The sequence below is a fragment of the Balearica regulorum genome, chromosome 7 (genome assembly GCF_011004875.1).
Source record: "Balearica regulorum gibbericeps isolate bBalReg1 chromosome 7, bBalReg1.pri, whole genome shotgun sequence".
Taxonomy (NCBI): Eukaryota; Metazoa; Chordata; class Aves; order Gruiformes; family Gruidae; genus Balearica; species Balearica regulorum.
In genome coordinates this window covers 24,341,516-24,485,694 of record NC_046190.1, presented here as the reverse complement: position 1 = coordinate 24,485,694, position 144,179 = coordinate 24,341,516, and the positions used below count along the sequence as shown (strand labels likewise).

Sequence of the window (144,179 nt, the reverse complement as noted above, 5' to 3'; positions counted from 1 at the left end):
CAGGTAAGGCTAAGCAATATACATTTTCTGCTGTATTTCTTGTGCTCCTTTGCTTCCTTTTATAACCCAGCTTAGTAAACCAAGGAGACGGCTGAGAGCTGGCTGACTTTCTGAGGTAATCGATAACTTCATAAACTTGTTGCAGAGAAAAAAAGGGGAAAAAAAAGCTTAAAATTATTGCAGAGTCAAAGAGGGTTTGAAAGTATAATTTAAAAAAAAAAAAAAAGACCACAATTTGGTCATGTTACAAAAATGACTTTATAAAATAGGAGATGAAGTGCCAAAACTGTATTTATCTTAGAGATAATTTCAAGTTACATTTTAGAAGTTAAGAATGAAAATGCAATTTTTCAAGCTTTTGTGACATTCATCCCAGAATATTTTGCTTACTCTTCGATAATTGCTCCACCCTCCAGTCAAATCTAACTTTTCCAATTGAATTACAATTCTCTCAGATGACGCCGTGTTTTAAGTTTCTTTGGGTACTCATAATATTTAATGAAATCTCAACTTAATCTGTTTCAAATTAACTAGTTCAGTCAACAATAAAGAATGAGGGCAAAAATAAGTTTTTAAAAAGTCATCAGTGGCTTAGAAATTCATTGAAATAGCTGGTTAGTTTTGAATATTCACAGCAGGAGGGTCTGAGAAATAATTGCACAGAGGCTATGATTCTTCTGGTTTTAAACTGTTTAAATACAATTGCATTGGATGAACTATTTTACAGTCCCTGAACACTTTAAGCATAAGAATGCAGGGGTAAAATAAAGGAACCAAAGTAAACGACAGTTTTTGAAGAAGACTAGGACAGGAATAAGGAACACGGGATTGTGTTATTCTGCACTCATGTATACTACAGGTACCTCAGGGATTTCCAGTTTTGGATGTACATGCACCACTTGGCTTAATTCTTTTAGGGCTCTCTCAGAGAAAGATTTTTCAAAGGACTTACTCCTCCCTCCCAGGAAGTATTTGTAGAAAATGCATTTTTTTGGTCTAGTGTTAGGGGAAAAAAGCCACCCAAGGAACCTTTGCAGCACTGTACTTCACTGCAGTACCCTGGGGCACAGCGAGTGCCAGGTTACACAGGAAAGCGTCCAGCTCCTCCTGGTATTGCCAGCGTTTGGAGTCTGAGCAAAACGTCACGGGGATGGCATATCAGGGAGCAGCACTTTTAGATTTGTTTAGTTAAATCATCCAACAAAGCAAGCTTTTCTTACTGCAGCTAACCAACTCTCAGTTCACGTACTTTGCGTCATGAAAAGCTTAGAAACCGAAGTGCTGTTTACCCTCCTCCCAAGTGCAAACACTGTGCTCCAGACAGCATGTGCATTGGCTTCTGCAAGGAGAACTTTCCAGTTTATAAAACAACGCTCTGCTTAGTCATACTCAAAAAGAGTAAGTACTTTTTCACCCTGAAGGAAGGTATGTACCTGGCATGCTGGCTGGAAATGGAAGAACAAAACATTTCTTAAGAATTCAGGAACTTGCTTAATAGATCCCCTCTCACTATTTTTGGAGACCCTCAGTCATTAAAGCTGATTTTTGTCTGCCTTCAGCACTGAGAGAGTGCTTACCTGGACAGAGGGTAGTAAACTGCATTCAAGCCTTTTGCACATTGTTTTTGAAAGTGTAAGAGAATTGGTATGCTCCATCCTTACCTTCTCTCAGGTACTTCCATCTCTTGTACACACTTGTTACAGACACTGTTTCTCCACAAAGGTCTTAGATAAGGTACTTATTAAACTGAAAGAAATAAGTAAATAAAAACAAAAGCAGTATTTTTTCCAGTTGTCTGAAACCCAAGAAGGTCTCAGGTTTGGACCTTCTGGAAGATAGATGTCCTCTGATTTCACTGGTGTTGAATTCTACCTGATAAATAAAAACATTCAAATAAGTTGGCTCTCCATACAACACCAGAAAAGAAAATGGGAATCATTTCTCAGTAACAAGCACTTCATGCACAAAAATTATTTCTTAATCATAATTAACTTTATTGTTGTTCTTTCAAATTTAGTATTTGTGGCAGTAGATAAATTCAGTCCCCAGGCTTCAGGGTCAAACCACTGGCTAATTTCAAGGGTGCCATGTTTATCTCCTACTGCACTGGTGTGAGCATAAGGTCTACTGAAAGTGTCATTACTTCTGTAGACTTCTCATGAAAGACCCAGAGCTGACAGATAGATAGTCTGCTTTGGTTATTTTCTTTCCCTCCCTTGGCATCTTGAAAAAAAACCCTGAAGATATCACAGTTCCACTCCTTTTTCAGAGCTGTCATGAGGAAAGAGGTAGGAAGCAAAATCTGAAAGCATCAAAACAGGAATAAGATTAAAATCTGTCTCCACACTTACAACTAGGTTATATATTTAGGTGTTTGCTGGATGCTGAAAACCTTCAATTCCCAGGTAAACCAGAAGAATTGTTGATTGCTTGGTATTTTCAGGGAGAAGCAGCTTTTAGACAACTCTCCAAGTGCAAAACTGAGGCTGGTACACCTGTGCACACCAAATTAAATTTAATAAAAGCAGCATCAAAAGCCCCACTAGCACAGGTGATTGATGTCATATGGGCTGGGAAAACTCCCAAAAGCAGGAAACATGGGTGGTAAAGAATTTAAACTATTCTGCTATATAAATATGGACTGAAGCAGGCATTAAGGCAACAAGCCCTGTGCCCTATGTCAGGCAGGACAGAACAGCTAACAGGATTACAGTTGTTCCTTCTGAAGGAAAGAACGAGGAAAATTATCTCCTGTCTCCATTTTTCTTCCCACCTTTGATTTGTTTAGCCTCTCTCGCTGCATGTTTGTATCCACACCATTGGGCTCTGACCTTATTGGGGATCCGTAGCCTCAGGCACACAAACACAGCTGCAAATTGGCAGCATACGCGTGGCAGTGGGCTCTGGTACTCTGGTACGTACGCTTGGGACAACAGCAGTGATGGAGGAACCCCCCTGGGTCAGGGAGGGGTGCAGAAAAGGGGAGAGGGTACGTAGGTCCTTGCAAAGGACAAAGGCAAATGCAATCCTTTTCTGTGCATGCCTGCTTTTCTTCTTCTTTCTTTTCTCTCTTTTAAATCTCTACAGCTGACTTGGATCTTAACTCCCAGGCATAAACCTTGCCAAATTGTTTGGCATCTTTATACACAGCGCTAAGGCTTCCACAGCATGTTGAGCCAAAAATATTAAGAAACATAGTATTTTGTTATGTAGATAATGACCTATAGCTTTCAGTCTCAGAGTCCTCAGAAACTTCCACCACATCTGGAAAACCAACATTAGAAACATACACATCACCACTGAAGCTCTAACGTTCACCTCTAGATATGAACCTCAGTTCTGTCTCCCCATCTGTGGGATTACCAAGCTGTACATGGCTGATGTTTCCAAAAGCATTAAATTAAGCCTCTACAAATTTTGGGGTGGGGGAGGCCCATCCCTCCAGCTGAACACAATTGAAAATGGGCCACTATGTTCTGTGACTTCCCAGGGCTTTCCTGGAAAATTTGGGTTAATTTGAGTAGATCAAGGGACTCAAGAACAAGGTGCAGAGAGGAAATAATTCACTGCCATATCACTGCTCCAGCCACTAGACTGTGTTTACTCTCTGAATTAAACAGCAGACAGACTTGCAGATTTTCCTTTTTTCCCCTGCACTTTCCTTCCTCCCTCCCTGTTTTGTTAAAAAATAAAATAAAAAAGTTAAAGAGCTCTGAGAAATTCCATTTGGCAGCTGTAGAGTGGATAGTGAACATAAAGAAGAGATTCCTTTGCTGCGCCTAATGCATGCTGCTTATCCAAATTAGCCACACAATTACTTCTATCAATGCAAAAATAGTTTAATGTTTTTTTTCTAGTGCACAGCACTTGAGAACGACTTAAAATGCAGTGTAATTTGCTACAGTGTATGTCCTGAAGTGGCTCGCTAATGAAAAGAGGATTAACTCTCCATTATTCTGAATTACCATTTTGTGAAATCACTAACAATATTTTCATTTATATACATATAACCCAAGGGGGAGAAATATTCCAGCCATCCAAGTGATTAACAAATAAAATTCATTAGATAACATGCACTTTGGTCTTATTTATGAAGAGAAAGATTAGGGTATAAAAATGCAGATGACTGAATTTTTATCATCCTCGTTCTGATAATACACTTAAGTCCATGACAGCATAATTGGTGAGCACCGGCAGTTCAGCGTTACACGCACAGGCTGGATCGAGAAGCAGAACCCGCAGGATGCCGGGCTTGGCAGACAAAACCTCGCAGGCTTGAGCATCCTACCCCGGTCCCATGAGGCGGACCCGGCCCTCGGCTGCTGACCAGCCAGCGCAGGGTGGGTGCAGCGGGGCAACGGCAGGCCTCGGCAGCTCGCACGGGCAGGCCTCGGCATCGCACGGCAGAGAGCCAGAGAGGAGCCGTGGCTTGGGCGTGGGGGAAGAGTGGGACGAGCCACAGGTTGCTCTGCCCCGCTGGAAGGGAACTCCTGGCCCAGATGCAGGGCTCCATTCCTCACTACCCCCCGAAGCTGGGGTCAAAGCTTCCTGCCGAGCAGAACCTCTCTGGGAGAGCGGCAGTTCCCGCTAGCTGACTCTCCTCTTCATCCCTCCTCCATGAAACAAGAAAGGCTGTCCTGAGCTGGAGCAGCACTTCCAGGAGCAAGCAGGGTGCAGAGTCCCCTATGCATAGGGCACGAGGACCATCCCTGCTCCAGAGAGCTTTCACATCCAAGGTTGCGTGTCCCAGCACGGTGTGGTGCCATGAAGCGACTGCGAAGCTGGTACAGGAAAGCTGCCCTGGTACATCATTCAGCCTGCGCTAACCAGCCTGTAAGGCAAAGCATTTTAGCCCAAAAGAAGCACCACAAGGGGTGGGAGACTGCTCCCATGAGCCTGTGCTGGGGTAACCCTGCCATCCAACTGCATCGGGACAACACCCTGCAAGGGACGGTCTCCCCTCCCCAGAGATCTGCAAAAGAAATCTGAGCTTTCCCTGCCTGGGCTTGTGCTAGACAGCCATCCTTATATAGACAAACAATCATCCTTATATCCACAACAGCATTAAGAACAACAATTAGAAAAAAAAATTCCAATCCACTTTTCACTTTTTAATCAAAGAGGGCAGGCCTAGGGAACAGTCTTCCCTCAGCTCCATTTGGCGTACACAGAACAGTCAATAAGAGATGAGGTCAGACATCTTTGGTTCCTGGAAAGAGACAAGCCTTTCTGTCCTCTCCCCAACCAAACGCTTCATGGCAATTAATTCCGGAGCTCAAGTAGCAAACCAGTCCCTTTTTCCCCCCTTCCCCTCCTCCTAGTTAAACTCTGTTACTTCTTACTTAGTCTAGAGACAAATCTGAAATACATAATTTATTAGAGGAATTTCAGCTGATGCTTTCCTGTGCTCTAATTCAATTTAAAAATCCCTGCAGCAGATAACATTGGCAAGGCATAAAAGAGCAGAGCTTACTTGAAAGTTCAGGGAGCATATGGCTTCCCAGGACAGACAGAAACGAGTATTTCTCAGCAGAGGTCTAACTTTCAGAGTGCTAACCGAGCTTCAAACTGAGACGGTGTTACAGTACCACAAAGGATCATTTGCAGATGTAATTGCCCTGTTTTGAGGTCTGCAGCCTAGGAACAGGACTATTGGTGTAACAAATCAATGTGCCACGGCCACCGAGCGTGATTACTGATTACATTGCTTTCTCTTCTTTCCTTTGTTTCCTCCCCTCCCATTTCATGGAGCCGTGAATAAAAGCACAGCCAGTCCTTCAGCATCAAGGCAACAGGCTCTCAGTTAAGATAATGCCTTACTAGACAAATAACAGTTCTTATCAAGTGCTAGATAACCGCCTATTCACTCCCAAAGTCAGACTGTATTAGATTTGTATCTCTGACAGTCTAACATTATCTACGCTGTTGAGTCTGCATGTAGAATTAGCATAATTCTGGTAGGGGAAGGAAAAAGGGGCTCCTGGGGGCACAGAGATGGGACTTGGTGCTACTCAGAGGCACATAAGACCGAGCCCAAGGTAAATTTCCTAGAAGCTGGAATTCTCAGAGGCCTATACAAATCTCAACAGAGGACCACTTAGCTAAACATCATCATCATATTTTAGGAAGCTTGGCTGAAAGATAGATCCCCTTGCCAGTGAAAGCAAGCCAATTTTTGAACAAAGGTGTACATGTGCCAAACAAAAACTGGCTCCACAATCTTGCCTAGCTTTGGAGTAGGAAAACAGGAATCATTTGGCTTTTTCAAGTTTTGCAGAGAAACAGAACATGACAGGCACAAAAGAGCCCAAAGTGAGGAAACAAACCCCATGGGTACATGGGATGTCAGTGAAAAATGGCCATCCTGCTTGCAGGAGAGCTCTACAACAGCTGCATGAAGCCACTAGCCAGATTTTTATAATTAAAAGGACACAAACCTCACCAGCAGCCAACACAAAAAAAATTGTGGGAGCCACTACAGAATTTGTCGCCTGCAAGAAAGGTGGATTTTTGGCAGGCTGTACTCACATACTTCATAAGATCAAGCTCAACTCTGCTTCTTGTTGTTACGAGTCTCCTATGGAACTGCAAGGTTCAACTTCTCCCTTCAAGGGGATGAGAGACAGGAGTAACCTCTGCCCTGAGACATCAGGGAGTCCAGCAGGAGAAACAAGACAGACCCAACAGCGAGATGGAGCAAAGTCTGCAGCAGAAGGCTGGCAACACGGAAAAAAGGGAAACTTGTTTCAGAGGACAAGAGGGGAAGATGGTTAAGTGACAACTGTCGACAGGGTAAATAGGAGGTCAGGCGTGTGGCCAGCCCCAAATTCTAGTTCCTAGAGGTTTGCTGTAGCTTGAAGATGATCAGCTGCATGAGCAGTTTATCTTCCTGCTGACCACTTGCAGAACAAAACATGCTTTGCCTTCAGTAATGTGCAAATTCATAGAAGAAAACCAGAAGGAGACATTACAACACCTATGTCCCTCAAAATAATCCTTCTCCGACATTGTGCCTGGATCTGCGACCTCAGTATTTGTCTGGTAGTGTGCAGAATTTCCAGCATTGTTAATTTGGACTGAAAAGCTCTCATGTACACCTTTATTACTTGTCAATCACTCCCTTGCTTCTTCTTCTTTACTGAGAATACATGATTGTACTGTACCTTAGCTTTCCCCCTGCAAAGTTTTCTTCAAGTAGTCAAAAAATCAAAATAAAAAATAATCTGAAAACCCCTTGACCTAAATGCACCCAACACTGTATGCGTGGGGATACCACTGGCCAGTGCAGTGCCACACTTGAGCTGCACCTGCAGCAGCTGGTACAAGGGTGTCTGTATCACAGTTATTTCACTGGGCTTTTACCTAAAATACTTCAGCTGCAGGGGATTAGGAGACTTAAACACGGATGCAAAAACCTCACCTGATTAAGAGACAAGAATGTTCTTACAAACCTATAGTTATGGCCTATGGCATGGATGGGGGAGGTGTCGAATCTCAAAAGTTAGCCTCTGGCCTTTAACTTCACTCACCAGCTTTGTGAAAACTCCAGGTTGCCCTCCGAGGTCCTGCTGCTTGCGGGTCAGTGCCCAGAGTGCTCAGCTCCTGGGTAAAGCCCAGCCTTGGCAAGTGGGGGAGGAGAGAGACGACCTAACTGGGCTGTAACTGCCGACTCCACAGCTGAGGGAAAATACAGGGGAAAGCCTCAATCAGGACAGCAGCTGAGGAAATCACAGCAAACAGGAGAGAATCTGTGGCCTCAAGAGATGCATAAAGCTGACACCAAAGGGTTCAACACTAGCAGATAGCTCGAACATCAAGGTTGTCAGTTCTGAGCAACACAGCCCTGACAGCATGGCCAGGCAAAGGGTGTTGGGTTTGGCAACATTAACGATATTCTGATTTTAGCTACAGGATAATCTGTTTATCAGTGCTCCTTCCTACTCACTAGGTTAAAAAAGAAAAAGTGAACCTGAAAAGCAGGAAGTCTTTGAGACCATCCTGGCTAAAAAAATATTTTGTCAGTCAGTGGTGCTGCAAAAAAGCAAACTCATTCCTGCAAAAAGCCTGTGAAGTTCAGCATGCAGGGCTCCATTAGGATCGTGAAAGAGTAGAACAGGTACACCCAGCATTCACCTGAATGGACACATTCAATCTCCCTGACCTGCTAAAATCACATAAAAGAAAAGCTTTTAGGAGATTCACAATCATAAAGAAACATCTTAAGTTTCCCCCACTCAGTTCCCCTAGCTGCTCTAGATCCCTTGGATCAGGCTGCTAGACCTACCAAATCCTTTGTGGATTTTCCAGGAAATAAATTCCCAGTGGAGACCGAACTTCAGTGCTCACAAACCTTTGGCTTTTGTTCCCATTGCTGGTAAGCTTGTCTGACAAAGCATTCCTCGCCTAGTTCAGGGGAGGCAGAAATCCCGATGTGAGTCTGTGTGCCACAGAGCAGGTACATCCAACCCCATAGCAGGTACATCCAACCCCATAGCAGGTACATCCAACCCCATAGCAGGCCCAGCCTGATCGCACCTGGACAGCGCTGCTCCCAGCGTCCCACAGCCGGAGCAGAACTTGCTTTCTGCTTCCTCAGGTCAACATTCTGTTTTGGTTGCATTCCAGACACTAGCACATCCTCCATGGACAAGATGTCATCAGCAAGTTTGAACGCTGCGAAGAAAAATGCGTACACAGCAATCAAAGTGGATCCTGATGAAGATTACTGTACCCCAGGTGCATTTGAATTAGAGCGACTCTTCTGGAAAGGATGCCCGAAGTACACTCATGTCAATGAAGTTTGGCCCAACCTCTACATAGGAGATGAGTAAGTGTACATAGTACCTCTCTACATAGCAGATGAGTAAGTGTACATAGTACATCTCTTCTACATAGGCGATGACTAAGCTGTACTAAGTACAGCTCACCACAGCAAGGTATTTCTTTCTTCCTCCTACCCATTTGTTAGTATTTAGCAGTGATGATGTGATCTGATGAGCTACTGACAGATGCCAGAGTTCGACAGAGCAATCAGAGCCTGGCATGGCCCTTACACGTACGGGCACACAGTGTTGGTTGCTGTGCAGCAGGGTCCGCTGTTAAAGGCCGAGTAACAGGAGCAGTCGTGGCACCAGTGTAGGCTGCAGAGGTTCGAGCTACTCACCATCCATTTTTAACTGTCTCATTTCAAGGAGCAATTTGTCATGTATCTCAAAGTCCTGCCACGGTTACACTGACAGAAGGGCACGGCCCCCATGGCTCGACTGCAGATTAAGTTGGTTTAAGCCTAAAATGTAATTCTTGAAAAGTGACTGAAGAGACAGCTCAACCCGCAGTGATATTTCTGCATCTCCAAGCCTGTGCTTGTGTACATGGAGTACCCTGCATTTCCAAATTGCTCAAGAGATTAAAACAAACAGAACCCTGTGGAAGGCAAAGCTGCAGAGATGTGTCTCTCTGATCAGACCAAGTGTGATTTGGAAAAAACCCAAACCCACAAAACAGACTTAGCTCTGCTGAGCACAGGACTAAGCTGGAAACAGCCTATTCTGACAGGCAGGGATGACTGCTGCAGCGAGGAGACATGCCATCAGAAAATCTCCCAACCCAAACCCTGAGCAGAGCAAGAAAGCTTTTCTTACCCCTTAGGCATTATTGGTCCCCTTCCCATTTTCCTCTACACCCTTCACTAACATGACATTTATTTTACATCATCACTGTAAGGCACAAGCAGGAGCCCCACTGGCTCCAAAGTTCTCAATAATTTTTTTAAAAGGCCCTAAAATTCATCTGTTGCCAGCTTATAAAAGAGGAAAGATATACAGCTTTGAACATTACAAGTCTCCTAATATCATCGACCAATTACTTATGTGGCGCCAGAGGCAACAGAAAGACACACAAGAGTTCTGGGCTTTAACCAAGCCAGGGCTCCCACTTTAGAGACAGAGGGGAAAACAAAAAAAAAAAAAAAAATATTTTAAGGCATGGGAAGAGCCTGGCAAAATGACTGAGGAGCAAAGGAAAGCAGGGTTGAGTTGTTCTCTCCCCATCCTACCCTGCCCGTCTTGTTAGATATTTCTGACTCAAGATTCAGGGTAAAGAACAGCCTCTCCTGGCATTTATTTCCTACTTCCTTCTTCAAAGTCACCAGCAGAATTATCCTGAATGAAGCCAGTAGAATAATTTCCCTCTTAACTCTTTGATGAAGCTACGGCTCTGCCGTCTGAGCAAAGGGATCTAACGAGACAAGCCTTTGGACAGTCAGTCTCCCAGCCCAGGACACCAGGCACTGACTCCTTCATGTAATCGACCGTTCCTGTAGCAGCGGCTTGTTACACTTTGTATTTAATAAATGCTAGGAGGCACAGCTCTGACTAGAATTCGCACCCGCACTCTGTACAAACTAACCAGAGGAACCGAAAAACAAGTTTCTTGAGAGGCAGAGCTGCACCCACGTACACTGGGCAGTTTCTTATTTCTGCAGGGGATGGGTCTTAAGTCAGGAGGAAGAGCAATGGTGCTTCAAGGGGAAACAAGTCCCCCGCTGTGACCGGGACAAAGGAATGAGAAAACCAATTGAGAAGGATAAAGAAGCGGGGAGCAGAGAAGGGGTGAACTGAAATAAAACTTCCCAGAAAATGGGGCTTCCTGCAGGAGAGTGACTGTTGTCAGCCAGATAAGGGCAAACTTGACATCCAGTAGCAGAAAGACTGAGATGAGAACTGGTCCACAGGCAAAATGCAGCTTTCATTACCACAACTAAAAATTTGATTTGAAGCAGGCAAAGTCCAGGGACACCTACATTTTTCCTAGGCCAGCTCCACATCTTACTTCTGACCAACAGCTTCCCCCTTCAGTGTGGCAGGGGGTTTTGTATTGTTTTATTTTAAGATCTTACTGTAGCACTGGTCGCCAAAGAGCTGCCATGGAGACATGAACAGATGTTGGGTGTATTTGCATCCTCAGCCATGCTAAATTAAGGTTGATCTTGAAAGAATTTAGTGGAGCTCATCAACAAAAATCAAGTGAACACACACATGCAGAGTTTATCTTCAGAGCCTTCACATCTGTGCTTCATTCCTGCCTCCTGCATTTACAAGGTTAACAGGACTTGTGACTGCTTATGGAAATGCTAATTAATTACCCTGACTACGTAACCACATCTTCCTTCTAATGCAATACAGGCTATCAAGGAGCCCTGTGAGGCCACTCAATCCTTTTGTTACAAGGCTTCGCTGCAGATGTTGCCCAGAGGCAATGAAATCTCCATGAGCCTGTCAGGCCCAGAATAATCAAAGCCTCAAAATATAACATGCTGTGTTCAGCTCCAATTGAAATTTTCCTCCAGCAAGTTCCAAGGACTTTTAAAGACCAGACACTGGAACTTGTAGGAGACAGACCAGTGATAGGAATAAAACATGCCTTGCCAAGATTTTGATTCATCTGCTACCAGGATCAGTGCTTGCATGTATCATTCTCACATCCAGAAGCCTTCTAAAGGGACAGCAAGCAGCTTTGTCTTGCTCCTTTCTCGCACTGGGCACCAGGTTACTTACACGGGCAGTTTCACTGGCTAATCCCAAGCCTGCTTGGTTCACTGCAGGCATGTGGAAAATCTCTGCCAGTTTTGCAGCTTGTAGTTTCTTCTTGCAGCTCTTCAGTGATCGCCTTATTACCTGAGATGATGTTCATGGTTCCACATTGCTGAATTTCAAATAATATTTTAGCTGAAGACAAAGGCCTCCCCAGATTTTGCTTTCATCTTAACCATCCTCTAGCTCTCATTAGTATTTAAAGCCTGATCAAAATTTCAGGTCTTTCTGTGTTCTCAAATGACTCCCAGAGGAAAAGAAGCCTTCTGGAGTCTAATTCCTTACAGGTTAAATATGAAAAATAACTTTCTGGATATGCAGCTGAGCTGAGCTTGCACTTCAAGAAAGCTATGGTCTGTGATTCCTCCAGCTGAGCCCCAGGACTTACGGTCATGAGAATTAACACAGGTAAGGTTCACCAAGACACACGAGTAGCTCAAACCTACAGACTGGGATATATGATAATTAAAATATATAACTAAACTATACACATATGCTTAACTAAAACTCGTTCTCTCCTCTTCCCTTTCTCCAGAAAAACAATACAGTATGGCTTTTCCCAAGTAATTAAGTAGAAAGACAATTTATACTGATCTAGAAGAAAACAGATGGGACTCACTCATGGTAGCAAATAGTTACCTCCCACTGTTTAGCATTATGAACTCCTAGGATCTACACCAGTATTAATCATACAAAAATAGGAGTGTATGCAGATTTAGATTGTAACAACACTCTTGAGGACAGAGTTTCAACTCTGTTAGTATGAGAATTGGCTGACTGTAACAGCAGTTTAACAATCCAGAAAAATCAGATCTGTAACACTGGACCACAAACCTCCTCAAGCAGCAACCATTTCCAAGACAAGTAACTATTCCCCACACAACATATCTCTGTCTATAGGTCAGACCTATATAGGTCTGTATTTCTAACACTTGGTGAGTGAAGTCAAGACCAGGAACTGACTACAGCACATGGGTTTGATGACTTTGCTGTACAGAAAGCAGAGAGGTATTTCCTGTATCTATGTTGTATCACTTACAAAAACAACATCTACCCTTTTGGGCTAGAGGAAAGCGGACTACTAAAACTTTTGTACCACATATTACGAAGATCCTGTTCAGTATTTTCAGTGGTAACTAAAAATTCTTCTAATTCACACTGAACAGGAGGTACCTACAGAAATGGAGCAACACCTCAGACGGAAAAGGGGATACAATGCTACGCTATCTATAGATTGCCTCAGTGCTGGAGTTACCAAAGGAAATTGGGTCAGTATTATTGGAAATTCTCAACATCTCTCCTCAGGAGGGAGAACTGCCAGATTTTCTTAAGAAAGTGTCAGTATTGCCTATATTCAGGAAGCTTCTTTCTGACACTGACCATCTGGTAAATTATCATCCAGCATCGAGCTTTCCTTCACCGTTTAAGAAAATGGAAAAGTTTGAAAGAGATGATTCCTCTTCTAGTAACGTGTTGCCTCAGATTTCCTTGTGTTTTGTCAATCTGGGTCACAGCAATCTGTGGCTTTAATAGTCTATACTGAAACAGGTTTGCATTGCTCAACCTTCATACGAAGCTTAAGAGACTTGGCTCTACCTAGAGCTCACAAGCATACCACTCGTCTGGTTGACCAGTACCAGCTACGAGGTGCTGATTTACCTGTGGTGGGAGCTGCTCTGCCCACATTCTCACGAGGCTTCAGAGGTTACTTCCTCTTCCTTTAGATGCACCTGGGTTTTCATCATGAGCTGCCATCTCTTCCCTTTGTTAGCCGCTTTTAACATACTTAATACTTGATGTGGAGGTGCAGGCTGCAGTGCTTCCAAGTTGTCTTCCCTTCTCTTGCAACTCCATTGGTTTGGGCATCTGTCTGATGAAAGCAGCTGGGACTAAAGCTTGTATGACAGTATTTTTGAAAAGAGAGAGAAGGGATTTGGTACACTGGAGACAGCAACTTGAAAGGATTTTCTTTCACATTATAACTACTTACGTTGTTGTTTCCAGAAGGCGGCACAGTTTGCTGCAGCATTTGCTTTTAATGCTATGAATCTTAGCTTTAAAACTGACAGCAGGCACAGTTAAAGTTTTGGACAAGCCCTTTACTTGCCCTTGTACAACCCAAGGGATGTAAATAGTCTTTTGGGAATCATCTGAAAATGGATGACATTTTTATTCGGGTCAGTTCTCCCTCTTGGTGGTAGTCTGTTATTATCAATATATCCCTATGTGAGAGAGATTTTATCTCAAATTTTCGCCATTTACATGGCATTCCCATATCAAAGTACTCCCCCTTGGCTAGGAACTTTAAAAACATGTTTATGAGTCCAACTGTCCTACAGTAAATGCAGGGTCTGATTCAGTAAAGCACTGAGCTTTTGCTTAACATGCTTTGCTACAGAGAGGAGGACTTCTGGGTATGCTTAACTTTCAGCATATGTTTATGTGCTCTGAATTGAAGAGCTGATGAGTTTTTACATGGGACCAATCTACCCAGTTCATCTCTTACTAAATGGAATTACACTGAAATTTTCACTGTTATCTCCCAGTGCCACGCTTCACCTTCTCTGCACAGGAACACATTCAAGGCAGACACTGGAGGCCACAGTTGCACCATGTAAAAGGAAATCAAGTGCTAATAGCACAGATGGTGGAGATACACAAAATGAAAACAATCGCAAGAGTAGTCAAATGTTTCTGGCTTCACCTACACTGGCATTTGTAGCAAACACTTCTTTACATGGATACTTAAAATTCAACCATAATCACAAAAACAGAAATATTATTTGCAATTTATTAGGAAACAGCAGCACCCAAAGAGGGGGAAAAAAGAGGAATATTGCTAGCCTGACTGTTAAACTCTGGTAGTGAGCCAATTGCAAGGGAAAAAAAAAAATCTGTGCCATTTCTAGCTGAAAGTGAATTAGAAATAGAGCTATAAATCCTCCAATAAGGCATATGATTCATATACCCCTGAATGATCCTATGCTATTAGTCACCTCAACCAATCAGATATTTGCAGATATTTCTGCTTGATTTACTCCATCTAAAATACTGATACTTCAGGCACGGTAAAAACTGCAAGGAAGACCAAAAGCATTCCCCTCTCCTTGGGATGTAACCAGGAGTATCATGCATAATGAAACACACACACACACAAATTAGGCTCTGATTGCACAGATAATGAGGGATGCTTCCACAACAGCATCCACACTACAGAGTCAGGTGAGGCTGGAAAGCAAGCCAGTCCTTCACACAAAGCCAGAGTTCACTGATGGCTAAAGCCGGTCCAAGCGGCACAGTAACATTTCCATTTACATGGGTCCCCCTATATGAGAGCTTCACAGCCTGTTTCTTGCTCTCTGTTAACTGGCAAACAACATGCTGCAGACACAGCATGACCTCAAGTTTAACTGTCTGTATTATGGCAGTGTCAGAGTCTCAGCTCAGGCCACCCCTGCCCAATAGTATTTATGATCCATAGGCGAGGTAAAGAAACAGCGGATGGGAGTGAAAAAGCAGACAAACCCGAGGCAGTAAGACAAGTGGTGGTCCAGCTGGGCTGTTTGCCTGGCTTTTGGAGAAAGGTTTACAAGGGGAAGAAAAAAAAAAAAAAAAAAAAAAGGAAAATTTTTGAAAGAACAGTAAAGATATCTTTTATGAAAATATAATTATCAATTAAAATCACCCTATCCCAAGCCTTGAGGAAAACAGTGTAAATTCTTCAGTGCCAAAGCCAGTGGAGTAGATAACCCTCCAAGTATTTCCTTGGTACACTTATGATTTACTTTAAAAATCAGAGATTTCACAGATGATGATTTAGTTACATCTAAGCATTTACAACAGGCTTTTTGTAACAGCATTCAAGGTCGATCCATTGCTGCTACTCATTCCATCTCTAGCCCAAGCCATGGGAAACAGAGGGAGTAACAGAATCCCAGAGTAGTAGGGGTTGGAAGGGACCTCTGGAGATCATCGAGCCCAACCCTCCTGCTGAAGCAGGATCACCTGCTATGAATATGCACAATGTGCATATTCCCAAACTCTAACAGGCCGAGGGCAAGGCGCCAATGCAAATTGTGATGCAAAATGGACACATAGCTGCCTTGCCTTTAATTGATTAAATAAAAAGGAGGAGGATGAATTCCATCCTAGGCCACAAATTCCCGGTATGCAGCTACAGGCAAGACTGGGAGGGGGAGGGGGAAGTTCTCAGGAGCCTGCTTATGCAGTTAGCAAAAGACAGTATCCCTTCTTTCTGAATACCTATTAAACCACCAGGGCCACTGAACACTTAAAAAATGAGATCTTTAAGAAATATAACAAGATTGAAGTGCGACTGCCAAACAAACGCATCAGATGCACCCACTGTGTCAAAAGGCAATCTCCTGAGAACCTAATCAAGGAAACAGGAAAATTGGATTTCAGGTGAATGTAACAGTGTCAAATGTTAATGATTGTCATGCGACCTATTGTTTGACATTGTCCTTGCTCAGAACAACTTCATTATTTAATTCAAATGCTATATATTAGCCTAAGCAGTGCTTGCAGAAACAAAAGTTTGGTAGTATCTACAGTCCATCAACCCTAAGTACACCGCAGTCCTACTTGCTATTCAGCATGCAGGACACCCCTTCAGGGTTTCTAGTTGAGCACAGATCTCTGACCTGAAACCATCAGTCTTTCATTGTTTGCTGGATACATGCTTTGGGCCAAGTCTGGTGAATGGAAATCATATTTTCTCTATCCCAGTATTAGGGAGGTAAAACAAAGTAAGACTTAATTTGAAACTAGAATCTTGTAGTTCACCTCAAGCACATCAAAACACCAAGAGGAGTAGTTATTCACTGCCCCTTTACTCTTCATCCAGGACATTTAATCTGTTTTTGAAGTACTGTCCATCCTTACAGTCCAGAACTGAAGTGCCTGGGCCGGCAAATTGTATAGAGCATATCCACCTGAAGAGAATCCTATGGCATGAGCCTCCTGAAAGGAGGGAGAAAAATAAATATCTTTCCAGGTCAATCACAGCAACAACAATGCAAAGGGAAGGAGTGAGCATTATTTAACCTGAGGTGAAGGTGGGAAGTCACAGCACGAGAAGCAAGATACTGCTGCTCCTCTGTCCTCCAGAGTCTACTGGGCTTAGGCAGGCATCAGCACACTAACTGGAGTTTTTATTAAATTGTCACATAGGGGACTTACGATATTATTTCATGGCAAAAATGCCAGTAGAGTCAAGACATTATCGTTCCTGTCCAGAAAGGAATTTCTGCAGGGAGAAAAATCTACTTCGAACAGCCAATTACCATAAGCTTAATTTAAATAAGAGAGAACATAGGTAAGACCTTCAGTAGCCACATTCCCATTAAATGCTCTAAATCACTAGGTTCTCGACTGCTCAAAGGGGGATTTTGACTTTGACAGAGGCTGGGAAGGTGGAGTCAACTTCAAGCTATTCTGAGCTGTCACCACTAGAATTATGAAACACAACAGGTAGCCCGCCACAGGCAGCAGCTGCATTCGCACACTGAAAGGTTCAGGAAACATTCATGGAGAGAGGTACTTTTGGTTGGAAAAAGCTGTTTCATGTCATGCACTAATTCATTATGGCAGCAGTAGTTATGTGAAAATATATTAACAGAATAAAGTCTATGTAATATTTTGGTAAAAACCTGACAGCTTTTCCAGAAGAAAACTTTCCAAAATTAAAAGCTTTTTATGATGGAACAAAAAAGTTTTTACATGCCTCTCCACAAACTCTGCACTTTTTGAGGAATTTCAGGCTGCTAGAAAGCATTTAGAGTAGGTGCTAGGCACACAAAAAATCTAGGATTTCCTCTCCTATCTGGCTTCCCTTGTCCAAGGGAAGAGAGGGCAAGAATAAATTAGAATATTGGGCTAAATACATGACTTTAAGCTTTCACTGAAGGCTAATATCCAATGTCTGTACCTAGTTCTTTTTGTCTAACCAAACATGAGAGTAAAAGGAAACCTGATAGGGAGTTATGACGACAGAAGGGTGATTTTTAATTATTTTTTTTTTAATAGAAATGGAGAAAAAAAACTCAGTAATTTCTTTTAGTGATGAAGAGCTGCTTTTTGAATACCAGATGATCTTACTATCTTGCTACTCACGTATCACTGAGTCTTTCATTAGTTTTGCAATATCTAGTGATGGGACAGAAGGGGAAAACAGGATTCATAGGTCCTATTTCAAGTTCTGTCACTGATTTGCTTTCATGACTTTAAATAATTCGTTCTTTCTGTATCTCATGTTTCTTCTTGTACAAGATGGATAGAAGCTGGTATTGCCTACATTTCAAAGGTGCCAGGAAAATAAATTCATTTTTAAGGTGCTCTAAGGACCTGGGAGAGATAGTTATGAAGTCCAGAAGGATCATTCACTCTGAATGACAGTATCTTAACAGCTTGACAATGGTACATGATGCATTTTTGAAGCATTATCAGTTTCATTAACATTTAGAACATACCAAATCAGAGATTTTTAGTGTGTTTTTTTTTTTTTTTAATGGCTTGCTGGGTAAGAAACTTCTTCACTTACATGACAGCTCTTGTTTTAACAGGAAAACTGCGTTAGATCGCTACAGCCTTGAGAAGGCAGGCTTCACCCACATCCTCAATGCAGCCCATGGTCAGCGGAATGTGGACACAGGACCAGAATATTATCACGACATGACTGTGGAGTACCATGGAGTGGAAGCAGATGATCTCCCCACTTTCAAGCTCAGCCAGTTCTTTTATTCAGCTTCTAAATTCATTGATACTGCACTTCAGGATGAAAGAAGTAAGGAGGGTGCTGAAAAGGGTTAAAAACAGTACAGTATTTACTCCATCTGATTATAAGCATAGTTGCACAGCATTCACCTTTGTGGGAATGAAACGAGTCCAATACAGTTTAACAGAGAACATAAAACTAGTAACAGGGAAGTCATCTGAAGGAAGGTAGTGATGTAACTAGGACTTTTCTCACTGCAGAGCTTCTACCAGCCCAAGAGCCCCTTACCAAGAACTGTGATGGAAGTTCACATCACAGCTTGCATTAAGATGTCCTGTATGACAGAGGTTTTTTGTTGGTGTTTTGACTCCTCCATAAACACATCAGAGACAACTTGACATGGCATAGGTTCCATGAATTAGCTGTCTTTTCCTTAAATTAGTCCCTATTAAGACAGGTTTAATGAATATTAGTTGCATAGCAGTGGGAATGGAACATGAATGCTCTGCAGAGATTCCAAGCTATCACTCCACAGCTTCTTGCTCTGCAGCATTAGATATACTCTATAAATATAAAAACCACCTTCCTACCTGGCCATCAGATCTACCCCAAGCTATAACAGATTTCCCTCTCTGCCATCTTCCAAGCAGCAGGGGACTGAAACAAGTCTGAGAGCAGAGATCTAGAAACATTTCGTTAAAGCCTTTGTAATTTCTCAGCTTGATTACTACAATTCATTATTTGCTGACCTCCAGCAGTGTTCTGTCAGAAAGCTTTGCACTGATGTGAAGCACTACAGTCTAGGCCTCACACTGGCTTTCAATATTACTCCTACTCCTTCTCCCCACGTGTTTTGTGGTTTTTTTTGTTGTTTTTTTTTTTAAATCTCTACAGGATATTTTCCCAGAAACCAGCTTAGAAACTTAAGGCTTTCCTGCTGACCTACAAAGACCTTAATATCAGAGGGTCACACATCAAGTTTCTAACCTTGTGTCAGCTTCTGTTCTTGGCTGTTTAGTTCAGTTCTCCTACCCGGCTTGCCCCCAATACCCAGCCAGGTCTTCACAATTTTACGCTTTCAGCAAGTACAGTCTACAGCAACAGTCCCTTCCCTCGTTCATGAGAAAGTCTTGAAAGCAGTTCAGTTTAAAAAAAAAAAAATAAAAAAAGGAAAGTCCTAATAGCAGGAGTAACTGCTTCAGAAGCTTACTTGCTTGTGAAGAAAGGTACCCGGCATTTCAAAAAAAGTATGTGAGAAGCACTGCCTTTGGGAAGGAGTGGATAACTATCAGCACCTGTGACTAGCCATGGCTGCAGGCCAGAGGTCAGGATCAGACTGGAGTAGCTGAAATAAGAAATGCAGACTTCTTCACTTCCCATCACCTCCTGTCCCTGTAACACCTTTATCTGCTGTGCTGAGGTAAAGAAATAAGCACAAGGGAAGCAGCAAAGGCTAGGAAAAAAAAATTTGCATCACAATAAATATTTGGGCAGAGAAGGATGGGACAGAGGGAGTATTAACCTTTTCGTTTCAAAACCACATCAAAGTCCAGGAAGTTCTGAGAGAGCATCAAGCACCAGCCCAGCACTGAAACATAAGACCAAATCAAAGAGCAACTGGATGAACTACAAAACAAAAAAAAATCCCATCTAAATAGATATCACCAACTGTAATCATTTCTGTAGCTGTGCACTGCCTGCCACATTCATGTGGTTTTCACACAAGATAGCTAGGATCTTCTCTGATGGAGATCAATAAAAAAAAATTACTGTAATACTCATGAAGAAAAAGAGCAAGCTCTTAATTTTCTCATGAGAGAAAACTAATGAAAGGACTATTGCGTGCATCTTCCTGACTGAAGCATCCAGACTCCTAAACATTAAGGATTTTATAGTAAGTAGCCAGTGGTAACAACATGGAACTTCAGTATATGGTCCTAAATACTGATCAGTAACAGCATTACACTCATTTTCTACTTTGTGTTAGAATCCAGCAAACGCAAAGAGAGGGAAAAGGTGGGGAAAAAAAAAAAGTTTTTACTTTTGTGACCAGAATGTATGTATTAATGAATTTGCGTCAGCTCTATCACATTGTTTGGGGTGTGACCTTCAGACAGCCAAGTGATCAAATTCATTGATTAGATAGATGTCTTCACACAATGCTTTTTGCTGGGAAGCTGCTCAATAGTCAATGTTGTTGAAACAACTTGTGCAAATGAAGAAGCCTCTCTATATCTGCAACAGGCCAGGAAGCTTGGCAATTTGGATGCTGTCAAAACACAGTCCTAATGCAGTAATTCTGACTTAACCTTCAAAAGCTTTGTGATGGTGAATAAAGTCCCTGATCAGACCAGTATTTGCAGACTTTAAGGATGGGCAGATGGACTTAGGAACAGTGAAAGTAGCTCAGTTACTGATAAGTTTTAGAGGCAAACTCAAACTGTTCACAGTTATGCATGCTATCATTCAGCTGTGTATAAACATTTCCCAAAAACTGCAATTCAGACAGCAGGACAGCTCAAAATTTATACCAGTGGGGCCTGATTAACCTGAAAGGAAGGCATTGAGAAGTTTTAAAGTTCCTTTCTATGCTACAGATTTAGTACATGTTCCCTTCGTGTCTTAGTTCCTCAGAATGTAAAGTAGAGGGGAAAAGCATTTTATTTTCATGCGAAGAGGTCATGGGAAAAAATACACTAAAGACTGAGATGATAAAAGCAATGTGAGAAGAAACACCAGACAAAGACCCAAGGCATTTGACCAAAGACACCTCAACATTCATCACTCCATCTGACTCTAGACTGCATCTAGACAGATTTTTCAAGAAACACAAGCCCAAGTCAAGTGACCAAAATAGTTCAGGGACCTGTCATCACTCAGCAGACCTCTGGCTCTGTGAACTAATACTTTATATTCAGCCACACCCTGAAGGATGTAAGTGGTCAAAGACTTTCCTCTTGGGGAATGAGGGCTCAGATTTTCCTTACGCCAGAACTGAGGAGACTACCAAATAGTACAGAGGGGACATGGCCCTGTGTTCTGCTGTAACAGGAGTCAGATCTTGAATATTCACATACAGGAAAGGAGACTTTCCTACAACCAGGAGGCATTTCAGAAAATTGTACAGCCATTTTTTTGCCTTTGTTAACACAATATAAACCTGCACATTTTCTCCTAGATCCCCTGCACTTGCCACCCACACAAAGCAAAGCCTTCCTTGTCCTATCACGTCTTTTATCACCTCAACAGCATCCCATTTACAAGGTGGGAAGCTCTAAAGAGAAGCACGAAGGGCTGAACAAATGAGAGTTTTCATCCGTTTCAAATATTTGCAGTAATAATAGAAGGGATTATCATTTTCCAGGAGAGGAAGAGGCACTTTTAGTTATCAGAGAGACTGGAATTTTGCCAAGATGCCTCTAAGACTATCTGCTGGGATTAGGATGCAGACTGTAACCATTAATCCTCTAGTGTTGGCAGTTCTCGACGCATCCATTACACAGCAATGCTACTTTTGCCAAGACATCCTCTTGTGCCTGGAAGCAAAGGAGTTAATCGGCAGGAGTCATGGCTTTGCACCCAACACCTCTCACTAGGCATAGCTGACAGAGATAAACTATTATTGGCCCTGATAGGATTTTTTTTTTCTCCTGTGGCAATTTAGCTTAGCAGGGTGTTAAAGGGAGTGCTCCAAATCTACTTCCTTCAGCAGTTCAACCCTTTGTGAGACCCCCTCAAGGGCTTTGAATCATTTTTGGAAATCTTTTGAAGTGTTTCAAAACCTGTCAATCAGACCTGAACCCACTTACTGTTCTCTTCCTCCACCTTCCCCAGACACAGCAAACTGGGAAGGTTCCACTTTGGCTTACGTCCTCGCTAGTACCTAAAGCCAAGGACTTTCTGCCTCTGAAAGTCCAAAGTTAAACCAAGCAATGTCACAAAGCTCAATCCTGAAGTACAGTTATTCAGGGATGAAAACTATTAGTAGAGACTCTTCATTTACAATATACGAGATAAGCCACTACTGCGAGGAGATAATCATATAAAACAGAGAGGTGGTGCTGGTGGGGAAATGTCATTAACGTGACAGCACAAGGGTGACTTGCCAGAGGTTTCTAAAGAAGTTTTTCTGCAGTTTAAGAGGTGGTTTCTTTCTATCCCCTGGTTACATGCCTATTAACTTCTATGGCCCTCCTTATCCTCTGCCCTCAAAAATATTGCTAAGCCTTAAAAACGCCTTGTTAGCTGTATTTTACAAATTAAGTATTTGGGCATAAGGTGATGCAATCTAGATCCTGAAAGACATTACTATCAGAACAAAAAAACCCAAAATTCGGTTAGCTTTTCTGTCTAGCTAGTAGAACTGACAAAGGCACCTCCGTGCACACCATTTATCCTCATGGATGGTTCGACAGCGTACCAAACCCTCCCACACCCTTGTGCATCAGACATTATGTCCAAACACAGAATTACAGACGCACTGCTTGTGAGGCATGCAAGATTAGGCTGCAGGGCTTGCTGCAGCCCCCAGGCCTTCTCTGCAAGCTTTGTTCACAAATACATTCAAATATACCTGGTTTAGGATTAAATGGGCACTCTCCGACGTAGATAGCATTCAGTTACTACAGTATGATTTACAGCCTTGGTTTCCCCATCTGTAAAAAGATGGGCCTTACAAAATGCTGGTAAAGATTGTCAAACAGAGCAGGGGGACTACAGAAACCTTCACTGTGAAAAACAGAAATTACCCAGTGTCATCTCTGCATCATTTCTCTTGGTTTCCACAGACAAGGTTCTGGTTCACTGTGCTATGGGTCGCAGCCGGTCAGCCACACTGGTCTTGGCTTACCTGATGATTTACAAGAACATGACAGTAGTGGATGCCATTGAGCAAGTATCAAGACACCGATGCATCTTGCCAAACCGGGGCTTCTTGAAGCAGCTGAGAGAACTGGACATAGCGTTGGCACTGCAGAGGAGGAACACCAAAAACAGCCTACCACGTGATGACGATGAGAATAGCACCACGATCTAGTATTGTTCCTGGCAGGGTTGTGCTACTGGAAAAGAAACTCCATAAAAGGAGGGGAGGGGAAGGTGTAGTTAATTACACAGTCACAAGGTTCATTTGTTATTTGGAAGGAAAAACAAAGTCATTTCAAATGCTGTCAAGATGAGAAAGAAGGGAAGCCAAATTTAAAACCCATCTTTTTACAATGTTCCAGCCTTAGCAGAATTTTTTGTGGCATCAACAAATAAATTTTACCCTCTGTAAAACAAGCTTTCACAGCACAAAAGCAGAAAACCCTCTTCTAGCCGAGTACCCCCAAAATCCTGATCCCAACCCAAACACATGGCATTTAAGAGTGGAGCTAGGCATTCCTGGAGAAAATTTGCAGGAAAAACATCAAGATGGTAACAGCGCAGATGAATTGGTAAGTTTAGTCCCAGAGTCCTGAAGGATTTTGCAGCAGTTTGTCTTTTTGTGCCGTTTTCTGGCATCTCCATTTCTTCTTTCACAGTAATAATCTAGGGCAGCACAATGTTTAGAAAGCCTCCAGACGAGGATCAACTACCCAGTCTTCACAATGGACTTTGCAGCAGACCATACAAACTAGAAACAAAGCAAGACCCCCGAGAAGGTCAGATGCATAAGCAGACAGAACGGACAATGGTTCAGAGAGATACATACACATAACATTTCAACAGTTTCAGTTTTAACTTGTTTCTCCTACATGATTCAACTGCTTGAACTTTAAAAGGTCCTATACAGACAGCATCCAAGTCAATTTACTAGTTCACAAAACTACAAACACCAGAGAAAATTATGTTACTACTTGTTTTCCTGCACTTGGAAAAAACTAACAGCTAGAACAATAAACAAGAAAAATAGGACGTCCTTTACATTGCTAAGAGAAAGTTCAACATTGAACTTGTGCAGCCCTAATAACCTCTAAATAACCAACTAGTTCTAATGAGAATTTATTTTTGATTAAAAAGGAAAGAGACACAGGTGAAGCCTTTAAAAAATATCTCCCAGTGACCTGACTAACCAGGAGAAAGCTGCTGCTGTGCTTCCAGACACCGTTTATATTTACCACTACCAAATGTTTCCTCCTGTCTCAGCTTTAGTCACCTTACTACATTATTGTGCTACAATAGAGTTGCTAGTAATTGTGTTTGTTGACAGAAGTTAGTCCAAATACACAAATGGGGACACTGGATCTACTTTTCTGCCTAAACTTAAATTTGCTCTATTTGATACAAATTATCAGTAACTGTGTTTTCACAGAAATGACAGTTTTGCCACCTCAGCAGTATTTGATATTCTTAAAATTTACTGTAGAGGAGGATCACAATTAAGCCATGTTCACCACGTTTGCATCTGCAAAAAGGTCAAGTCATCACCCTCCCTGCTGGAATTTTGCCTAATTCAGTGTATCAGATAAGAGCTATTTACTGCCTCAGTGCCCGAGATGAATGACCTAGCCAGCAACAGCACAGGAGAATTCTCTTGGTCTTTGCCAGGTGACAAAGACTTTGTCACTTTGGTGCACTATGGACTGCAGAAGTCTTGGTACTTTAAAAAAAACCAAGAACACAGGGCAGAAACATGCCACTGAGAACTGCAAGTATATGCTGCAAATCAAATAGAGTTGAGCACAACTTTAAATCATTTTTGTAGATGTTAACAGCTCTTTACAGGCTTAGCATCTCTAGTGTGAAGACTTTCCTATTCTTTCACTTCCTTTTGGGGCGCAAACCCCCATAAATCATTCTTCTCCAAACAGTAACTGTAGCTAAGGCTGCAGGCACCCATAATGCAATGCTTTTGACTTACAATTTGTATTTATCTGTATAATACAATACCTTATCTTCAAATTCTCAGACAGCAGAACACAATAAACAACTAAATTATTGTTAAAACCCACAAAACAGACATCAAAATGTAAACAATATTAATGAGAGATACACAAACTCTGGTAATTACCAAATTAAGTATCCCCTAAAAAAATAAAACAAAAAAACAACAGAAAAAAACCCAGAAATAAAAAGAGAACTCAAAGGAACTAACTTCACACCCCAAAAATAAATGACCAGTGACAATGTGGCTGTAAAGAGTCAAAAAATTCTTGGACGAGGTCCCTCGGCTCTATCTACTTCCATAGACCTCCAAATGCACCTTTTCAGAGCACCTTGCTGTCTACTGCAATTTAATTCACAATCCAGACATGCAACAGCTCTCCCAGCCTTGTGTCAGACAAGCCTGCCTTTCACACACAGCCCCGCTCTTTCACGCGCTCTGATGGAGAAAGCTGAACTTTCTCACCTCTATGGCAGAAGTGTGTTTCTTAGCATTAGCCTTACAGACAGGAATTCTGTACCAAATGATATACTAAAATACAACAAATATCTACCATGATTTCCCTCCATCAGGTTACAGGTTATTTTCTTTCTTGTATCCTGCATGATAGCTTGATGACTGCTGTAACTGGAGAAGGATTTGTACCTGATTTACATACAGAATTCTATTCAAACAAGGTTTTCTGGGGCCTGGAGGTGAGTATTTCTTTTGCAGTCTGAGACTTGTGCAAATACACAGGAAAAATTTTAATTTCCTGAGGCCCAGCTGCTTTTCGTGGAGACTGACAGAGCTTTCAAACAGCAGCCTCCCAACTAACGATAGAAAGCAAAATACTAGAACACTTAAGTAGTTCCCATTTTGTCCTGCATAGGAGATTAGGAAATTGGCACATGGCAACACTGACATAGCGACAGAAGAATGTATCAACAATTTCCAAAAGACAGGATTCCAAGCTACTCAGAAACTAAGAGCTGCTATTCTTGCATGAAGATGAAAAAATAGCACAAAACTGATTTCTCACGTAAATTAACAGAACCCCATATTCCAGTGTTTCTGCACTGGAAGGCCTTAAACATGGCTTAAACTTATTTATTCTTATTTAGTAGATGGGAAAAAAAACTACCAAGAATTTAACTTACTCAACTAAAGTTACGATAAAGCCAGAACTGTAATCCTACCTTCTATCATCTTACAAACTCCCTCCCTACTCCACAAAGCTCAAAACAACAACTTTTAATCAACGCATACCCCAGAGCTTCACTATGGAAGAGTTGACCTACACGGCCACATAGCTCATAAACAATGCTGGAAATATACAGTTTTAATACAGATAAGTATTAAAAGTAAAGGGAAGAGGAAGAAAAACAGAGCCATAGGTCTTTACTACACTGGTCACTTTGCTGCTAAAGGTGTCAGTCTCCACAGAACAGGCTGTATTAGGTGCCAGGCCCATTCTTTCTCTTTACCACACTGTATATAAATGGAGTTTGTTTCCATCCAGCAGCCTGCTCAACGGACAAATTAAACAGGTTATAAAACTAAAACACATAGTGATCCAACATGAAAAAGTTTTGTACGTTTAGAAGTTCTGTTTCTGCTTATATCATGCAGCTTCTTACAAAGTTAGTCTAAAATTGGTTGTATGTTGTCTACTGCTAAGAGATCAGGTAGCCAGAGTGTGGTAAGCCTTACCATTCCTGTCTTTGCTAAGGGCTAGAGCACAACTTTGAGGAGTACTGTCATTCAGCAGTTTCCAGATGAAGTGGGTTCTGCTCCAAAGACAGGTATCCTTCCTAGAACCACGTCTTGCCTGAAGCACTCTGCTGGTACAGCTATGCCAATTAAGCAATTCTTAACTAAACATACTTATTTACTTCTAGCATTTTTTCCCTACCATTTTCCCAGAAATCAGAAAAGGCAAAAGTTCTATAACACGTAGCTTCCACAAAGGAGGCAACTCTTGCAAGTTGCTAAGAAGCTAACTAGTAAGTGTTAGCAGCACCAAGTTCACCTACGAGCCAGGTCTGCAAGCAATGTACATGCAGAATGAGGCAAGTTTATTTTGCTCTTGCAAATCACTAGTGATATGAAGTATCCTATTTGTCAAACCGAAGACTAAGATTGCACAGGCAGGGAAACCTCCTGCGTTTCACAAGAATCATCTAATGCAACTCTGTGAAGAATTCTTTTGAGACACTAAAGGAAAGAGTTAATTCTCAGCTGGGATAGTGCCACAGCACAGTCAAAACTGACACTGCAATGGGCACACAATACATAAAACAGGTAGATCTGTCAAGGAAAAGACAGCTTTCTTATGTAACAGAAGTTAGTGCAGTAATGCAATTCACAGCTGAATAGTCACTATGGGAAAAGACAAAGGAGAGCCATTTGTCCTCCTGAAAGGAATTCAGTTCTGAAATAAAAAATAAAATATTGGAAACCTGCATGTTGTGCACACACAGTACATGATCTTCCACCCAAGTTTTAATCTATATATTGCAAATATAGAATTCTAGCAATATTCTGGAGTTAGGATGCTCTGTTTCAGGTTAGCATGTACTGAAATGGAAGGAAGGTCTGATTTGCCTCCGTTTCAGGCAGGGAAACCTGAAACTAAACAGCAGTGGCCAAAGACTCAGGTGCCTTTTTCACTCACTGTAAAAACACACAAATGAAAAATCACAAAACATACTGCTACTTTGAGATGCAATTATTCAACAAAAATACAACATCCTAGTTATACACACTCAAAGGCTGCACATTAACTGTGCTGAGTTTACCTTCTCTTTTCCCAAGGATAAAAAAAGGCAACAGTGACTTTGTGAAGACAAACACACATATAGTTTAAGTACTATGAATACTCTCTGCCTTCAAAAAGGAAATTTGAAAGTGTAAGTGCATGAACAAAGATCTTTGTTGTATTGTGCTCTCCTTATCAAGTCTTCTGAACTCCTAAAACACAAATGTTATTCCAAATTACCATTTAACCAGCAATTTTAGGTCCCATCCAGATCCACTATCTTAGACTGCTGCACCATCATATCAAAATTGAACAGGTTATGTGAATGCATCTGTAGTATCAATTTCTTGATTTGGCAACACCACACACTTTAAGGGTTTTATTTAAAGAAATACACATTTCTCTGACTCTTGAGCATATATCACCTATAAAGCTGCTTTATATACTGGGATGGCGACAGAGTTTTCAATCAAGACGACCAATCCTTGCACCTTAGCTAGCAACCTGCCTTCAGTGTCAGTGGGCTAGAGGGGGATTCAGTGGCAACATTCACATTAGAAGCATTCTGAAAAATTCTTACATGGATTTTTTCTGGTGCAGATTCACATGCACCCAATTTAAACTTGGTCCACTCACAAGCTCCATGTATAGACAGCCCTCTTGATTTTTACAGACCTTCTATTGCTAGATTAGAAGTGTTCATATATGTGTGTGTTTGTGTGTACAAATATACATGCATATACACAGAATTCAGAGGTTCTACACAAGATTTACATTGTCTTGTAACCCAGCAATAAGTGGCAAATGAAGAGATCATAATTCTATCATTAAGCTACAGTTCAAATACCATGTCTGTTACTATCATATATCCTTTCACATATACATTAACACTTTCTATAGGAAAGAAGTTTCATACATTAAATATTGACAACCTTGTAATGTATTAAATACATATTTATTCAATATTTTATTAAGATTATTAAAAAAAATAATCTTAGATACTTTCTTTTCACAAGGTGTATGCAATTATGATGAGTAACCTACACTTAGGCTCTAACAGCCTAATCCAAACCCCATCAACTTTAATGGGCTTTAGATCAAGCATGTGAGAGCACTGTAACAAACACTGTTTCAGGAGGTAATTCCCATGCAACATCAAACTATGACAAGACACAAGAGGCTAAAAATGGCTCATCATAATTTATTTTATGTTAAAATGTACAGCTTGGGGGGGGGTGTTGGTTTTTTTGCAGTTTTTATTTTTGTTTCTTGGGTGTTTTTTTGTGGGGGTTTTTTAAGTGACTGACTAAAAAGGTAACAGATAAATACAAGAGTGTCACTGGGTCCTATTTTTACACGTATCAAGCCTCTTCTGTTCGGCCCTTACAGTCACTCTGTACAGGTACAAAGGCTACAAAAAAGGAAGCAATATAAACAGACACAAATAACTTTTGCCTTTTTACATGCGATCTGTAAGCTTAGTTTGAGCTATTCACACGCTACTGCTCTATTTTTTTCCCTTAAAAAATAACTCCAATATTTTATAAAGATAGAAAAATCTACAGATGGAATGAAAATGTAAAGTTAGAGGCATTTCCATAAAATAGCAACTTTACACCAAATTCACTACTTTTTTTTTTTTTAAATCCTGCCAAGTATTTGGACATATATGAAAATGTTTCAAAACTTGACAAATAAACACTGAGATGTTTCAATCAACAAAAAAACATAACAGTATTTATAAAACAGAAAGCTGCCTTTTTTCCTACCCCAGCCCCAAAGAAACGGGTCACAAAAATGGAAAAGAGTCTCAACTTTACACTAAACATACAGCAATAAAACCCTTTGAACTAACCAAAATGTGAATAGCTTTTGCAGCTTTTTTTTATTATTTTTTACAAGTTTTATAATTAACAAAAATATAGTTCTGTTTTTTTTACCCCTCAAACTAGGGTAACCTAATCAAGGCAAAAAAATTAAGAAATGGCTTACTGTTAAGCACAACACTTGTACAGTACTACAAAATGCACTGTCACTAACAAAGACATTAGCGGCATGCGTAAGTGTCACCTTCAGAAACAAAATAATACAATAAAAGAACTGCTAAAAGGCATTTACATGTGGGGAAAGGAGAGAGAAAAGCTCACGATCCAGTACTGTCTGGTAGTTTTGGAGTCTATTTATCCACATTTTTAATGGGAGCAGGCACATAAAATGGCTCTGAACCATCAGCTGCTGTGTAATTGCAGTTCATAGAAAGAGTTCTTCCTTTCCAGAGAACTTCAAGCTCAATGAAATAAACAAAAAATGGAAAACCACCTAATTCCCCCCAAAGAAAAGAGAAAAGTTAAATCCCACAAAGTTAAAAAAAAAAGCAAAACCAAAACCAAAATGAAACAGAAACCAAAACAAGAAATAAAGGAAAAAGAAAAACTTGTATAAGGCTTTCTGCTGCATACAGCTTTTAAATGGTGCCAACAAATGTTTTTGCATTCACACCAATTGCTGGTTTTGAAATCGTACTCTCCAAAAGATACTTGTGCAGATCAATCCAATACGCCAGTTTGGTAGTCTGTCTCTCCAAGGGCCTACCTTCTCATGTAGGATCCATTAAGAGACTGTTTCGACATGCCTGTATTCATGTAGCCATGATGCCCTGGAGGAGTGTACATCATGTTACTGTGGGGTGCTGTCTGCATTGGTTGCTGTGCATATGGCTGAGTTCCCATCATTCCCATCTGCATCTGCATAGGGTACTGGGGTGTTTGATTCATATACCCATGATTACTGTGATATCCACTATTCATCATCGGCTGGGACATACTATAACCATTCATAGCATTAAGGGTATTCATATTCATGTTCACCGAATTGACATTATAAGCTGGGGCTGGCATCAAATTTACACTCATGTTCATACCACGCTGCATTGTTAAGGTCCGCGCAGGCCCTTGCATGGCCACAGTCTGTGAAGCACGCCCATAAATTTGTGGCTGATGAGCTGCAGCAGCAGGTGGCAGAGGTGTGGATTTGGTTCTTACAGAAACGTGACCTTTGCTGGCCATCTGAGTCTGCAGTCTTTGGGTGTGGGATATTCCAATATTCGATGAAGTCATATTACGCTGCAAAAGGGGAGGTGGCAAATTCATGGGAGGAGGAGTAAGGTTCGGGGGAGGGGTCATGGTAGCCTGTGCTTGGGGTCCTCCAGGAACAGCATGTGGAGACTGAGAAAGCTGAACAAGCCCTGTATTACTTAAGGGAGTGGACAAAGAGGCACTGTTTGCATAGGAAGTTACAGCAGCTGAATGGCTGTAAGGCAAAGAATGATCCATAAGCGTGTTAGTTAACTGTTGCAGTTTGGCAAGGCTGAAGGTGGCAGATGGCTGTGAGTAATGCCCCGCTCCAAATTCACTCTGCCCCATTCTTTCATATAAACCAATGTTTGCATTGCCAGTCTCAGGGATTTCAGTTAACTGCATAGGTGGTGTAAAATTAGCGGCCATGCTGCACTGGGATAACTGTTGGCTGCTGCTTGGAGGCCTTTCAACAACACAACCTTGGGGAGATTTTACATTACAAGTGGGAGGAGAGTTGATGTTTGTTGGTTGCATCATACTGCAGCTTCCATTAATGTTAGACATCTGCTGTGTCACTGCACAGCTACTCTGTGTTAGGTTACTAGACGTAAGGCTACTGTATGAGCAACTGTTTTGAGAAGAGTTGTTTCCACAGATACTACTACCCATTGTAGAATCGTAACTGCTTGGGTTTTCATAGTTTTCTGTTGTGCTCTCAATGCTCCCTAAGTCACTAAACCCACTATCCACAACTTGCTGCGAATGATCAGAAACTGAGGGAACATCCATCATTGGGCTGGTCTCCATGTTCTGTAGAGACGGCACAGAAATGGCACTTTGATCTGGGCTGATCTGAGCGTAGCTGTTCTCTAAAGGAGCAACATTTGGACTATTAACAGAACGAACTGACTGGCTAGGATGAGAGTGCACAGATGAAACTGGGCTACTGTGGTCAGACTGCTGACAGTCATCCAGAGTGGTCATTTGGGGACTTTGGTCATTATGGGCATAGTTTTGCAAACTTCTACAGGCCTCTTGAGTCTCTGCACAGTCCTGAAACGTATCTTCATGTTCACTTGCTTCTTGGGTTAGAGACTGTACTGCTTGAACAGTCTCTGAATCAATCTCCATGGTCTCAGTACTCTCTCCCTTGAAATTGGAATGTAACTCTTCACCAGCTTTTTGGTCCTGGTTGTTATCTGTATGATCATCGTCAGATTCAGGCACCGGGTCTGAATCTGTAGCAAGTTCCTTCTGGTCACTTTCACACTCATCAGCTGCGAGGTCAACACCACAATCCATTATGTCCTCCTGATTGGAATTACCAGTTTGAACATTTGTGTCTAAAAAAGACTCCTGTGTTTCCAGCATTTCTTTGAAAGCTTCGCCAGGCAATTCCTCTTTCTCCACTTCTGTTGAACCCATGTGGCTATCATCTTCATCATCTGCATCGTGATCCTCATTGTGAGAAGGTTCTTCATCCTCATCCTCCTCCTCCTCCTCCTGGTCATCCAAATGCATGGACGACTCCTCTTTTTGCAGAAATGCCTCTTCTGCTTTGTGTTTTTCTTGATCTTTTGAATTGACTCCCCCTTCTTCTACACTCCTTTTGTCTTCCCCAGCTTTCATCCTATCATTTTCTTGTTTTTCAAAGGGTTCACTGGGTGGATGCAGAGGTTCAGGTTCTACCTCTTTTACCTCATCATCTGGTGGTGGTAATACTTCAACAGACTCTTTAATCGCTTCCTCCGTAACAGCAGGAACTGAGCAGGGCTTGTCTTCAGCTACTTCCTTTTGTTCCTCCACCAGCACCTGATAGTCAGGCTCCATAGGAGTCTCGGGTGGAGTGTATAAATTAAGCTTAAAGCCAGGTTTTCTTTCTTTGCTTTGCCTCCATTTAGATGGACCACGCTTAACTCCTTTGGGCCAACCCTGCTTACTCTTTAAAGGTTCAAGATTGTCTTTAGTGCTTTCTTCCAATACAGCTACATCCTCTGTATTATCTTTGGGAAGCAATAGAGACAAAAGAAAAGTCTTAGCTTGCACAAACTAATCAATATTTTCAAACATAAACCCGAAAGTAATTTATAAACTCAAAATGTATTAAGAAACTCTGGAACAAGAGTTATAAACAGAGCTCAGACTACAACAGAATGACATAATATCTACAGCTCAAACACACTTACACAGATAATGTAAAGTTGTTCTTGTTTGGTGGCCTTTTAACTATGACCATCAGAACCACCATTTATACACTAGAAGAATCCCAGATTTAAATCACAAGACAGGTAAACTAAGACAAAAATACTGTCCAAATATTTGATTATCAATCTGTGTTTTTAGAATAGAGGTATGCCATCACTTGATGTAGACATAGATCTAATGGATATTTATCTTTTTTTGACAGTAATAACATGAGAGTCTGGAATTTCCTGTTTGACCGTTCCAGAGGACAAGCCATATTAAGCACATAATCATGCTTTACTACCAACACTGGCGGGGGGCAGGAGAAAAAAGAAAAAAAAAAGAGATGGTTCATTCTAGTATCTTCTCATGGGCAGCATATCATGATACAGCTCACAATACATGACAAAAACCAAATGATAATTGAAACTGAACACAGAGTGCATCAGAGCACTACATGAATCCATTGACTATAAAAAAAACTATGAAGACACATTCACTCCTCTCTCCTCAGATACCACTTACATATACATGAGAAAAAGGGAGAGTCCTCAGGATATAATGTGCCGCACTTGGGAGTGTAATGGCTTCAGTGATACTCCTTTGCCAAGTTCTGCCTCTCACTGTAGTGTTCTAATGCTTCTACAGTCAATTAATGTGATGAAACGGTCCATGGACAAATACACAGTATCAGCCTAGTTAAAGCAGCACAAACCTGACTACTGGGACATAACTGGAACACTCCAAATTTGCTACTGCTAGTTTAATTCATTTCTGTTGAAAAGCATGAAAAAGCAGTAATATTCTAATGTACCTCTACACTGGTTTGTAACAGCACCAATATTTGTAAGCATGGTTGCTCTAGTCGCACAAAACCTGTTTAAAATAGAAATCAGCGCATGGTCCCTCAGCTGAGGATTGCAAAGATTAAACTTCCCATGCAATTATAGAAACACTAAAGTAGTACCCACTGGCTTCTTAAGAGAAAATATATAGACCTGAAAATCCAGTCATTCATTCTGGAATTAAAACTTCTAAGGGTACTTTGAGAGCCAGAAGGTCAAGGCACAAGTATACATTCAGAAAAGCTCATTAGTAGTTTCACTACCTATCCATTAGCTTTTCTGCCGGGGAACATCCTTGAAATCAAACTAGATAAGCAGTTTTTAAAGAACACAGTTAAAACTATCCCTCTCTTTTGTGGGGAAAAAAGTAGGGATCCCGGTGCTGAGGACATATTGTGCCCCAGAAACAGCAAACATTTCATGGAATTACCAACAATGCTGAATAGAAAGGTATCTGTGTAAATCAAGTCTTACTTTTTGCTTGTATCCTTTACCAAGAATACAAAACCAGTATCAGACAATATCCCAGTGATACCCCTGCTCTGCTGAGTATGAAATGCCCTGCTGTAGGGACATAAAAGTTGGTTTTGGCAACATGACAAGGACTGTAGTGCTTCAGACTGGAAAACACTTGTTTTCTGAATACAAAAACCAGTTTACAACATTAATGGGTCAGGAATAACAGAAGTAGTAAATACAATAGAAACAAACAAACAAAAAAGTCTGAAGCCACCACTGAATTCTAATAAACTACATGAGATTAATGGCTCCAGTAGCACCTCTAAGCAGAAAGCACATTAAGACCATAAGATTTTAAGACCAAAATGGCTAAATACATCTTGTTAAAAATTTCCAGATTTATGACAAAAATAAACACTTCCTTTGAAGACCAACCAGCAAATTATTTTTGTGAAGACATAAGAACATTTTCAGCTTACTTGTACAATTGTCATCACTCCTGTAACAACGAATATCTTTCTCCTCCTTGCTCTGCTCCTCCTCCTCCTCCTCCTGTTTCTGCTGCCCAGACTGATACTCAAAAGCTTTTCTAATCACAGGCTTCAAGTCATCATCTTCCCCGTCCATCTCACAGGTAGGTTCCAGCTGCGGCATGGGACGCTCTTCATCTGAGTTATCAAACGGCTCATTCAACACTTCTGTTGTTTCAGAAATAGTCTCTGTTGTAACACTGCTATTAATCCTTCTGCGTTTACGACCCCTTTTCTTCTTCAGTATGAAAGGTCTCTGAAAAATAATTCCACAAACATAACTCTTCCTACATTCCTCTTTGTAAGCTGATTCTGGACATAAGTAAATTTTTGTAAAATGAGTTTACAATAATCTATTTACTCATTCAAAAAATACCTTACATTGCATCAAATCCAAATGTAGACAGAATCTAAAAGTAAAATGTCTAAACAGTTAAAAGAGGTATGCATCTGTATAGGCACACAAACTTTTCTGTAGGTGAAAATTAAGGCTAGAATTTTCTTCATACTGTAGTGACTTTTACTTTCTTCTGTCAAATAATATTCATAGCAAATTAAATAAATTGTACTTACACATTTTTCCTCTGTAGATTTAAAATTCCCCAACAACCTTGACAAATATCAAAGTTTATTCTTCTACATTTCTGGTTTCTGCTATTTTAGAAATAAGTATGTATATAGAAAAATAGGTAACAGCAGAGGAAGTGTACCTCAAGCTTCACATGGGTCTCAACAATACACTAAAAGAATCCTACAGTTGGCTGTTATAACTAAAAACTGTTCAACAGTTTGTGTTTCTATTGTTATGCATTCTCACAGATTTATAGTTACTTTTAAGTTTGCTCTTACTAAAGTATAAACAAAGGGACACTCCAATTCTGACCAGAGACACCTAAATACATATGCTAAGGTGAGCACTTAAAAATTTTGGGATGCTTAGTCTACTAATTTAAACCATTCAAATAGTTGATTTTTCAATGAAATTAAGAATTATGTAAACACTACAGTAACCAGAATTTAACATGTAAATCTACTGGCAATTAGAAGAATATGGGTAAAAAACTCCTTTTAACAGCATTTGCTTTTGAAAAAACAGTTTTTTCCGCTTTAAGGAGTTCCTATATTAAAACCAGTAAAAAGACAAACCCCAGGAGCTGGACTCCATCTTAAAATGAAAAACTAAGAACCATTAACATATTGAACCAATACCAATCCCAAACAGCAGAGGGCAATCACTAGTTTAAAAATTAACAGGAAATTCTGATTTGTGTCATTAGTTATTTTACAGTTCTGTGAAAAATCCCAAAGATAAAAAAATTGGATGAAGGGGGAAAAAAAACCCCAGAGTCAGGAATTTTTCAGTGTCCAAACCATATAGAAAGGATTAGAACAGCCTAATAAATGTTTGTAAAAACTAGATTGTTAGTGTGATGATAACTATTTGATTGAAATCAGAGATTAATGACTTTAAACCAAACCATTGAACACACCTTTCTTTTTATGGCCAGCGACTGTGGCTTTGTCAGCCGAGGAGGTGAACTCTGCTGATTTTCATCCCCGCCATCCTCCTCGCTGCTTTCCTTAGATTGCTCTGTGGATTGCCCTCGCTCCCCCACCACTGCCACACTTTCTGGAGATCGCAAATATTTATTTTTAGATTGTACTTTTGCAGGTGATTGCCTACTATTAGTTCTTGTGGAGAATATTTCTTGCTCTTCCTTTTCCCAGCAGCTAGCTTGTTCCATCAGACGCTCAGCCTGAAGGGTTGAGGTTAAAATAATGGATCACTGAAACAGCATTTACTTAGCCATATCCTTTACGTTCAGCTAAAGAGTTACAATAAGTCAACGTTGATTAGCACTGCTGGCTAACCTAGCGACAACATTTCAGCTGAATCATCTAGTAGCTCCTTTACAACAGTTAGGATAACAAACCAAAGAAGATTGCATTTCATGGGATATTTAGCACTATTAATGATGCAGCGAATTGATTTAAGTCCTTTAGCACTACATTACATGCCCACTGACATGGATCACTTTGAGCAAGTTCATAACACAAAGAATCGATTGACACTGCAGCCCCTGAGCTCTGCACCAAATTTGATCTGATTACATGCTCTTCGACTACCTCAAGAGTGATAAATACAGTTCCATGACAAGTGATTCATGTTTTAAGTTTTCATATTCATCCCCCCAAAGTTACCATGTCTTGCTGCACAGCTTCAACAAATTGTTCATTACAATAAATATCAGTATCTGCAATCATTAAGCAGTGGTCAAAGTTAAAACTGGTCTATTTGAGACAGCCTAATGCTGAATATTCAGAGTGATGACATCCAACGGAAGGGAAATTCAGAAGAAGTTTCTGTTATTACCTCCTTTTCTGCTTCTCTCTCTTCTTCAGAAACTGCAGCATTAGAAACTAACAAAGGAGTCCATCTCAAGCTTTCAGGATCTACTTCATTGATACGTGGATTTGCTTTCAGTTTCTCCATGTGACTTGAAATCAGCTTTTCCCTTCTAATAATTACAAATCTACAATACAATAAACAGTAATTTTAGAAAGCGATCACCTAAACCAACCTTCCTACAGTTTAAATCCTTTTGCACAATAACCTGTGAAAATAGATGGGTAAATAAATGGATACATCAAACTACAAATATCAGCTGACATACACAGATAACACACTTAAACTGCTGACTCTTTACCTAGACAAAGTGCAGTTCACGAAGTGAAAGCTCAATCACTAAGGCAACAGAGAGGAAAGTAAAGGTTTTATAGTTGACTACTCTAGATCCATGCAAGAAGTTTAGTGTTGGTGTGTCAGTCATTGCCAGAGCAATTTCCAATTTTAGTATGACATACAAGCATAAACAGAAAACATTGTGGATCGTGAGATCCACTGTGATCTCACAAGAGTGAGAAAGCCATTAATATTACAACTGAAGATGGCAGCTAACTGGAGAAGAAAGCAAGTTAGAAACATAGGTTTTCTAATGAAGCATAAAAAATGTACCTTAGTCCTATGCTGATGCAGTAGAAAACAACTTTCTAAATCACAATGAAATGAAGTAGTGTATCAAAAGTAGGTAAAGACTAATATAATAGCACAGTATGCTAATGTACTAGCACGTATCCCACCAAAGTCCCCTGTTAAAAAGAACTATACAATTTTAAACAACAACAAATGTTTTTAGCAAGGATTTCACATGCTGTAAAAATCAGGTAGGTTAAGTGACAATATTACCTTCCACTGAGAGAATGCTTTAAAAAATAATCAGATCCAGGTGAACCCCTTTCACAGAGTTGTGACAAACTTCTATTTCACTACACATAGGAAAAATTAACAAAATGTAGGAAATCATAGGAGGTCATACCCAAGGTGTTTGGCAGGAATTTCAAAGAAGTGATTTCTTTTCTTGGCTCAGCCACTGACCTTCTGGATACCTTTTAGGCAGGTCAGTTCATGTCCCTGTTTAAGCTTTACTACCTTTGAAAAAAGACTACCTGACCCTGTTCATAAACTATTTTGAATGCCATAAATGAAAAAATGTTATTTTCTAACTGGGTGTGAGTATTCAGGGCCTATAATAATTTGTAACAGAGCAGAAGCTGCACGTAAGTAATGAATACTTATCTGATTCTCCCTTAAAATGCACTGTCCCATCAGGTTGTGCATAAATAAGCACTCAAGAAAGTTAACGTTTCAGTGAAATGACAGCACTCCCCTTACTACTCTCATAACACCATCCTGTAAGCCAATCTCCTTTTTGAAGACTTGCATTCTTACTAGTTCAAACGTTACTGAGGCTGAGCTATTCCTGATCTATGTTTTATTTTTTGGCAACTCACTGTTTCTAAGGCAGCTTTGCTCGATTATAAAGTTTCTATGATTGGAATATCCGGAAAGAATTAAGGAGCTCTTCAGAAACAGAAATACCATTGGAAGTCATATAATGAAAAAGAGAGCCCAAACAACAAAACCAACCTATTTAAATCAAAAGTATCAATCAAGACCATTAAGAAGGAAGACATTCACAAAACAGGAACTCACCTTCCTAGTGCACTAGCTTTCGTCATTGATCACAACGTTAAATAGAAACTTTTCCCTCACTGTTATTCAAAGCAAGATATTTGCAAACCAAGAGTCAGGAATTGTACTTACGGAAGATGATACTGAATGAAACAAAATTCTTTGCTGAAAATATTTCAAGGTGGCCGCACCCTTCTAATAACTATTAACATGAAAGAGGATCCAAAACACCACCATTTGTTTAGGGAGAAAAACTCTTTACATAAGACCCCATTAAGAAGACCCGGCTGTACTGACTTCTTCAGTAAGACGGTTATCATTCATTTTAAACTCAGAATTTTACACAGACATTTTTCACATCAACTGTTTTGCAAGTAAAGAAAGTAAATGTTTAATCTCAGAATTTTTTAAGTTTTTACAAGATTCACTGACCTATCTTCTCTCTTATCTATCATGCTATGCTGCTGCAGGGTTGTGGCAATATCATGGGGACACATTCCAGTAGCTCGACTCATTCCTTTGATGCTGATTTGTTTTTCATGGTGGCAGTTAAGGTATTCTAATATGACACTTTTCCAGTAAGCCAAGTATGAGAGACGACCCAGATCAGACAATGGCTTTTCAGGAGATCCTGCTTGACCCTCTCTTCTAGAAAGTAAATAGCCTAAAAGGAAAAGAAACAGAATACCTTACTGAGATAACGAAACTGAAGAATTTTAACTACTGCTTAAAAAAGTTGTTATTAATAGAAAGATCAGCATGACTGATTACATTATTGGTAACTCTTGCAATTAAAGAAATCCTACCCACAAGAGATTGGTTTTCGTCATTATAGTGACATAGGAAAAGATTAAAACCTTGTAAGAGACTCAGATCTGATCTTATGAGAATCAAACATTAACCAAACCCCCCCTTCTAATCATAAGGCAAGGAGGAAAGAAAAAGCCAATGCATTTCAGAACAGGTCTTATCATACGTGATCTCATTTAAAACTAGAAGTATCTGGCCTTTCGAGAAACTTTTACACCTGAGTTACATCACTGAAGCCAAGAATTTTGAAGGATCTCAAGAGGAAGTGTCATGGGTAATATCAGTTAAGCCAGTTTTCTTCAAGAAGCCCCAGGTGACATAAGTTTTTGATTAAACAGTTAGTTGTTGTATTTCAGAGGTGACGTATAATTCACAAGTTGAATTGCTAGGAGAATTACTTAGGAGAAATAATGAAAAAATAATCTCCCTTAATTCACATTTAAGAACATTCATGTAATTCCAGTTTGCAGTCTTCAAGACAGTAACCAATCAGCTACTATGCAATATACCACCCTCATTTTGTATTCTATGTATGTCATAAGTCCTTTTTAACTCTCTTCAGCTTTAAAGAAGCTTTTACAGTTTAAAGTAGAACACACCTGCTTGGAGATAACAGAAGTCTGGTATTTGCCACCATTAAAACTAATTCAGGAGAAAGAAAAAACAACACAATTAATAAAATGTAACCTTTCACAGTAATTCATCCCTCCATGATAGCATATTCTGCCCTGTGCCTTTACAAAGACTCCCAAAACACGGGCTTTAAACACCAGGCTTACAAAAATGCCTATTCCACCATATGCATGAACATCATGCTTATGGAACGACATTACTCAAAATCATTTGGTATCTACCAACACACATAGCTCTTTTGCCTTCCAATATTCTTAAATACCTTTTTTTAGAAGTTGGAATCCCGCCTTTTATTTTTCAAACACTTCTTTAAAAACATATCTAGTACAGCCATATCACATTTGCTAAACAAATCCTCCTGAATTCTTCATAAAGTTTCTCCTAATTAAGTTAGCGATAAATTAAAAACATATGATTAACATCCAGTTTTGAGTGAAGCAGTGGCTGTTTCCTTATTCTGTTGCATGGTCTACCATATACAAACTGTACACACACACAAACATATCTATTTTTTAATATATAGAGAGAGAACTATGAAATGCACACATACATATATGTATATTTACTCAACCTGAAACAATGGTGTTCCTTTTTGGGGAGGCAATACAAAAAGTCCACAACAGAATTTGGAAAATGCATAGGTACTGGTCATCACACTCTAACCTCCAGTTTGCATAAAAATGTTTACCCATTAAAGTAGACATCCTACTACATTCCAAGTGATTGGTAACAATGTAGATACTGAAATAAGTAGTGGACCGTTCATATCTATTAGCATGATTTACGATAAAATGCTAGAGATTCAGGATGAATACCATTCCACATCTGCCTACTTCTACATAGCACATCGACGCCTACATAAAGCCTGCCTACGTCTGCACAGTGCCACTGGAAACTCAGCAAGTAAATTTATTCTGTTTTAAAGAAATACTACTTTAAAACTTAAGAAAAGGAAGGCATTTCAAGGTTTGAAGTTGCAGCATATTATATTTTTTATAACTAGATGATACGTCTTAGTACTACCTGTAACTCTTGTTGACAGGAAAAGCCAACCTTCACTTTCAAAGCCACATAACATCCTGAAGAGTTTGAAGGTAAAGAATTGCACAAAAGAAGACCTATAGCATAGAGCCTATTCTACAAAATTTTAGACAAACCTTCACTTGTATCAAGAAAGAATTTTGGATCAGCTTGTTTACAACATATAAAGACAAGTTTTATACTAAGACATCACTGCCTGTAGAAAAACATGCAAAAGTGCAGCAGTACAAGTAGTGATAGAAGTCTCAACACCGAAGAAGAGCGGGAGAGTAACCTAGATTTTTAAAATAAATCCATGAAGAGAACTAACAGTTGCTTCAAGTAATTTTACAGTTTAACCTACCAACTTCACATTCAAGAAAACTGGAGTACTAATAGAAAGTGTTTGTAGGCTGTTTTCAAGACCTTGATTTCATTCTTGTATTTCACTGTGATTTAAAATTACTTTGACAAGAACATTCTTCCTCCACTTCCATTTTCCTCATACATAACAGGGCTGTAGCTATACCTTCTTGGTAAGCATCTTATGAAGCTTAATAAGAAACCACTTGCAAGAGTTTGAAATCATTAAGCAACGACAAGTAGCTTTAGAGTTTTACTAGTATATTCTTGCTCATCAGATCCTTCGAATGGCCGGGGACTTTGAGACTAGTTCTTAATGGTAATTTTCACATATTTTTAATCTACATTAAAGCAGTGAAACTTCACCTGCATGGCAATAACATCTGTCGGTATTATTCTCCTACCGTTCTACAAGATAACCTATGCTTATCCAAGATACTCATATTATATAGGATCAAAAATATAAATCACAGGTAACAGTCTCAGTTACATGTAGCGAGCACTGAATGGAAAGTTTCTCTTAACAGATTCTGTGATTTGAATGACATCTATTAAATTAAACTTACCAAAGAGACGCCAAATAATTGATCTAAGTTGCAGGTAAATAAAAAACACTGATCTTGGTAGCTCGTGTATCTATCCTGAAGCATCTGAAATGAGTACAATATGCCCCTGTTAAACAGATACCCCCAGTGTCATTGTGTCTACCTAATCTTAATAATAGATAGCCTCAAAGTGGAAACCTGAAAGAACTTTCTTAAACTATAACCCCTGATATGAGATTATGACCAGCAGCAACATTCACAGGACAAAATATAGCTCCTCCCCACCCACCCCCAAGAGTATACAAGTCAGACTAAGTTACACACAAAAAAAACCCCAAACCCCAAAAAAACCCCCACCAAACCACAACAAAAGACCTAATCTAGAAGAAGAAAGAGTTGTTTGTCTGTCATATCTTCTGGGCATATGAGTGATAGTATCACAAAATCAAACAGCCAAAATACCATTAATGATTTTTAATTTTTGTCTTATTGCCAGCCTTCATAGGTAAGCAACATGCCACATGCAATTTACAGCCTTTGATTTTTTGTCATGCAAACCTCCCCAGAACCACTAACGTTTTATCTTATTCGAGATCAAAACAATTAGGAGAAATTCAATCTGAGAAAGGGAAAGTTAGTATAAGACATGTATTTTATGCCTTCAACACAAAATTAGGAGATAATCAGATATTAACACATACATGTAAAGAAATTAACTTGAGCAGTATCTTGTAATTTCAATCTACAGCATTCCCAGTATGTAACTGCTCTGAAATTGCTACAGCAGAGTCCACAACACACTTCAGTGAAAACAATAACTTTAATACATTTGTGTCAAATCTCCAGAAACTTTCAGTTAGTGAATTACTTTCAGTTAGTGAATTGTTATGCTTAGTTCTGTGTCTTAAAACAAATTAAACAGTGTGAGATCAGAGGTTGATAGTACCCTATTCTGACAGCGGCCAATAGAAAAATGCAAGGGACAGCCTAAAACAGACAACTATCTTCTGAGATTCACATGCAAACAGAATTAGTCTGGCTCTTTCCAAACATCTGCCAGGTTCCATTGGTATCATCCCCACACTCACCATTTTCTAAGAACTTGGTAAGATTTGTTAAGCATCACTGTCTTTTGCAAGCAGCACAGAGTCCATCTTCCTCCTCCATTGACCACATTTACCTAGGTTTTCACTAGTACTAGTCTTTATTGTCATGTCCACTGATATGCCTGGTACTGATGTGAACTTATTTGTATCTCCATAGCTCTCTCCTGAAAATCACCTAAAAATCAGGATCATATCAGCACCCTTTCAGTCCTATGGCACGAAAGCAGTTTTACGCATACTTAAATTTACAAACTACCATAAGTGGCTATTTCATTACTAAGTCTGTTTTATCTCCAAATCCCTAAGGCGAATCCTTCTTTCCCTGCCATACACATTCCAAACATCACTACCTCAGCTTTCTAATATTAAGCATAAATCAATTCACAGTTTTAAATAAGGCAGATACAATTTAGTTTGAGACAGCTGAATTGAACTTTGTTATCTATTGCAGAAGTACAGATGCGTCCCTTTGCTCTTCACACGGTAGCAAAGGCAGGCTAGTCCTCAAAGGTGTAAGATGACAGCAATGCAGATTACATAGAAGCTAGCAGCATAGGAAGAAGCAGCAGAGACACTAAACAACTGAACTGGTATCCTGAGAAAGACCAAGTGAACAAACTAAAATTGACAGAAGGAAGTCAAATGAAGTTTGAAGATATTCTGTAAGGACTCTCCTGCAGTCTGTGTGCTCTCTATACATGCTTTATATTCTATAGCAATGAACAAATCAATTTATCATTTCATTTCTGATGAATGGTCAAAGAAAAGAGATTTAGCTAAAAATAGTTTAGTTTCTTTGAATGTGTTTAAGACTGACCACAATCATTATACAGCCATTAGGTTTTCAAGTAAGCTAAGTAAATTGACTTGATTCAAGTAAACCACAGAACCAAAAACCCCAGTCTTGTCCTCTCTTCCCTCCAGCCCATTTGTGACCTGGATGCAGGTGTCTGAATTACACTACTTTGTGTGCACACAAGAGAGCATGGCCACACTGTGGCTCAGTTATACACAGAAATAGTTAAACTGTGGGAAGCATATTGCATAGGATTGAATGAACACTGCCTTAGTGGCTTTCTATTCACCCAAGAAGCAACAAAACTGAGCTAATATGAAGGTTTTGAACAAGTATTTTTGATGTAATTATATTTATTTCTATTTTTAAAAAAATTCTATCCTGGAAGAATCCTAGAAATGCTGTATTTTATATTAAATATTAAATACAAAGATTACATTGTTTAGCTTAAGAGTAAGCAATAGTAGGTTGGTTAGCATCCACACTTTGGAAAATAAAGAATTGTAGCAGAGTAGGTTCTAAGGAGGTGAAAGAGGGCTTTATTTGGCTTGTAAAATATATTAGTCCTCTTTTTATCAAAGTTTCAAAGTATCTCTCGCAATCTCCAACGGGCAATACAACTGTACATTTTATTGACAATTCAACACAGGCAGAACAGAATCCACGCAGAGCATCCTGATGCAGGTTCAACTTAATCTACTCCAGAAGATGCCACTAGTTGAATCTCTAGTATCATTTCCTGTGTTCCACTATCCATGTGCTCCCTTAACAGAGCAACTAACAGAAAGACCTCACCACACACAATAGACACTGTGCTGATCTAACAGAATTCCTCCACTCCTTGAACTTCCCTGCTTACAGGTAGGCAGGTTCTTTGAGAACAGTACCACAAAAAGAGGCACTTCATCTTTGTGAGGACATCATGTATGATGTTTAACTATTGCTCTGAAAATATCTTCCACCTCATTGCATTGCAATACATTGCGTGGTTTTCAGCAGAAACAGAATCAGCAAAAACATGACAATGTCAAGAGTACTGAATCTCATTCTATACATGGGCAAGTACTTACAAATTGCAGTTGCTTTCTCCTATGCTACTAGCAACAAATTCACGTATTTGTTTTTCACTTATGCAGGTTAAAAATTAAAACAGAGTCTTCAAAGTGGACCCTGAGGGTAGGGATTCATGAGTCCTACATTTCAGCTAGGATAGATTTTTCTGTTTGCCCAAAGAGCTGGAAATAATCGTTTGCGCTGAAAAATTTAGAAGAAATTTATCTGAGAGTCTGTCATCTAGGATACAATTTTATGTATCAATCACGTAACGCACTGGAGACAAAACACAGTTCTGATCTTATTTAAGAAGTCACGTTCAGTATCACTGTCTAGGAAATCAGTAATATTAATCTGTCTGAATAAAAAAAGTTAGAAGTATTAGTGAAAAGTGTCTACTATGTTCTTGTAACTGAGACAGAACTCAGTTTCCAAAAAAACAAACATCTTAAAATTCAGATGTGTACTACCAGAGCATTTCAGAGTCCTCGTCTTGGATCATACTAGCTGTTCCAGAGAACACAACTCTTCACTCAAATTTTGTAAATCAAAATTAGATCTTCACTTTTTGTTTTTGATCATCTGCAGATTAGATTGGCTTTTACCTTAAAGAAAAGCTGCAGTAAAATGCAGTGTTTCTTTCAAAAACAGAACCACACTGGTGGTAGTTTAATGCGAGAAAAGAAGCAGACCTTTGCTTCCCTGCAAACACTCATTACAGACAAATGTTTACATCCTGTTTCATCCCTGCACATTCACAGAATTATTAATACACATAACACTCAAAACTCTTGAGTAGGAGCAACTCAGAGTACAAGAACAATACAGAAAATGCAACATAGCAAAAGTCCCTAGATTAGAATAACTCCTAAGAGTCTTTCAGCACTAACTCTGTCACTAAAACCTATAGGACTTCGAACAGTAATGGACTTGGCAAACAGGAAATCTTTATTCTGTTCAACAGGGTTTTATCAAGACAGCTTTCTCTTGTACGTTTTAGGCTATCACCTTCCATGCTTACTAGTAAAATTGCTTGATCATCATGATGGTACCTTGCTTCAAAGAATAAAATTTCTGTTGTGAATCTTTACTTCATTTACATGGAAGAAAAACTCTCCATCTTTTAAAGTACAAAGGATCAAAATTTAAGACAAGTATAACTGTAAAATCATTAATTTATTGGTTATGTATTAAAATACTCACGAAACAGACAACACTGTATTATCACATCTGAATAGTCTTCCAATCATTTTTAAACCCAGAAAGTGACATGGTATTCTTGTAATAGCTAATGGCTGAGCATCAAGGTGGGGAATAAACCATATGAAGAATCAAACTCAAATCTGTTAACCTAGGCTTCCAAAATTAAGTCTCTTTTGCCACTGTAGTTTGCCTCACAGCAAAACACAAAAGCAAACTTAAAACATTTCCAAACTTGCTCAAGCCTTGCCTGCATAGAAAGCCCATTTTAAAAACAGGTTTCAACTCACAAACAGGAATGACATAGCTTAGAACAACTGTCAGGTTGTCAGCCCTCACAGAGTCATGAAACAGCTACTGAGCTGCTACAACACACAGCATGTCATAATAAGGTAAACTGTCACCAGCTTTGGTTTGCCTATGAGACATGTCATCTGTACGTACTGGTATTCAGCAGCTGAGTTGCAAATGGCTTAACTGCCTGTGAATGAAGGACAAGACAGACAACAAGGACAGAAGCACTGTTGTCATTCTAAGGGACATGCTTGCTCTCCAGCTGTGCACTAAGGCCACTGCAATCAAATTAATTTGAACAGCTACACAGAACTGCTGTCAATGCATAACTAAACTCCATTTTACCTTTCTGGACCTGTTCAGTTACACTAACAATAGTAATACATCACCGATCCTATAAATAGGCTTGAAGAAAGCTGCCAGTGTTGAGTACCACATCACAAAGTCCAGTTTAAAACGCACCTATAGAACACACTGCTTAAACGACAGCCTGCTGACAGCACTTTTACTTCCAAACTTCCCGAAGTTCACTTGGAAAGTAAGTTCTACCATGAGCTAATCTAATGCTAACAGCAGAAGTTTCAGAAGACAGCATATGTAGAAATACCTGTAGACAGAATTTATACAGATCCAGAAGCATCTCAGCATTTGTTACATGATTTATACCAAGTCAAATGCTCTAGCATCTTTGTAATATCGTGATGATACAAATCCATTTATTTCACTCATTGCTGTAGTTGTTTACTCTTCCTTGTCTTTTTTGAAGATGCATGTAACATTTGCCACCTTTCAGTTACTGAGAATGTTCCCCAACTGCCCTCACTTCTCAAAGATGATAGGGAGAGGTCTCACAATCATGTCAGCCACTTCTCTTGGGTGAATCTCACATGGTCCTATGAGTCTGTATATGTCCGTTTTACTTAAGTACTCTGTAACTTGATCTTCCTCTACCAAGAATGACATCTCTGCTCCTTAAATTCTGCCACACCTCAGTACAGGCCCTGTCAGTGAAAGTCAAGGCAAAGAAAGTACCGAGTACCTCAGATCCCTTCCGAGATCCCCACTGCACCCCCATGATGTCACACAATGCCTACTCCATTCATCAGCAGGGCCATGTCCTGCTTAATGTTCCTTTGGCTGTTTACATACTTGTACGAGCTTTCCTGTTGCTCTCCACATCCCTCAGTTTCAACTCCAAACAAGCTTTAGTTTAATGCCATTCCTGCACATGTAAGCAGTATCAGTACCTTTTGTAGACTTTGTTTTTGCTCAAGTCAGGAGCTCTCCCTGCAGCCTAGCAGGCTTATTGTCATGCCCGCTATTTTCAAGAACATTAGAATGAGTAATGTTTGCAGTTTGAGGAAACTGTCTCTGGATATTAACATGTCCTATACACTTCTGTCCTTCACAGCAGCCTCTTACAGGAAAACACTTACCAGTTCTCTAAACAAGGTAAAATTCTGGCCCTTAGTCTGCTAGGTGTCCTCCTTACTTCCCTCAGGACCTGAAACCCTGCTATCTCATGGCCACTGTAGCCTGGGCTGCCTTTGACTATTACTTCCCTGATCAATTCCTCTTTATTTGCAAGTAGCAGATTCAGCAAAACATTTTCCCTAGCTGGTCCTTCCAAAATCTATGTCAATATATTGTCCCAAACACCCTGCAGAAGTCTGCTGGATTGCTTATATCCTGCTGTGCTGCCCTTCCAGCGGGGTGTTTCAAGTAGTCCTTGAGAACAAGGGCCTTCCACTAACAGATGTCATCCAGTTGCTTGGAAGGTTCACCTGCTTACCTTTCTGATCAGGCCGTCTATAACAAATGCCGACCACAGTATGCATGACTGCTGCCCTATTCGCTGATTCTAAGGCATACAGACTTGACAGGACTATCACCCAACCGGCAGCAGAGCTCCATGCTTCCAAGTCATTACTCTGTGCAGAGCACAACCTCCTCTCCTCGGCTTCCCTGCCTGTCCCTCCTGACGAGACTTATCCATCTATTGCAGCAGTCCAGTCTTCTGAGCTACCCTATTGCACCTCTGTAACCCCCATGAGGTTACAGGACTATGACACAATACAGTCCAATAATTCCTCCTTTTTGTCTTCAGGACTTGAGAAACTGGAATAATGGTATCTCAAACACAATGCAAGAGGGCCCCCTTCCCCTGGGCACCCCAATCACACTGTCTCTTGCAAACCCCACTCTCCAAGAAGCCCAAGATCTGGGTGGCTACTTATTCTCCTAGAAGCTCTGTCGAAGTTAGTTTCTGATGTGCTAGTGTGGTCATTCCAACTGGTGCCTGTGACACATCACCATCATGGTTGTGTCAACTCCAAACAGCTCCCTGTACCCTCAGGACACCCCATTCTGGGGCAACTGTTCCATTAAACTTCCAGGTTTTCACATCTTTGTCATTAGTGCTATCCACATGGTTGTTAAATAAGAAGCTGGACACAAGTCTACTCCACCCCACTTCAAGACTTCCTGCTTGACAAGCAACTTCACCCGCTGTCTTTCAGTTCCCAAACATAGTTCAAATCACCTTCTGAACTAAGGATCCATCAACATGCTCCGTCCTCCTATGCTGTGCTCCAAAATGCTTATGCTGAATTAGGAACCAAATTAGTAGTACACAAACTTCTTTCTCCTTAACTACTATCACACAGCTCTAAAACGTATTTTAAAATTGTTCCATTTCCTACCCTTTAGTCTGGAAATTGTTCGGTACAAGAAACTAATACCAATATTCTATCATATTTTACAGTGTACTGAGTTTACAACAAAGGTCACTAAATATGTATGTTTTTCTACTGTTATGAAAAAGTGAAAAAATTACTTTAAACAAGTATGGGTCTCCATGAAGTGTTAAGATAAGTAATTATAAGAAACTTTACCAAGAGGCAAATATAGTCTCCTATTTTTTAGGATTCATCTTGGAGAGCATTTCTATGATCTTATATTCAAAGGCTGGGGAAGGTTCAACACTTTAGTGTATTTTATATTAACATTGTAAATACGTTTCTGCCCATTTTAAATGCTATTTTCCTATCAGGAAGTATTATATCTAGCATGAATATGCCCTCTGAGCTACATATACTCACACCTGTTTAACTAACAGATGACAAACTCGCAGGTAATTCAATTAATCACTTGGTCCAGAGCAATTATATAATAAACAGGAACATTTGGACCTCAAATGCATGATGCACTTCTGCACGAGCTGTACAGATTAACTGCATTGCAGATTAGAGCAACAATAGATACAAATAAGCATTTGGATTGTATCAGTTATTCACTGCTTCATGTTATGCACTTTAGCAGTCAACAATGAAGTTCACGGATCTAGTCTATCTGCCAGTGAAGCGAGATAAAAAACATCACCACTGACCAGAGCTGCTGGAGGGTAGCAAAGGGATAGGAACAGCGTACTGATGTCATGAAAATGTGAGTCAAATAGGAGTAGGTTGCTTGGATCTTAAGAACAGATTTTAGTCTACTGATCTTTCCCCAATTTTAGACTGAATGTAGCCTTCACAGAAGAAGTTCATTTAGAAACATACACACTACATCAGCAAAAAGTGAAATTAATGCTATGCTAGCATTCTGGACTTCAGTCTGATTTATAAGGATAATAGATTTTCCTCATGCATCGTCTAACTTAAACCTGTCAATCTCAGGTTCATAGTTATGCATGCACACCACAATTACGCTATATAAATGTTTACATATGCTTCCACATACAGCAAAGTTATTCCAACACCACTGAAGTAACTCTCATACAGAAGACAGAATCAGGTTACTTACAAAAGCTTTCCAGATAGACACTTTAAAGATGCCAATGCACTGTTGAAAACCCTGAACAGACAAGAGAGCCACAACAAAAATCAAACTACTGCCAGAAGTTGGAAACAGCTTGGTATCTACTTCTCAGAGGCATCTAGTCATAAAATGGAGCCTTTCAGAAAGTCATAAGCAATAGTTTGTGCTCAGATTACCCTTATGTAATCTGTACTGTTCAACTCCTATTTGTATTTTGCTAATATTTGCGTCAGAAGAAAACGTACTCATTATAATCTATCTAGAACAAAACAAGCAACCAGTGAACTATTTGCCCTTGCATGTTCTTAGTTCTTCTCGGCTTCTTTAAAGGCCAGCCCCCACAAAGGAATTACTAGACTCAGGCAGATGGAATCAAGCACATTTCCATTAAACTTCAGTTTGTTTGAAACATAACCAAGTAAAATAAGTCCCTTAATATGGAAAGGAAGAACTCGTAAGTTTTCATGCAATGTTCTGTGTTAAACCAGCAATCTGAAAGAACAGCAAGTACTAGTAACTGTTTTTACTACATGGGTATCTAAAGCGAAGATTTTCCTCAAACCAGCATTTCGAGTTATCCTAAGAAACTTCCTTTTGTCTTATAAAATACCAAATACTGTGTTTTGAAATTATATGAAGAAGTTGTGAAGACACAGGTGCAAAAGGGTAGTGGGAAAAATCAAAACAGCTGAGTATTCAGACAAGATAGCTCAATGCAGTCAGGTCAGCTCAGCATTCCAAGTTCAGAGGTATGACCACGTGTGGAAGGCAGAAATAGTAAGGTGAAAGCATGAGCTTATTAAGGCTTACAATTCCTAAAACTGTAATTCATGTCACCGTTTTTTCCATAACTATTCTGTGTGCCTCTGAACTGTTCTTATCTATGTCAACGGGAGGAAGGTCAAAGATAGAGGACCTTAAATAGGTGTTAGTACCCTCTTTGAAAGCACTTTTGAGGCAGCTTCAAAGGACCCCAATGCCAAGATCCACACAAACACTATAAAAAAAAAAAAAAAAAGAGACTAGCTGTAACTTGAGATGCTTAGGATCAGTGAACAACCTGCTACATTCTCTTTTCTTCTTTGTCTGGTTAAAGAAAAGCTTTCTTCCTGATGAACAGAGTAAGCCAAAGATTCTCTCATTATTGTTCCAAGAAATAATGCCAGCTCTCAGTCCTCTCCACATCCTCAAGTAAACTCAACACAGGGGGCCCAAAACCTTTAGTTCCTTTAGAGAAAGCTTCACAGAAGAGGTTAGTGCTAAACAAATGCCCTTCATGAAGGGAAGGAAAGGTAAAGGTGACTGCATTACAGTCAGACCAACAAAAGGCACCCTTTGAATGAATTAATTGGCTAACACTTATTTTACCTGTGCCACTTGCCAGTAAACCTCTTGAGTCGAGGTTCTGTGTACGAAGTGGACTACTTATAAGCAGAGTGAAAGCATAAGCAAGAGAAAAGGAATTGAAGTACCCTTAAAAGCAAGACTTGCATGCACAGAGGGCATCAGTCTTGACTACCAATTGGATGGATAAACTTGTCACAGGTTAAGTAGTTCAGAAGATCATTAACAGAGCCAGACTGTTCTTGATTTTATAAGCAAAGTTTTAAGTTATTCTTTAAATTTGTATTTTTTCATTATTAAATTACACTGAACAGTAAATTGTTTATACAACCGTAACTGTTGAATGAATTTCCTTTAAGAAGTGCCACTACCTTCTGGTGTTAAATGCTGGCAGCACTTGAATACCATTTTTAAAAATGTATCAAACATGCTTATTAGAACATGCTACTTGTTTGCCTTCTTACAGGCTCTACATACTCCTACAAGACTCATTTGACAAGACAGGAGGATGGACTTGGGAGGCTATGCCTCACATTAACAAGTAAACAGAATACAACCAGGACCTATACATGGCACTGAGGCCAACCAGATGGTATCCATGCCATTAAGCTCCAACTCTCAGCTAGAGTGATAACCTGGCTGTTAACAATTTTCCTGAGCCACGAATCTGGTAGAACTATGTTATTACACTTGGAAAGTGACAGATGCCCTGGCTTAGAACTGTATCAGGGATAGTTTTAACAGTTTTGGAGTAGATCCCCAAGCTCCAGAGCCCAAAAGCTTTTCCTATCATTGTTTTATTCACACCTACAAAAGATAGCTTAGTAGTACAAAAGTACATGAACAATAGCGAAACAGGGAGTCAGTACTGAGAAGTCAAAAGGCACATATAGGAAATCACTGCAAATACTGCATTTGCTCAGGTAAGTTGTCACGACACACATACTTCGTAAGACAAAAGACTCAAACTGCGTTTGTCTTACATGAGCAGTAAAACATCACTGCTGTTCATTTGCTCTACTAAAGCATGCTGTACAACAAGGAATTAACGAAGTAATATTTAAGAAAGAACCACAGATGAAGGAGACTATTAGGGAATCTCATGGTGATACCTGGTTAGCCAGTAGATACAGAACCTGTGTGATAAAAAGTGCACATTATCTACCAAGCACTGAACACAAAAATCCATCTATTACAGCACACTTCAAAAAGCTAAGCCCAAGACATGGCAATCTGCTAAATATCTACTGTTACTCAAAACAGCATTAAACAAGCAAAAAAATTAATTTCTTTACAAGAAGGTAGAACTGCCTGACAAAAGCGATGGAACTAAAAGAAACACACATCCATTAAGAAAGCCACGAGGTTATCTCATTGAGGTGAAATGTCTCACTGTGCCTCAACAACAGGGCAATAGGCTACTAAATACCCACTTTGTCCACTGACTTGCTGCAACAGAACTACACTCTGCAGTCAAAAGTAGAAACTCCTGATCATTAAAGATGCACTATTTAATTAAAATCTGTTTTCAGCCACCAGTCTTCAGCAGATGGCTTCTCCTGTTCACTAACGCCCTATAAAGACAGCTTTGTCCAACAAACATTTGTTTTCATTACCATGTTTGGCCTTGCCTTTTAGCTGTTTTCAATGCTATCTGAAATAAAGATGCTCTTCAGTTAAAACAGTCTTAGCTTCTGTATCTGAAGTGACATGCCTGACTTCTTTTGCAGTTCTGATAAATGTACAGTATCTTGAAGCTATATAAAAGCAATGCCAAGAAATCCCGAGAGGCTGATTTTCTTGGAATAATCTTAAGTCAACAAAGCTTGATTCAGAATCCATCTTTATCCCCCCCCCATCTAAATCTCAGCGTGACAGAATGTTCCTTATTAGTTATTTAGGAGAGGCCAAACCCATGCCTTCAGGTCACCAACATAATCAATCATCAAGAAAAGAACATAAAATAAGCAGCAGCATTCAGGCTTCCTCACAAATTCACAGCTCCCACAGACATACACTTTCAACTCTCTCTTAAAGAAAAAAGTAAGAAAAAGGCAGGTAATTCAACCTTTCATTTGGACACAATACATTTGTAAACACACCAACAAAAATGACCAGAAGATTGACACAGTGTTCTGTATTGGGGTACACAAGTCAGTCAGTCAATAATAAAAAAACCAAACACCAGAATGATTCAATACAGGCCACCACAGGTAATAAATGACACAGGCCTGTTTTATACAGATCCTTAAATCTGTGGTGTTGACTTCAGAAGTGTAGTTTGAGAATATATTTTTCCAATAAAGACTGTTTAAAAAAAACTTCCTGTTCTTCTCCATCCTCAGTCTCTCATTCTCACCCTCCATTGTTCACCACACTAGCAGCAGTAACGAAATAAATCTTTCAGGACTTTAAAGGTGAGAAAGGGAATGCTAAAATGCTGTTGGTTAAAATAAATTTTATCTTTTTAAAAAAAAAAAATTGGTCCCACTTCATCCCCACCTCAATCCTGTTTAGAGAACATAGTAAAGTTTAACTGTAAACAACTTTTTTTTTTTTTTTTAAAGTGTTTTTATTCCTAGATTGTATTCCTGATATATTTCAGTATTTGTTACAGCAAACTGTAAAACATCTTAACATCAGACTTTGGAAAAGAACAGTGCAAGGGGTGTTTACAGAAAGAGTTCATCATTCCACAGACACCCTGGTTTTTCAAATGTTATCTCTATGTGATATCCATATTTGATTAAAGTACTTACACATTTAAAAAAATTCCTTCTGATTTTCTCAAAGTAGTTTAAAAAAAATTACTTTGTCCAATGCATTATTTCCCATGACCAAATTAAGGGCCTTAGACGATCAATTCTATATAAACACATACTAAAGAAGCAGATCCAACCACTTAAGACCCCACTGCAGCTTGGGCCTAGCTCTGAATAGCAGGCAGGTATCAGAAGTGGTTCCCAGCAGTTCCATAAGTGTACCAGAACTTACATGCCACAGATGTGAACACACTTCCTCTGATCTCTCCTAATAGATGTGCTCCATCATAGCATCCACCTTGAATTTAATTTATTAAGTAGTATAAAGAACACGAGTTTTCTTAGTTCAAGATCTGTCATATTTCCAGCTGAATACAGTTTTAAATCAGTTACCCCTCCTCCAACCTGTTACTAACTACAAGGCAAGTCTGCACAGCTACTTAACACAAGCTAAGGCTACACAGCAAAGAAATTGTGTGATTTCATCATAATGAAAAAGAAAACTCTATGTCCTTTCATTACTTCTGCCCTCTTTGCCCCCTTTTAATGCTTCTGTTAATAGTCTGTCATTGTTTCTGTGTTCAAGTATTCTTAAAAGAAGAAACAACATCATTTCCATATTGTAATGGCTTTGCTCATTTGCTTCATTCCAGCTTCCTACCAAAAAATGAAAGCCCTTCAGTAAAGAAAATTTGTCACCTTTTCCAAAGCTCTTCCTTTACCAATACAATACTTTCTCAGAGCCACTGTAAAAACCTCAGGCAGCATTTTTACTCTATTCCACCACTTAATTCCAACACATTTATTGCATTTAAAAAAACTGCATCTTCAAAACAGGGATGACATTTTCTCAAATGCTAGTATCATCTATTAGCCATATGTTGCCCTAATGACAGGTCACATGTTAGTCCGTTACTAGTTTCAAGTTCTCTTCAACTTGATTTTTTTGGATGATTGCACAAACATGGTGCTTCACAAAAAGTCATTGCTTTTCAGGTTTTCAGAGGAGTAACCTAATTTGCTGTTAAAACAGAAAGCCTAGAAACACTACAGCAGTAACCAAATATAAGAGAGTCATGAAATCAATCTTTTGGCACAGCAACATTTCCAAACCTTAATATACCAAAGCACCACAAAGCCAGTGTGGAAGATGGAGCTAGAAGAAGAGCCCACTGTCCAAACTGCAACTAGCCATGGAAAGCTACCCCTGACTCCTTCTGAAGACACTGGAAAAATTCAAGACATAGTAATGGACATAAGTGAGAAAACTAGGCCCAAAATTGTCTAAAAGAAATTCTTATTTTCAATCAAAAATAATCTTTTGTCTCTATCAAAAGACTCAGCTTTTAAAGTATTGGAGCCATGAAGAAGTTTGAAATAACTAGTTGAGCCTAGAAAAGAAAATGCTGTTTGAACTGAGCATATCCAGAAATAAGCAGTTTTATTTTTGAACAATATTCATGTTTTTCTTTAAGCTTAGCAGGAACCAAACCTCTTCCCTTTCACAGAAAAGCTGATTTTTACATGCTAGACCAGCTCAATACCAAACTTGCAGGGAGAACAAAATTGCACTAAAGACCAGAAGAAAAATTCCATACTCTTCAGTCTCCTTAAACTGTGCCTGAAGACTATCCTAGGTTTCACGCAATGCGCTTTTTTTCTGCATTGCATGGGGGAAAAAAAAAAATACATATATATATACACACACACACACACTTGACCAAAAAATAGATACCAGATTTGGGGAAATGAGCCAACAAGGACAGTTAACAGACATACTTTTCCTACACCCGAATACAACTCCACAAGTAATGAATTGTTTGTTTCTTCCACTGCCAGACTTGGATTGTCTGCCCCTATCATGATCTCCTCACAAAAAACCTCAGCTACACATCCCAACAGAGAATCTGCTCGTTCAAGCTAATGGGAAAAAAAACCCCACGCTATTAAAAGTTGCACACAATGAATGATACAAAAGGTCAAAAAAGTCAGCACTGACTTTCCCAAACATGCAGGCAAGTGAAACAAAAAACCTCACACCCAAAACAAAGAACATACATAGCCCAAATAGAATACCAGCAGGTTTCATTAAAACAGGTTTCCTCTCTCAGCAAAAATAATCATTTCACAATGAACACATACAGCAAATGAAAAGAAGGAATTCTAAAGGGAAGGAAGAAACTGCTACAATCAATTGGACCAGAAACACCCTCAAGATAAATAGCAAAAGGCTATCAAGGACTTTGCTCCTCAGCATTGAGCCCAGTTGTTACTGTGATGCAAACGAACCATCAAAATACTAACCACCACAATTGAAAAGGTTTATCCTAATATTGTCACATGCCTTTTTTTCCCCTCCAACTGCTGCTAGGCCTCCAGCATGGAATTTGCAATCCAGTAAGCAGAAATATGGGACTGGGATGAGATAAGCAAGTGTGAATCAAAAGATTGCTTTAAACTTACAGAAACCGAATGTGAAATACTGCAGTATTGCATTCTAGTAATATTGAACTCTGTGTTAGATAAGCCAAATAAAGAAATACTAATTTTAGTAGGCACTGCAGCCTAATGAATAAAAACAGAAAGCATATGAAGATTCTAGGCTTTGTGAGAGCTCAAATCAAGAAAGTCAAGAAAAACTTCTTGTACAGAGAAGCTGCTGAAGTTTATAAAAGAAAGAGGACTGCACAGAGAGGAGCAGCTACAACACTGTAGCTTCAGGGCTCCCACTGTCAAAACCAAAACAGCAATGCAGGCCGAACTGACAGAGGACATGTAAAGATTCACCCAAATGCAAGTATATATAATCCTCGTGACAGGAATCATAGCTGTGTATCACTGCAAATGGACTCATACATGAACATGAAGTAAAAAAAAACAGAATGGGATCTTCTACAGTAAAAGCCTGTTCTCTGGTTTATTTCTGGATCAACTTCAGTTGGAGTCTACTTGCCCAAAATTTAATTTACAGCCAATACAGAAGATTCATGCAGAAGTCAATTATTCTCCCTCAGGTACAACCCTGCAATCACAATCCAGTCAACCTCATGGAATACAAGAGCAACAAGGAAATGAAAACAAAACAAAAAGCCCAAACCCAAAAAGTCTGGCAAGAGTTATCAGTCCTGTAAAAGGCAGGAAGGAATAAATATATCAAGCAAATTAAGACCCTTATTCATTTTCAGGAACTGCTTTTGTACATTTAGATATACTCCAAGTAAAAATTAGGTTCCTTATATGAAAAGTCAACAGACTGAGTATGTTTTATTAAATATTATTTTATAACAGTGTAAACAAAATTAAGACCTCATGTAAACAATTTTGTCTTCAGTATGACATGCTTCTAGAAAATAAAACAGGTTAAAATGAATTTATCTTACAGTAAAGTGAATTAAGCAAAATGAAGCAGTATCAAGTCTGCAATTTTACAAATCAACAGTTTCACCATTTAATAAATATCTAAAACTAAACTTTTTTTCCATTTCTAAACAGCCCAACAAATTTCTGTAACAGTCAAAACCTGTAACTTCCCTACCAAAAAAACCTCAAACACAAAAATAATTCTTAACAGGCTTTAAAAAAAAAGAATAGATACAGACACATATATTGTGTTTTTAAAAACATTTCTACTTAAATGACCAATGACATACAGAAAACTACACGTGAAATTTTTGCTCGAGATGATCAGGCTAGAGAATTCAGGCATTTTACAACATGTTTTCTTATTCTCACAGAAGTTAAAGTACTCTTCCTAAAAATCTTTTTTCCACACGTGAGAACATGGATTTCTGAAGAGATACACAGACAGACCTTACACAAAGCTTTATCTTGGTGTCCACAGAGTAAGAAATAACAGTATTATCAGTTTCTATCTGAAATATAGATAAGTTTAGATGTAGTTAGTAAAAGTAAAAAAAAAAATAAAAATCAATGCTTAGAAAACATACACCTATTTTTCTTTTAGCAAAATAAAAGAATTTATTTTCCCTTGCGAATTATAGGACAGCCACATAGACTCATCTGTAAGGATTAAATTAGTTCAAGACAAAAGAATGCATCACAATCTCAACAAATGTATTTCACTTACCAAAAAAGAAGCAAATTCTGTACCACAAACTATATTTTCCACCAGACTGCTGACAAAGCAGAAGTTGCATAGTGGCTTAAGGCTGCGTTCTTTCCAGCCTTTCTAACTGTCAAGTGTCTAGATATATACAAAGTAATGTGAGCAGTCAACTGCTTGCACACAGTTCTTGAGACCTTTGCTTTTGTGGTTTGTAACTATCATTTTCTGAAGATTACTTGCTCAGTTACATTTTTATTATTTTAGTCACTGTTCTGGTTACTGTTATGAAAAAGATAAGTACCAGTGACTGCTTCACAGAATTCAAACAGAGCAGTTTAGATGCATTATCTGCAGGACAAATGAAGACTTAACATTCAGAGCATAAAATTTACCTTCCAGTATCTTTATGATAACGTGACAATCTAGATAACAATACTGGCCAAAAATGTTTTGAACTATGACAAACTTGGTCTGTTCAAGTTTAGAATAACAACAGGGGTTTTGCTATATCCCATCTTCTCAGGCCAGTTAGAGCAACGTGTTCTCAGGAAACCACAAGTGAACAGATAGGGTGAAGTACAAAGAAGATGGTAGTCAGTCAATTACAATATAGGGGGTAGAAACACAAATAAAATTCCAAGAAAAAAACATAAATAATGGATTTTAAAGTTTTCTTGTGTGAAGACAGATTTTGGACTCATTAATCCAGATGTGGCTATGGCTGCCCTATTTAATGGCATTCAGCCTCCATCCTGCAAAAGGATATAAATACAACCTAGGAAATCAAGCCTTGAAGCTTTACCCTCCTTTCTACACCCAGGGAAAAACAGCCACAAGCAGTTCTCTCGCTACCTTTAACTTAGTTTGCACCTCACTCTCACTGCAGAGCCAGACTTTCTCAGTCACCTCTTGGTTCTTCATTCTGTTGGAAACTGAGTCAGTCTCATTTCCAGTTACTTAAGAGATCCTCTGTCCAGAAAACAAAGGGAAAACACTGCGGAAAGGTACAGAAGAACTGACTGTGTGCTCCCAAAGTGGGCAGCCTGTTAGCTACAGCAGAAGCTAAAGCTGGTCTATGGAGTATGCTCAGCAGGTATAGAGCTGCAGCCTATATCTGTGATACGAACACGTCTGCCAAGAGGAAAGGCGTAAGAATAACACCAGATAACCTTCAAGGTAAGGATACCACTAGATCATGTTGCAAGTTATCACAGAAGTCCTAATGATTCAAACAATCTGCTGTGCTTCCAGATTTTTCCAGAAGGGTAAGAGGGATGGAACACCCTACTGATTTTTTTCCAGATTAAATAGCACATGGCATAGTAACAGAGCACAGATCCAGAGAGACACAGCATATCCATATCTTCTATGGAATCCACAGGTTTCATAGCTCTGCCATCAGTTTTGTAGACGTAACTATCACAAATTCAACCAGAATAACGTTTGTTGAGAGTGCTTCTTCTGAAAGACACCAGAGTAAAACCAAAGAAAAAGCCTAGAAGTACTTACCAGTTGTGCCCAGTAAGAACTCCCCATCTCCTTTTGCAAGGAGAGATCCTAATCCTAAACCAGGGCCAATTTCTACCTAAGTAAGCTTAATGTTCACTCCAGAGTTCCAGAAATAAGCAGTATTTCTCACTGCCTTTCCTAAAACGTTGCGGAAGGCACACAATGGAACAGCTGTTGTGTTCCACTCCAGTGACAGCTACATTTCAACAGCAAATTAACTGGTCCAGAACCATCCTTACCTAACTCACAAGGGTATAGTGAAGACTCTTTATAAAGCCACACAATGATGGGACATAACTAAGTATCTTTATGAACTCTAGTGTAGTCACGCTGGGTAGAAAACTACCCAACACAGAACTTGAAAGCTCTACAGTTACAAATTATCATCTTTGTCCTGCTGTTATACTGCAATGTATTTTTATTTGCATTTTAATGTTCTTGCATACACCCTCAGGGCAGGAATCCTATTATCTTAACTATCTCTATTGTCATGTAATTCTACAGTGCTTTAAAAAACATAAGTAGTAGTGAAAACTAAACATACACAATATATTCTAATTCCTCATAATATGCCCTTCAAATTACAGCAGAAAGTTGTAGTAGTACTGGAGACACTTAGCCAAGAAGTTTCTTTACACGATTTTGTTTGGAGTTTCATTGCAGCTTAAAGATTTAGGGAAAAACAAATCTATACTTAAACAAGTGTGCCTGAAGCTTTCTAACAGGTCAGACAATTCAGGAAAATAAAGCAGCAAGTACATATGCAGCCATGAGCACCTATACTTTTTTTGTTAACAATTTCTCCTAAGGAACTGATGAACTTCAAGAAAAAATCCAAAATACATTCCTTCTTGATGAACTTCAAGACAAAATCCAAAATACATTCCTTCTATGTAGCAATTCTCCAGCTAAAACAGTTCTTTAGCTAAGAGAAGATATAAGTTAGAAATATTAGAATGTAGAGAATGCCTTGGACTAACACCTTCTTAGCTTTAATCACAAATAATTGCTGCTTCTTATACTAATGAGCAAGGCAAAATGGAAAGTAATTTAGACAATTAATTCAGGGTAATAGCTTTGTGAGTTAATATTACTGCTGAGAGATTCATTCTCAATTTCCTCGAGTACAATAACAGAGCAGCAGTAAGTTTTTCACTTCAGGGAGCTTTTCTATCCTATGTAAATATAAATAGAAATCCCATTATCTATTGATAAAAACAACAAAGCAAGTTAAATAAAGTTTCATATGTTACAATTTCTTGTAACAGCCATCAGCTCCCTGGAACACAAGTGCAAATAAAACACTTCACTTACTGAAATCAATGAGAAACCTTCCAAATCCTTGCCTTTGGTATTGGGGCATGATCATTATGCAGGAGACATTGTACTTCTGCTGGCAAAGCTTTTCCTGCGGGAAGGAGAAACAGATCAAGTATGTCAAAGCACTGCTGAAGTGGGCAATTGCCTGCACCTGCCACTGTCCTTGTAAAATATCCCAGTAAGGTGAACAGATGCATGGGATCAGTACCAAAGTCAAATAATTCCACGTTAATATTTAATTTTAAGAAGGAAGTACCAAACATACGCTTCAAAATTTTTTTAACTACTCAGTGTCTTAAAAATTAAATACACTGTCTAAACAGTATAATGAAGTTTAAGTGCTGTAAAGGAGGAGAACAGGAGGAAGAGGGAAATACTTTCATGCTTCACTGACCATTCTGTCAAGGATATCAAAATGAAAAATAATATCCATACACATAGTGAAGCTGTAATTTCTGCAATTGCTACACTAAGTACCTGCTGGTTTCCATCTTTGTCTTCTCTCTCTGAATGAATATGGGGTTTGGGCGGAAGGGAGGAACCCCATACCCGGAGAACTAAGTAGTCTTACTTGAAGCATACTAACTTTTTCAAAGCTGAATGCTTCTCACTTGAATCCAAATTATGGCAGAATGCTCAGAAGCCAGAGCTTTTTCAAACAGCATGAAGTCATATAACATGCAGGCAGTGGAGGCAAATATTACACTGATTAAGACAACAAAAGGAAGAATCTAAACTAGGAAGCTGTTCTAACAAATTAAGGTTATAGCTTCTCTCAGGTTTATCGATAAAAAGGAAGAGCCTTGAAGCCTTGTTACCTTTAAAAGATTACACATACAAAAAAAAAAATAATCCCCAAATCAGCACTAAGTAGTTTGAGGGAGACCAAATAAGTAAACCAAAAACATCCAGGTCAGCATAACTGACAAGAAGCTGTGGCAAGCACAGGGATAGTTTAAGACACCACCTATCACTTCAGCCTCCACATATAAGATGACACCAGACCAGTGATGACACTGACAGGATCACATGCCAGTATGATGGTTTTTAAACATTTTTCCAGCTGTGAGAGCAGATACCCATGCCGTATTTCGTAAGGTTTCTTAATTTCTATGGCATGGTGAAGTATTTTCTCTGCACAGGCTTCTCAAACTCTCAAGACTGCTGCTAGTATGAAGTTCACATCCTGGCAACATATTTGTAATCAGGAAAGAAAAGCCAGAGCATTTCTGCCAGCAAGAGCACACACATGCACACACATTTGTTGGGGTTTTTATTTTGTTGTGGTTTTTTTTTTTCTTCCCCCCACCCCCAAAAGGGAGGGTAGGGACAACATACATGCAATTCAGTAAAGAATTTTAGTACTTCAGTAGAATTTGACATGAAGTTATTTTTCCTAAGTTTTGGTAGGGAAAACATTTGTTATTATCAGATGTGACAAACAGACTGGCCAAAAGCAACAGCAGTGAAGCAAGGAAAGAAAATGCATCCTTGCTGAAAGAAGGAACAAACATCAACAGAGACTCATCTTACCACCTGCAGTACCTTAAATAAATCTACTAGAAAATACTTGCCTATATCAGAGTTCATGTTTGTATGCCACAAGAACTTTTGACTGACATAAGAGACAGTGCGAATTGTGCCTACACATCTCACAGTTACTTTAATCCCAGCAAGGCCCACATCTCAGAAGGAATTGGTCAGTCCCCAAGAGATCACTATAATGTGCAGGTACTTTGACATGATTTTTTAAATTCTCCAAAGTAGTATCTTCATACAAATCACTTCCTAAAGAAATTCATTTATATACTAGGGGCAAAAAGTACTGAATTTCTGAGTAACTTACCAATTCATCACACTTCTTACAGACAAATTTCCTAATGGAAGCTTTTCCTGTTGCAAACACATCTAAATATACTTCATCATTATTTTTGGTCATCTTTGTCACGACAGTCCACCTAAGCATTATTTTTGTCTGTAACAGCCATGTAGTGCTTTAAAATTCAAAGCAAAACCACAACCAATAAAGACATCCACTCTAAAGAAGGCATCCACCACAAAGTTAGACACTGTATTCTTGCTCAGGGCAATGAGTAACTGCATTAGATCAGACTGTGTACAAGAGATGAACACAGCCGGCCATTTATGTCTAAATAGCCAGCTTGAACTGTTAGCAGTAAAACCATGAAAACACATTCATATTTCAAGTATCTAGCACTTTTAGAAAGTAGACTTTGTATATTATTGCAAAAATGGTAGGAGGAGGAAAAAAATTTACTTTTCAACTGAAACCACAAGACATTCTGGAAAACAACAACAAAAAAAAAAACACCACCAAAAAACCCCCCCAAAACCACTATAAAAAACCCACAAAATGAACACCAAAAAACCCACAACCAAACCAACAAAACACCCCAATGCATATGGCCGAATGCACATGCAATTTCTCAATTTTGCATCAGTCTTTGAGACAGGAAAGTATGAGCATTTGAGATAACACACATTATATTTGAGATTTGTAGAGAAGATTTCAAGTTTCTGAATTTTCTTCGCTGCTGGCACAAATATAAAGAGTGGGAAACTACAAGTGTTAAGAAAATAACAAAACACACTTTTTTTTACCTTAGAGAAATATCCAACTAAATGGCAGCCTTTCTCATCATTTTTTGTAAGGACATAGAAGAGGAATGGCTCAACATCATAATACAAGGTTTTGTGGTCCAGAAAGAGCTTAGCTAACAAACAAAGATTCTGACAATAAATTTTGCTCACATTGCCATCAACCTAGAAAGCAAGACAGATGCAGTTATTCCCAATGCCACCAACATGTTAGGACAAAACAACTTCTTGATTTAATCATATCCTAGAAGGAAACATGAACAAGATGGTGTTACAGAAAGCCCATGCACATGTTAAAGTTCAGAAGAGAAATGCCTCAGCTTCTTGTTAAGTAAGAATTCTCCAGTTAATATAATTACTTTGTGTTTGTAAGTATCCTCCAAGGATCTGGATTTATTATACAAAGTAACTTCACCTTCTAATTGCTCAAGTGAGAGACTTAATCTTTTTCACTCCATTCCTGGAATGAAAATGAATGACTAGCAGACAACAAAAATGTACTAGTTAAAACTACATTAAACTGTAGTTTGCTAGAAAGCAGTGGCGTACAACAATAAAAAAATGCACAACGAAAACAATGAAGTGTATTATATTGAATTCTTAAGTTATAAGGCCCATGAATGAGTTGCCAATTCCATATCAATCACAGCAATGTTTCTGATAAATTAGACAAGACAAAATGTCTATGCTAGACTAAGATGCTGTTGAGCAAGAGAAGTAAATTTTCAGGCTAAGTATTACAATTAGTCTAGGTATGTTACGAGTGTAAAGAGTCAAGCTGTGACTGAGACAGCTACAGAAAAGCCAGACACAGATGCAAATTTCCTAGATCAATTAGTTACTCCCTGAAAGCAAAGGCTCAGTCAAAGGCAACAGCATTTTTAAAATAATCTTCTTAATGGGAAGGTTTGCTTGTATTGATGTTCTTTGATAAAGTCACTAGCTGTATTTCATTCACAGAGACACTCAAATGTTATTCACACTGTGCTGAAAAAGAAGCCATATTCTTTTGTAATCTGTTTTTATTAAGAATCCTAGTTACAAATCTGAGTAAAACCCATCCTTTTGGATATATTCAGGGATTTCAAGGTGACTTCAGTAGTATAGTTGTATACTCTGGATTAAAGAAAAAACATTTACTGGACAGCTACTACTCCTAAAGCCATCAGGATAAACTTGCATACAGCACTCGAGAACCTACCAAGTACATTAAGCTCTCGTACAACTCACTCCATTTGTCCAGATGCTTTTTATTCCTTTTCAAATTTATTAGCAAGTGTGCACATTAAATGCAAACACTAAGCAAGTACAAATCACCACTGGGTAAACCTTAAATCTGAGACCTCAAATTACATAAGATATCTTTTTCAGTAAGAACATTTTTACAGGAAAGTAAAAAAAGTCCTTAAATTCCAGGCAAACACAACTCGTTCATCAGTTTTAAATGCGAGGAAGAAAAAGGAAAACAAAAAAAAAAAAGAGAGGGTCTGCAACTTCAAAAGCAAGCATCTGGCAAAAGTTTCTTGCGCAGAGCATAATAGTAAACTATGTCAAAGTCTTTTCTCAAATCTGTCAAAGTCATGCTCTGGGCTGAAGTACATAAATCTTAAATGCCAAACTCATTTCTATTTCTCTCAAAAACAAAAAGCATGAAGGAAACCACAAACCCTTCATTCTGTCAAACAGAAAATGGGTGCATAGAATTCCTGAAAGTATCTGTGGGGAAGGACATCAACTGATGAGTCAGTTTCTACAGTTGTCAGAATAACAAGTGACATTAACCTTTGAATTAAAAAATAATCACTACTTCAGAAGTCTTCACATAAGTGCTTATTGAAGCACCTAAAATAGAGGAAGAGACTAAAAGCAGTGGAAAAAGAGTTGGGACACTGCTTTCACATGCACCTTGTTTTCTGTGTGTGTTTTGTGTTGATCCCCCACCCGCTCCCACCCCCTTTCTCAGAGCTTTATTTTACTTTGGTTTTTCACGAAGTTTTTATTCACGTGTTGGCATTTGCTAAGGAAAATAAACTGGAAAGCAGGATTTGCCTATTGTATGCTGCACAGCTCTTAACACCTGCTAGTAGAGAAAATGTAAGTTATTTTGGACTGACTGGAACAATTTTGTTTCTTGATAGGTGAAGAGTTAAGTCTGTTTACGAATTAAGTCTTTTGCTGACAGATCTACAATCTTTACAAAAACTGCCCAAGTCAGGAAAGAAGCAATCTTGATGTAGATAGCTTTTTTTTTTTTAATAGCACAAAAACAAACAAGTGAACCAAATATTAAGATCTTGTTCTAATTTAAGTAAGGACTTCAAGACTACATCTACCATTGTTCGAACAGATAATGGCAATGACCAAGCACGACATATTTATACAATATGAAAATGCAAGTTTCAAGTAGAATCTATGATCTGCAATTAAAAGGCAGTTATCAATACACACATCTAAATACTACTGTTGATAAATAGCCTCAAAAGAAGTCCTAGTAACCCCAACAGTCTTTTCTGCTAATGCAATCAGTAACATCTCGAGACATAGAAATGTGGAAGTTAATCCATAGCTTTAGTAACTGCAGGCATGCTACTTGAAACACAGAATTCTATTGTCCAGGATATTCTTAAAACCCCAAACTTTAAACAGAAGTTATCTCCCAATAGATTAATTTAGATTATAAAAGAATACATAGCCACAAGCTCAACTCTGGACTTTCTAAATTAAAGGCAGTGGGTTCTGGCCAAAGTTGGACTGAACCTCTGTCACCCAATCACAGTGTTTCAGGGAAAGTTTCTCAAACATCCAAAAGGAAAGCAAAAGCACTGAGTAGCTACATTTCTATTTTTACAATAATACACAAGAAATTGCTTTACTTGCTTTTATACATCGGAAGCATCTACATTATGATTAGTATTAGTATACTCCAGTAGCCAGAAATGAATGGGTGCAAGAGGTACTTTGCTGAGAAGGGAAAGGCAATCCAGTCAAAGAGCTTCCATTGCAGTCCACTTCTAAGATACATGCTACGCAAACATCTTAAGGGATTGGATAATGCATGAAGTACAAGTACAGAAAGTAAAAATTGTGACAGAACATGGTAGGGTGGAACAGGATAGTGAAGATGGACTTGTTTTTGCAGTATAAGAAGAATCTCCAAGGAAATATTTAAGTATGTTAAAGTTTTCACTAGTTCTACAACTGGTCTGTAATGTTTACAAACTAGTTACTTTCAGAAATTTAGATTTTGATATACCTACCTCAAATACTGAAAGATCATTTCTTCTGTAGATTTCATTGGCTGGAGGATGAAACCAGCCACATTTTTTTGAGTGCCTTAACAAAATGTTTTTGCTTTTCATGTATTTAAGACAGAATTCACACAGGTAAAGCTTTGGTAATCTGTAAGAAAGTTAGAAAGATATTTTATACAAAAAAAATGTTAAATTCTGTAAACAAAAGGTTTCCACAAAGTGAAAGGCCCTCCCCATTTAAATATTAGGTACCATGAGTAAATGCTGCTTAAGTTAAAAAAAAAATTAAAAAAACCCCAAACAAAACACATTAGAGCAAATGATTACACTTTCACATCAACCATTAGAAAAGGAAGGTAAGATCAGATTCATTCAATCACAATGAACCTAATTCAATAGATTTGGACTATGGTCAGCTGTTTTGTGGTTCAGCCTCTAGTAGATCCCAGTTACTTCATCCTTCCCACATTTTGCCCAAGCTTTTGCTGTGGTCTCTATCACAGTAGGTACACTGGAGTCACACCTCAAATTTCACCCTTCTTCTAATAAAGACAAAGGAGACACACAGCAGAACACAGGGAACCTCCTTCCCCTTCATTTTCCTTATTTTGTACATGTGCAAGGCTAGGAGATGATTTTTCTTTCCACTGTCTTCAAAATACTCGGGTGTGACAGCAAACTAGTAGGACTGTACACCCTCACCTCTTCCTAACCTATCACTTGAACTAAAAGTCCATCCAAACAGTTTGCATATAGGCAAAAAGCCTCCCTTCCACACATTTCCACGACACAGGGAAGATAGATGATTGTACTCCTCCAGGAAGGATTCAGTTCAGACTCCATACAAGTAACCCACATGCCCTGCGTAAGACAATGCTGACAAGTGTTCTACATACCAGAAACTGCTCCTTTCAGTGAATTTTATGGCTATTTACCTTCATCTTTAAATTACTGAAGCAGTGGAAAGTTGCTTCAGAAATTAATTAGTCTACAAAGTTTTAAAGCAGAGACCAATCTTTATCTGCTCTGAAGCTGCTGGCACATCCTGGGATCATGCTGGGATCATAGCCATGGTTTATACTACTCCAGTATTCTAACAAAGTTTATCAACAACATAAAAGGTAGTTTGAACTGTTTGTTCCATGATGTAATTCCACTGCACTCAGAGCTGAGAACCATGCTGCCTCCAACACATGCCATCCCACTGTTGTCTCATACTAATAATTATCCATTGCTATGCTTCTATCTGTGATTAATTTACTTGATGGAACAGTAACACTCTCTTTCACAATATGATACAAATTGAATGAATAAAAAAAAGTAACTGAAATAAAATATTAACACTAAAAATGCAGTGGTAATAAGAGGAAGCAAAAGTGCTCTCTATACTTTTTTTAGCCCTTGATTTTTATATTACCAATTCACAATATATCCCTCATTCCCATCACACAAAGAATATGACATCTAGGAATGAGAGGGATGGAGAGAAAAGGCAGTTTACAATAACACTATGCAAAGGAATTTTGGAACAGACCACTAAGTTGGTTGCTTGCTATAGTAGTAGAGCTTGATAAATACAGTTCTACAGTTCTGAAAATCTCCATGTGTGCCACAGATCCAATGGATTCATAGAACATTTATTTTCAGCACATGCAAAAAAAGCAGAGATCTAGGTCATGCTCCCTGCCTGACTCCAAGGTGCACCCTGGCAAAGGCGGCCAGAAATGACACGCTGTTGCCACAACTTGGTCACTTTGACTTTATCTAGCATGTTCAGACTTCTCCCTGGTCCCTAGAAAAAGGAGGTTCACAAATTCCAGATGACAAACAAAGATTAACTGTTCTAAAAGTCCAGAAGTTGGACATAGCTGGTTACAATGGTTTAAAAAAAACCCAAACCATACAAAAACCCCAAAACAAAACCACCCCAAACAAAATGCCCCCAAAACCAAAACAAAACCATGCCAATACACACTGCAAGACTATGTTTATGCAGGACTAGGAAAATCAGTCTTTTTAATGCATCTTTGATTAGAACTAGTAAAAGACAAAAAAAAAAAAGACAAGACAAATCCTTGTTCTCACTTATAATTAAAAAAGGATATTTACTTTAAAAAGTTATAAATTATAAACAATTACAAAACACAAAGAAAGTAAGTTACAATTATGACATTAGTAAAAATTCCAACAACATGTGACAATCTCGACAATTCACTACCTTGCATATTCCTGTGGGTAAGGTGAAGAGTACCAGGTCTGGATCTCGTATTTTCCAAACTCAATCACCGAAGGGTATCGCCCACTTGTTTCACCAGTATTTTTACACCCAATTTTCTGTCAGGTGCAATAAAAGCAAAATATTAGTTATACAAAAAAAAGGAAAGTTAGCTCTGTATCATCAATTTCACCCAGTGAAGGCATGAGAAACCTGAAGTATTCAAATTAGTTGCTAAAGTTCTTCCATCCTGGACAGACAGAGGACAGAGTTTGCAAACAGCCAAATATAAATAGTGAAAATTTCTTTCAAGGTGCCAAACAATTAAACACAAAGTCAAGCGAGCAGTCCTTAGAACTAAATGCATAGATGGTGCATGGCTCAGCCAAGTAAGAGGCACAACTGCCACAGTTCTCTTCTCCTGTGATACTTCTCTACAGCTCTGGCTCAAACTCAAAGTTGACCTTTTGTCAAAACAATGAGGGAGAAGGCATCAGCAGAAGCCTTCTAGAGCCCTTGGAATTTACATCATGACAGTCAACAGCATACTAACACACACTAATCTGCTATCATACTGAAGTTGAGCTGATCAGAAGATGACTGCTAGACTCTAAAGGGCTGGTGAAATACAAAAAAGGAAAAAGCAGGGGGAAGTAATTTCAATGCCACAAATTTTAGAAATCTTACCGCCTAACATTTTTGGACTGCACATGAAAGACAAAGAAAGGAGGAGGTGGGAACCATTTCCACAAACAAATGGAAGTACAAACTAATAATGACGTTGAATCTTTAAACTTGGTTTGAGTTTGTTGGTTAACACACTGTGAATTTAGACTATAAAAAGGTTGCTACATTGACCCACAGCAGGTAATGTCAGGTCTCGTACACAAAACCTGAAAAAGATTAAGTGACTTCTGCAACTGAAAAAAGTACAAGACATACTCATTTATGATGCAATTTTATAGAAAGTAGCAGTTGAAGCACCTCCCTTCTGACCCAGGTTCTCAGAGACACTGGTTGCTCATTTCATATTTACAGAAAAGTAGAAGTCTATTTTGCTACAGGAATACTCAGATGCCAAGTCCAGCTTCCTTGGCACAGAAAAACCCAAACAAACAAAAAAAGCCCCACCAAGAAAACCCCATCTAAGTCTCCACAAGCTTTAGATTATCACTACATACCTTAAAGAAGAGCATTGACTAAAACTGTTTATATCAGCTGGTGGTAGATTCAGCTCAAATATTTTCACTGCTAAAAAAGTCTACAGTATTTAAATTCAACATGTATTAAATCATTGGGTAAAATGAAGTTATGAACTACTAAACCCAGTTTCCTACCAAGCGTATTTCCTGGGACAGATTTAACTTTTCACAGTGGCTGCTTTATCCATGAGGAAAATCATCAGGCACATTCTTAACAACCAAGATCCTCTCAGTCCTGTCCAGGATGCCAGCTATACTTAATCTCTGTGCTTAATCAGCAGTAGTCCTGTGTCCAAAATGCTCAAGTATAGATTTCAGAACCTATCCCAAGTGTCACTTATCTGACCCATTCCAGTGTAATGCCTTGCCTCCTATCTGGGATAATGTAACTGTATATACAGTGTCTCCCAAATTAAATTCACAACAAGCACGACATATTAGATCAAAAGGAATATATTAAAAATGAAAATGAATAGACATATGAAAGTGAACTCAGTTTTTATTTTCAGAAATAACCACATTTTATACAACATGATTCTTACCTCCAGGGAAAGTTCTCGAGCCTGTTTAAATACTTCCAAATCCTCCTGTGTAACAGTGTCCTTGCTTCCCACCAGAAACACATCCGTATTTTCTTGTTTGATGCTTAGTTTGATTTCAGTATCTGTTATTTAAAACCAGCAAAAAGTTTATTCACAGACATGAAGGTTACGCGTGCCTTACCAAAGTGATACTCCTACATAGGATTGTAGCAGCTATGGCTGTTATGACTCCCCATTTTAACTAAATTTGGGATTACTAAGTAGCAGAAAAGAAACCTTTCCCCCTTCTTGTTTTGCAGTTTGCCATTGCATGAGCTACTTTTGGTACTTGCTTGTCCGTCTGTATAAGCCTTGACAGTCCAGTTCTACTAAATTAGTCTTGAACCTCGTGAAATGGAATAAATTCTATCACTAGAACTACGCCACTTGATAAATTCCAGTACACTCTACAAGGTAAAAATAAAAATAAGAGAAAAAAAGTTGCCCTTAGAAGTTGGAGACCAGTGCTAAGCTAAGTCTACATTCAAACATTACAAATATATTTTCTCTTAAACAAAAGTAATTATAAAAAAAGTAGTTTACAGCAGTACAGATCAAATGTTGTGGAGACTGTAGCAGGATGGAATTGTTCATGAAAAAGCAATGGAGCAGAGGGAAATGAATTGAAATGCCCACCATCATAAGCACTGACAGCACACAATCATGATGACAGCACTACTGCCACAGAAAGGGCAGGGGAAGAACAAGGAAGTAGCATGAAAAGTGGCTACTCATGCGGTACTACACAGCCATAAGCAACATTATGAAGGTATCTGGGGCTCCTAGTGTCACTACAGATGCAAAAAATAATAAAAAGGTGGTGTGGTATTAGTTAGAAAAAACATTTTGGAGATTTAGTCAGCATTAGATAAAAGGTCAAAGTTTCATTGCTTTTGTATGAAAGTGAAGTAAGAACAAGAGAAGTAGCTAAGACCTATGTGACAATATAAGAATTTTGGTTTTGGACGGGACGCAGGTTTGGTTGGCGCTTTGACCTTTGCTTACCATCATCCTGATCAGGTTTAATCCTTCCGTCTGCCAAGCTCCCCTTCCCTGTTGAGGGGGTCCCCATCTGAGGGGTCACTTTATACTTTAATCTGCCTAGAATCCTGGGCTTTTTAAGGAAAGTTGTTCTCTTGAGGTGAGCAATTGCTTTAAAAGCATGTCCTCTAGACACCCCCCATCCAGAGGTACAGGCATGAGAAATAAACCTACTCCTAACCTCTTTCTTTCCATAGAAAAGGCTACTAGATTTTGATGTGGAAGACAATTCTGGTTTACGGCGCAAACGCTTGGGTGGTGCATAGCTTGGGTGTCCCTTTTTTCGAGACTGTCCCTGAGTGGTATAGATATGAGAGAGTCCATCAAAGAGTCCCTTTAGCTGACTGTTATTAGGAAGGCTACTAAAGGAAGGTACACTTGACTGACTGGAAGAACTGTGGGGAGAGTTAGAAGAAGTGGAAGTGCTGGATTTTTGCGAACTGGGGCTCTGACCAGAGATGGGGGTTGGGGGTAGAAGTGAAGAAGGTGGAGGTTTTAGCTTTTGTGTGGTACCTGTAGCCAACACAAGAGAAGTGCATGACTGTTTCTGAGAGACCTTTTTCCTTGGACGATAGTGCTTTGAAAAGTCTATTATTTCACCTCGTGATCTGCGACCATCAGGTGATGGTGTAAAGAACTTAGTAAGGCCATCAATGAGCCCTTTGGTTTTCTTGTTAACTTTAAGTGTAGAGGCAGATATGTAGGTGGAGGTGGTGGTGATTTTGGTGGTGGCACCAGGCCGAGTGGGGTCTGTAACAGGCAATCTGCTGCTTGAATCCTTCACAGATGCAGCATGACCAGATGAAGGTGTGGTACAGACTTTAGTCTTTTGACCCCTACCAGGTGACCCCCTTCCTGTGAATGCATTCACGGATCCTTCATCACTGGTTACAGACCTATGCAAAAATTTGGAAAATAAAAGTCAGCATTAAAAATCTGTGACTACTGCCAAATAGTACTACAGTTTATACAAGTTACTTGTGCTACTGTTCTTAAAAATGTTAAGAGAAATTAAAAGACATATACACTTTGGAAATACATTTCACACTACGACATAACATCCACTTTTTTTTTTGTCCTTCTCCCCTTTCCCTCCCTTTAAAATATAGTCTACAGTACATATAAATAGAAGCAGCTGGGATAGCAAGATCTCCCAAGTATACAGCCTCCCCATCTACTTTTAGGCATGGCAAAAGTGTGCTGCTTTGGGGAGAAATATCAGTGCACTGTGTCTGAGTACAATAACTGCTCCATCACCACAGAGTTTATGGTGCACACAAAGGAGATGTACATGTTCAATGTTAATAAATTACTGCATATCAAAACACTTAACTTCAGACTACATTTGCTTAAACTGTAGAGAAAGTCTATTAGGCCTTTAAAGTACTACAGTCAGTTTTCAAGAAACTATTTTTTCCCCACATTCTCATTGGATTATGTATGTCAACACTAGTAGTGAAAATTACCACCAAAGACCTAAAAGCAAAGTGAGGTAGTTTAAGAGCATTATAACAAAACCAAAGATATAGACTCTGTTTTCTTTAGTAATTGTAGCAATAACAAAAACAGCAGAGGAAAGAAAAAAGCAACACTGTAAGATCAAGTGGTGTTTGTAGAAAAGCTGTAAACCAAAATCAGGCCTAACATGGAAAAGGAAGAGTAGTGAATGTTATTTAAATGCTAGGAAGGAAAAGGGCATGCTGAAAGCCAACATTTGTGACAGCAGAAGTACAGGTTTAGCTGGTCACTAATAACTGAAGAGAGGAACAACACTGAAGGATATGCTGAAAGTAGTATATTCTACGTATACAGAAACAGAACCTTTAAAAATATTTGCAGTAAAAAAGAACCAGGAATCAGGAGGCATGATCAAATTGCAAATCTAAACAAAGCTATATAGTTGCATCAAATGCTTCCATTCCCTTTTCCATCCTGCTCTGTGAAGTTAGCTTATTTACTTTGCAGCAGAAAGTTTTCTTCCACAGATTTTGCCTTCTTAATTGAGATGCTGAAGTAATTAATTCCAACAGGTCACTTCTAATTAGAGATTGAACAGCCTGGGGCTACCATCTGGTTTACTGAACTCTAAGGGCCCACCAGTTTAAGAACTAGCCCCTTTTCCACTCAGACATCCTTACATTTGGTTAGCTTAAGAGGCAACAAAACCAAAGACTTCTAAGTCTTTTGAATCCTTTGGTGCCATAAGCTTATGTCCATCACAAGACCTAGTCTCATTACCAGATGTAGTAATCATCATCAGTGCCAGAGGCCAACACACACCTGGTTTCAGTTAATCCTACACAGTAATTTGCCTGTGAAGGGCTTCCTACAGATGGTCAACAGGCAAAAAAAATTATTCCAGTACTACTGGACAGATTTTCTTTGTACTACACAAAAAGAACTAAGTGGCATCAGCTAACCTTTCTGTATTTCATGTGACTACATACTTTTATGTACGACACTGTCATCTTCTGTACCCCACGATCATGTTTAAATAGGATTCCATGAGGGAAAGTCTCTTCTCTTATCTCATCTCCTAACTACTATTTTTCCAAAACAAGATTACTTTGTTTTGTATATATAAGACATTGAAGTAATAGAAATGTGCCCACAGTATTGCAAATATTGATTGTACAAAGTACTACTCCCCAAGTACGACCCTAACATGCTCATGTGGCTCACGTGCTACAAAAAAAAAAAAAAGAAAATCTTTATAAAAATATTCATAATCATCATACAATGCCAAGAGAACTTCTGCATCCTTTAGCATGACATTTATTTTAAAATCTGTAGCTCAGAATCCCATTAGTAAACTGTAATAGTAAAATCCTCACAACTCTTCTTTTACAGTATGAAGAAGAAGGAGAAGCAGAATTACTGTGTCAGACAGACATTCCTGCTAAATCCACTGTGGGAACCTAAATCAGGAACATGGTAGTACTGTATTAGAACTCCATCTGAAGGCTTAGAAGTTTTCAAAGGGGTAAAGCCAGATATAGGAAATATTTTTATTATGCACGCACAATGATTTATAGGAATTTCTGTTAAAACACTGAAAGTTGTATGGCTATTTCAATGACATTCAAATTCCTAAGTTAGTCTGTCAGGACGAAAACGGAGAAGTAAAAGATGTTTCACCCACTCTTCTTTTAACACTACATTTTTTAGTTTCACATAGTGCCACACTTCATCCTTGTCCTGTACTACTCTCCTAGAGCAACATACACTGAACTTTAGAACAAGGACCAAAAAGGCAGGACAAGAGATCCTGGCACAGAGAGAGGAGAAAGAGAATATAGCAAGCTGCAGCACCAAATCCATCAACTTGACTAGTGTGCTGTACTTTTTTTTTTTTTTTTTTTTTTATTCCTTCTATTTTTACATGATGGCTCCACTGGCTCCAGAAATCCTCATTTTGCAAAATGCAAAGTTTTACAGCAGCTACTGTGCAACCCTGAAGAATACCAGACAGGTGATTAGACTATAGGAAAAAAATGGTTGGATAACAGCCACATGACAAAATAAGTAGTAGATAGAGCTAGAAAGCTTTTCAGCTGCTGAGTTGACATGGCCAAACACACAGTTAAATAGGAGAAAAACAGCATATGTAGATAGGAACATATGATGGAGGGCAACATGCTACTGGAGTTAACACAGAATCTGTTCCTGTTTAACACTAAGTGTAATGTTAACTCAGCATTTGAACATGTCTTAAACAATCTTCCAACCAAGCCTTAAGATGTCCAACTACAGCGTTCCTTGGAAATATAGATACCAAAAGAATTACAGCACTCTCTTGTCTTAGATAAACACATTCCTGAGAAGCAAAAGGAATTGCAACCTCTTTGCCCAGTAACCAGTGGCAGCTTAACAGCAGAATTCAAGTAATAATTTTTTTCCAGAATACCACTGAGACCTGAACTACTGTAACACTTGCATAGTTTGCTTTTTGGAATGTTTTTTGTGAGCTGGTATTAACTAATGAAGTTATTTTTATACAGCTTTTGAACAGGTCCTTGAGCAAAACAGTCTCCTGAAGTTGGATATCAGTAACTCACATACAGAATCTATACTAAGTGGATAATAGTACTTCAATTATTTGAAGTTACACTTAAAAGATAGCTGTAGCATATGTTATCATACAGACTTGTACATGCATCTGCTGTAAATATAAGTTTTTTTTAAAAATTATGGGATCTAGAAAAGTTACAGGAAGTTTTTTCATCACCTTCTGACATGACACAAAAAGTACCCACTACAATTAAGCAATTATTGGCCATTGGGCTGAAAGGCATATACTAGAATATTCGTCACCTACTTTCCCCAACTTGAAATGCAGTTAAAAACCATAGTTGAACCTGCATCAACTCTTATCCAACTACATTCTCAGAAACATTAAAAATAATTTCAGGAGAAACCTACAACATTCGTTGCTTTAGTTTATTTTTCGGTCGTCCAATAGGTTTTGCATATCGTCGCCTTATTTGGGCAGCTTTCTCATGAAGTAGCTTTCTCCCTTTCTTCTTTGGTCTACAGACCTGGCAAATCCACATCCCTACATAAAGGAAAAAACTTTAATTGTACACAGTTTATTTAATCTGTACTGCAGGTGTCTACCAAGATACGCGTCAAGTACACAAGGTCTACAAATTATCTTATGAACAGGACATAGGGAAGGCAAAGTGGACAGAGAAAAGTGATCCACTTCTACCCACAGTCTGAAATTTTTCAAAGGAAAGTGCTCATGGAAGGGGTTCTTAGAAGAATTTCTGTTCTAGCTTGTCCCTCCTTATACTACATAGGACTTTCTTCAGACACAATTAAGACGGGGAAAAATTACATGTGTGTTACAAAGCAATCTAGGCTAGAGTGCGTGAAAGAAAATACCAGATCACACCTAGGTATGTTTTACCATACAACAACTTGAATTTGGCATCCTTTTAACATTAGATGACCATGTCTGAATGCTTATTTATTATAGGTAAAGCTGGGGATTTGGTGGGGGTGGTGGCTAGAAAAAGTCTTTGGTGTAACTTTAAGATTAAATAGCGAAAGCCATAAAGATGTGAGAGCAGAAGTTGAGAGGTGCTATATATCAGAAATCTAGATATTAGTGAACTTGAAGATACAGGTGTTTCATTTGTTTGCCTGTTTTTTAAATTACTCTTACAAAAGAGGATGAAAAAGCAGGCTCTTTCATCTGCTCTAAGGATTTCTTTGTCCATGTATATACTCCAAATATTTTAAGAGCCTTTGTAAAGCTTCAACTTCAATATACTGGCCAACAACTCAATACATAGTGAATTCATCTGGTCAACTGACCACAGATTTTTACTATTTTCCTGAGGAAAAATATCTCAAGCAAAGAAACAAAGTATTGGCTTTGACATTATTAAAATCATACTGTTTACCAATGCAAAAAATAATTAGCATGCTCAAGAGCTTTTGGTCACTTAATATAAGAAAAGACTGTGAATGAAAGTATTTTCATTTAAAGGATTTGTATTATCACCTTTCGGCATTCGGGAAAGTGGTGGGTCACAGCACTCCATGTGGAATCCTCTATCACAGGAGTCGCAAAAAAGCATGTTATCCTGAAGGGGGAGTGGGGGGAGAGGAAAAAAAAAAAAAAACTTAATACAGCATTACTTGAAGTTGTACATCAGTGATTTGTATTTGCAAATGTGCTAAGTATAGAGCTACGGTAAACAAAGACAAGTCAGGTAACACTCAACAGTAACTTACTGCATTTTTGCCTTGGATCCTACATGCACTGCATGTCTTGCATTCAATACACTGCCATCTTAAGGCCTTCACATTTGTTGTTAACTCAGGACAGAATTTCAAACATGACGGATGTCCTAAAAAAAACCCCAAAATATTTAAAGCTTGAGATTTAAGATTGGCAAGATTGATTCTTAAGTTCAACAGGACATACCCAGCACCATCAGAACCCTCCAAGCACCATCTGTTTTCAGAACTTTGCAACACATTATTTAACTCATCTACTTCATACAAAGATACAGAATAACTGCCATAAAACTCATCTACAAATAGAGGTGTAAAGTTGACTCCTACTGTAACTGACACCTGTAAATGGTCTACACAAGCAATTGAAACAAAATTTTAATTTTCACTAGGTTATTTCCATAGCATATTAAACTGCCATTGGTTCTGAAAAGTATTTTTTTTTTTTTTTTTTTTAAACAAACTTGACCTCCCCTCCCCTTTCCTATCAGTGCAACATAAACAGAGGAAATCTTTAGATAAAACAGTATCAGTTATTTTTCCAAATATACTAAGTATCTGTCAAATAAACTTAAAAGTCAGGCTATGCGCACTTTTCATTCCAACTTATTACTTAATTATATATGAAGAACCATTTCAGAGCAGTGAGAAGGAAAAAAAAAAAAAAATGAAGCAGACAATTGGCACAGGAAAAGCTTACTGCAAAGGAAGATTTAAAACAGTAGGGGGGGTAAAGAGTAGCTGAACTACCACCTCCCATGAAACTGTATTTTATCCCCTGGTGGGTCCATCCTCTTTTCATGGTAGCCTAGAAGGCCTACATGGCTTCTCCAATTAATACAAGATATCAGACAACTGAACACATACAATACCTTAGGCAATATTGGCAGTAATTTTTCATGTCTTCAACAACCTCTATAGAGTGTACCCTTAATCCAGAAAAGATAAAAGCACTGCTAAATAGGAAGGGATAAGCCTTCCCAGGGAAACACTTTTTGCCTGTATTATATTCAGAGATTATCAAGAACAAAAGTTGTCAAACCACAAGTTGTCAGAGAGATAAGAATCCCTGATGCCATGCTGCACTTATAGATGGCTGCAGTGATACGATGCGCATGAAGGACGCTTTCTTCTCACTGTCAGTCAGGATACGTGCTTTCTTCCAGGTAATGGTCTAGTCATGGCAATTCAGATTTTCTCCATTCACTGTTTCTCAGTCCGGGACTGAGCTAAACCACCACAAACAAGAACACCGGCTAATCCATGAGCATTTGCTATTTTCATCTTCTAACGGACTGAGGCATGAATGGTAAAGATGACTGATGCAATGCAAAAGCCACTTTAGTAAGAGCAAATTTCAGATTTTCTTTCTTTTTATTGCATGGACCCAAGGCTTAATCCACTTTTTGTTAAACTTTAAAAGACAAATTGTGTATAAAAAGCATATTCTCAAAATAAAATGCAGAAATATATTAGTAAGGAACAAACAATAATAAATTCACAGAGTAGTTTCAAAAACAAAGACATTGAAAAAACATTGCCATTTGATTCTTAGCATATAGTTTAGGACACATTAACAAATTTTCGTGGTTAAAATCCAGTATGCACTTAAAAGTGACTATTTTTCTTGAAAGTGACAAGTATACTCTGTAACTGCACAGCTGAGTTCAATGCTACACCGTTCCCTTCAATAAAACTTAACAAGACTTTCATTTTTTAAAATCTGCTAAGAAATAAAAAAAGCTCCCTAGAGTGGCTTATTAATAATCAATATCACAGAAGGACTTATTTCATCAACCATGACTTAACAACTATATTAACACATTAAAGTGTAATCATAAACCAATTACTTCCATATAAGTACATTTAATTCCAGTTATCTACCCTGCACAGAAGTGATTTACTTCAAGGAGCAAGTAAGTTGTGGTTGAAATTGTTGATTTTAACTTTGCCTTAAGTAAATAACGGAGAAGTTTAAACATAAAATACGTCCATTCTCACTAGTCGGTAACCATGCACAGATTAGGTGTAACTCTATTTCTCTGTTACCTGCCAACATAACATTTCTCATTCAAGCAATTACACAGCTTAATACATTTGTTAATATCCTTAAGTGTTAGGTTTTATTATCGGACAAAAATTCAACGAAAAAATCCATTGGTATTAAATATGAAGATTCTGCTTTTAACTCCAAGTTCTTGAGCCACAAATAACTAGAGGCTGGAAGAGAGCTAATGGGAATCATCACTACGCATTTGCCATGTTCTTTTACTCTCTTCATGTAGGTATGCACTAGCAGAAATTTTCAGACTTCAAAACACCATATGGCATTGTTCTGTAATAGCTGATAATACTTACATTCTTCATTTTGGACACAAACTGACATAGTGTCAATAATAAACAAGTAGAGGGTAATGCCTACCAGACAAGAAGTGGCAATCAACACAGGCTTCACTTTTAAAAGGGACAATGTTTAACTACTGTCGTAGTTTAACAATTTCTGTAGTCAGTTAAATGGAGTCACTGTCACCGTCAGTGATTTTACAGCTAGTTTCTTCAAATTTGAAAGAGTTGAAAAAGGGAAAACATGTTTTTGACTTCAAAATTTGCAGTATTTCAGTTCTAACTGATCTAAACTGAAATCGAGAACATACCATCTCCTCCACATCCAGAAGCCAATACATCTGCCAAGAGGTTTTCAACACTTGATCAATCCCTAGTTTGAAGTGTTTCAGATAGTAATTTCTCATGGTTCAATCAGTTGATTTTCTTTTAAACCTCAGTTGCATCAATATTTTAATGTAGCACACAAGTTTAACAGACTACTGGAAATTTAGACCTTTGAAAGCTGGCAACTTCCACCAGGAATACATATAGGCTTACTTTAAAATAAAGCTATTAAAAAGTTAAATGCTTTAAAATTCATTCTTATCCCTCCCAGCTAGAAAAAGGTAAAATTTGTGATACGTTGATGTGGCAGAAATAGGTGAGATCAGGAAGTTAAGACAGAACATCTCCCTTCTTTGTGACTGAAGGCAATTCCTTTCATCTGTCCATTTTTGTTTCCCCATTGAAAAATAAACATGGCCCAAATTTGCAAAGGATTTGACAAAACAGCTAGTCTTTTAAAAGAATAAGCATTATATCAGTGACAACAATCACGCACAATGCTAAATTAAATATGCTAGTATCTCCAGTTACTTTTAACATTGATACAAGTGTTGGGAACTAATTCACAAAAATACCCAGACAGTTTCTTTCAGAACACAGAAGCACTACCTGAAGAGACACAAGTAACTGACACAAAAACATAAAGGAAAGCAGACCTGCCAGTAGTGGGCACTGCAATTTGATCTCCAATCAACTGAACAAATTTGCTTGCTGTGCACACTGTGCAATTTCTTTTATGTTTGTTAGACAGCAAGACCAGCTTTGAGATACACTGCAATGTGCAAAATTACCAATCCAATTACAATAAACCTCCACTTGAGTGAGGTTTTGTTATTTACAAATTGCATTGAGATTGGTTTTTATTTTACTTAGGCATCGAGATTGGTTTTTATTTTACTTAGGCATCGAGATTGGTTTTTATTTTACTTAGGCATCGAGATTGGTTTTTATTTTACTTAGGCATCGAGATTGGTTTTTATTTTACTTAGGCATCGAGATTGGTTTTTATTTTACTTAGGCATCGAGATTGGTTTTTATTTTACTTAGGCATCAGTAGCTGAAGTTTAACCATCCAGCAATCTGATTGGCAGTCTCAACATTTCATTCTTTATACCTAATACATCTGAGGAACTAATTAAAGGTAATTTCATCTTAATGAGGCAGAGAGAATGTATCAGTGTTAATTCAAATGGAAGCTGATCCATGAAAGTCAAGACTTCCAGTTCTAAAGTGTCTTAGACCTACCAGGGGTTTATTACACAACAGAAGAGTAGCTGATATCTAAGCTCACCTGATTAATGTAAACTCTGCATACCAGAGCCTAACCAAGCACAAATCCTATTAAATTTCGAAATATTAGAATACAGATTTGAAAAGACAGGAAACCTGTAAACCGTTAAAAGAGGACAGTTTAAAAACTATGGGGTTTAGTTTTTCATACTGGGGTGAAAAAGCCACTTCCTTACGTCACTGTTTAATCATTTCCTTAAATATACTAAAAAAAAATACACTGGCTAAAATACAAAGAATCTCTCTGGGGTGTCAGATTCAGAAGCACACGATCAAAAGCATATCTTGATTAACTGAAAACACATTTTTGATCCACTCTATTTTGTTTTTAGTCAACTACTTATGTAGCTATCACAGTGTCCAAGACAGTCTGTGTTCAGCACACCTACAAAATGATGATATGCATGGACCCCGAATTCAAAGACACCAAAACAATACTTTCACTTCCAACCTTCCCAAAAGCAGTGCTGGCTTACGTAGACCCTACTGCTTCTCTATTCATTTCCCTCCTGAGCACTTCTCTCTTCTTCATTCTGGCATAGAAGTTGGTATGGCTGTAGAGTGGACTCGACTGGGGAACCGATCAAGCTTGTCTTGCACCTACATTTGTTGCTCAATCCAGTTTATATGCAACCAAACTAAATTCCCACTTGACTAACAAAAGAATTTTATTAAAAAATGAACTGGATACATGAGATACACAACAGCAAAGACTGCTACACAGTCTTTATTATTATGATTACTCCTCAACTTCTGAAATGTTGCAAATCTGTGTAAGCAAAATTCTTGATCATCATTTGATGTTACAATGCAAAACTGGGTTTTCAGATCAAACATAGATCCCAAATAACAACAGAATTCCTGTATTTTACAAGTGTGGTTTCCCTATTAATTTACTCATCAGATCTATGTTTTTGGCATAATGATGAATTCACATCTCTCATTTGTAGTTATCCAGATGACAAAATTTTGGTAAAAAAATAAAAGTCTCTTCCACCCCCCTGCCTTTGTTTCAGTCCTCAATCTACATCCAAAGAGAGGATGACATTCAGAAGCTGAAAATTTTTTAACCTTAGAAACAGACTTAAACATCAACATTTTCGTATTTGTAAATTCAGCCAACTTACCACTGCTGCCACAGTCCGCACAAGACAACAGCTCTTCTGGTTTTTTTTCACGATTCGACTCTTTCGTTCCCAAACAAAAGCTACATATTGGGATGGGATCAGCTCGTGGCTAGATTTAAAAATAAACAGAGTTAGCTAGCAAAAAACCAAACAAATAAAAAAAAACCCCATCACACACACAAAAAAAAGGCAAGCAAGCAGCCTCAGCGGTCTTTTTCACTTTTACATAACATTCCCGACATTTTGTTGAACCACGTACTAATTACCAAGACAAATATCCATCTTACTAACTTTGGAATAAGAAAGTTTATCATCTTAACATTTCACAAACGTTAGGTTGGCCTATAATAAGCAACCTTGCGTACTAATCCATGTAAACTTCTCCAATACAAGACCACTTAACAAAAACAAGGAAGAGTTAGAACTTAGGGTACTAATCTAGAATAAACAATTTCAACTCCAGAACATGATCACTTGTTCTTCAGATGTAATAGTACTCAGAGATGCAAACTGGCCTTTACTACAGATAAATATAGTTCCTTTCCACAAGAAAAACAATTTTTTGTAACTTTTACAAAAACTTCTCATATTTAAGACATACTTCATTACTTTTCCATCCAATACAACTCTCACTTCCCTCTGAGACTACAATTTTAGGGTAAAACCACTGTATTAACAGATCAACAGTTACCCGTTCCAGTCTTATGAGCCCCATCAGCTATGATGCACAATCAGAATTAAAAAATTGGCAAATCTTTCAATGTCTGGAAGCAATACACAGAACTTTTCAGACAAAGATTTAAAAATTGATACAAATTTACTTCCCGATCTTCTTAATGTGCTCTCTGACAAACTATCAAAGATTAAATACCCCAAAACAGTTTCTGCAGTAACTTCTAGAGTTTTAATGAAACCACTTACCTGCATCATCCAAAATATTCATGTATTAATGCCTACATAGAAGTATCTGTAAACAGATCTGTAACAAATAAAGTGATGTGCAACTATTTCTTCAAGTGGGATACTTGAATAATAAAGTACGTTCCCAGACTGGCTTCTAGCAGCTACTATCACAACAACTCAGAAATTAAAATAGTTTCTTTCGCAAATTCCTAGTTTCCAGATTTAGCTAAGCAATACTGTTAGTTTTATATATCAAAGTAATTGTTTTCACCTTAAATTTTTTACATTTCCACTCTATGCCACAATACTTTGAAAGCTGACAGACTATCTTCACTTGACCTACGAATCTGTATTCCATTACAGTTCTGGGAAGTAGGGAATGTTTGTTTTTAAGGGTATTCTTGACAAGACAACAGTTCCATGTAAATATCCCCTTATACCTCAACACAGCATAATACAGAAATACTGAAACCAGGGTTATATTCTTGAGCTTTAGGATCACCTTAAATCAGGCAGCAGATTCCAAATGACACCAGCAAGGTAAAGTTGTCCTACCCAGCCAAGAGGAGCACACATATCCTTGCCCTAGCCAACAAACACTTCCATATAAACACCCTGAGGCACGGTACTTTTTCTGAAAGCTTAGTCCTCAGAAGGTCTGCTCACTGTTCATCTCTTCACAATCTAATTATCGGAATACTGGCATACTGGTATACTCCAAACAACATACATAAAAGATGAACAGAGCCAAAAACTTTTCCTAAGTATGTATATGGCTGTTCTCTTCAATAAACTACAAAAGGGAACTGCAATATTACCTTCTTACAACTACTAGGAACAAACATCATTTACGGTCCTTAGTCTTACTAAGGCCTCCATTACGGATTATATGGATAGCTGAAATAATAAATTGCTATCCGGACAAAAATAATTGTCGAAGTTATAAAACTGGCAGATTTCCAATTTAGTCATGCTTCAAAAAGTTTATAAAAAGTTTATCGATATTGTTTGTCAGTTTTGGCTGGATGGCATTGAGTGAGATCAGTAATTCTCTAAGTGGGAAAGGATATACCAATTACCTGCAGAATTTTTCACTTGCAAGTTAAAACCAATGAATATACAAATAAAAGAAAACGAGTTAGTTACTATTCTTGCCAGTAAGATATCGTAATTCCAGAGATCTATCCCATCATTATACTTTTAACAGACTTGTATTTGGAGCAAAATGATATTAACAAAAAAATAAATACATAAACTAGACCAATGATCATCAGCAGAAAAATGGTCCAGAACTATCCAACACAACTGTTCACTTGCAGCATACTATGGACATTTCTTAACTGCTACTTAAAGTTTAATACAGATAATTTTAAAATAAAGATTATTCTTCCAGTGGAATCCAGTAAAAATCTCTTCCATTCTCCTTCCCTTTGATATAACAGTGCTTTAGTCATTTCAGAAAGGCTCGCTCTGATAAATAATTTACAAAACATCACATATCATTCATATAATGAAACAAATCCCAGTCCACAATCTCATTTATCTAAGATATTTTTTTTTTCTTGCTCTAGGAGAAGATACGGCTATTAGCCAACATTCATTTACTTCCCTATTTCACTCCACCACTACCCTCCTCTTTTTGTTTTTTGTTTTTAACTGAAGGTAAAATAAAGGACAAAGGTTGTTGGCAGTTCAGGGCTACAAAGACTGATGTTCCTGTAGCAAACCTAATAATAGAGAGCTTGCAAATCCTACCACTTCACACACAAGTTTTCAAGAAACTTACAGGCTCCAGTACATATTTTGAAGCCATTTACATTAATAAGTGTATTACTGGGTCTGATGTCTGAGCTACTGAAAGTTAAGAATACACACATTCTTGTCGGCACAGTAAACAAAATGTAATTTCATACTGCTTTAGCTTGCACAGTCAGAACAAAACTATATTCATACTGGTAGTACTGTTTCTGGCTCACAGCTGTCTCAGGATAAATTAAATGAGTTTTGGGTTGGGTTTTTTGTTTGTTTTGTTGTTGGTTTGGTTTTTTTACTGGGTCAGAAGATAATCCAAACAGAAATGCATCTCCTACCTGTATCTCTTTTCTTAATCACTAGTTTCTCTTCTAAAATATAGCAATAGAGTATCATTATCTTCTGGAAACCAATAATTAGTCACAAAGAAGGTTAATTCCATTTCATCTCTTACAGGAACTAGTATGGCCAGTTACTCAACACAGCAATATATTATACTAGATGAACCGGCAATATTTTTCTTGTTATTCAACCTCAGTTTAAAAGGCAAATAACTTTTTCATCTAATATTTAAGAACCACATTAAGAACCGTGTTACAAAAGTATGTATGGTGTCTGCTCTGTCACTGAAGATAGGTCTGGATAACGCTTATCCAGTAACATACTATTATTTCTGTAGCAGAGCTAACGAGCTGAGAAGAATTTTTCATTCCCTTAATTTCAGGAACAAGGTAAATTACAACAACTTTCAAAAGGGTTTAGTTTTTATGGTCAGTAGAAATGTACATTGAAATTTAAAAGGCTGCCCTGTTCAATTAACTGTATTTCCAATTGCAGTAGGGGCAGATTTGCAGAAAATTCATACATTGTGCCAATATGCAGTTGCATTCAGAAACTAAAGCTTCACAAAAAGCAGTCAGGCAATAGGATTTAAAATATGTATGTATACACACCCCCACAGAGCAACAACAGACCATCAACTGACCATCACCTCAGCACCTGTGAACAGGTTTTCTTTTACTTTCCAATTATTTAAGCATCATACATCCAACCACCACAGCCCATCAATCCTCTAAATATCCTTAAAACCAGGTATTTTCACTGTCATCAGTACTTTTGGCTCAGAAACCCTTGTGATGCAAACACTGTGATCATCCGCCCAAATTACATTCTTAGTTTCCCTACAGTAAGTAGGGAAGAAAGGATTATGTTGCAAAATTCAGTATATAGATTTCTCAAATATATACAAGTTTTAAACAAATCGTATTACCTTACACTGACAAATTAATTATTAGAGTTTGGTATTTAATCCTGCTACACATACAGTACAAATGTTAAACCAGGCATTATTTGTAACATTCACAATAGGAAGTCTCAACTGTATCCCCCCCTTCCCTTCAGGCAAAAATGCAGAGGCAAAGTTATTCCTATAAACAACCACTTACTGCAGCTGATCAGAACTCTGTCATAAAAGGTGCATGAACCAGAAAAGCTATGCAGGTACACTTTTGAGACCAGCTTACTAAAAAGAGTATCGCAGACTATTTAGCGGGCCTATCAGTGTCTCTGCTTTAGGCATTATATAAACCCTTGCTCTGATCTCCTAAACGCACCACCTTCCTAAAGAGGGCACTAAGAAGATGCAGCTCAGTTACCCCCAACAAAAATTTGGTATACCATATACAGTATGATTATTTTTTTGTGTGCTGCATAGAAGACCCCACAAACAAATCAAAACTATCAGAACGAGTATCAAATCCAAATGCCCACCATTAAGTATCTAGAGAGAAATATTGAAGACCATCAAGTTTGAAAGTGATTGCCTTTCATCAGGAGGGTAATGCAAACCCATTCACAATTTCACCTCAGTGTGCCTACACATCCTCAACCTAAGTGATGGGAGAAGAAAGATTTTCAAGCTGTTAACCCATCATACAAAGCAGGAATGCATGAACAGCAGAACAAGTCATGGGGATGGGGAGTGGGCAGAAGGAGAGTAGAGAGGGCAAGGGGAGACTGCAAGTTGGTGAAGCAGGTGAGGTGGAGAAGGAGAGCATCACAGCTCATCCTCTTGCATGAATTTGATACAGGGTAGAAAAAAGGAAGGAAGAGCAACCATCACATAACAAAGGAAAAAAGAAAATGCATCAGTGACATCATTCACCATTAAGAATCTAAAATATCATCCAACTTTAACATCTGACAGAGCAGAAAGAACAGTGAATTAAGAAGCAGAGATTAGTGTTTCCAGATTACTGCCGTAATTAGAAAAAACCCATGGGCTACCCAAGGAATACTGTGAAGTTTTTGGGCCCAAGGAGGGTACTAGCCCCATGTCCACAGACTAGCAAGTACTCAAAGTGCCAGAGATGTCAGTGGAGCACTGCATACTACAGCAACCTTACCTCGAAAAGTTCAGGTTCCCCCCACACACTCCCATCTTTATTTTAGAATAATCACAGCCCCAAAATGTAATTTCATAACATTTATAAGCTCATTGTAGGTAATTTTTTTTGTGATTATCCTAACACTTAAGACTGTTTTCACTAAAAATTATACAAATGTGCGTACACTAAATTTTGATTATAGCTTCATCATTTCAGTCACTTCAGAAAACAAGAAAAAGACATGCTTAGTAAGTCTGTGCTACAGATAAATATTAAAAATAACAAAAATACTGGGTTTGGTGACTTAAGGAAGTGTCCTGTAATTGGTTAAAAAAAAAAAAAGAAACTGGAGTTTCAACTATTTAGCATAGTTTACAAGTTCTGAAACATTAACAACCCACTATCCTTACTGCTTTCTCAGTCTTCACATATACTGCAAACCCTGAGACTGGTCCACATAAACATCATACTAATGCTAACAACTTAGTGTTAGCATTTAGTTATACGTGCACAGTTTCCACCTTTAAGCAAACACTTAGAAGTAATTTCTGCAACCAGTAAGTGATTTTATTTATTTATTTTAATGAATCACAGCTATCTATTTTGAGAAACTAACAGGCTTTGCCACTGGATAAAATGAATCCTTGGTAAAAATTCAGCTGGACTTCTGTTACCTTACGCCAGAATTTGTCTCAAAATTCTGGCCCAAAATAACAATTTTTTTTCCTACTGTAGTTTCTGTGCTTGAGGAATTTATGTGCTCATCTGACTACATTTATAATTCCCATGGAATTCTCAAAAACATTTAGTATGTTCTAACATCCCACCCCCCAAAAAGTGACATTAAATCCTGAAAAGTCTTATTTTTGAGTATGCAAAGTTACTCACAACTATAAATCTCACCTAAAGCATTGCTATAGCACTCTGAGGCTTTAAACAGATTGTCTGAAAACTGTTAGGCATTAGTTGTGTACACACAATTATGGTTTTAAGTGCTAGTCCCATTAAATGTTATACACACATTAAAATAAATGAAAAGTTAATTTTGAACAGTAAACCAAAACCCTCTACTGTTCACATTTGCAACTGTCTCTCAATGCCTTTTCAGAAACACCTCATCATCCGACAACTTGCTGGAAGACATGTACTTATGTGTGATACACAAATATTAGATCTCTCATCCTATGAATAGAAACAGAAACAGCGTGCAAGTAATTTCAGAGTTAAAAGGATAGAGGGGCAAATTTTACTGAAAATGGAAACTGCAACAATCTTCACTAGAGATCCACTGTTCTGGTCCAAGTCTTTGCCCTACTTCAATTACTTAACTATTTACAGCTTTAGGAAGGACCGAAGTAGTAAGCTTGCTGTCTCAGAATACCTACATTTTCACAAAGCACCTTCATGGGCTATGTGGGGGCTTTTGGAGAGTTTTGGGGTTTTTTTTGTTTGTGTTTGGTTTGGGTTTTTTTTGTTTACCATCACATTAGTTTGAAAAAAAGAAGTCTTTGAACAAGAAATACCACCAGCAGCATCTCTAAATACTGTTTTTTAAAAAATTAATATTGAAAAACAAAAACTGAATGAGCCATAGGAACTGATTTCTAGTCTCAGCTACTGAAGCAGTTGCTGCTCTGGGTCACAGGCAAGGCAAGGCATTATGAGTACTGTCAGCTGCAGTCCCCTTACTGCACCCATTCTGTGCGTATAAAAAATTGAGCTTACTTTCCACATCTGAAAAAAGTCCATCATGTTTCAGGAACTAGTTATAATAACGTAAGCTAAACTTTGATTTTTATTTTTTTTTAAAAAACAATTTCTTAATGACAACTGTCCAGTAGATCCCACGTTAGCTCTACAGTACCACACAGGTATTGCATGGTAAAAAGTACGCACTAACTCAAATTATGGTAAAAACATGCTGACAGGCTATTACTGCAGAAGTGTGAAAACATCAGACCTGCTACAAACCTTAATGTAGCTCCTATACATTCAGAAAGCACAGAGCAAAAGCCAGCACAAGGGCAGTTCAAAGAAAAGAGGACAGTACAGGGTGCCAAATTTTTTTTATTACACCTTTAAGTCAATACATTACATAAACAGTATGTGTTGAGGAATAACTATAGTCTGAAGCGTCTCCTCTTCTCCCAAAAGATTACCTTCATTGCTATAATACAGGTTCATGTTCTCTTTTGCTCTATAAAACTCCAATTCCCTTACTGCACAGTGGCTCCCTCTGCTCACATCCCCCTGCTGTACTTTCAAAGGTTATGTCCGTATGGCAATTATGATATACAACATAAGTGTCAGAGGTATGTAAATTATCCAAAACTGAGGAGTTTAAAACCCTTCATGTCCTCCTGGATTCACACACCCCAAAAGGCATTTAACTGCAACAATGATACCAGATTTTGAACCACATTCTTGCAGGCCTGTGACTTACCCTTTGTGTGCACACAGAGCAATCAGTGGATGACAGGTAAAGATTGTAAAGGCACACATATAAAGACTGTCTCTCACATGTTATTGAATCGTCACCTTGAAAACAGGAAATCTCACTTCCATCCTGCACTCCTGATGAGGTGGGAAACTCCTGAAAGTGCATCCAAATTGATATATTTCTACAGGTAACAGCAGGAGGGGGAGCACTCTCCCCACCTCAGCCCAAAGAAAACTATGGTTCCTTAAACAGGCTTAAGAACTCTATTCACCTGAGCACGAGTTCCTTTGCAAACCTGTGCTGAAATGATGTATGCAGAGCACACAGTAATTTTTTTCTACCTTTTGATTGTTCTTCAGCTAATAATTCCATGTAATATCTTAAAACAACTTTTTTTTTAAAAAGCCAAGAAGTGTAAAAGCAAAAAACTTGTCTCTTCCTTCCTACCCTGAAAAATATGGGCAAGCCTACAATGCAAACTTGTATGTTTAGAAATTTCTCTCCCAGAGTATTCTAACTAGCTCTTACAGGAAAATGTATAATCTACCTCCCCAGACATGATGCATCCCACTTGAACACAGCTCCCCACATCACCTTGTATGCCTTAGTATTAACCTCATCAGTCAACAAGCATCACTACAGCTGATGGAACTGAACAGAAAAAGCTAACCTGCACCTTCATAAACAAGCACAGTCACAAGGAAGACATGCATAAAATAGTATACACTACTAGACAGTTTTCTAAACACAGTTTCTATTTTTAAGTTACTGAAAGGAGCATTCCTGCTCTGTCTTCCAAACTGGGAAACAATACAATGCAGAACAGGGGAGCTTGCAACAATTACTACTTAGAAAGCAGAACGCAACTTCAGGCTTCAAGTTGCTTTTCCTTGCAATATGAAAAACATCAATAAAAGTCAAATTCTATTTCAGATTAGACTTTTGTTGTTTCATACAATAGTACAAGGTATTAGAAACTAAACCCAAAACTAATTTCAACATATTAAAGTTGCTTTGGCTGTATTCAAGAAACCAGCGAAGATTAGGGCTCTGCATAGTGAATATTGCTCAACATACAGAGAAGAGGAAACGCTGATCAAAAAAGCCACAAAACCCCCACAGAAACACACATGCACACACATACTTTTTAGAAAAAGGGTTTTATTCATTTGCCCCGGTCCTCTTAATTAACTTCATATAACCCAAACTGTATTCATGTTTTGTTTGCAGTTTATATCCACTGAAAATTTTAAAAATCTACTTTCTGTTGAAAAACCACCACCAAAAGCACAGAATATATCTGGAGAAGGGTGCAAAGCAGCAGCTCAAAAGTACAGTTAAATCTCCCAGTCCTCTGGAGGCTCAACTTTCACTTCAAACAGAATCAATCTAAAGCCTCTACACTTATGGGGGGGGGCTTTCAAACAATAATCCTGGTTTAATAGACACACAAGACTATTGCAGACAGCCTAAAAACGCTTCCAATATGTCTAGGCCCTGTTATATTTTCAAGAGTTACTGAACTAGGATACTTATTTAAATTGTACCCCTTCTGTGATTTTTGTCAATTCCTATAGTAGCACTACAGGAGAAAGAAGGCTCTTCTCTCCTGAATGGGATGGAATATGTTATTTCACATGTGGGTTTCCTGCTTTGGTCCTGCACCTAGGACTAAATAGTTAAAAAAAATTTCATCTTTCCATTACTGTAGTCATAAGTACATCATAAAATAAAATTAAAAAGTCCTACAGGCTAGTAATATAACCGGGCTATGAAGAAGGCTCTCCACAAGTCCCTCCTGCATTCTCCGTTGTGAGATTAGAGTCCAACTACAGACCCTGCCACTAAGGGGTACTTATGCTTACCAGCCCAGTTATTTATAACTCAAGCTGTAAATACATCCTATATACACTGCAGTTTTCTAGTTGCATCTTCCTGTAATTCTGAAGACCATCATCTATACTATGCTAATTAACCATAGGCCAAGCAGTCTTTGGACTTCTTGAAACTGTCTCCTTCAGTGGTTTTGAAGTGAAAAGATCAAGGAGGGGGGGAAGTTAGTTTAGTACTTTCAGCTATGTTATTGATATCTGCGGCAATATATTCTCTTCAGGAATACAAGTTTATAAGCTGTCTCTATGAAACAGGTGAGACGGAAGAGACCATGCACCATCAGCACTGCATGTAGACAATGTTTTCCAATTCCAAATTCAACTACTATGGGTTTGCTCCCTTCTTTCACCTTCTGCAAGGTACCCTTGGGAAATCGATTCAAAATATATTTGTAAGTTAAGTTCTGTATAAACATATCTCAAATCCATTTTCTTTACACCTAACATGTAAAAAACTCTTGTCTTCAGATTAATCCAAAGGGATGTTTCAGTAAAACTGGAAGGGCTCCAAAAGTTTTTCCTTTTTCAACTCCAAACTTTGTCATTTCTGTTCCCTTCCTTGCCTACTATGAGATCAGCAACTGGTTCAAAAATCTTTATTTCTTGAGCTGGAGTTCAAGATATATTTTATTTATTTTTTAAAATTAAACTCTTCAATCTGGCGCACAGAACATCTTCAAGTGTACCAACAACAGGCTTGCGTTTCTTCATTCCCTCCCTGAAGCAGTCCATTGACTCCCACAGACCAAAGTGAAACTACTACTGCAGATCCAACCAAGCAGATTATACCTAAAGTTGTATTACTCCTTACATAGCAATCATTAGTCAAAGTCTGAAGTCATCTTCCAAGTAACACCTTTGCTTTTTAAGTAGCCCAAATTCTTCTTTTTCCCAAGTAGTAAGTTTTCACACCTCCCTCAAAACTCAATCCTTTAAATTGATCTAGATGTCTTAAGAGCATTACGTATTTCCCTTACCACATGCTCCATCACTTGTCACAAAAACAATGCACTTAAGCCCTAAAACAATGACCTATCATTCTCATCCTCATCATAACCTCATCTTCTATACTATCAACCACAATCCCGTCTATTTTTGTTTACAGCATGTAAAAACGAACAGCATCCACATCATTGGTATGTAACCCTTCCAAGAATCTCACCTTTAACTTTACTTCTGAACGAATACCTAGAAGTGAACTTAATTACATCTAGCTTTCTATGATCCTGCTCATCACTTGCTTATTTTCACATTTTCTTCATACATTTCAGTTTCTTCATATGCTTAGGAGATTTCCAAACTTGTTGGCATGGAATCCATTGGGTTTTGTCACATGTACATACAGTTGTTTGAATGGGATTGCATTTCCTAACTCCAAATTCTACCTGCAGCTAGGCTGAAGCAGCTGACACATGTAATCACAAGCAGGTAAGCAGTGGTGCAATTCACAGACCATGATCCCACGGGCATGACAATTTTTACATTCTTTGGGAAAAGTATTGCTTTTAAGCAGATTAAATAAACTCCAGTAGAAGCAGCACACACTTCATTGCCATAATATTATGTTTACTCAGATGTTTGTATATATGCATATTTTTATTCATAACTTATTACCAAAGTCATCCTACATAAATGTGTATAACATGTTGACAGTGTGGCACAGGATAATTATTAGTTGTCTTGATGCTAATTGCTCAGGGAAAATGTTTAATTGCATATTAAATTGATCATATGCATATTTTATTTAGTTTACTCTTTGGGGCAAGTTTACTGTCAGCACTATCTAGATCTGAGTAGCACTATACTAAAAACAGAAGTAGGGCTTCATGAGACTGGGCTATCATCTCATTCTACTTCAAAATGAAGCAGCTGAATTTCTACACAAAGTCAAGAACTATCCTGCCTAGTTGCCTCACATATCTGAAGGGAAAATATTAGGACCAAACCAAAATTATTAAGGCTATAAATTCTACAACGTGGTATGGTATTACAAGATAATTATTTCTTTAGATTTCTTTCACTGACATGATTATGAAACAGAAGCTTTAAATACAGAGAGCTATATTTTGGGTTTCTTGTGGTGGGGTTTTTTTTTATGGGTTTGTCTGGTTGGGTGGGTTTTTTTAAAAAAAAAAAGGATTTAGTCTTAACATATGCATATAACTACATCCTTTCTGCTTGAACAATTATTTTAAGAGCACATGCAATACAAATAATGTCACTGTAAATAACAGTCACTCCTCTTACTGAGGCCCAAGTAGTAGAGAAGTAACATGGCTAAACATCTGTATTCCTATGGGCAACAACTGACAGCAGCTAGGCCATTAACCTTCCCACTGCTGAGTCACTATTTTTTACTTGGTAAAAACACCCACACTAAGATAACTACTCCACCAGGTGAGCTACAGAACAAGTGAAAAAATAAAAAAAATAATCTATTTTTCATTTATTTGTTTTAAAATAATAAAGTCATTCCTGGTCTCTTTTCTGAACAAGAAGGAAGCTGGACAAACAGCTGATTAAATGCTAACGCTTCTCTCCCCCCCACTCCTGCGACAGTAACTGAACTTTATTCTTGAGAGAAGAAAAGCAGTTTATTCAACAGCCAAGACACTGAAATCACTTGCAGGCATTTACTTTCACAATCCATTGCTCAAGACACAATGCCATTGAAAATCTGCCAGGTCTGTAAAGTGTATACAGTGTATTTTATACAAGACCTAGGAGAACAGCAGTTTTTCACTTGATCAAGTGCTGAAATCCATGGCAGAGGGATAATAAAGGTGAATAGGCAAAGTCACCCTATACCCCAAGGAGTTACTTAAGAGGTTGGCATTTTCAAACAAATGAAACAGACTCCTCTGTTAGTCTCTGATTCTTTATATGTATAGGCAATGTTCAAAATTGACATACTGTGAAGAAATTACCCCCCAAAAAATCAAAATGTAATTTTGTAGTTAAAAACCCAGATCACTGTAGTTCATTTCACAAATACAGTAAAGTTATCTCCATTAGAATATAATAAAGCACTGTTAACTAGCCATGCTACATAAACCAGAGCTCAAAAGGCTCAGAACAAAATCAGTAAATATTTCCAGTAAATATTTTACCAAAGACCAGATTTTCTTAGAAAGGTTTCCAAGTAGGCCTATTACAGTTAAATTAAAGTCTCCTGAAGAAGGCAAATCTCAAGCTTGCTTCCAACTATTACATTTAAGCTGGGGGTGGGGGGGGGGGGGAGTACTGCAGCAATTTGTATTGGAAACAAACCTAGTCAGACTAAAACCAGGGTTTGAGAGCTTATCTTCTACATTATTTCAAAGTCTGTAGTATCAAACAAAACCTGTGAAGTCCAAGAGGCCGTTCTCTGTCCCACCAATAATATTAAATTGCCATATTACTCAGGGAAAGTGTACGAGTGCTACCATCAGAATTCATACAACAGAAGAAAAGGATAGGAGGAGAGTCTTATCAAAGGTCATTCAGGCAGCAGCTTGCTTACTGTAATTTTTTGAGTGATTGTTGAACAGTGCTTCAAGGTGGCTATGCTCAGCCTCAGAAAATGCAACTGCATTGCTGATAGCCTACAGAAGAAAGTAAGGTAAGAAAGTTCCACTCCAACAAAAAGGTGTAACTAAAGGAAATAATGTATTAAAATATATTAAAAATCATCACTTAGCAAATCAGTCTAAGAACACAGTTGGACCATGCCCAAGTTTGAAATTGAAGTCTTCTAGCATCAACCTTCCTCCAACACTGGCAGGATTATTCAATGTAACAGGAAGCTGTTTCTGTTCACTTCCATTCAGTAACAGAACAAAGTATTGAAATAACCTGTACCTACATCATCATCCCCAGTGAAGGGCCAGTGCCCATTAAAACAAATCTTATCTGTAATACTCAAACTACTTCCAACGCAAGTTTTCTCAGGCAGTGTGACCACAAAAACATTGTCTTAGATCTAATTCCAAATAAGTGCAGAGCATAGCTGGGACAAGACACACAGATAAAGTAATGTAAAACATACTGCAGGAATCCACTTTGTGAGAAAATTTTCTGTGCAGAGATTTTTCCCTTGCCTCCTCCTTCACATGCAGGAGAAATGGAAACAGAGAAGCAGCGTGACAAGAGCTACACTATATAACTCACTGAACAGTCTTTAGGATAGGATTAACCTGTAAAACCAAGGGACAAGTAAACAATTAGGTCAATTTTTCACTTTGTGTACTCACTGTTCAGCTGTTTTAGCACCAGCAGATAAATACAACAAATTCTGACCATGATCTCTTGCAAGGAAGCGTGCAATTCTGATGCCTACAGACTCTACATATTTTAGGCTCTCATAGCCTAGTGTGAGAAAAGTATCTCCCTTAGCCAGTCAGAAGCAGCAAGTAGACAGTGGATTCCAAGGCTATACCGCTATTTTTTAACAGTCTACATTCAAGTATTGTTTACAGCTCTTGTCCTTTGATGGCTTAACTCTCCAGTCTTTAAAATGCTTACAACTAAGCACCTATGCTTATAGCATAAGAATACTGTCACTTTAGTGAAAACAAAAACAATTACATGTGGTGTTCTTTAACAGCAAAGTTACTTTAAATGAGTAATTACATTTATGATGAGCACAGTATCTCTCGGTTTTGCAGAAAGCAAGCATTTGTGAAACACCAATTAAGTGATACAAATCAGAATTTTTAAAGTGTAGAAAATGTTTTGAAAACTACTTGTCTAAAACAGATCACTTCAATAATAGCCTATAAAGGATCCTATATAAGCCAACCCACTGAAGAGCCCCTTTCTCTACTTTGAAGTTTACAACATAACCTAAAAGCCTTCATTACTAACAAGAAGTCTTGCTAACCAAGTCAACATCTGAAAGATCCAACATCTACACCTTGGAATTTTTGGAACATAAGTTTAACTGCACTGGATAGACTTCTTGAGAACAAAAACACAAAGCAAACATACCAAAACAAAAACTTGCAGTATAAACTGTACAGAAAGTCCTATCGAGACTTAAAATTCTGGTTGAGATAGTGACCTCACTGCCGTCTGAGCGCTGTGCCACTGATGTCAATGCAGTCTGAATTTAACATATAATTCCCTCAATTTTTAACTTCTTGTAAAATTTTCTTTGGATAGGCCATTTAAAGGGTGCTCAACTTTAAGCAAAAAACTATAAATTTTACTATTTGGGAAATAAGACATACTTGCAGCTCAAGCTAGTTTCCTTTAAAGTTTATTTGAACCCAAATGCAAGGTTCACGTTAACCGACCAATAAAAAAAGACATGCATTTCATGTTCCAAATGTAATCAGGTAATGTATATAATAGTTAATAGAAAGCACTCTGAAGTTACTTGATCTGACCAGAGTGCCTTCTACCACTGCCAAATAAATAAAAAGTATGATCTAGTTATTCCACACACACCAGAATAGTTTCATGATAGGCTAATTAATCATGAACATAACTTTTCAGACATTACATAATTTCACACAGACTTGGTTGTAGCTCCTGCCAAAGAAAACAACAGTTTGTATGGGAAATAAATCTGCACTTGAAGAGAGATGACAGTGACAAAACATGACGAGAGGAAGAAAGAGAGGAGGGAAAGGAAGGGGAAAGTATTAACATCGCACAAAAACCCCTGTATAATTTTATTACCCAAAACATAGCAAAGCTTGAAGGTTAAAAGCCAAAGTACATGAATCAAATGAACCCAGCAACTGAAAACAACTTTTCACTCTAATCTTCCTTATTTTTTTTAAATGACAGGTTATTTCTTTAAATGATGTTTGACAGAACTTCAGGAACACAAACCTAAATCACTTACAACTTACTCTAACACTTACCTGAGATTAGGAATCTCCTTCTAATAACAACGGGTTTATTTCTCATTTGGGATCGATCTAGTAGTACTCAGATCAAACACAGATCACTTACATTTCAGCAAAACAGTCTCAGATTTAAATTTCCAACCTGCCGATAAATTATTAACTGTTTAATTCAAATTATACGTTCAAAACGTGTACAATGAAAGACAGATATGAAGAGAGCAAAAAAAATCTCTTTTTCCATGTAACATATTTTCAATCCCCATTGTGGGCCTCTCTGATAATGCATTCAAACCCCAAACAGCCAAGACACTCTAACTGACAAAATAATGATCATGAAGGTAGACAGAAGATTGGGGGGAAGGGGGGAAGAATTAAAAATTGTGTGTTTGTGTGATCAAACCAATATTCCATAAGCATTAATTTCAACTCATCCAAGGGTTTACAGCAACTACCTACTTACCTAAGCCACAACACAGAACATGCAACTCTGCTCTACTACACATAAAAAAGCCTGCAATGTATATCTATGAAACAACTATGTATTAATAGATACATTTATACAGTGACCAGTTTGCTTTCTCCCATTAAAAAGGGTAGGGGTTGGTGGTCAAAGAAGGCATGTTTCCAGTCATTTAGGACATCTGCAAAGGTGTTATATTTCTACTATTCTTATATTCAGTATCTTCAATTACGCAGAGATAACAGCACCATTCTTTGGTGCTGGCTGGAAGACTTGAAGGCTGCAGACACAGTATCTGCCAGGTTCTGATGCACTGTCGCAGGAATTCCACAATTTGTTCACCAAGTGAATTGAATGCAGGCAGAAAGGACATGTACTTTTCCATCACAATACTATTTTCTTTACAGGCAGAACCACTCAGTACAGATTTCAGTTAATTTAGACTTAATCTGTTTAGCTAGACCACAAAGAACATACTAAAGAACAAAGTAGTGCATTCAAAGAAGATTTTCCTTGAAAGACAAGTCAAGTTGTGAGCGGTTTATGACATTGGTTACACAGTCTATTGCCCTTAAACACTTTTAAAGTTTCATTATACCTAAGAAAATAAATTTGCACTTGTAAAATATCTCTAAGATAGTAGGTATCACTGCTACTGTTTGGCAAAATTAACAAGTTTGTGATAACAGAGGTATCTTAGCAATTTCTCTGCTACATGCTAAATTCTTAGGGACAGCGACCCCTTTCCTTCTGCTGAGGAAATAAATGGGTTGTAGTTCCACTGCTACTGACTACTAAACACAGTTCTCCTCTCTTCCTTCCTCCTCCTCTGCATCAATGAATCAATAAAATCACAGTTAAAAAGCACTCAAGAACACCACCATGACTACAGACTCTCTAGCTTCCACTTTCGTAGTGGGGGCAACAGTTCCTTTTCTCCTGGCGATGGCAGAGTAAGAAAACATTCCCTCACACAACAGCAAAACTCACCTCACTCTAAGAGAGTCAGGAATTTCTACTGTTAGAAAGACCTGTTGAGAGCCACTTTTTCTTCAAATCCCCTATCAGGGACAGCCCACACAGCCTGCAGATTTATATACCTTATAATTATATCATAGCAATTTAATGAATCTGTATTCATATGAGCATAATTGTAAGTTTGATGGTTACTCACTCAAGTAAAGTTTATTGTTCAAAGTGTGCTGAAAAGACTGATGAGAACTAATAATTTTGTTACCTATTATACCCTATACCCCTTGCCAAATTAAAAATAAGGCAAAGAACATTTCCATATCAGAAGCCACTACCAGAGAAAATGGCAATTGCAAGCCAAATTTGCTGTTAATATCATGATTCTGTAAATGTTTCCTAACATCATCTCTCTCCCAGAAGCTCAGGGGAAAGAAGTTGCACTGGAACATCCCCAAAACATCAACATTAATGACAAGATTTTTTCATGCATTCACAATATGAAATGTTGTCTTATGGATGATAGGGAAAAGGAAGAATGGATACAACTAGGTATGTTTTCCTAAATACTCAAACACAGAATCATTGAAGGTCTTGAAAATTTAAACTAAAAATGCATGAATTTCTGCTTTAAAATCTGCATCTCTAAAATTTAAAAAAAAGAAAGCCACCACAAAAAAATCCCCACAAAACACCGTGCACCCACAGATAAAGAAAACACCATTACTCCCTCATAACAACTACAGATAATACCCACAGGTAAAGAAGGAAGTAGAAAAGTTAGGACACCCAGCAAATTCATATTTGTTACTTTCTTTGCATCTTGTTATCTTCTCCATTATAACTGAAGGAGAAAAGATATCACAAGATTCTTTTTCTACATTCTGAAGACATCTATTTCCTGAGAGAAAACACTGTTCTCCTGCCCATAATCATAGCTAATCACGCAGTATAGTTACTATTCCAGCAGTGCTTTCTAGGAAAAATCAAGACCTTCACTAAGGCATCTGCCCTCCTTATCAGAATCTGCTGACACAGTGTCATATACAGCATCTGCACTGCTTGGAGAAGAAAGGTAGGTGGAGAGTGGAACTAGAATGGAATACTAAAGCCATCATCTTAGGCAAAAGGTATTCCCCATACAAATCTACACAGCCTGCTGAAACTATTAACTCCTAAGTTCACTGTCTTTTCCCCAGAAAACCTCTGGTAAATCATCCCTGTAATGAAGTACAAAGAACCTGAAGGTGTGTCTGGAGAAGGAGACAAATTCACAGTAAAAAATAAATTGATGTCAAGTCTGACACCAGAGAAACACGGCAAACCAAAATCAGAGAGTCCTGAACACTCCCAAGGATGGAGTTTTTACAGTCTCTCTGGGCAGCCTCCTAACTTTTTCAGGAATAAATCCTTCCACTATCACAAGCACATTCTCTAAAAGCTTGAAATATCTGAATTCAAATAGAAATAAGAATCATATACAACCTACCAGCAAACAGATCACAACAGTACCACCTGATAGAGTTGCCTAAGATGTCAGAGCCATAGTTGCAATTTTTGTTTATACAGAGGGATGAATTTATTACTGCACTAGTTAATCCTCATTTCCCCACTTAAATGAATCTCCACTACAATACCAAACAATGTACCAGCGCATTTTTATAGCTTTCTCGAAGTCCCATTTAATTGAAAGCATCTGAATTAAGCTATCATCTGAATTAAGCTATCAACAGCTGTTAGAATACTAATTCAATGAAGAGATTCGGCTTCTGGTTTGGACCTTCACTCACACTGTCTTTGGATAGCTGGTAATAGTATCACTGGTTTGGGGGGGGGTGGGGTGGGGGGGGGTGGTTTTTTTGTTGTTTTTTAAAAAACCAAACACCCACACAAAAATTAGAAGATAGTACTGCTTATAGAACTTCAGGAATGTTCTTTCTTCTTCTAGCAATACTTAAATACCACCAGAGCGGATCCAGCACAGAGGAGCTCTGATGCTAACCCATGAACTGAGGCTGAATGTGCAGTTGGACTACAGTTCTGCACACACAGAGAGTCAATGTGTCATGGTCAGCAGAGGCATATAGCCCCTAAATGATACACACAAAAAAAGAGAGACAAGCCTACAGCACAGTTTTAGTGAAAAGGTGTCAGATCTGAGAAAGTAACAAAAGAAATCAATATTGATTCATTCTTAGCACTAGTTACACCAAGAACTTTTCAGCTTCAAATAAGTTTACAGAGACCGAGGGATCCTCCTCCCCACCCCAAACCCCCAAGTACACAAGATACAAAACTGAAGAGATTGTGTGATAACTGTTGAAGAGTTTGAGCCATCTGCCATATAAAGCAGTTTAGAAGTGATTGTCAATCTTCATTCAGTGATCTAATTTAGCAGAGTTAGTGAATGTGCATTCATCTGTAATCAATCTGCTCAGAGATCAAAGCAAGCATAATTCCTCTGAAGAAACTTTACTATTTGCCCTAGACATCAGTTTATTATTTTAAAGCAATTCTAAAATAATTCTTTTAAGAAACACACCCACAAACTAATAAGCTATTCATAGTTGTAGAGTATGCCACCCTGTTTTATAGCAACAAAAAAAGTAACAATTTTCTTAAACTGACCCTTCTACTCATTCAGATATATCAGGAAGAAATAAGGGAGATGCCTTAATTTTATTTCTGTTTGAAATGTGATCATCTGACAACTAAACTCTTTCATTTATTTGTAAGAATAGATGCCTATTAGGTAAGCATGAACATTGTATGGACTGTGTAGTCCATAAAGAAAAATCAATAAAAATAGTTAGTCATGTGATTGGAGGCTGAGGGGACACCAGAAATCCCCAATTTCAGTTTTGACAATGGCAAGGGGAAAGACAATTTCTCAGTGTCCCCAAAATAGATTCCTTGTCCCAAAAAAATCATTCAGCATTTGTCACCTACAGTGATACATCATCTCAGAATACACAATTTATGTGGACAGAAGTACTTAAGTTTAGCTTATGCTACTTCAGCAAGTTAAGTAACTAATGCTAGAAAGAGCATTTCTGCGTAGCAATAAACATGTACATCATCTTAAACCCATTATACATGTTTTTGATAATGCACTTGCCATTGAAACTGTGGGGTTTTTTTAAACAGCATGCAGCTCTAACATAGACCTCCCCTTTGTGTGAAAGGACCTTCTCCAAAATTCAGCTTATAAAAAAATGTTTTGTCTATACATTTACAGGATGAAATATGTATAATATATGCTGAGAGCTTAAGTGCATCAGTATTTCCTCCTAAATACTCTGCCCATCTCCTCTCTAAGAAGGAAAACCATAAAAAGGAGTTTCAAGGAAAGAACTGAAGTCTTGTGTATATTCTTTTGCCTCCTGAACAGTTTTTAAGCCTGCATCTTTCCCAATAGTTCCTCAGTTGTAGCTCTGCAAAAGGAACAGCAGGCCAGGGCTGCAAACTCTTACCCCTCCTGTCTAAGCACCAGTAAGCTAATCACAAATCAAAGGCTACAATACTTAATGATGCTAGAAATCAAACAGCTGAACAGATTCTGTTCAGGCAGAACTTCTGTGCAGGCTTAACTTACACCCAATTGATCTAATGTAATGTTGTTCTAAATTCCCCAACCACATAACATCAAATTGTCTTGGAGCAGGAAAACACACAACATGGGCAACAGAACTGGTTTATACCCAAATTAGCAGGGAGGGAGAGGGGAAAATGTGTACACAGGTGCATACACTGAAGTTCTGCATGCAAAACAAACTAGGAGGCAACTGATGCAACCAAGTTCTGTTGGCAATATCATAACAATTTTGATACTGAGGACAACAACTGCAGGCAAGCACTTAATTGAGAAGCTAGAAGTGGCAAATCAGTTTAAGCACATAATCATCTGATCACAACAAGTGTATAAAGCAAGACTGAAAGGTAAATATAAGACGCAACCAGCAAATGATCATGTTTTGGAAGTAAATTCGAAGATAACAAATGGTTGGGGCGGGGGAGAAGAGAGGCAAGAGTTTCCCCATCAACATTAACCTTCCTGGAAGACTGTTACATCTGACAGTTAAGACAAAAGAGCAGTAGAGAAACACACCAAGATGAAACACTGAAAGAATGTATTATGGAACAGGAATAATACTGAAATCACTTTCACCTCTTTAAAGTTTAATACCATTAACTTCTGTATGCAGCTACTAAAGCATATTGCAAAAGTAACAAGGATTAAGCTTAACACAAATACAACTCTCCCCAAACAAGCCACTAACAAAATTACCAGATGTATCTCTTGGATGCATCTTTAAGTAACAGTTTAAAAAGTGAAGAAACTCTTAAAATAACATGTGATCCCCTCACTCACAAGCGTAACAACAAAACCTTAAAGGATAGTATGAGCCATGTTCAATGCTTAGGCTTATGAAGAACATCTCCATTTGGAAAAGTTCTTACCATTAGTTATTACAACACCTTCCTGGAAGCAGTAAACATTTAAAGAAGTATAATGGGTGTGACCACTAATTAGTTATCATTGCCTTTTGTTTCTTTATTACTTATTATACCTGAAAAGCATATTGGTCAGGAAGCAATGCAAAAACAATAGAAAAGGTAATGTTTTTTAATACAAAAATGCATGATTACTAGGAGGAGATATTTTTGGAAACAGATAATCTTTGTATGACATAAAGAAACTGATGATGTTAAGTATGAAAATATGGGACTGAGTTAGTATCTACCCTGATCCTGTATACAAGCATTGCAGTAAAACCTATGACCTTTCATATTTACAATCAAGTGTCTAAAAATTGAATGCAAGGGTAACTGTAAAGCAGCTTTTTATGAAAAAATGCTTCAAGTACCCCAATAAATGCACAGTATATTAGACAATATTACTTCCAATCAGCTCTTTTCTACACCTATTTCTCTCCCCACCCCACCCCCAGCATTTTATTTCACTTTCAAAACCAATTTCCTCTTTTTTTTGTAAAGGCAAGATTTTAAAAGTCTAATTTAAAGCATTGAAATTATAATTCTATTATGAAATGCAGTAGATAGTTGAGCAATTTCTTTGGTCTGGTCATCCCCACTGGTAGCTACGTTCAGTAGGTTAAAAGGAGCAATGATATGCAGATATAGAATGCAATCATTATCCAACAAAACCAAGTGAGTACTCATGCCTGTACTGCTAAATTCTGGCAAGCAAAAGAAGTTGATGCAGTAAGTTCCTGGTGCAGTCCAGCTAATGAAATTCAAATCCCCTTCTCCAGCTCCCAATAGAAACAGATATGACCAGCATCTGTTTCACTAGCCCAGTGGGCTACTATTTTGTGTGCTGCAGTTTGTGGGTTCCCCCCTCTTCCTCCCTCCTTCCCCTTTCTGTCTAAGACGAGCCTGGTAGGTTTTGGTTTCCACTCAGTTTTACTATACTAACATCTGGACTGACTCCAGTTTTTCCCCAGTTTTGCTGGAATTATTAGAGTAACTGCTTTCTGACAATATATGCAGGAGTCATGTGCTTTCCAAATAAGCCATTGAAATAAAATATAGACCATAATCAAACCACTTTCAACTGCTCAGATCAAAAACCTCTTCCTCAACTTTTAGCTTGTGCACTGAGTGTTGAGACATCTTCTCTTCCGTTACGCTGTAATAGCTACCAGATCTTCTGCACTAAGGACCATTTGAATTGTTGAAGAAATCAGATACAAATTGGGACAAAGGATTCTTCACTAGTTGTGTAGGTTTATCTCTAACTAATATGACCTGTGCAAAGTAAGTTACAGTGCTGAAAATCCAAGACTGCAACATTCTTGTAGGAGAGTGTTCAGACTTGTTACATTTTGAAGGAACCTCTACCCCTGAATCAACAACAAAAAATATCCCACCACTAGCTAATTTGTTTGAACAATATATTGTGTCATGGATTTTTTGGTTGGTTGCCCTTTTTTTTTTTTTTAAACAGATTATAAATCTGTTTTCTTCAAAATTACTTCACTAGCTCTAAAACTCATGCACAAAGACAATTCAAGCACTTCAGAGACTAATATTTAGAGGGATGGGAAAGGCAAAAATAAACAGAAAGGAGGATGGATTTCAGCATTTCTGAAAGTCTGACTGCAGTCTGTTCTGCCAATATAATTTCTTAGTGTAAATCACAGCTGGCACATTTGTTTGGAGAAGGCTCTGTAGACCACACTGAACAAAGAAATTAAGATCTCCACATGGATCTTTCCACACTGTCTTTATAGAAGCACGTGCAACTGTAGCTTTATGGAGGCAGAAAATAAGTACACAGTGCAATAAAAAGAAAGCCCCTTATAACTACAACCCTATAAACTGGTGAGCCATAGTGGTAACAAGGAGTCAAGAACCTAGTGTTGCAAGCACAACCTTTTGAGATTCTGTCACCCCTCAAAGCTAAATCAGGTTGGATCCCAGGGTGAACAAGCATCAGCAACACTCACATAGCCAGGAATGTAAAGATGCAGCCATTCACCACTACCGCTGCCAAAACATAGGCTAAGCAATAAACCAGCAGCATTTAGTCTTCCCCTTAACTGACAATTATCAAATACTGACTGGGGAAGAGGGTCTTCCCATATTTAACATGCCTGTCCCATTCCTTAAGTGAGGTGTGTAAGAAGCATCCACCCCAAAGAAAAAGATTAGAGTGCAGAAGTCAAAGCAGAGTCAAATCCCAGAAAAAGTTAACACCAGCAATGCCATCTCATTCATCCATTTTAACCTTATAACATCTGAGAATCCGGAGATCAAGTGTTCGAAGAGTCAGCTCAAAGATAATATTCCACCCCCAATATCCCAAGAGTCTTCATTTCAGGGGAAAAAAAAAAAAAAAAGAAAAAAAGAAAGAAAAAAAGAAAAAGCTTTACAAAGAAAAAGTAACATGATTCAGATAGCTTTAGATGTAACAGGGGATAGGGAAATGGGACTTAAACATCAATTAACTTACAGTGGCTGCAAAACATTTGTATGTTATTTCAGAGTAGCTCAGTGCCAAATATAACCACCAGACACCAAAATACTGGAAGAATAACACCTGATCCTCCATCACCAGTGAAGCTATCAGCATTACTTACAGTGCCCTAGACCAGAGACACACACAGACAACAACTATTTTGGGAATTAGAGAGAGAAGTCCTTTTATCACTATTTACATCTGTTGTACAGAAAGATCTGTTTCATATTTATCAGTTGCGTTTAATTTAATGCAGATCTATATAATAAAACATCTATTTTTAAAGTATCATTAGTCTATTATTAGCTACACGAAAGAACAGTATTGGATTCCCCCCATGCCACCTCCCCCCAGCAATACTTCACTTGATACTCATTCATCTCTAGGATTATCATATAACTACCAGTTTAAAGCTGGATCAATGTTTTTTCACTTCACTGAACAACCCAATCAATAGCAACAAGGACATTCTGCTGTCAAAAGCAAACTGCTGCTCATGCTGCTAGTCCCCCCTGGGCTTGGTGTTACAGAACCACGTTAGATAGATCCTACCATGCAGCACTCAGTGTGACACTGATCACTCTGCAGGCACAGTGCAGGGTACTGATACCAAGTATACAGCTAAATCAAGACAGCTAATTGCTTGCACCTTCAGAAAATAAAGCTATAGTCATGACAAACAAGTTGTAAAATTATTTGCACTTCCTACTGAGGAAACTAACCTAGTCTGATTCCTGTTTTAATTACACAGACATGTATTTATTTTTCAGGAAGGCAAAGCAAATGGAGAAGCGTACAACAAAAAAATGCAAGTGCATCACTTATCAGTACTACGTGAATAAATTCCCCATTTTTTCATCCCAACCACTGGAAAGCATACCGGTCTTTTTACAACTCTCCAACTTCTGGAGAGTTCTGCACATGAAAAATATCGCTGTATACTTTCAGACAAGAATCATGTTTTGTACTTATATTACACAAGTTCTAAGAGGATGGGTGGAGTTGTATATACAAGAGATTCCAGGGGTAATCTCTTAAGAATACAGGCCTAACAGTGTAACCAAAGCAAAATCCACTCACTGGGCTGCCTATTTTGCATTCAGTTTGTCTGTAGCAAAAAGAGAGCTTACATTTGACTCCTTGATCATCGTATTAAATAAAATGAAGCAATTCCTAGCTTTGTTGCATCTTCCATCAAGTTACACAAACGGAAAAATGTGTTTCTTGAAACTAATTTTGTGTAATAGGAACAGGATGGGAGAGGACAGAAAGGGCAGAGACATCACACCAAAGAGATGAAATTATTTTTTCTTACTATGTCTGGCTATCCTAGCTGGCTAATTCCACAGCCTATACCAAAGGGACAGAATATGCAGATCCTTTGTTTAAACAAGATTATGAAATCTGCATCTGTTGCTATAAAAGAAAAAAACACTCACAGATTTCCCTTTTTATTTTAGACTAAGAAATATCCCTTAAACCCATGAGACTTTGAAAGTATTCAGTTTCCTAACAACAGTCAGCTTAACCTAGTCTTGGACCTTTATGAACATTTCCCAGAACAACACATCTAGTGAAATTCAGGTTCTCACTGGATTACCTATCTTGCATGTCCTTCACTACCTCCTCATCTCCAAATTCTCATATCCCTCATTCTTATGCCCACATGCCCAATATTCCTCCTCCTCCTCTCTATTTACCCTTGGTCTCCAACTTACCAAGAGGGAACACATGCCACATCAGTATCATAAATGAATTGTTTAGCTGACTACCACCTGTACCGTTGCCTGAAATATCACCAACAAAGATGTAGATAGAGATGTCCATCTTTTTCCTTCAGCAATAATCCTTCCAAAGGCATCTCCCTGTCACTCTCAATTTCCATAAAACTTACTTGCCATTTTGGTTAACTGTTTGAAACTGGCCATTAAGTTAAACTTTACTGAGTGAAGATGGGTAAAGTACATCTGACTGACATTGACTGCAGTTGCAAAGTAACAGCAACTTTACTTTCTGCTTTCCTACATTTAAAAAAACCAAAACAAAACCAAAGAAACACCAAAAATACCCAGCAGGCAGGAAACCTTGCTGAATGTACCATTCCTTCCTCCGCACCCCACCCTGCATGGAAATTTTAGCTCCAATACATTTTCTTCTCCTCTGTATCGTGCCAGCCTCCGTTTAAGCATCTCTACTGATTCCAGCAGCGTATATCCAAGATAGATATTATCTTCAGAAGAAACTAGCACTATGGAAAGATGCATAGAAACTAGAGATTTCCCACTCCAACAGAACCTGTCAATCTGCTACTGGACTGAGACTCCCTGTCATTTATGTAAACCCACAAGTAGCCAAGATGACCTCCCATAGTAAAGGGCCCAAACCATATTTCAAATAGTTACCTGCAGGTGAAAAGCCTCATGTCATCAGCCTTCCAGGGTAAAACCAAACAACAATAAACTGCCAAAATGCTGTCAGCTAACATTTCAACAGCCAAAGCAGAATCTGAAGACCCACAAAAAACACAGATTGAAACTGAAGCCAAAGTCTCGCCAGAGGTTCCCAATACTAGCACAGAGTTGACAGCCGCTTCCTATCACTGGTGTCCTTAAACTCACACTAGAGTATTAGTAGAAATGCAAGCTTTAAAAGAAACAGGCTACTGCACAAAAACAACAGCGATGATAGATGAGAGAAGGAAACTCAAGACTGACAAATCATTATCAAGCTCTCGAATCACAGAAGCAGTTAAAATCCCTAAACACAAGGTGTCAAAGTAACTATTAGATGAAAGAACACTTATTTCAGAATTTGTTTTCCTTTCTTCACCCACATAAGTCAAAGACCACCCACAACTAGCTATGCTTCCATGAGGTTTAGCAGAACTCTGAACAGCTATTTCCTTTTAATGCCCTTGGAAAAAAAAAAAATGATTGAAGAAATCACAATATGCTAGATCCACTCTGGGGCATCAGTCAGTATTAGTGTAATTCTTTACTATGCATGGCCAAGCTTACCCTGATCCATTTCTTGACTCTAGAATAGAAGCATTGAACGCATTCATCCATATGTATCATATTTATCAACTGCATCCTAGGAATACAAAGAAAGCTGTAATGTCCTACATCAATGTAAAATCCATTACATTAAAACTTAAATTATCTTACTGAAATTGAGAATAAAAGTTAGGTTTTGCTAGAGTGAGAAAAAGGGGTTTTAATGAATGATTATTTTGTTTGGCATTGTGAAGCACGTTTGTTACAACATGTGGTAACTTTCTGTGAGTATATGCAGTCCTTGCCAGTAGGTACTTTCAAACTATATTAATACTCTTTAGAAACAACCATATGATGTTTTATAATAACATTGTAGCATAATTAAATGATTCTATATTTCAAAATGTAAATTATTTCAAATGAATTCTGATTTTACTATTGTTATTTAAACTATGTAGCCTCTAGAATTACTACAGCAAATGCTTAACCTAGGGAAGTGAGACGGTCAAACTGTCAAATAGCAGACAAATCTGATGGCAAATTTTAACAGAAGTACAGTTCTGCCCAGTCAATCCTTAAGAAATCTGACACAATTTTGAGTCTTTGAACATATACAGAGAATTAGAAAGATATGGATCCTGAGGAAGTAACCTTCTAAATTTCTGTACTTCAACTTCTTCCATTTTTCTTGTTAACTGGCAGTTCCTTGTCATTTGTCTCCTATTCTTTCTCCCCTATCCAAACCTTAAGTTTTCTGTAAGTAACACAACCTATACCTATAATCTGTCTCCAGTTTTCCTCAGACCGCCCATAGACAGGTTTGTTGGGGTTTTTTGTTTGTTTTTAAAGTGATTTGAGAACATTATTAGGTATTTAAGGGTAAAAATAAACAAACAAAAATCTGTGGGAGAGTAAGCAAAGCAGAAAACATAGGGAGTGGAGAAACCCACGTACATGCACACTACAAAGCATTTCTCCATGTTTGACCTAACATGTTGTAGGATTTTAACTGACATTATGTCCAATTCCTTGGGAAAAACAAGACCAGAAAAAATGATCAAGATTTTTCTATATGCAAATCGTATTTAGTAGAACAAAGATGGACAATTTTTATCTCTCATTCCATTCCTAACGATTAGATTTAATGAGTGAGAACAACTCCTCTGTCTCAGGCCCTCTCTCAATATTACACAACCTGCTTCATTTACAGGTATCATGCTGAAACCTACTTTGATGCTCACTGGTTATCTTTCTTCTACTCCACTGCCACCTCTTTTCAAAAAAGCTTAACTAATATCACAACACTTGTTCACAAACACTCGAATACTTGTTTCCTGGGTCCTCTTGTTTTGAGAAACATGCCAAAGTTTAGAAACATTTCTGCAGGCACAAGCAGGGAAGAAACCAAAGCATTCCATTTGCCTTAAACTGATGCAAGCTCTACTGACTTGGAGGCCAAACTAACACATACCACTTAAGAAATAGCTTTCTAACCCTAAAAAAAGTTCTGGCAAGAGATGAGCTACAGTACAGTGATTGCCAGGGACCTGTCACAAGAGAATGCTGGAAGACATTTGAAGAAAGTATATATATTCTGGAACGCCTTATTTAACTATAATCTAGGACTAGCAACTATCATACAAAACTTCTTTTGCTATTTATTTCATTTTTATTACTTCATCTGATTAAAAACTTTTTAAGAGCAGATAGGAAGTTTTTCCACTGCAATAAAAAGCAATCCTGGCCAAGAAAGGATTTGCCCATTAGTCGCACTATCTCCACAAAGACAGCAGCCTTATTAAATTACAACTGTTTGAACAAGGTCAAGCACTCAGGGTTTAATTCAAAGTGTTTCCAGGTATAATGCTGTCAGGTCAACTTAAACAAGCCAACAGAGGCTTTGAGCTTGATTAAATATTAAAACAGAATCTTTCACATCTGTTTTTACCCATGGATGAAATTACTGTACATCACTTCAACCAGCTCATTAATATACTAAACACATATCTTGCCTCAAAAGGTTACAGGAATATCAATGCTTTCAGAGTGCCTGCAGTGAAATCTACACAACTCAGCTAGAAGTGAGGTCATTGCACACTTTAGCAGGATGTCAATATTTCTTTATAAATGTGAGAGGTAATCAGTTAGACATAGATACATTTTAAATTAAAAGATGGGAGCCTCCAGTGAAGCTAAATCAGTTGCCTTTGATCTGAACCTTTTAATCACTCATCTCATTTTCTTTGATAGATAACTTGATAACAGACATGGAACAGAAAGTTTGATCCAACGGTAATTATTTTTCAAACTGGAGGGTTGTCATGTCCAACTAGAAATCTGCTTTATTTTTTTAAATTTGCACAGCACAGTTTTTAATTGAAACATAAAAAGGTCTATCAGGATCATCTATTCCTACACCTATAATTTCTAATGATACTTTGATGCCGTGTTAGGGTAGGGGAGAACAGAATGCATTTGAGGATACAACTTCTTTGACAAGGATACATACACCGTATTAACTACTTCACATGGCATCTGTTGCCCTTTAAAACACAACCAAAAAAATAGATACTCCTCTAGCATTATCTTTGCATGAGACAGGAGACATCAGTCAAATCATGTTTCCTCACTGCAATCCATAAAATGCACAGAGACAAATGAAAGTCATCTATTTGGAGCCAGATGTATAAGACAGGACTTGGAAGAGAAGCAATGGGAGGTGTTTTGTGTCTAAACTATGCTTACCCCAGATGAGAAAATGGGTCAGTAGATTTGTGTATACTGAAATTGAACCTAAACATCCTATCACTTCTTAAATAAAACAAAAAAAGCCCAAAAAACTAGTGAATGTGCCACAAAACATTTGAACTTACTAAGCAGTCTTAACAGCACTCTCTTAGGGCAGGGGGAAAACACTACTACAGATGTTCTTATATAATGAATAGGAAAAACTCACTGAAAACACTTCTGAATGCCCTAGCATCTATTCCAAGAGTCAGAACATTTTAAGCACTGGCAGTTAATAAGGCATGAGACAATTTGCTTAAGACAAAATAATAAAATTCCAATACAACAGAGTCTTCTACCACCCACTAATTCAGACTTGAATAATATAATCAAGTAGACCAAACTATGCTTAATGTAAAGTCAATAAATTCCTTTTTGGCTGTTGACACAAAATCCTACTGGGAATTAAACACTTGAGGAAATTAATCATTATAACACTTTGGCTCAATGCACATCTATATTGAAATCACTTGGTCTTTAATTCACTTTATTTGTAGTTGGGTTTAAAGCAGTAAATTTGATAGAAGCAGGCCTCATTAAACCAGATCCAGTTCAAACTGCCTTTCATTAAGCTTGGTGTATTTGAACAAAGTCAAAAAAGATTCATTTCCTTTAAAACAATTGTGCATTATAAAGTAACCCAAACAAACCAAGACCATTAATTCATAATACAATAAAGGCATTTACATTTGATCTGAGCAAAAGCCAACATTAATGATCTATTTGCTTTCAATACATTTTCTTGAGGCACAGAGATACTCTTTTCTTACTGACCACAGAAACTCACATTGACAAATCGCAGGAAGACCACCAAAATAAAGCGCCTAGAAGCCTGGGCTATTACAACAACATCCTGGCTTCCTGTTTTAAGAGTTGTGTTTAATTCTTCTAACACAGATGTGGTTTAGCATTGTGGCTCCCAGACTTAGTTGGCTTTGAAATCAACTGCAGCAACAGGTGGCTTGGGCAAAGTCAGTCCGGGAGACATGACATCCACAGGCTGGGGAAACTTGTGCAGAGTCAGTCAACTGCACAGAAGCAACAGACCCAGCCAAGAGAACTATACCAACACTCCTCTCTACACGAACTCAAAAGCAGCAGCAACTCTGCAAAAGGTGGCAGCAATCACAGCTCTGTATGTAGCTGCCAGGACGCACTGAACAGTTCAGCAGTCTGGGCATGTCTCCAGCTTGAAGTCTTTACCCCAGTCTCTCCCAGGACAGGGCATGATGGTCCCTGTATGTTATCACATGAGCCCTGATGCCCGCATAATGCAGTATTAAAACCTCTGGCAAAACAGAGATAGTTACACTAAAAGTGTGCTTAAAGAAGTGTGCAGTAACTCAAGAGCATAATGTTAATCATTTACACATTTGCCTTTCTACTCTGTTGCAGTTTATGAAACAAGACAGGCAGTACACTTTATGTAAAGAGTTTGCTTGCTTTCAGGTAGGTACTCAAGCAAAATCCTAGATGAGAGTAAACTGCTATACCCAGTAAAGATTTATATTTTCGCAGAGTACACACACATCACTTAGTTCAGATAGAATAAATCTGATATGATGTCAATATGGGAGAAGTTCACAAGTTGAGTTTTTATCTTCCCAAGACAACGCTGTGTCCCATCCCATCCACCCTGCTTTCACTGTGCATTGTTTACGCCTCCGTGTCCTCTCTTTTGGAAACGGAAACACACATCCAGTTTCAGACCTTACTATGAGATCCAGTACAACACCTATGCCAGAGTTGTAAACAGCAGTTGCACATTAGACTGGGGTGAGAACAAAGAGGGGGATAACCTAACATAAAATACAACAGTATTCTTAGCAATTAAAAAAAAAATCAGAAATACCCACCCACCCTGAGCCCTTATGGAAATGTTTTCCCATTCTTCAAAACAAACTACTACCATCAAAACCTATTTAGTCATGCTACTTTCAAAACAATCCCAGTTACTACCACATGCAGGCAATGAAAGTACTCTGCATGAGAAAATACAAAACAAGACACAGGACACCACAAGTAGCAGAGAGAGGTGCTAGAAAACATGCCAGTGGGCAGAATCCCCTCAAAATTACATCTCGATCCTTGCTATTTGTTACAGCAATCCTGCATCTTTTGGCCCAAGCACCTGCAGCTGGCTACAGCTATCACCAAGTTACTCAACTAACTTGAAAAGACAAGTGAAAAACCATCAACACTGCTGAATGGCTGCCAGTACCTGCAGAAAGGAAGCTGCTCCAAACTATAAACATCACCATTACAAAGTTAACAGTACAGAGTATTCTCTTCGTTTGTTCCCTGTAGTCTTCTGGTTTTCCCTTCCATCTTCACTGAATCATGAACCCTATTTTTCTATTTTTAAAATCAAAATCTGTCAGTCTTCAAGACAAGAAGGTTGGAAAAAAATCACTGTATAAATGAGGGTGATAAAACATGTGCGTATATATATACACACACATTTGTGTATGAATACAAGATATGTGTAAAAATACAGTACCCAAGGCACACAGAAATCACTTCTCAGAAGAAAAAAAAATATCTCTTCCCTGGAAGCTGTTTAAAACAATTATTTACATCAATTCCTGAATCACTACTGCTAAGCAGCATTAGAATGTAAAATCACACTCCTACAGTTTTCTGCTCTTGAGATTTACAGTTAAATTATAAGAAAAATACTTCCTGGTTAAATTGGACAGATAATGCAATACAGCTTTTATAAAACCAATAAATATGTTATAATACACAAGCCTCTGGCCCTAAGAGACTTCCTTCTTTAGGTGCTGGCAGTTTATAAATTAGCTCATTTGTAGCATAGAAAAAGCTTCATCATTAATACCTAGTTTATCATTAAAACCTTGCATTCACTGTATGATGGTCACAGACTAATGAGTTTGGCTCTCATTTACACACTCAATTATTTCCTGGCATCTCAGTACAGTCGATCCCATTATTTCCTATATAATTGACCAACTTCAACAGCTGCAATTCCTCTCTTGTAAATACAGAACACATTGCACAAGACAGGATCATAGTTATCACTCTTAAAATAATTCCACATAATGTACAGTTTAAGTTTGACAAAGCTTAAGATGCTTTGCCCTGCAGCCAGTAAAAGTTTGATTTAAAAAGCACTGTACAGTAATTAGATTTAAACCACAGAATTACTTAAAGTACCACGCTCATTGACTAGTAGAGCTTTTACTGCAATAGATTAGACTCATTACTTAAAGACTGAAAAGCAGCTCAAGATTCATTTACCTCTGCTACTAGAAATTAATATATTTACTTCTGATTACAGCAGTGAATGAGAAATGCAAATAGAAGTTCTGCAGGTCTAGCCATGCCAGATAGTCTCCTGGACTAACAGGGAGCAGGAAGTGTCCTAGCTGACTCAAATCTCAATTAGTGACCAACATGCTAAATCTTCCTACATCCTTCCAGGAAAACCTGGAATGCATGCTCTTAGAATTTCTTCTACCCAAACAGCTTGAAACAGCAACCCCTGTAGCACAGATGTGGAAGACAATGCACAATTCACTAAGTATTTAATTTCGAATAGCCTTGAGAAATCCTAAGATGTTTTCATCTACTTCTGCAAAATCTTTATCTCCAAGAACAAGTAGATTGAGAAAATACCTGTATCTTGCTTAGCATGAAAGGTCTGAAAGTCTGAAAGCCAAGAAGCCCTTTCTTATTGGCCCTCAACAGATCCATGAAAGGGCTTCAATGGATCAAATGAGAAAGCAGTAGTAGAAAAAGAGAAAGACTATTGAACAGCCTGCAACTGTGCTGTACAGTACCCTTTATCCCTACAAAGCAAAAAGTAATGAGGAAAGCATGCTTTTTGAAATCCAACAGTTTCTATACTGTCGTGCATATGCACAGAAGACAACTTTCATAGGAAGGTAGTATTTTCAACCCCTCACTTCTACCCTTTACTTTATAGCATAAAAGCAAATTACACTCCTTTTATGGTTTCTTTGCATCTTGCTTGGAATTTAAAGGACAACACCTATTAACTGCACAATACAACTTTTTCTAATGGACTTTTAGGTGTTTGTTCATACTGTTTTCACATCAGGTATATTCACAATGGCTTGGAATTTCAGACAATTTAAAGTATTTTAATTTTATATGACTTGGAACAACAAAAAAATACAATAAAGAGCAACAAAGCTGCAAAAGGCTACGCCTTTTGGTTGTTGCACTTTTAATCTGTGTCACTTGTCAACCCTAACAGTCAGCACAGAAAAACCTGCTAGCACTCAGGACATTTTCATCCAGAGAGAATGTATTTTATCAAGGATAATATACTAGCCAAACCTCTCCAGAAGTTTCCACAAGTAGGTGCCCATCAGTACTGATAACAGTTGAAAAGGTGTCTTGAGCATCTGCTGGTATGGTTGCACTGCCTGAACCATCATTCAAATGATGCTATACAATCCATAGGGAAAGGGAAAAGAGAAGGAGGGAAGATTCCACCTCAAAACCTGTACACTGAACTTAAATCTTGTCATTCCTGTTTTACACTATTAAAGATACTCCAAGTTTTCACCTCATAAAAGAAAGGTGATACTTAAGATCACTATGGATCTTACACATTAAAATTTGTAATGACTAAATTCAGGAAGTCTTCAAAATCAAGGCAAACGCCTCACCCATTTCTACAGGATAGCCACATGATATAACAGCACAGCAGTACAACTGAGCTCTGCAGCACAGCATGCTCTGCTTCTGGCCCAATGTTTTATCATTTAACATAAATGATTTTATCACATATCAATGTATCAATCATGACACTTATTTGTGTTAATCTGCTACAAATACAAACGCAAACCCTTACAGTAAAAGAATAGTATTTTAATTATATAGCATTACAATTCCAGCATGCTCTAACTTTTGAGGAAGAAACTTACCTTTGTGGTAGAATGTTAGGTACAAAACAGGAAGTTTTTAGCACTCTGTTAAAAAGATTTGAATATTTGTGTTCAAGACAAAATTCAAACAAGACAACCTTAAGAGAAATGTATTCTTTAGACATGGATAAGGTGGCTAGTCTTCAGATGCCTGTAGTCAGTGACCACAAAACAAGTGTCAAGCTAGTTACCAGCATACATATGTTAAGATCATATACAGATAAAGTTGAGGATAACAGCTTGGTCCTCTATAAACAAACATTACTTTAAAATTTGTTATATCCTGGAGAAGAGTTAGGATCTTCTTAATTTAAGTAAATTATTTCAGATGGTAAACAGAAAAGACTACAGTACTACAGAAGTGCTTCTGCAGGATAAATCAGGCTACTCAATTCTGAGTTATGTTCTATTAACAAAATTCCATCTTTTAATTGTTTGCAGAACAGCTCTCTCCTGTAATCTACATAAAAGCTTTTCCATTCTCAAATAAAACATTTGCATTGCACCTCTAAGACAGAATCTTCTCCTGAGTCAGAATAATTAAGCATTAGGCTCTAAAAAAAAACCCAACTACCTTCCCTGCTTTCATTTGGTCTTTTGATTCCACTCTAATGGATTATCTATATAACTTAGTCACAAATTAACCCAGTATTATAAATCACAGTCAAAGAAAGATTATTTTAATCCAATAATAAAAGCTTGAGCTCTTGATCTAACACATGAGATAGTCCTATTCCAAAGCTTCACCTGTGCTACTACCACTGCAGACCTTGCAGCACAACATACCATAGATAGGACTCGTCAGTCCTTTCCCAAGGCTTTGGATTTTAAGCACTAGCTTAAGCCTGCATTTTCTACTCAAGTCTACTCTAGTCAAGAAATACATAGATTGTAGTCAGGGCCTCAAGCCAGCTATTTTTTTTAAACTGTGTGAACTGATGGTGGAAGGCAGGTAGGTGGCTCGCAGAAGCTAGTGCCAGTGAAAAAGAAAGGTGAGAAAAAGATTTTTTTCCCTTCTTCAGCAGATGAACAGTCCAACACTTACCATGTATGTTTCCCATTTCCCCAAATTATTTTAAGCTTAATATTAAAATATTTAACTCTGCAAAATAACCTAATAAAGATTATGACATGACAGGAAACAGCATAAACTATATTGTGTCCTATACCACAATGGTAAACTCACATCATAGTTGGCTTTTTCCTTCCCCTAATTATGAGCAGGGAAACCACAAAACCCATGTTAAGATCTTATCAGTTAAGATCCCCTCATGGGAAAAGTTCAGGAATGGCTGTACAAAGAAATGAACACTGCTCAGCCTGAAGTTTCTGAAGTAGTCACAAATTTAGAAGAGAAAGAATGAAGTCTGTCCATCTTGACACAATATTTGGGCCCCTTCTATCACTTGTGCTATTTGTATTAGTGAATTCCTAATTAGCACTCTGGAGAAGCATTCAAAGTGACTACGGAAGTAACAAAAAAAAGCACCTCAGAAGTATAGAGTCTGAATACAAACTGGTAAATAAGGCTTTAGCTAAATTGTACATAGTATGATCAGGTTTTATATAGATTATACATTACTGCCTTCCACTTTCATAATATGATACTTCTTTGTACCTCCATGGAAGCTGCTAATCAAGTATTTACTATAGCCTTTCATCAAGCTTTTAATGAGACTGTAAACAACAAACACCAAATCTCAAAAAAATGTCCTCAATACACTTCTACTAAGTCTGCATAAAAAGCATTTTTTAAAAAGAAAAACAACAAAATGTATGTTTTACTATTGTTTTCACTAAGCAGGTTATCTGTTCTAGATTATGCTGCTCTTAGAAAAGCCTGAAAAGTAACTGGAACCCCACACTTAGGAAACAGAAAGCCAGGCATACAGCATGAATACCAAACCTGTCTTCTGAGGTAATAACCACAGAGGGACTAGGTGCTGACAGCAAGTATAAGCTGTATCAAATAGACTTGTGATGGAATTTAATAGATCTACTAAGAAAAACATTTTTGTAGATTAAGTATTTACTGTAATGCTAGTATCAGGCCCAATTAAGAATTTAATTAGCCTCTCTTACTGGCTTTATAGTCTTAACAGCCTATTTTCAATAGAGTGATATAATAAGAAAATACACAATATTCCCCGTAGTACCTCCTCCTGGTGAAACTCCTTCAAGAAAACTGTTTTAAATTTATTATTAACAAGTCAGTTGGGCTTTTTGTCCAACTGTAGCATTTTGCAATATTTTATTAAAAAGCTACCCAAAAGCAAGCACCCTTTACTACAGGACTTTAAAAGACCTGAGGTGAATGGGACTGCTAAGATCACACGACTGAGTAAAACTTCAAGTCGTAACAAGTATGCGCAATGCTTATCTGTGCTATTTTTGGCCACATCATAGCACCACCAAGAAAGAACAGTGCTGTAACCAAGGCTGCGCCATAAGGTGTCGTTTTGACCTCTGATACTAGAAGCTGGTACTTTTGAAGTTGCAATGCAGCCTGCATATCTTCATCCTTGTCTCCTATGAGGCCACAGTCCCTCACAACTGAAAAGATACTACTGTATGAGGTGTTATAATTTGGTCTGGTTTGTCTGAAGAAAGCATTAATAATCAGTCTACCTTAGTCACCCAATACATTCAAAGAAAGATTGCTAAGAGATGAAAGACTTGATTTTCATATATACTATTATGTTATAGTTAGTTTTAACATTGGGACAATCACACAGATGCTAAGCAGATCCTTTTAAAGCTATTTCTGTATGACAGTATCTCAGACAGTTATACCTTATGAACATGACTAACTTTCAAAACATGAACTAGGTCACAAAAGAAACTTGTTAGATACTTAACAGAAGTGGAGCGGCATTCTTGGAAATGTACTAGAGCTAGAAGTCAGCATTTCAGTAAACTGGGGGGGGGGGGGGAGGAATCCATTAAAAAATTCTACTAGGTACAAGAGAAGAGTGATTTCTTCACTCTGAGAAGCTATTTCAAACAATCATTTATGATCAAATGTATTCCACCTAAGTGCTTACACTGTACTCAGAAATGGAAACCAATTTGATTATTAGGGCAAAAATATATTGAGGGTAATCAAACAAATATGAAGCCACTTCCTTTTTTCAATAATTTCAAAGAAATATCATTTGACTGTAGTATTATTACAGCAGGGAAAACATTTCAACTCCCAGGATTCCTGCAAAGATTTCTTCAGAATATGGCATGCCTGTCTTACTCTAGGTTTTCTGTAACAAATAAAATCCATTCAGTTTAAGAATAGGTTCATTTCTAAATTCTATACTTCAAATACTGATTTTTAATCAGCTTTTTCATTATAATCCTGATATCAAAATAGGCTTTCTGGTTTTTGAACAATGTAATTTCAACAGAAACAGCCCAACAATACTTCTTGAAACTGCACGAAAGATGAGCAACTATTTACTGGCAGAAGTCTAATCAGTATATATGATTTGGGTTGAGAGTTCGAAGAACACATAAGAACCCATTAAAACATTATATACTTGATAAAAAAATAAAAATAAACCCCCCACACTTTCAAGAATGAAGACCAAGTTACACTTAGGCAGGGCAGGGAAGATGAACCTATACTGGATCTCAGAAACACCTTCTTCTATCAGGTGCATTAGACAGTGACCCTTAAACAGAGACCCTTAAACTCTTAGCCTTCTTCTCTTTACCTCTTACCCTGGAAAAGGGGTGCTGTAATACCAAAATACAGTTCCTTCTAATCTATGCCTAAACCTAGCTGAGAGGACCAAAATGCCTTGAGAAAGCAGCTCTTTAGAAGATCCCTTAAGTCCTCAATCCATGACTATGTTGCAGAAGAGAGTATACTACCACCTCCTACACAGCACAGCAATACAAGTATTCCCAAAGCAATAGAATTACTCCCAAAAAACCCCACCTTTCAGATCCTTACAAAATAGAATTTTCTTGGACAAAACTATACTGACCTGAAGACTATAAATGTTTTTTGAAATTCTGTAAACACTAATAACCCAGAATTGTTTTCACTTTCTGCAATCCAAATAATTTAAGCTTTACCTGGGGAATGCTCCATTTCCTTCCCCAACCTCCTTCCAAATTCATTCTAGAAACTAAATGTTTTATTTAAATCTTGAAAACAGTCTTTAATAAAAGCAACCTAATTGAAAACCTAATTCTCCCTACTAATTTGTTTTTAAAAGGGTGGGGAAACAAGTTTACAAGCAAGTTTTAACATGACAGCGAACTATCACCTTTAAATATACTCCCCAATAGTGAGGTACACTCACAAGTATAATCCAAAATAGGTAGACAGATGTATTCATGAACTTTATAATCATCAGATTGCTTAAACTGCTTTTGAAGCAAGTCTCACCAATAAACTATGAACTAGTTTTAAGTGGTATTTGGGAACAAAAAACCTTTAATAAAACAAAAAAAGGCAGAAGCAAGAATTACTTCCCTTTGTACCACTTAAGCAAGGCAGAGGTAGAGAATTAGGAGGGAGGAAAACACAACAGTTCTTTGCAATCTCTCTTTCTGACCTACTTCCAAAGTTTTAAACTATCAATGAGCATGTGGTGACAACAGAGTTGGAAAATACAGTTTAGTCAAAATGTTGGAAAAAATGTTTTATTGGATTGCTCTGATCACTAACACATTGAAGGCAGTAGTAAATTAAAAAATTCTTACAGTGGTCTAATGCTCAGTACCTGGAACAGAACTAAATACCCTTTAGCATAATCTTTGTATTCACTAAATCCAGAATCCAACAGTAGAGCAGCTGCTCAGTGCCTGGTCTGCAGAATTCAATGAACGACAAAAGGTTACCTTAATTCAATGAGATAATCAGCACACATTTACCCACTACCAAGAGTTTTCCAACCATCTGCAAGGCGGCAGAGCTAACTGCCTATAAAACAACTGGTAGCATGCTGACATGTCCTCACATCCCTCATGTCAATGAAAATTTATCTCTTAGCAACAGCTAAAAAGAAGCTGAACTTCCAGAAATATTTTAGATGCATCATGAGCCAACAACTTCTTCGTTAATGATTTTGATTGCTACTGATCTCCAAACAGATGTCTAATCTAATTGGTAAAATCTATTAAATACCTACTTAAGAAAAAGAAAAAAGTCAAGTTGTCACAGCTTAAGCAAGCAGTAACAATGGGAGTCATTATAGCTATGCACATACAAGACAAAAAGCTAACCTTATTTAAAGCTTCTGGCCTTGCAATGATATCAGTAACAGCGAAGTAAACAGAATTCATGTCTTGTGGCGAGAGGAAGAAATTGCTATTAAAGCTGTTGTCAGAAATTGAAAGGTAAGACACAAGTCTAGTAAAAACTAAGATAAATATTTTTGAGATGAAAAGTGGAATAAGAGACTCAAGATTAAAACCACTTTAGCTACTGAAACTATTTTACCCCCTGCTACCCAGGGGTGAGAAAGTTGCTTTTGTTCTCTTCTCCAATTAAGAATGCCAAGATATTTGTAAGTTAAAACACAAAAATTGAAGGCATCAAGTTTTACATGTAAATTCCATATAAACCTTCTAAGAAAATTTAAAAAATCACTTGGTTTAGAGAAACTCACTCGTAATAGCAAAATATCAAGCAAATTAGAATTTGACAGAGATCAGGAAAGGAAAAAAGCTTGTCCTCAGCTATATTAGTAGCTCTTCTCTAGAAATCAAATCTTTCAGAGGTTTCTTCAAAATACATGAAACACAATGTTGAGAAAGAAACAATGTAAATCATTAAGATTCAGATTTATGTTAGCAGTTATGGGCAGTCCTGTTTAGAACTACATACAGAAAATTAAATATGGCACATTCACACAATGAAGCCTGAACATTCAGGGGTTGTGTTTTCTTAAGCAGAATAGAGCTGCCAACTGTCAAAGTAATTTTTCTCAAATAAAGTCAACTCCAGCAGGTTTATTAACATAAAAACAGATAAAGCAGTTTTATTTCTAGTCTAATTCTGAAAGTTATCAATACCTTTTCCATAACAGGCTGAAGGTGCCTAGTAAACACGTTGAAAGTGTTACTTAAGAAGGCAAATATCTCAGTAAGAAAGAGAGGCACCAAACAAAATTCTAGTACAACTCTTTCCCACCGCTAGTATCTTCTAGAAGACACATAAAAAAATTTTAAAAAAAAATATCTGTCAATCCCAGTCTGAATAGCAGCCACAATTATTTCCCTAAATTCACAGGCAGAATTGAGGTACCATCTTGAATTCAGAGCAGTATAGGAAGTTGGGAACACGGGAAGATTCCTCCAGTGCTTTAGTATTCCAAATAAAAGATTTGTACCATCCATCTCACGTTCAGATCTGAAAATACGTCTGAAACTCTCTACTGAAAAGCGAAAAATATGCCTGCAAGATCAGCAGCTACTCATCGTTTTTTTAAACACAGTGCACAAATGCATGCAGTAAAAACAACTGCCCATCACCACATAAACTCTAGAGTGGCAAAGCCCTGAACAGAACTCATGTTTTCAGATTCCTAGCTCTTACATAGTTTTCAATCAATGTAAAGCAGAAAGACTAGCTAAAGCCAGGAATTTTTTTTTATTATTTTTTAAACAGCTACTGCATTCCATGTTTTATCCAGGATAAAAATATCTTTGACTTTTAATCACAAGAGAGCAAAGTTAAATGCATAGATGTAAGGAGAGAAATTGCTTGACTACAACAGAAGCTGTCCCCTTTACAAATGAAGTAATTTAAAATTTGTTTTAAGAGCACATAGAACCATTGAAAGACATAAGTATCAATAATTTCCTTCCTCAAGAGTATGGCAGACAAGCGTGTCAAAGGACTCAACAAGAGGAATTGTTTAAATTGGCCACAGAAGAACAAGTCACTGGTTTCTAAGACAGTGTGAGCTCCAATACTTTTTCATTTAGTTAAACATATGCATATACAAGCACAGTAACAGACCATTCGGTAGGCACATAGCATGCACTGCTATCTATCTTGAGAATCTGTCTTGTGATTGGTTTTCTCCAGTCATTTCTTGACTGATTTATCTGTAATTTTTAGACCTTCAGAAAACATCTGTAACACCTGAAATATCTGAATGAAAGTTTGCTTTGCTGTATCAGCAGAATGTGTGCCAAACATGATAATAAATAGAAATTGGTTTTAATATACGATTTTCCATTATTAAAGAAGCATTACTAACAAGTTTTCAGTGACATTTAGTTTTCATAACTGGATGAAGAGGAAAGAGTGGAACAGTTCAAGGTAGAACAAGAAAATTCATATCAGAAGATACCATGTTTATGTATAAGCCCATTGTTTATTACATAAACCTCCATGTATATGAACTGACTGATAACCCCAAATACTTGCTTGCAAGAGTCAATACACTGTCCTCCCCAATAACATGTTCTTGTTAACTTGACTCCTACAGCAGGTATACTAGTGTTCAGAGGGCAAAAGAGAAAAAACAAAGTAGGAAATGAAAGTTGACTATATTTTCAATCTGGAACAGAAGGGAGGGATACAGTGGCATATATAAGGATAGAACTTGTTAACTACTATGAAGCTCAGTGATTATAATGGAGATTACTTCGGTCTTGAGAATTTTGTCAGACTTACCAAACACTGCCTTTTTCATAACCCCTTAACTGTATTTTTGTATAAACCCTTTGCTAACTACTGCTTATTATCCACTAATCCTAAGCACTTTAGAGAATTCCACAGTACTTGGAAGTGAGGCATTACTCACATTCTTACAGATCAATACAAAGGACAACAGTTCTCCAAGCAGTGGCAGGTAAGGTATCCACACAACAATGGTGGAATTTAAATGAAGCCTAGCAGGCTAAAAGTTCGGTGACTTGAAGTTCTTATTTTTCCAGACTTCAGAAAACCCCAAGAAAGCAGAAATCAGAATGTTCACTATTCTTAAACCAACACACACAAAATGCACTTATGAAATTCTCCAATAATGGTTTTCCCAGGTGAAGCTTACATCCCTTTTAAAACTTCTTTAGCTTAAACTATGGCTGTTTGATGCAGCTGTCTGCAAATAATCATCATCATCATAGTCTTGCATAAAGAAACTATACTTTCTGTTTTATTAGCCAACAGTTAGAAGAAGACGACAAACTTTCAATTCAAGTTGAAATAGAATACTCTAGACTGGGAGAGACCTCTGGAGCATATACCCCAACCTACCACTCAAAACAAGATGAGACTCAAATGTTCCCCTGGGTTGCTCAGGACTTTGCCTAGTCAAGCTCTGACCATCTCTGAGGGTGGAGATTCCACAGCCACTCTCAGTCCCTGTTCCATGTCTCTCCATCCTCATTATAAAGGATTTTCTCCTTCATTTACCTGGAATTTTCCTTGCTGTAAATTGTGTCAGTTACCTCTAATCCTTTTGCCATCTGAGAAATAGCAGTTGCCACCTTCACTATAATCACCCAATAGTGATGAAGAGCGCTTTAACACATCAGTCCCACACAAAGACTGAAAAATTCTACACATCTATGATAAAATTATCTTGATTATACTCTTTTTATGTTAGTTTTAACTGCTTATTCATTAGTTAAGAACTACATCTACTTAATGTCTGAAACACGAGTGCCACGGACATTTGTCTCTTATTGAGCCAACTGCAAACACTGCTAGTTAATGTTGTTACGAGTACACGGACATTACATAAAAATTAATTCCCAAAACTGTGGTCAGTCATTTTCACCATTTCAGAAAAAACAGAGCTCTGAAATTGAAGCCAACTTCAAAACACCACTAGTGATGAAATTAAGTGCCGAAGAACATGTGGAAAATGTGTGGCAAACTTATCACAGCTTATGCTAGCCCCCCACTTCTATTAAGGATTCTTCCTCGATGAGGAAACATCAGCCATGCCTCCCAGGCAACTTTGCTGAGATCATTCACAGCTTTTCTCCTGTGCCAGAGTACTGCTTGTAATTAGAAACAGAAGTCTCAAGCCTACTCCACCTAGCACTGCATTAGATGGTCACTGATGGGCTGTACCACCACAACAGGAGATAAATGAGACTCTCTGTCCCTCTAGAGTCAAAACACTTGAGAAAGCAGGAATTCCTGTACATGTGTATCTATTGCTGCAGAGACAAGACACAAGAGCTGACAATTTACAAGTCTGAAGTTCCCCCTCCCCAAGGACTTTTTCTTTTTGTAACATCTTCTCTACAGTGCAACCTGAAGTCAAAATAATATGCAAAACCAAAATGACTCTCACCTAGAACTAAATGCAGCAGCCCTGGAGTTGCCTGCACAGACATTCCTTTAACGGTTCACACCATTCATATTGTAAGAAGGCTGCCTGTGCCTGAAAATTGAAACTTGAAGTTTTCTGCAAGAACCCAGACCAAAAAACACCAACCACCACCAACAAAAAACCCACATGTGCACACAACACAAAAATCTAAGTGACACCAGTTACAATTTCCCTCAATGAAGAGGGATATAGACAAACAACAAACACCCTCAAGTGATTTTGCAACCAAAGGAAGTCATACTAGTTTAAAAGTCTCTTATCAGGTATCCACAAAGGACAGCAGTGGATTTGTCAGCTAAGCGGTGCCTGATTTGATGTGCATCATCCTCAAAATTCTACAGCCACAATCTGAGCCCTAATAGTGTTGTTCCAGTACACAACGACAACTTCCTCCATTCAGTTCCAGACAATCCTAGTGTCCTGATTTGAAACAGGCCCTCACAATCATAGTAACTATGGGTCTGTCCTTATACCCAGACAAATATAGTCTTGAATATAGAGAAAAGAGTTGCCCTGTGAAAGAAGATGCTAATAGGACCATAAATGGATTTGAAGTTGTAAAGCAGATTTTTACACTGAGTCATTCTTTCTCAATACTAGCTTGAAATTCTTTCAAAAGTAACAGTCCAAGTTGCCATATCCAACCACCAAAATGGAAGACTATGGTTGATTAGCAATTGATCTACATCTAGTGTGATGGGTTGACCCTGGCTGAGGGCCAGGTGCCCACCAGAGCCGCTCTATCACTCCCCTCTTTCATTAGACAGGGGAGAAAAGGTACAATGAAAAAAAAAACTTATGGGTCAAGATAAGGACAGGGAGAGATCATTCTCTAATTATCATCACGAGCAAAACAGACTGAACTTAGAGAGGAAATTCATCTCATTTATTACCAAGCAAAACAGAGTAGAGGAATGAGAAATAAAACCAAATCTTAAAAACACCTCCCCCCACCCCTCCCATCTTCCCGGGCTCAACTTCACTCCTGGCTTCAACCTCCGCCCCCCCCAGCGGCACAGGGGGACGGGGAGTGGGGGTTACGGTCAGTTCCTCACGCGGTGTTTCTGCCCCTACTTCATCCTCAGGGGGAGGACTCATCGTTCCCCCGCTCCAGCGTGGGGTCCCTCTCATGGGAGACAGTCCTTCACGGCCTTCTCCAACGTGAGTCTCCTCCACGGGGTGCAGACCTTCAGAAGCAAACTGCTCCAGCGTGGGTCCCCCACGGGGTCACAAGTCCTGTCAGCAAACCTGCTCTGGCATGGGCTCCCCTCTCCACAGGTCCTGCCAGGAGCTTGCTCCAGCACGGGCTTCCCACGGGCCACAGCCTCCTTCAGGTGTCTCCACCTGCTCTGGCGTGGGGTCCTCCACGGGCTGCAGGTGGAATCCCTACACCCCCTCATCCTTCCTCCATGGGCTGCAGGGGGACAGCCTGCTTCACCATGGTCTTCACCACGGGCTGCAGGGGGATCTTGGTCCGGCGCCTGGAGCACCTCCTCCCCCTCCTTCTGCACTGACCTCGGTGTCTGCAGAGTTTCTTACATCTTCTCACTCCTCTCTCTGGCTGCAAAAGCGCTCTCTAACTGTTTTTGTCTTTCTTAAATATGTTATCACAGAGGCGCTGATTGGCTTGGCCTTGGCCAGCGGCGGGTCCGTCTTGGAGCCGGCTGGCAGTGGATCTATCAGACACAGGGGAAGCTTCTAGCAGCTTCTTACAGAAGCCACCCCTGTAGCCCCCCCGCTACCAAAACCTTGTCACGCAAAACCAACACACCTAGTGATGTTTCCTGAGGGAAAAAAAAATAAAATCATCTGTCAAAAAAATAGCAGACAACCTCAACTGTAAGTTATCAAGGTTTTTCATCACCTGTTTTATAACAAAGTTCCTGCAACACCAAGAAACAATATGGAATTGTTATCACATTTCAACTGCCACAGAAAAAACACCCAAGGGTCAATATTATCACTATTACTGAACAAAGAGGACTCAAGATAGGTAAGGATATAGCACTCACAAAATATGCAAGGTAGTTCTCCTTGTATCTAATGCAGACTTCTGTTATTTCTATATTCTAGAAGGAATCTTGACAAAGGAGATACTGATGTACCAAGTATTTGAAGAAAAATTAATCTTGGAGGAAAAAATGCAAAGAGTAAAACCTCTAACTGTAGTTCAGGAATCAAGTGTCACTCCCAGTTAAGACAAGAGTTCACAGAAAAGAGCACAGATGAACACACAAACAGAACTGCTGGAACTACACTGGATTTCTTTAACTCGTTGCTGTCAGTTTCAATACAGGACTCACCGCAGTACATCACAGCAATTTATTTTGAAGAGAAACTACCAAGAGAATCAAATATTAGCAGACCTTAGCTTGCAGTATAAGGTTTAGAATCACTCCTTCCAGTAAACAAGAACTATGAGCACATCATGCAGAGCTATGTTCCTAAATATCCAGCTTGGGGAAAAATAAGATGAGTAGGGTCTTCCTTGATAATTCAGTAAGAAACTGCAAACAGATGACCTGCTTGCAGAAACTAAGTCACTGACATCAGAAATTGTAACCCAAACTCCCCCCCCGACCCACCTCATGAAGTAGACTGATCTAACTTAGGAAATAGCAGTTTTTAATTTCCCTCCCACCATACAATTCAAGAAAATTTTTACAAGCATGCTTCTTGGGTTTAAGCTGAATGAGGGTCGATTTAGATTAGATGTTAGAAAAAAATTCTTTACTGTGAGAGTGGTGAGGCACTGGAACAGGTTGCCCAGAGAGGTTGTGGAGGCCCCATCCCTGGAAGTGTTCAAGGCCAGGCTGGATGAGGCTTTGGGTAACGTGGTCTAGTGGAAAGTGCCCCTGCCCATAGCAGGGGGGTTGGAACTACCCAAACCATTCTATGATTCTTTGATCCAAATGTGCTGAATCATAAAATACAAACAAGCCCCAAAAGCCCAGTATCTCTATCTACAGTGATATGAGCTGCTTCTCCACAATATGGGATTGACAAGACTTTTCTATTTGAGTTTTAAATGCAAAAGATGGGGTAAGTCGTTCTTCAATTTCCGATAAGGTTCAATATCTCAACTGTGAATAGGATTGATTTCTAAGTGTTCACTTGGCTTATGCAGGATTTTACTCTTTTAGCATTTCAGGAGCTATGCAGACAGCACAGAAATGAGAGACAGCAGCAGCACCTAACAATCATCCCAGAACTTCAAGGACAAGAGCTACAGGCACTGAAGTGCAGGTCACCCTTCCAAGAAATTAAAGTATCTTGTCAACTGAGATAATGAGAAGCACAAACATGAGAGTTAGTGTTTGTCAAGTAACGCTAACATTCCTTAGTCTTTTGTCACCATGAAGACATTAAAAGGGGAGAAATACAGGTTGTCTCTAAAGACAGTAGTATTTTATGGATTGACAAGTTAAAGTCTAGATTTGTTTGGGGTTTTTTTTTCCATTTTTCATACCCCTGTCTAGAGTCTCCTCAACTGTAGCACTGCAGACACTGCCTTACAGAAACTTACCTATCACTGCATTTTGGTGCTCAGACTTATCCTCAGGAACACAGACTCCACATAAAGCTAGCTCCAAAGTTAGGCATTATGAATATCCCTTTATGTGTAAATTGGTAAGATACATTGCATAGCACTTCCTTTCTGCCTAATTTTTCTTTTTCTGCTCAGTGGAAAGTCAAGCGGCCAGACAGAACAAGGTAGAGCAAGCAAAGAAATCTCAGCCAACAGTCTCTTGTTGCCTACCCACAGGAAGGCAGGAAGCTGAAAAACTGAGCAGGGAGGAGCCTGTATGCCAAAAAAGCAATTTTCTATAGATTGGCCGTTTGCCTGAAAGACAGAAGGAGGAACACCCAGTGTCTGCACTGGCACAAGCTACATACCAGAAAACTGAAATTCAATCCATGCCAAGCTACACTTTGAAAAGCTACATGTACGTAGGCCAGTGAAAACAAAATTAGATAGGAGCTCATAGTATGAAAAAATTAATAAAACAAGTTTGGTTTTGCATGAAAGTCAGCTTAGAAAGACAAACTGAAAGTAAAGGGGGGTGTGTGCAATAAAATTTTCATGCCAAGAATCAGATGGAAACAACTATTAACATAGTTGCTGAGCTGTTCAAGAGAACCAAGAAAAAGCTGTGTGGATCAAGTCATCTCCATTTGCAACACAACTTTCAAAGTGTACTTTAAGTAGTAATTATTCTGAACATAGCAAAGATGTAACAACTGAGATACACTACACATTCCCACAACCCTCTGAAAATGTTACAATAGCCATTGCCTCTTCATCTTTTAAACCTGAATACATCATTTTAAATTATGTTTAAAAATAAGTAAATAAAGAGCTGTCTACAGCCTATAAACACCTGCTTCTCCAGGTTTATATTCACACAGCATTTGTACTCAGGAGATGGGTAACTCCTAAGACCTAGTAGGTTTCATGCAGTTCCCAAACTGCAGAACCTTCCTAGTGCCTGTCCAAGTGATAAGGAAAACAAGGAACAGCAGACACGGACAGAAAACATCACCAATATTGCCATTCTACAACTGACACCATTGACAATAAATTTAACATCCATTTGAAGACTAACTGTAACTTAAATATTACTTTACTGCTGCATTTCCAAAAATATATTTTAATGCAGCAAAGGCTTATCAAAAAGCTCATGTTCAGGTTGATTTTTCTCTCTGTTCACACCCTTTCCTACTATGTTACTAGTTTTCACATTGCATTTTCTGATTAACATACTCATGCACCTCTTTTCAGAGGATGCTGGGCAAGAAAACATGTAAAGCGCCAAGAAAGAAGATATCTATGCAAGATACTCTGAACAGAAGGAAGAACACATAAGAGTAGGTAAATTGTTAATACTAAATATGCATTGCTAGTGAAGTGCACAAGATCAAACTACTAAGCAACAAATTTTCTTCTTTTACTGTTTTCTTGTGTGTGCAGGTTTTGTTTTTTTTATTTGCAGGAAAGAAAAAACACTACAGGTCTTCATCTTAAAGGACACCACTGCTTTCAGTTTCCTTTCATTGTTAAGGCAGCTCCACCTCTGGCTGGAGGCTGGTCAGGCCCTTAAATACACCAATTGAACACTTTAAACCAGGCATCCTTTGAAGTGTTTTGATTCAAGTTACCTGTCTACATCAAGTAAGTATCTACCTTAATGTAACCACCAGAATATTCAGGATAACCATGATGTCCTTTTGAAATGTAATTTGTACTACTCATTACTCTTTATACTATGTACAGCCTAGACTTCTAGATCTGTCCTTCCTATGAGCTTTGTGCTTGCCGCCCTTCACACAGAAGTGAAAAAGCAACCCCCCCACACACAGTAGGGAATGGAAAGGGAAAGAGAAAATTCAAACAGCTGCACCACATACTTCCTCTTCCTCTAACTTGGAATTGACACACCTTTGCCCAAATCCAGAAGAGTCAGAATAACACTTGAAGGAAAAATACCATTTTTACACAAATACTTCCTTCCAGGCCTATGCATAACAGGAAGAAAGATGGCAATACAAGCTATATTGCTGTAACTAGCTGCAACTATTTCTACATCTAATGCAACAAGAGCACTGTATCTAGTTACATCGAGTTACTGTATCTAGTAACATTCATATAGTTAATATGAAAACAAGAAAAGTAGTTCTGTATCATCACCAGCACCAAAAGGACAATATAGCACTTCCAGCTCCCTGTTCCATGTAAGTATTTCATCAAATGCAAAGCACTCAACATGCCCTGTAACATAGTCAAGGCTCCAGGTCTGCAAAACTAACTTCAGTGGCACTGCACTGCAATAGCATCTTTCTTCTCAGTGCACTAGTGCACTAGATACTATGATGCTGGGCGGGGAGTGAAGAAGGAAAAAAACAAAAAAACCCCCACACCAAAACAACAACAACAACAAAACACAAAAAAAAACCCAAAACAGGCAGTACTAAATCTCTTCTGATCACCTTTTATTCACTCAGGAAGAAAAGTTCAGAGTCTGCAGCTGGTGCTATGAGTGTGAATGCTCAGACTGCCAGAGAGAGAGCTCTGATGCACTTCTAATACCCTAAATCTTCCAGTTGTCTCATCCTAATGAGATGTTAATTATACATTAAAAAAGTCAAAATTACTCAAACTTCCGTAGTCATCTAAACAGATTTCTGCACATCCTTCTGTTCATTCTTCTCCTCAAGGAAAGTCAACAGAAGAGATACTTGAACTTCACCTCTAGTATTTAAAAACAAAAAACCCCAAACAAGCAGCTCTTGTGCTAGCTATATAAACAGCCAAAGAAACTTTTAAATACACCAACCTCTTGAAAGACTAGCCATTCCTGAGAGATGCCAGTTGGCTACATTTTATTATATAAAATTCATTAAATAATCTTGTCATATCACACACTGCCACTTAAATACTTCCAATAAAACCAGCTTAACAGTTTTCCCACAGTGTCATTCTGCTCATTCATGAATTACCAATTTCAAATGAACATGAAATCACATCCCAATACTAGGGACACCTATTTACAGTTATTTTCGGAACTGTCCTTTAAGCATACTTAAAGCCATACATTTTTGAAGATCAGTAAAAAACCCGTATTTAAACCAAGTCTCTATATATTTGCCCAGTAACCTGTGCCACAACTAGTATAACTAAGCACTACTGCACTGATATGCAACTACTGATTCACCAACCTCACATCAAAACTATTTTTGCCAGGAAAAAGTATGCCGAAAAATTTTCAAACACGTAAGTCACACTGCTAATTTTGAGACACCCAAATGAAAGTTTATTTCTTGCCAAAGCACTTGCTAAAGAACAGATTTGTTTGGCTAACTTCTAAAAAGACAGATTTATCCTTATACCAGTATTTTAATATGGCAGTAACGGCTTTTTCAGCACCATGACCCAACTCACATTCCTTGCAATGGATGCCAGTCGCAGTAGGCAGCCAAACAAGGGAGATTTGTTTCCACAGAATTCACACGAAGCATCATAGTATTAAACTATTTTGATTGCTCAGTATTCCAGCCTTCAAATTTTTCATGCCACTACAGTATCAGAATTGAGAAGAATCTCTGAAAGTATTTAAACAACAGACAGCTTTATCACTACAAGGAATTAAATCTTTACAGTGTATGGCTACAGCAGTAATTGCACAGTAAGCAACACTTCTGAATTTCCATTCTGACTATTGAGCGTGAAGGTCCATGCATCCTTCAAATACCCGAGAAGTCCAATTTGACAGAAATAGATATATACCCACATATAAAACCAGTCATATTTAACATATATTTAGAGAAGCTCACAGAAGTCAACCTACAGCTACCGACATTTGTAGTGTCACCTCTGACAGTTCCACAACTGTGTTCTTCTAAACTTCACTAAATAGTTCTAAGACAAGCACTTTCTACTCTGCATCCTCCAGTGCCTTACAATCTCCCTCAAGGCTTAAACCCTGTGAATAATTAACCTGAAAACAAGGCCCAAGTAATAGCAAAAATAAGCCCATGTAGGAAGTCCAACAAAATTGAAACAGGAGAAGGATTCTGCAGTTTAGCTCAATTTGTCATGCTGACTTCTTCACTTATATTGCTAGAATAGTTACATTAACTCCAGTTCTTACTAACTGTAGTTTTAAAGCCAAGTATCTATATACAAATATCTTTAAAAATAATAATTCTAACAGTCTTAAATATCAAGAATTCCACCGGTAGTATTTCAGGTAGTGTTCAAACTACAAGAAAATCAGTATGTCCAGGCATAAATTGAAGGTAAAAAGGCCACAATCAAATCACATTGCAGATTTCAGCAACATCAGTCCACCAGGCAAGACAACAGTCTCAAACCCAGAAGAGAGCACACAGCTGTACTCTTCCCTGCTGCTCTGCTTATCTACTGAAAATTCAGAGAGCAAACTATTCAATGCAAAATAGCAGGACATAGAGAACTAAGTAAACTTCCTTTACCAGAACTGATTCTACATGGATCTTTGACATGCATCCTTATATACAATTAAACAGGTAAATAAAGAACAAGAAGAATCATTATTTTTGCATTAGGTAAACAAAAAAAAAGAACAAGAAGAATCACTTTTGCATTACTACATTTGCTCTCATTTTGCAGACTCACCTGGTCTTTTTCATGGGGTAGAAGGCTGACAGGTGGAAGAGAAGCTGGGAAAGTGCTGGAGTATTTGAGTGTTCCTTTGCTTTCCAAACTGCCATAATTCACTCTATATTGAGGTCCATCCTTCAATAATCTCCCATTGTTCACAGCACGTTTGGCCCCCAGACGCAACCTCTGCTGAAAGGCAGGATTGTTGAAAATATTTGCTAGGTCATTTTGACTTCTTAAATACTTCTCTATGTTTTTCAGGGAGGAGCCATTTGGTTCTTGAAGCCCTTCAATTGCTCTTCTCAAGAGTTTATTCCAATCCACATTACGAAGTTCATTACAAGCTCCTCTAGATCCCTTAACAGATTTAGAAATAGCGCCAGGTTTAACAGATGAAAACCGTCCAGGATTATCTGGGTCCTTGTAGGATGCAAGGCCTTTGTTGGTAACTTTAAGAATAGAACCATCTTGAACACTAAGTTCCAACTGTTCCGAAACAGTCTTCTTATCTAATCCATGGGAAGCACAAACAGCATGACATATTCTCTCTTCAGAAGGCCTTTGCTTTTGCTTTTTAACTTTTTGTATAGCTTCAAGAATCCACTCCGTATAAAGAGGGTTGGCAAGTTTTACCATGGTTGACCAGTAACTGTTTCCAGCCAAGGGTTACCCATAGAGGTTCCTCCTTATCTTTTTAGCAGATCTTTCAGAGGTTGTTCACACCTCAAACACAAATCAAAGGATTCCACACACTGCTTGGATGCATCTCAGAAATATCCATGCTGAGGAGTCTGAAAAGGCAGGGAAATATCTGCTGACTGAAACTTCCAATCACTTTACCGTTATGTAAAGGTAGAAAGGATTCATTCGTGATGATACCGGTACATCCTTACAAGAAATTTCATTGCAACCTTTAAAAAGAAAAAAGAAGAAGCAGGGAGAGAATATAATTAATGCTAAAGTAGTAAAAAGAAAAATAATGCATTCAGACATGCATTCATACTGTAGATGCTGCAGTAAGTAAAAATCTTTGTGAGATTATATGAAGTCTTCACCGATTCCCACCCCATACCAAAAGAGTCATCATACAGTTCTGCCACATCTCATAACATTCAGTACATTAAGTTTTCCTAAATTCCATCACCCCAACACTTAACCTACTACTAGCTTGTTGGACAATTTCCATTCAGCCTGAGATTCAAAAATAATCTCTAAAACAATCTGCCTACAAATCATTTCTAGACCCACTAGTATAAGAAAATTACTATCTGCCTGGATTACATGTGCACTAAAAAAACCCAACCAAACATAAAACAATCCTCAACCAATGAAAGTCAAATTATTAACGACTGCCATTTCTTCAGTATGCTGTCTCTAAGTGCAATGCCATATGTTGATTATATAACTCAGAAAAATCAAAAGCAAAACATCAAACTAAGTTACTAGTATTACATCCTTCATTAATACCTAGGTACTGTACAATACATAAAAGGAATCAAAGACACTTCTCATTCTAAGGTGTGCAGTAGAGGCGCATGCATTTTTGATACAAACTCTCAGGAACAGAAGTGAAAATAAACTAACAGGAGGCATTTTCACACAGATACACTGTCAGCATGAAGACACATAAAAAGGTCACATTGACAAAATGTGTTTCAGCGACTCACAGTTTAACAAATAATTTTCTTTATTTATTATGGAATGTATCACCCCAATAGTAATTCAGTGGCTACAAAAACTTATATAAGAAACCTGAAAGAACATCTTGATCAGGAGTTTATTCATTCTGCAGGACAATATATGGAAAAAATGAAAAAATAAAAGAGCTACACAAATTTAACTAAGACACCTAATGAAAAAATAAGTGTATTTGAGGTATTAGTTTTTTCTGCCATGAAATGTGAGGGAGAACTTTTGAAGATATTAACAGAATTGTACAATTATTTCAAAACAAAGGAAAAGAAATAAAAAGCAGAACAGGAAAAAAATCTTCATTCTCAATAAACGGGTTGTCTTGTAAAGTAGAAGATTCACCAGTTTCACAGCAACATCTAAAAATGAATTAATCTGAAACAACATTTACAAAGCTATGCCAAGCAGCCTACAACTAGCAATAATATCTATGATTACACAAGTCTTGGACCTCACTTTTATTCATTTATTCAAGCCATCTTGCATTTCAATCATGTTTAAAACTTGAGTAAATTATAAATAGGGAGAAAACTGAATTGATGCAGTAATCTAAATTATTTTCAACTTGTCAAAAAGATTCCTCTGCAACTGTGAAGAGAAGGAGCACAAAACCCACTTTTGGTCCCACACCTTCTCCTCCCTCTACCCCCTCAAAAATCTCTTTAAATATGAACTCCAGATCATGTTTCACACATTACTATACCTATACAACAGGATTAGTAACAAGAGAGCAGTTTGTTATTGCTGGATATAAAGTTCTTCTATACCCAAATAGTAGAAATATCAATCAATTCATTTTACGAATTTGTCATGCTTCAGGTTTGATTGAAACATAAGCATTTCCATATTTATAAATATATAAGTTCAACTGCCTGTCAGAATGAAAAGACACATTCCTGATACAAATGCAGGGCTTGAATGTTTAATTGGCTCTCATACCGAGCCCTATTGATCTACATAGATTGGATCCTGTTTCTTGCTTCCAGTCTGTACTCATGCAAGTTATACTTGGTAACAGTTTTGTGTATTTCAAGTATTTGTAATAAAATAATAACTTGTTCTGTAAACAGACATTTTAATTTAATCCAGCTACCAAAAGCCATTCTTTCCCTAACAGCATTGTTTATATTCACTGTTTTCAAAGAATTCCAAAATAACACTGTAGCTGCAAAATGCAGACAAATATAGGAAAGAAAAAAAGTTTCCACGGTATTTTGAATCCTACAAATTCTCTGACACTGAAAATATAATGACACAACGAAGCAAAACTCTCTAAATAGTGGAGCTTCACTGAGATTGAGACTATTTTATATGCTCTGCCTTTTTCATTTGGAAATTCTCTGTAGCTACGTATGAAGCCCCTGATTCCTAACAAGTTTTCAGTTTAGAAGTTATTTAGGTAGGCTGTTCTACCATGAGTCTTCATGAAGATAGTCAGCACTTAATTAAATGCTGAACACTGCATTTGCTGAGTCAGACGTACTTGCTTCATTTTTAAACCTACTGCAGTATTGTTATATTAAATTTCATACAAGCAACCACATCACTTCCATTAAATTCCAGAACACACAGTGCAGGGTCTGTTCCAAGCACCTGGACACCAATGAACATTTCAGTATAAGTACTATAACTTGTGGGTTCCAGGAATTTTTATTGGCCAGTGACTGTGGCAAAAGATGAGCATAAACCTGTATCTTCATGTAAAGTCTGCCACTTGATACAGGAATTTCACAGCAATATACATTCAGAACTACATTTTTACTTATTTACATAAAACTCCCTATGTCTAATACAACCTCCTGCATACTAGTGCCTCCTAAATCACACTAGTTGAGTTTATCAGCAGGAGCATAGAGTTTCCAACAAACAGGACAGGGTATTTCAAGAGGAAAAAAAAAAAAAATCAAGACATCTTAAATTCACACCTTCCAACAGAATCTAAGTTTATTCTGCTTTAGGAAATCATGCAAAGCTCATTCAATCCAATTTTGGAATTGGTTTACTGCAACCTAGAGTTTCTGTTATTCTGCACTTTGATTGCATATGTACTTGAAGCGTAGCACCCTGACCTCCACAACTGATATGACGAGGTCTACCATATGTAAGATTCAGAATAACATCTTAATAACAAACATCTTTGCCAGCAATATAATTCAGCTCGATGATCCTGGAGCTAAAAGTTAAAGAGGTCTTTCATAAATTAAGACAGATTGATCCAAGATTGGCAACACAGAGATATATACATACACATGCTGAGTGACTGGATAAAGACAAACAAACTGCTTCAGAAACAAACTTTCCAGATTTAACATAAGAGGCCGCACAGCAGTTCAAAACGACATTCAAGTTTCTAAGTTTAGAGCTTTATTTCACCAAATCCACAAAAACATGGTCATACATCAATTAGTATAACAAGCGTGATGCTCACCCCAACAGATTTTGAGGAAATAGCAAATTTTAAAAGTAATTATAAATTAGCAACAGGCACTCATATATTTATTCATTTTTCTCCCCTTGCAATTAAATAACTTTCAGTCAAACCCTCAACAGTATCCATCCAATCACAGATTAGATTTTCCAGACTGTTAAGCACACAAGACCACTTCCAAGTTTTATGGCAACAGTTATTAAGCTCTTTCTACATCATATGTCATATTTCGGCTTCTACACTCTATGGTATTTTATTTTTAAAACAAGAACATTTGAGAAAGTTTGACTGTACTACATTACTGACCAATTATCTTAACAAGTCTGCTAGTGAAGAAATGTAGAACATAAGCATTTGGAAGGTAAAGTACAATACATTACCTTTAAAACATGAAAAGCCATCTCTAGTCAAGGCTTGTCCTTTAAGTCATAAATTGTCAGATAAATACAAAGAAGTTGCAAAATTGCAGCTTGGGATTTAGAATGAATGCAAATATGTCCTTTATAAAGCACACACCTATTGTACAGCTGATTCTAATTAAGGAACACACTGACTGAACATGTCAATCTTAGGTGTCATCAGTAATCCTATAATCCTGTAATAAGGTCCTTTTTAGACTGAACTAGTATCTGGAATTATTTCCAAGTGATCTAGATTGTGAAAATAAGCTGTGTAATCAGAAAGAAAGAAAAAAAATTAGCTATGCCCCCCTCCCCCCAAGAAACAAAACTAAAAGTTATTACAGAAGTATCCAAAATAATTTCACAAAATACATGAAAAAAATTGCTTTTGTTTTCTTAAATGTAAATGCAGTTAAACATTTAAAAACTGAGGTTAACATAGGTACAAAAAAAAAAAAGTAGAAATGGGGGGGAAGAGATGACAGCAACTTGTGCAACCTGCCGGTGACCTGTGAAGCACAATTTCATTCTGCTCCCTCCTACCTGCTCTGCACACACTCAGAAGAAGCAGCAGCCGACCAGCTCTCTGCTGCAGCATCAGGGTCAGGTAAGGATTGCAGCAGAGAAGGAGGAAGAAGAGAAGACTGCCATTGCATTCAGCAAGCTTTTTGCCATTTTTCTTTCCTCCAAGCCATTATTTACAATTATGCAGCTAATCAACTCTGTATTCCACCCCCATCTCAATTAATGATGCAAAAGAGGCAAGATACTTGCTTCCCCACTGCAAAATACATGCACCTACAAAGAGACAGAGAGAAAGCACATCCTGGCAAGGACTCCCGGCACATATGACACTTAAAATTACTCAGATCGTGAAGCCAGCTATTGTATAATTCTTTATACAACATACAGTTTTCAATTACAATAAGGAAGAGCGATGACACCTGTACATGCCTTAAAAGAGATGAGGAGACATAGTAACTTCAAAACTACACCAAGAGACTTGGGGGCGTGGGAAGTAAAAGTGGTACATGTGAATCAAACTGATGAAGTGCTTGCACTCTGCTGTACACCACGAGCTAGTTTAAGATCATACGCTAAAAAGCAGTTCACATGACAGCAGCAAGCACCACCAGAGGAAACAGCATCAGCGCAAGACGACACCAGCAAAATCACCCAAATTCACCCTTCCCACCCTCTTTCGTGGAAGTTCTGAGCACTTTAAAATATGGTACTAGAGAACATCAGGAAAGTAACATTCACTGCCAGCAGTACACCTGGCGAGAGGGTTTCACTGAAAACATTTCTTCTTGGGAGAGTGATTTTCAACAGAAGGGGTATCTGTTTGCTTTTTGCAGAGCAGGTCATTTTCAATGCACAGTGACAGAACGCTAAAGGTGAGGTCTGGGCAAAGAAAATACAGTGTGAACATCACTTCTCAAACGTGGCTTTAGAGGCTTGAACATTCCCCTCCCCAACTTACTTAAAATTTCTGCAGTATAACCAAGCCATGGAGATTTGCAACGCCTAGTGCCTAGCGCCAAGGCATTGTTGCATTTGACAGGGCCAGCCGGGGCTGGCTTTTGAACCCTCCGAGCCTTACTCCGCTGTTTTTCATTTCAAAGGCAGAAATCCCGAGCCCTCGGGCTCTGCTCTCCGGGGCACGGCGACCCCGCAGGACAGCACGGCCAGGAGAGGACGGCGACAGCGTGCACCTGCACCCACCCCACGGGGGCGGCGGGCGGGCGGTGCCAGAAGCAGCGGCCGCGCCGGCCCCAACCCCCGCTGCCGCGCCCGCGGGAGGCAGGCTGAGAGGGCCCCCCCCTCCCCGGTACCACTCACCTCCGCGGGACCGGGGCCGCGGGGGGTGGAGCCTCCTCCAGGCGCCGCAGCGGCTCCCCCTGCTGCCGGCTCTTCCCCTGCTCCCGCTGCCAGACTGCGCCGAGGCGACTACCACCGCTGCCGCGCTGCCCCCCTGCCGGCGGCCGCCGCGACTCCCCCTACCGCCGCGGCTCGCCTCGCCTCGCCTCACCTACGCCGCCATTTTGTTTCGCCCTGTTGTACTTAACGTGAATCCGACATGACACTGATTACAGCCCAATGGAGTCTCATTAAAACCTTACCTACCCCGCGCCCCGCCCACCGGCGCCCGCCATTGGGTCGCCCTGCGCACGCCGCTCCACGCTCACAGGCCGCGGGCCCGCGTCCATCAACCGCCCACACCGGCCCTGTTCCGCCCAGCAACCGGCCTGTCTCTCCTATTGGAAGGCAGGGCGTGTCAATCACGAGGCACGCCCCTTCCCTCCACGCGCAACCCCGCCTAGCGGTGGGAAAGGGCGGGGCTGAAGGCCGCTACTGGCTGCCGCCGCCGCCACACACGGGCATGGCCCGCCCGCCCGCCACAGCCCAGCCCGCCTCATTGCTGGGCCTGGAACGCCAGCGATTGGCCACCCGCCGCAAGCGGAGGCGAGACTTCTCGCAATCCCCCCCCCTCCCGTTGGCTACCACCGCCGTCCGTCTAGTCCCCCCGCCTCGCTACCCTCCCCCACCCGCCACCGCCCCACCCGCTCCTGAAGTTTGTTCGAGAGGGTGATCGCCAGCAAGAGACACCGGCGGCGGCCGCCTGAACCAGCCCGGGAGGGCGGGCGGGCGCACGACACACACTAATAAGCGGCCTTAAATATGGAGCGTCACGCGCGTGCATCACAGCCTGCCGCTCGCCCGGGCGGGCGAGATGGAAGAGCGTGCTCCCGGCGTAACCCTCCCAAGGTGCCTGGCACCGGCAGCCGCTTATCGCGCGCGCACACGCCCCGCACCGCGGAGGGAGGGAGGGAGGGGAGGAGGGGGTGGGATCGGGGACGGCGACAATGACTCCCAGCTCTACGGCCACATGCAGGTCCCTGCAAGTTTCGCCATGCGAAGCACAGGGACTTCTCCCTCACCCCATCTGCGAAGGAACAATTACCGCCTCAGAAAGACAGGGTGGGAGCATGCAACACAAAAACCTCAGCCATCCCCTGCCTCCCTCCGCCACTCCGTTCCCCCTTTTCCCCACCCCATCCAGCCCAGCCATCACCTCCTGCTGCTGCTCCCCCTCCCCTGCAAAACGCAGAGCATTGCAATGCATTTACCAAGCGCAAGTGTCTGCAAACACGTGCATCAGCCTCCAATGCAAAAGAAAAAAAAAAAAAAGTACGCAGCCTAGTGACAAGCCCCCTGCACTGAGAGAGGGGAGGGAAAGGGGGTTATTATGGCAAATTGCAGCCTGTCACCCAATGCAAAACAAAACCCATCGCATGCTCCCTATTACCCCCCAGATAAACTCCTGGGAATCTAACCTCCGATGCAGGTTTCCCCCCTTTGCTTGCAATGACCTCCTTTCTCTGCCTGTGTGTGTTTCTGCAGCAGCGGTTCCTGCGGAATGTGCTGCCCCTGAAACGCGATCGCGGCTCCTCTCTCTCTCTCGCTCGCTCTCTCTGCTTCTCTGTCTCTCGCTCGCTCTCTCGCTCGCTCTCTCTCCTGGCTGCAACCAGAGCCAGGAACACAACAACAACACAGCCTCCCCCCACCCTCTTCCCCAAACACATACACACTGAAGAGACCCAGCCAGGAGAGCCAGACGAGCCGGGGAGGGGGTGGAGGGAATCCCCAGCCAGCGGATTGATTGCACCAGTTACCTTCTCTAAGCCCCCTTCGCAAGAGGGGAAAAAAGAAGATGAATACAGAGAGAATACCTTGTCTCCCCTCCTCCTCCGCGGGGCTCCTCTTCTCACTCCAAAATACTAAAAGGTGGACGGGCAGATCAGACACAAGCGTTCGGCTCACGGCGGGGGAGAGGCGGGGGAGGGGAACCACACGAACAATTATCATTAATTTAGAAATTAAAACAGAAACCCACCCCAGACCTCCAGCCTTCCCGATGCCGAGCGGACGCAGATTGCGAGGACTGGTGCTAAAACACAGGACCTGATAACAGCTAATTGAAAGGTTAATCTACATAGGCTGTGACAGAAGAGGTCCCTCCCCACTTTTTTATCTGCTGTTGGCAAGTGGGAAATTGAGCTCCCCCCACCTTTTCCCTCAAAAAAAAAAAGGGGGGGGGGGGAGAAAGGGAAAAAAAAACGCAATAAAGTTTGGGGGGAGGCGCGTGCCCGCGGCAGGCCGCGAGCGCGGCGGCGGTTTGGGGTTGAGGGACGGGGCGCGCGGGTGGCTGTTGCGGGGCGCCGTGGGCGGGAAGGCGGCCTGAGGGGAAGTGGTCACCGCCGCCGCCCCGGGCCTCACGCCCTCCTCGGGGGTTTGGATTGGGGTTTGCGTCCCACACGGGGAGATTTAAAATCCCTCGAGGGAAGCACCACTACAGGCAGGCTTTGGCAAATCCTTCCTAAGGGCTTGTACGGTTCCTCCGTCCGGAGGACGACGGCTGTGTTTGAGGCAACCATAAT

General features: G+C 38.6%; 2 protein-coding genes across 10 annotated transcripts in view; one reads left to right on the top strand and one right to left on the bottom strand.

Moving 5' to 3' along the window:
- The window catches only part of DUSP29 (dual specificity phosphatase 29), a 25,984-nt gene extending 85 nt beyond the window's left edge, over nucleotides 1–25,899 (top strand). Inside the window, exons 1-4 of the mRNA XM_075758613.1 lie at nucleotides 1–3; nucleotides 8,626–8,827; nucleotides 18,176–18,396; nucleotides 23,115–25,899. The exon at nucleotides 1–3 is cut by the window's left edge and continues 85 nt beyond it. Coding sequence (XP_075614728.1) covers nucleotides 8,643–8,827; nucleotides 18,176–18,396; nucleotides 23,115–23,362 — 654 coding nt within the window. The 5' untranslated portion in view covers nucleotides 1–3; nucleotides 8,626–8,642 and the 3' untranslated portion in view covers nucleotides 23,363–25,899. The remainder of the gene's footprint in view (nucleotides 4–8,625; nucleotides 8,828–18,175; nucleotides 18,397–23,114) is intronic.
- A 3,893-nt stretch (nucleotides 25,900–29,792) lies between these two features.
- KAT6B (lysine acetyltransferase 6B) lies at nucleotides 29,793–143,693 on the bottom strand. Of its 9 annotated transcripts, none has more exons than XM_075758606.1 (18): nucleotides 143,472–143,693; nucleotides 135,232–136,127; nucleotides 83,445–83,553; nucleotides 78,355–78,470; nucleotides 78,122–78,203; nucleotides 77,032–77,164; nucleotides 72,574–73,505; nucleotides 71,530–71,651; nucleotides 69,789–69,904; nucleotides 67,577–67,718; nucleotides 64,323–64,484; nucleotides 61,695–61,788; nucleotides 55,038–55,103; nucleotides 39,493–39,724; nucleotides 37,402–37,561; nucleotides 36,518–36,784; nucleotides 34,977–35,283; nucleotides 29,793–33,012 (listed from the first exon to the last, which is right to left on the bottom strand). In XM_075758606.1, the coding sequence occupies exons 2-18, from the start codon at nucleotides 135,850–135,852 to the stop codon at nucleotides 30,521–30,523; spliced, it is 6,153 nt and encodes a 2,050-aa protein (XP_075614721.1). In that variant the 5' UTR covers nucleotides 135,853–136,127; nucleotides 143,472–143,693; the 3' UTR covers nucleotides 29,793–30,520. The 9 variants fall into 9 exon arrangements, with proteins under 9 accessions (XP_075614721.1, XP_075614720.1, XP_075614725.1 ...); XM_075758605.1 differs by lacking the exon at nucleotides 143,472–143,693 and adding an exon at nucleotides 143,076–143,200; XM_075758610.1 differs by lacking the exon at nucleotides 143,472–143,693 and adding an exon at nucleotides 141,580–141,842 and having other exon boundaries at nucleotides 73,450–73,505.
- Between the last annotated feature and the right edge of the window lie 486 nt (nucleotides 143,694–144,179).

Coding starts and splice junctions, on each gene's coding strand:
- KAT6B (XM_075758606.1), bottom strand. CDS start 135,852: ATGGTAAAACTTGCCAACCCTCTTTATACGGAGTGGATTCTTGAAGCT. Junction 78,471..83,444: donor TGCGGACTGTGGCAGCAGTG/GTAAGTTGGCTG, acceptor GGTTTTTTTTAG/GACATCCGTCATGTTTGAAA. Junction 36,785..37,401: donor AGAGAGAAGCAGAAAAGGAG/GTAATAACAGAA, acceptor TCAACCCTTCAG/GCTGAGCGTCTGATGGAACA.